This window comes from Cynocephalus volans, chromosome 4, assembly GCF_027409185.1.
Source record: "Cynocephalus volans isolate mCynVol1 chromosome 4, mCynVol1.pri, whole genome shotgun sequence".
In the NCBI taxonomy this organism is placed as follows: domain Eukaryota; kingdom Metazoa; phylum Chordata; class Mammalia; order Dermoptera; family Cynocephalidae; genus Cynocephalus; species Cynocephalus volans.
In genome coordinates this window covers 156,235,123-156,350,832 of record NC_084463.1, presented here as the reverse complement: position 1 = coordinate 156,350,832, position 115,710 = coordinate 156,235,123, and the positions used below count along the sequence as shown (strand labels likewise).

Sequence of the window (115,710 nt, the reverse complement as noted above, 5' to 3'; positions counted from 1 at the left end):
AAACTTTTTAAAAATGGAAAGCAAGACCTCTTTGATTCAAATGACATCATCTGGATGCCCCCACAATACTGATCTTACATGGAAAACTGGGCTGTCAAGTGAGAGCTACATTTCATGCCCAGTGTTTTGTCTTTGGGCCATCACGAGTGACTAATTATTAGGGAAGATAGCTGGTAGTACAGTTGGCCCAAGATTTTCTATGCTATTACCAATCTCAAAATATCCATTAAGACATGAAATACAGCAGCAGGCTACCAATTTATAGGTAGTTCACATTTATGTAAAACATGCAGAAAAATGAAGTTTGGAATTATGTTAGAACATAAAAGAGACAATTCAAAGGACTGAGAGCATTTTATTATAAGTTTAAAAAAATATATACAACTCTAACTAAAAAATAAATAAAAATAAAAATAAATAAAGGTAATTGTAGATATCCTTCTGTGGCGCTACAACAAAACTTGATGAGTGATAGTTTCTAAAGGTTAGTGGCAATATGAAATCTGAAATTGTATCAATGAGCTTTTATACACTAAGTTAAAAATCCACTGGTCTACCTCACACTTTGAATGGGTCTCTTACCTGTGCATGATTTTGTAACAACACGCATCAGTCATTTTGAAACATACCGGTTCATGGAGTTATACAGATCTTACAAATGTTGACATATTTCATCACAAAATATCAAGAAGTCGCATTTATTGATATCATCTCTGATCCCATCAGAAAACTTTAACTATTGGGAAAAAAATCAAGATCACGGTGGCAAATAGAACCTTCTAAAATTCGAATTTTCACTTAAAAACTCCACTTTCATTGCAACAAATAATGTCAGTTGTATTCCTTGAAGTGACAGGCTCATTTCATTCATTTTCAAAAAATTGTCTGCTAGAGTCAGAATAATCTGGCAGAAGAAGTCTGAATAATCATGGTTTCAAGTAAAAATGATATTTCATTAAAACAAACAAACAAATTAAAAAACTCCCCCCAAACCAAAAAAATCAGCTGGTTGAGCTGGCAAATGACAGAGTAGCCCAAGTGCTTTTCCCGGAGGTGACCATTGTCCTGCCGTACTCAGCTTATGCCTACTTCCCATTGTGTCACATAGAATATTAAAAAGATGTGTGCTCGGGGCCAGCCCGTGGCTCACTTGGGAGAGCGTGGTGCTGACAACACCAAGTCAAGGGTTAAGATCCCCTTACTGGTCATCTTTAAAAAAAAAAAAAAAACACGTGTGCTCAAGGATTGTGATTTAACAATATTAATCCTGTTAACTGTTTCATTGACGACATTTTAAAGTAAAACCAGCAATGGTTTTTTTTTCCTTCTCTTTCTACCGAGAGCTTGAAGAATCCAGTGGCCCTTGAGTCCAGTCTGGTGCCACTGCTTTGATTCACACGAAGGCACAGGCAGTTTTACCCATCACTGCTTTTGCACCAGGCAAATTATGTCAGTGAGAAAGGCAAATTGTTTCTTATCATTGCTATGAAAATAATTTTGACCTCATGTACTCCTGAAAGGGTCTCAGGGATCCTTAGCGGCCCATGAACCTCACTTGGAGAACTGCTGGTTCTGGGGGAAGAGCCATGGTGCTCAGAGCTGAAGCTCAGCATATTGAATATCCTAGTTCCTCTCCTAAGCATTGCCTGAGACGTGGAAGCTCTCTACAAGGGGCAGCCCAGTTGTCTCTTCTCTCCCGTGTGTAAGATCCCAAGGCTCTTCACTGTCCTGATCAGTCTCTATTGAACTTTTAAGTGTGGTACCCATGAACCCAACACTCCTTGTAGGAACTGATTAGCCTGGGGTTGAGCAGAGTGATGTCCCTGATATCAAAGTTGACCTTTGTGAAATTACCAAAGCCTCAGAACCACAATAGAGGAACTCTGAAGAATTATGAAAGGAAAAAAAAAAATCACCTGTAGTCACATCGCCTTGACAACCACTGCTATGCTGTGGCTCAGGGTGACCCCAGACAACGCTGGCTCATCCTGAATTTCCCTCTGATGAAGATCCCCAAGGCATTTTTTGTTCTGCTGCTGCTAGGCCACCTCATCCTGGCCCTTTCCAGTTGGGTCTCAGGGTCCCAAGAGGAAGATCAGGTATTTATGTCTGTCCACTTCATTCATACAGAGCTGCCCTATCAACAACTGGGGTCTGGAGTCCATTGGCCACAGTTCTTACCACCCCTTCCAGCTTCGTGTGATCTGCACATGGGGACCAAACGAGTCCCTTCAATAGGCTCTTTCACGAATTCCCCTATGAGAATGTGAGTTATATTCCCAAGCGCATCCGTATCAATGGGTTCTTTCATAAACTCCCCTATGGGAATTTGAATCCTGGATTACAATTTTCGATGGTAAAACCACATCCACTCATGGTGTATCCCTTCTGTACGAGCTTTCTAGGCTGCTGTAATAAATCACCACAAACTTGGTGGCTTAAAAAAACAGAAGTTTGTTTTCTCAGTTCTGGAGGCCTGAAGTCTGAAACCCAGATGTCAGCAGGGCTGCACTCCCTCCAGAGTCACTAGGGGAGAATCTCCCCTGTCTCTTCCACCTTCTGAGGGTGCTAGGAGCTCCTCGGCGTGCCTGGGCTTGTGGCCACGGTGTCTTCACGGCGCTTTGACTGTGTGGCTCTGTCTCATCTTCCTCTGTCTTTCTCTCTCTCTCTTTTTAAAAATTGAAACATTATGCATTTGCGGGGTACAGAGTTGACTATCCATATTTGTGTACAATACGTGATAAACAAATCAGGATAATCAGCATACTCGCCATTGCAAAACATAATCATTCTTTGTATCCATTAAACAATTTCTGCCTAAGCCCCTCCCTCTTCCCCTTCCCCACCTCTAGTTAACACAATTCTGCTTTCTCCTTCTGAAAGTTCAAAGTATTACTGTGATTGTTCTTTCCTTCTTTCCTTCCTTCCTTCCTTCCTTCCTTCGCTCCACTTATCAGTGAGGACATGCAGTATTTCTTTTTCTCTGCCTGGCTTATTTCACTTAACATAATTTTCTCCAAGCTCATTCATGTTGCTTGAATGGCAGAATTTAACTCTTTTTTATGGCTGAGTAGTATGCCATCGTGTATGTGTACCACATTTTCCTTATCCAGTCATCCGTCGATGGGCAATTAGGTTGGTTCCATATCGTGGCTATTGTAAATAGAGCTGCAACGAGCATGGGAGTGCAGGTGTCCCTTTGACAGGATGATTTCCATCCCTTTGGGTATATACCCAGCAGTGGGATTGCTGGATTGTATGGCAGTTCTACCTGTAGTTCTCTGAGAAATCTTCATACTGTTTTTCATCCTTTCTCTTATAAGCACACCTGTGATGTCAGTTAGGGCCCACCTGGATAATCCAGGATAAGCTCCCCCCTTCAGGATCCTTCATTTAATCAAATTTTTGCCATATAGGGTAATATTCACAGGTTCTAGGGATTAGGATATAGACATATATTTTGGGGGGGCCACCATTCAGCAGACATTTATTGATAGCAGCAATTCCCAGCAGGGATGATGTTGACCTGGGGGACATTTGGTAGTGCCTGCAGACATTTTTGGTAGTGCCTGGAAACATTTTTCATTGTCCTAACTGAGGAGGAAGGGCGCAGCTAGCATTTTGTGAAGAGAAGCCGAGGATACTGCTAAACACCCTATAATGCATACAAGAGCCCCCCACAGCAAAGAATTATCCAGTCCAAAGTGCCAATACTGTTGATGCCGAGAAAGTCTCATTTGTAAAATTATCATTATATTATCATTATACCCTATCTAAAAAGCACCCACTGTCATCCCCATCTCTTTATCTAACTTTATTTTTCACTCTAGCCTTTATCATATGTGACATTTATTCTATCCTATTCTATATTTATTTGCTTGTTGTCTGTCTCCCTCAGTCACTAGAATGTCAGCTCACTGAAGACAGATTTTTGTCTGTTTCGTTCACTGTTGTATCCTCAGCATCTTGAACAGCATTCAGCACATAGTAGGCAATCTCTAAATACTTATTTATTAGTTACTTAACATGCAGACATTCCTTTAGCCCTTACTATATGCCAGCCACAGTGCAAGGTTATCTCATTTTGATACCCACCAAAAGCCCTCTAAGGTCAGTATTATTATTCTCCATTTTTCAGATTAAAAAAAGAAGAGGTTAAGTAACTTGCTGGAGATCACACAGCTCTTAAGAGTGTTAAGACAGGGCCCTTTCTCGGGTGGGCTAACTTCAGAGTTTATTCTCTTGGAGAGGACTGTCTACTCTGTACCACATGCATGGTGTCAGGCACTGAAACACAGAGGAAGAAAACACAACCCCTATCCTCAAAAAGCCTCTAGTCCAGTGGAAGAAAAAGGCAAGTAGGCGGGCAGTTATGACATGAGTCACTGCAGGGGGTTGTGAGGGATAACCCAACCTTGGGAAATCAGGGAAGACTTCTTGAAAGAGGTGACATTTGGGTCAAGTCTCGCAGGACAAATATTACCGAGTCATGGAAAGTTCTAGGCTGGAAGAGCAGCATGTGCCAAGTTCCAGATGAGGTGGCTAAATGCTATCTGGGCCCAACCATATATGTTTGTGGGTGATGGCCTTGGCCCACAGTTCTGAGTCTCCTCAGAACGACAATTCAGCTCCCCAGCCCCTTACACTGGCAATCAGCATTGTAACTTGTGCCCTGGGTGACCATCATGTCTACCTTCAGACACTACCTCCTCTATGTGCAAAAGGAAAATCACCCCTACCTTCTCCCCAGCTAAGCGTGTCCCTGGGACCTTCCCTGGTAAATCCACCCCAGTCCCTGTCCCCCACCTACCTTAGGGATGGAGCATGGGCAGAAAAGGAGAAATGCACCTCTCTTGTCTTCCTTTGCTGCTTTCCTCTCCTCGTTCTCTGCAGGCCACAGTTTTTAGAAGCTTTTCCTTTCATCCACTACCCCTGAAGATCACTGATGGCAGGTCAGCCCTCTCCTTTATAAGACTCAGCTCTCTGGGATGGCATCGGTCATATCTGCCAGCCTAGTGACCTTACCAACAGAAGAAGGAGCTGGGTCTGACATGACCTGCCACTTCACAGCCACACCGTTGTGGCTGGTGATCTTGAGCTTCCACCAAGTAGAGGCGGAGGCAGCTCAAGCAAAGCATCTTCTCCAGTCTCTGCCTACCTCATCCACAGCACTTTGTCCCTGACTACAGTGACTGAAACAGGATCTGGGGTGGACAGCTCTGCTTTCTCCCCATCACCTTCCAGTCTTACACCTACCTCCACAGGCTTGTCCCACCCACTATAAAGTGTTAAAAAACCAATTTTTTGTGGTTTCTACAGCTTTTACAAGACTCAGTTTATCTTAGCTTTTAACTTTGCTGATGCTGTCCTTCCAAATATTGTCTTGGGACGTTCTTTCCATTCATTGACTCAACCAATACTTACCGAGCACCAACTGTTTGTCAAGCACTGAGCAGTCACTGGAAGTAGAACAGTAAAAAGTTAGAAAAGGTCCTTGACCTGATGATGGAAGGTCTCTTCTACTATGGGAGACAATAAACCAGTAATTGAATGAGAAGTATATGCTCTGAAGACAGTAAAACGGGACAAGGTGACAGAGAGGATGCTGAGAATCCAGTAGGCGACTGCTTAGATAGGATGATCAGAAAAGGTCCCTTTGAAGGGGAGACATTTCAGCTGAAACCTAAATAAAGAGAAAGCCATGCAAAGACCTGGAGGAAGAGCAGTTCTGGCAGCGGGGACAGTAAAGACAGAGGTAGGAAGGATCTCAGCGTGCGAGGAGAACAGAAAGGAGGTCATCTGGACCTGAGGGAACTCGGGGCTGAGATGAGGTGGGAAGAGGGCAGGAGCCAGGGGCTTGGAGATCAAGGTGAAGGCTGGCTCTTGTTTTTCAGTCTGCCAGGGGAGTGCTGAAGCCCGGCTGTGATTTACTCTGAGGTCATCTTCCCTCTCAGTCTCCCCTCACTTGTGGGTCCTCTGTGGCACTGTGGGCCTCTTGAAGGCACCCCGACTTCCTTCCCCACATAGCATTTGCACAATCTGAACTGCATTGTGAGTTTCCCCTGTCACTCAGTGGTTTACCCCTAGTTCAGCTACCCTGTGCCCAACACCCCCTACCTCCCTTCTCCCGGCCTCCCCCAGGTCTCAGTCTCCCCTCTGAGAAACGTGCGTGCATATGACCTTTCCAGTTCCATCCGTCTAGCCCTGGATTTTGACTGGAAGAGAACGCAGCAAAAGTTGGATCCTGGCAAGAAACGAAAGTGAAAGAAAATATTCCTGCAGGCTCCAGGGAGGCTGGAAGCGGTGCGGGTGGGGGTCATAGGCGGGGGAGGATGGGACGTTTTTAGAAAGCTGGGCGGACAGGGGCCCTGTGACCCAGGCTTTCACTTCTCCTAAGCACCCAGGCAGGACCATGTGACGCAGGCCAGCCACAGGGGCGGGTGAAAGGGGAAGGAGGGTGCCCAGAGTTTCTTAAGAAGCAGAGAGAGGGACAGAGGCTGAGCCCAAGGCAGAGCCAGAGGGGACTGGGAGGGGACGGAGGCAGGCGGGAGCAGGGAGGTGGTGGAGGAGACAGCAGGGACAGCAGGGCCGGTGGGGCTGAAGGAGTCCCCCAACCCAGTGTAGGCCAGGTGTCCTAAGGGGGGCGGACCACAGTTAAGAAAGGGCGACCAACCGGGGAGGCCAGCAGGAAAGAGGGGGGAGGGGCAGATAAGTGAGACAGCCGGGGGTGGGGGTGGGGGTGTGTGTGTGGGGGGGGCTCTGGGCGCAGAGAGGGGAGGGGAGGGGGAAACAGGGCGGGAAGGGTTAGGGGTGGGAGGAGGGGAGGCGGACGGTCGAGAATTAGGGAGAAAGTAGTAGAGTCCGGGTAGTGAGCAGAGGGTCCCGCGGGAGGCACAGGGGACAAGAGGTGATAAGGGGGAGAGGGGGAGCCGAGAGGGGGGAGAAAGGAAGGCGAACCGGTTTGGGGGAGGTGCGGGGGGGAGGAGAGCTGCGGGGGGCCGCGGCGGGAGGCCCGGGATGCCGGGGCCGGGCGCCCCGGGGGAGCCCGGCGTGCCGGGGGAGCTCCGGCCGCTGCTGGGGCGCGGCGCGCGGGCCCCTCGACGGTGGCGGCGGGCGGCGAGCGCCACGGTGCTGCTGGTGGAGATGCTGGAGCGCGCCGCCTTCTTCGGCGTGGCCGCCAACCTCGTGCTGTACCTCAACAGCTCCAACTTGGACTGGGCGGGCCAGCAGGCGTCGCGCGCCGCGCTCGTCTTCCTGGGCGCCTCGTACCTGCTGGCGCCCGTGGGCGGCTGGCTGGCCGACGTGTACCTGGGCCGCCACCTCGCCATCGCGCTCAGCCTGCTGCTCTACCTGGCCGCTTCCAGCCTGCTGCCCGCCACCGCCTTCCCCGACGGCCGCCGCTCCTTCTGCGGCGAGATGCCCGAGTCGTCGCTGGCACCCGCCTGCCCCGCGCCCGGCTGCCGGCGCGCCTCGCCCAGCCCCTACTGCGCGCCCACCCTCTACTGCGGGCTGCTGCTCCTCGCCCTGGCCGCCAGCTCAGTCAGGAGCAACCTCACCTCCTTCGGTGCCGACCAGGTGAGTGGCAGGAGGGCCCCCGCTCCAAAGGGAGGCCCAGGTGTGCGTGCGTGCGTGCGTGCGTGTGTGTGTGTGTGTGTGTGTGTGTCAGCAATGGATGTGGGCCCCAGGGAGGCCTGAGGGTGTGTGTGTGTGTGTGTGTGTCTGTGTGTGTGTCAGCAATGGACGTGGGCCCCAGGGAGGCCTGAGGGTGTGTGTGTGTGTGTGTGTGTGTGTGTGTGAGCAATGGATGTGGGCCCCAGGGAGGCCTGAGGGTGTGTGTGTGTGTCAGCAATGGACGTGGGCCCCAGGGAGGCCTGAGGGTGTGTGAGGCCTGAGGGGGTGTGTGTGTGTCAGCAATGGACGTGGGCCCCAGGGAGGCCTGAGGGTGTGTGAGGCCTGAGGGTGTGTGTGTGTGTGTGTGTGTGTGAGCAATGGACGTGGGCCCCAGGGAGGCCTGAGGGTGTGTGAGGCCTGAGGGTGTGTGTGTGTGTGTGTGTGTGTGTGTGTGTGTGTGTGTGTGTGAGCGAGCAATGGACGTGGGCCCCAGGGAGGCCTGAGGGTGTGTGAGGCCTGAGGGTGTGTGTGTGTGTGTGTGTGTGTGTGTGTGTGTGTGTGTGTGTGTGTGTGTGCGCGCGCGTGCAATGGACGTGGGCCCCAGGGAGGCCTGAGGGTGTGTGAGGCCTGAGGGTGTGTGTGTGTGTGTGTGTGTGTGTGTGTGTGTGTGTGCGCGCGTGCAATGGACGTGGGCCCCAGACCCGGAGTCAGGAGGCGCTGGCTCCCCAGCGTGACCTCGGACAAAGCACTTCCCATCTCTGCGCCCAGTTTCCTTATTTGAAAGATGAGGGGGTGCCAGCCCTAACAAAGCACAGGGTGACAACTGTAGGAACAGCCGTAGTTGGCCGCCTTTGAGTGAGGTGCTAGGCCCCATGCTAAGCACTTTTAGGGTTTTAACTCCTTTAATCCTAACTACCCGTTAGGTAGGTAGTCTTACTGTGCCCATTTTACAGATGAGGACACTGAGGTCTTGAGACATTAATCCATTTATCCTAATGCCATAGAGAGCCGGTCAAGGAGCCAGGTGAGGGCGGCTGGACTTCAGGCCTCACCAGGAGTCCCATCTCTCTGTGTTATTGGAATCCGGGGGATTAGGGGAAGGAGCCTGCCAGCCTCTTCTGACCAGTTGTGCCAGAGGTGGTTGGGCAGACTTGTTCAGATCCCAAGACTTGCTCTGCTCCTGGGGGATGGGAAGGGGAGTGTTTGGGGGGCACTTAGGCAAAAATCTCAACCTCTAAGCTTTTCTTGGTTCCACCTTGGATAGACCATAGCACGTAGGAGAAATTCAATAAATATTTGCTAAGTGAATGAGTAATGTCTAACCACATGGCTATATTTTGATAGCTTTACTCAGTGGGATATTAGGCAATAATTTAAACTAATATGCAATATCATTGAAACAACCACATACAGTGTTGACGAGCGCAAGCGGGATGCGGAACTGAGTGCACAATATGAGTACAGCCATGCGAAAAGACTGGGTGTCACGAAAGGGGGGACCACTGGGAAAAGATTGTAACTGAAGAATGATCAGGCCACTGGATTGATTGCACATTTTCCTGAATTGTCTCTGTTTTTCTAATGTTCTTTAATTATATATATTATACCTGCAGAGGGAACTTTTTTCAAAGAATCATTTCATCCAGCTGGCATCCACAATCCAGCTGCCAGCACAGTTTCCAGTGTCCTTGCCGAGGAGTCACTGGTCCAACCTGTTTAGATTCCTTTGGTGATGGGGACTCAGTGTCCCCAGGGCAGCCCTGGCCATTTCTCACTCACTGTTGAGCTTCCTTCAGATAAGGAGACCCCTAAAATTCACCAATAGGAATCTCCCATCTTCCCTTAATTCTACTCTTTCATTGACATCCCACCACCCCTCCCCCAGATGCCCTTAACCTGTGTCCTTGCCTCAGCCATCCAGCGGCCACTGTAGCAGGACTGATCTCCTGGAGGCAGAGCCTCCCATGGCATCAACAGTGACAGCCGCTTCCATGCGTCCTCCCGTTACCAAGCATGGACTTTGGGTGGAGCAAGGCCGGGCTGGAAGTCTGCCTCAACAAGTTGGGACCTGACCCTAGGACAGGGCAGAAACCCTGAAATGGTCTGTGGCAGCAACAGACATCAGATTTGAGTTCTTTAAAAGCAACTCTGGGGCCGAGCCCGTGGCGCACTTGGTAGAGTGCTGCGCTGGGAGCGCGGCGACGCTCCCGCCGCGGGTTCGGATCCTATATAGGACTGACCGGTGCACTCACTGGCTGAGTGCCGGTCACGAAAAACGACAAAAAAAAAAAAAAAAAAAAAAAAAAAAGCAACTCTGGCTGCAGTGCAGAGGGTGGGTGGGGCAACAGGAGTGGGTGCACCAGGGCAGTGAGGAGGCTGCTGCAGAATTTAGGGGGGCAGTGAGGTGGGGGATGTGGGGATGGGAGGGACTAGCACCATCTGGCAGACAGCTATACGCCCAGGAGCTGCATGTTCAACAACCTTGCTGATTTCAGAAAGGGCCATCCATCATTGTGGACAAAGTGTCTGCTCATTCTGGAAGAACTCATTGATATCCTGAGTGAGTTGCCTCGTCTTCTGCTCAGAGTTACAATTGTCGTATTCATTTACTTCCAATTAATAAATGAAAGTGGCTGCTCGTGATGGAACTTGTTCAGTTTCTGCTTGAACGTCTAGAGCAAGCCTTCTCAGTGAGTTGGGCATGCCCCTCCCTCCTCATAGCCAAGAGGACCCCTCAGAATCTCCAGGAGAATGCAGCTGTAAGCATATCCGTGTGGATTATAATTTTACATTTGGATAAGGAACAAAATACTTATCTTTTTCTCAATGCAACTGCAGAAAGAAAAACTTGACAAGACCTTGGCTAGTGGAAATATGTATTTCTGGGTGGAAGAAAGTAATGGATTCTGACATTTGGGGGTTATTGAAAAGGTGACTGGTTTAAAAATACAGAGTCATTTTTGTAGAGAAGTGACCCCCAGTCTTCATGGCTTTTTAGAAATGCAGATGCCCAGGCCCTGCCCCAGACCTGCTGAGTTAGAATCTGGGACCAGGCTCTGGTAGAGGAGGGGGCAGCCAGTGCTGCTGACCGGAGTCAGCAGACCAGAAGGGGGCCCGAGGCCTGACTGTTGCAGATCGATCCAAATCCTGGGTAAAGATATTTCAGACCATCTGCCCTTGCTGGGGGGCCTGAAAAAAATTTTTTTCACCAGGTCAGAACCCGCTCTTGGAGTGTCCAGGACCACCTCTGCTTTCCCTGATTATGCCAACCATGTTTGATCGGGCATGTATCAGAGGGAGGCAAGTCAGGGCAAGGGAGGAGCCACAGTACAATTCCCTGTTTGCATCTCTAAACTGGAGAGGAAATTCTCAATCAGACTTCTGTTCTTTCAGTAACACGCGTACATCATAGTTAATAGTGTGAAACAGGACTGAGATTTTTATTGACTTTTTTCCTGATCATAAAAGTAATGCATAGTGTAGGCTGCTCAGTCAAAGACAAAGGGATAAATCAACCAGAAATGAACAAAGTGGCATCAGAGACATCTGTTATGTGCACTACTTGGTGACAATAAAAAAAGCAATGTGTGTCATGGGCATGCAAAAACAGCTGTGCCAAAATGTCCTGATCATTAACAAGTGACTCCCAAGAGGAGGGTTTATTCATTCATCAACAAATATTTATTGAGTGCCCATTAGTGATCAGAGACTAGGAAAGTGCTAGAATGCTCATCCACTGAGGTGTAGGACCAGAGAGTGCCCCTGGACCTCCATGGCCCTTACTCTCACCCCTTCTTGGCTGGCAGGTGATGCATCTTGGTCGCAATGCCACCCGCCGCTTCTTCAACTGGTTTTATTGGAGCATCAACATGGGTGCTGTACTGTCGCTGCTGGTGGTGGCTTTTATCCAGCAGAACATCAGCTTCCTGCTGGGCTACAGCATCGTTGTGGGCTGTGTAGGCCTGGCATTCTTCATCTTCCTCTTTGCCACTCCCATCTTCATCACCAAGCCACCCACGGGCAGCCAAGTGTCCTCTATGCTTAAGCTTGCACTCCAAAACTGCTGCCCTTGGCTGTGGCAACGACATTCTGCCAGGTAAGGAGGGGCTCTAGGTGAAGGGGGCCACCCAACCTGGAGAAGCACCATATAGAAGTAGCCGGGGAGGTCTGGTCCAGATTGCAGACATTGTGGTTCACCTCTAGTGATAGCCCTTTATGATGATCTGATCTCCAGTGGGCAGCTAGAGTTGCCCACTGGGATTGAGGATGGCCGTGCAGGTCAAGGTGGTGGTAGTGGTTAGTGGTGACCCTCTAACAGTAGAAAGAATGAGGACAGTCATGGTCTTGGCCGTGATAATGGTGATAAAAATGGGGATGATGGTGTTAGTACCTACAGTGAAGATGAACAGAGGTAATGGGAAGACGGTGGCAACAGAGGTGGTGATCATGGAGATGACGGTACCAGTGAAGGTTGTCGGGATATAATATGAAATTCTACACTGCCCTGTTATTAAGTATAACAGAGTCTTAGGAAATCTGCTGAACTTGTTCCTTTCCCCATTGGCTGCCATGCAAGGGAGGAAGGTTCTGAATGGATTTGCACAAGCACAATAGCTTCCTTTTGCCTCTCTCCTTCCTAAATTAATTAACTACTTATGCTGAACAAATCCGTCTCCAGACCTTGGAGCCAGATAGAGCTCTTGTCAATAGGACCTAGGAAAAGATGAAGAACATGCTTCACCCATCTGGTATACTGATAGAAGGTTTGTGTGTAGAGCCGTCGGGTGCAACGAGTCTGGTTGTTTTAATTATCTATATCGCTGCCCAACAAACCACACTAGAACTTAGTGTTTTAAGCAATGGCCTTTTTATCCCCTTTCACAATTCTGTGGATGACTGGGCTTAGCAGGGCAGTTCTCTGCTCCTGGTGATGTCACTGGGGCTGCAGTCATTTGGGGGCTTGAAAGGTCTAGAACATCCCAGATAGCTTAGTTACATAGCTGGCAGTCAGTGTTGGCTGTAGGCTGAGAGCTCGGCTGGGACTGTCAACTAGAGCCCTTCTGTTCCCCTTCATGTGGCCTCGCCATGTGGCTTGAACTTCTCACAACATACTGTCTGGGTTGCAAAAGGAGAGAGCATTCCAAGAGTGAATGTTCCAGAAGGAGGGAAGCAGAAGCTATCGATCCTCTTAAGGTCCTTATGAGACACAGAAGTCCCAGAGATCACTACTTCCTTATTTTATTGGTCAAAGCAGTCTCAAGGCCAGCCTGGAATCAGTGGCAGGGGAAATGAACTCCACTGGCTAGTGTAGGAAAGGCATCACATACTGGGAGGGAGGAGCTGGTGGTGGCTGTCTTTGGAGATGACCACACTGGTATTGTCCCTTTTGAAATTTCAAAGAGGGCTGGCCAGTTAGCTCGGTTGTTAGAGCAGCACCCTGTAACACCAAGGTTAAGGGTTCAGATCCCCATGCTGACCAGCCAGCCACCAAAAAAAGAGAGAAGTTTCAAAGGATGATGCAAGGATCTTTGACAAGAAGGTATCAGAAACCTCTCAGGACAGAGGGCAAAGGGTAAAGGTTGCAGCAGTGGCTGATCATTCTTGTCTCCTAATGCTCCCTCCACGCATACCTCTCCACTCCTTACCTCCTTGGCATGTGGTGACAGGGTTAAAATGTCGAGAGAAGGATGGCCTTGGAGGCAGCAAGCAGGGAAATTTTGGTGTACCAAATCCACGACAGCCTCTCTGTCTGACTCAGGCTTGGACTGGAACTCCCCTGGTTCCCAGGGAAAATTGATGCTACAAGCCAAAAAATCTCTAAGACTCTGCTGACCTCAGTCTCTGGCCTTGCTTCCCTCAGGACCCAAAGGGACCACAGCTCTAGAGTAGAGTGGGCCCTGATCAGACACCAATCTTTTGCTACAAAAGAGCTAATAGTGATAATATCGACAACGGTGGTGATGGTGATAGTAATGAAAACTCCGTAAAGAGGAGGGTTCTGGTGATAGTGATCACCTTACGGAAGGTGCTGGCCTTGGTCATGGTGATGATGATGGCAAAGGACGTAACAGTGGAGTGGAGGAGATGGGGTGGTGATTTCAGGGGTGGTGGCTGTGATAAATGGTGATATTAAATTAGTGGATAGCAGCGGAGGTGAGAACAGTGGCCACAGTGGTGGGAATGATGATGGTTGCTGTTTTATCTGCTGCCCCTGTGGCCCCACAGAGACCCTCAAGGTGCCCACCTGCTGCCTGACCAGAGGTCTCCCCAGCCTTGTCCTTCCCACCAAGAGGACATTGCCAATTTCCAGGTGCTGGTGAAGATCTTGCCCGTCATGGTGACCCTGGTGCCCTACTGGATGGTGTACTTCCAGGTGAGCACCCCTGCACTTTGCCTGGGGGGCCTGGCTCCCCCAGTCCCCTCACTCCTCTCAGTTCTCATCATAGAAGCCCTGGGCATGTGGGAACAGGCAAAGGGAAGGTACAAGGTGAGCTGCTGCTACGTACCAGCTGGCGTGGGACCGGCAAGAAGCCATTCCAATAATTAACCTCCCTTGGGGGGTATAGCAGGAGAGACTCTAGAGATGGGCCTGAGGTCCAGCTCCTTGAGGAAGTCACCCCATCTCTCTGGTTCTTGGTTTCCTCATGTTTCCAACTGGTGGCTTAGATGAGAGGCTCTTCTGGCTCTGCCGCATTCAGATTCTCTGACTTGGTAGCTGAGGCCCAGAGAGGGTGTGTAGGTTGCCCAAGGACCCACAGCAGGTCAGGGGCAAGCTCTGTATGTTGAATACTTTGCAACAGTGGTTCCCCAACCTGGCTGTGCCTCAGAATCAACTTACCGAGATTTTTAAAAAGGGTTCCCATGTTCCATCCCAGACTACTGAATCAGAATTGCTGGGGGAAGTCTCTAGTTTAATAAACCTTGCAGATGATACTGATAACTCAGGTTTGAGAACTACTGCTATCATACCACTTTCCACAGGGAAGGTGGGTGTACGTGTGGATGTGTGTGTATGTGTGTGTGTGTGTGTTGGAAGAAGGTGGGCAGCTGCCTACCTCAGTGCCTAACCCCCAGGCCATAGGTCATTGCCTCCTGTGCCCCCTTTTTAGGAACATGGGTTGGAGCTGCCAGCCTGCTACTTTGGGGTGGCACAGAGTGTGTCCATGGTGAGACAGGGACATGAGGGGGTGTGTCTATGGCTGGTTCTCAGTCATACCAGTCAGAATCCTGACATCCTTCCATACTGGTTGGTAAATGGCTGCTGCCCTCCCCTGGCCCAGCCCTCCTGTGGGAGTCTCCTGGACCCCCCTCCACTGTACAACAACTAAAGGAGTAATGCAGGTAGGACAGGGGGCCCTGGGCCCTGCTCCTACGGCTGTGTCTGGAGCCACTCTGGTGCCAGTGCCTATGCAGTTCCTGTGTCAACCTATGGGACTCAGCTTGGCTTCAGTGTCGGATGAGAACTCCCCATGGGAACAGCTATATCGTTATCTTCCCTGTTTCAACAAACATTTATCCACGCTTACTCTGTGCTGGGGCCTGGAGACACAGATGTGAGTCAGACCAGCTGTGCTTGGGCTCTGGGATAAGGCCGCACACACTGCTCACAGCCTGGGAGGAGAGCGAAGGAAGCACCCAGCACGCCTGGCTTCTAAGGAGGAAGGAGGATGGGAGGGTCACTTTCCCTCTGAGGCTGGGAGAGGGTACAGCTGCCCAGCTGCCCTGAGCTACTGCTGAAGAATGTCCGCCTGGGAGCTGGGAGCCTCCTGGGGCTGGAGGGGAGGCGGCCAGCTCTGTTCTGGCCTCACCTCTGTCTGTCTTGGCAGATGCAGTCCACATATGTCCTGCAAGGTCTTCACCTCCAAATCCCGAACATTTTTCCGGACAATGCTGCCAACAACTCCATGGCTCTGGGAGCCCAGGGCAGCAGCTACAAGGTGAGAGACAGAGCACGTGTTCAGCACCCAGTTCAGGCCAGGCTGGGGCTTCCTCTGAGCAGAGGAGGAAATGAAGCTGCCTTCACACTCCTCTCCCCCAGTGCAGGGTGACCTCAGGACACAGGAAAAGCACTTGGAAGGGGGCCGGGCTGGGGGGTGGTGAACTTGTGCCACAGCCCAGGCATCCTGCCAGCTGTTCGCAAGAATTCATGCCAGCTTCATCCCCCTACACTGCTGCTCTGAACAAGCCTCACTACCTGATTTACACCAGTTTATACCCTCAGATCGAGCACACTCATGTGCCTATTCCACTCCACCTTGTTCCCTCTTTCTTTAGGACCCTTGGATACCTAGATCTCTGCTTTTTACCAGAATTTTACAAACCAGTTTTTGGCATTTCAGAGACTCATAAATCAAAGATCTTCAGAGCTGGCAGCTAAATGACATGTTTGGCATTACAGTCCCTTTCCTTGCCCATGGCAGACATTACTAATCAATCACAACATTTCCTCATGCTGAGCCCATGAATGTTCCAAGCATCCACTACCAGTTGATAGAAGTTAGATTACAAGAGGAATCTATTTGCCATCTGTGATTGAATCCTACCCCCTAGTTAACAGCTGAGGGGTGTGAGTTCCAGAGAGAGGAAGGGGCTGGCCCTGGGTCATTCAGGGACGGCGTGGAGTCCAGGTCTCCTGGCTCCAGCCAGAGCTCCTTCCACTCTGCTAGCCTGCCTTTCTTGGCCCGTCCTGCCCAGATCCCGGAAGCCTGGCTCCTCCTGGCCAACGTGGTGGTGGTGCTGATTCTGGTCCCTCTGAAGGACCACTTGATCGACCCTTTACTGCTGCGATGCAAGCTGCTTCCCTCGGCTCTGCAGAAGATGGCTCTGGGGATGTTCTTTGGTTTTACCTCCGTCATTGTGGCAGGTCTGTGGAGGCGTGTGGAGTAGGGGGCCGGCCTTTGTCTGTCTGGGGGAGGGGGAGGCTGGCTCCACTGTGGGCTGATGCTGAAGCCATGGCCAGGGCCAAGTACACCCTGTATTGTTGGGTGTCACCTTGATGCTTCCCAGAAGGTGTGAGCTAAAAGAGGTCCTCCTGATCGAATCCACCCTCCCTTCATTTTGACAGGTGAGGAAACTCAGAGAGAACAGATAGTTTCTCAGTGGGATGTAAGCCCCTTGAAGGCAGGGATTCTTTTCTTTTTATTAATTCTCTTCCTTCCTCCATGGCAAAAGGATTGGAGCCATTTGTTTAAAAAGCAGTGTGTGGGGTGGCGGGGGGAGGGGACAAAGGCAGGCTCAGCTAAAGAAGACTTTCTTGCTGTTGTGTAAACCTGAGCACTTTTCACTTAGTAACTTTATGATCCTGAAGTTACTTAGGGTCTCGGAGATGCACCTTTAAAAGGGGGTTAGTAATCATTCAGACCCTGAGCAGGGCTGGGCTCTGCCCTCATGGAACATAGTCTCATGGGGGGTGTTGTGAAGGTTAAAGGAGATGAAGCCTGTAAAGCACCTAGTAAAGGGCCTGGATCACAAGTAGGAGCTGGAGAAATTCAAGCTCAATAAACAGTATTGTGTTGAAAGTATAAAAACCAAACCAGATTCTTTTTCAGCTCTGCACTTTGATGCATTTTGCCCTATTTCATCCTGATGGTGATCCTGGGAATTTTATTCCTGCTTCTTGCATAACAGAACTGGGTTTCAGAGAGGTTAAATGATTTGTCCGATGTCACACAGCTAGCCAGTGGTAGGGCCAGGATTGGCACCCAAATCCATGACCAGTGTTCATTCCACTAGAGTACCACTCTCACCTAAGCAGCAAAGGAGAAGGAGACGGAAAAACTTGAAAACCAGGTTAGAAACACTCAGCAATTCTTGATGTTGAAGTAGAGAAATCATGATATCATGGGAAGTAGGCCAGCTTTGAAATCAAACATACTGGGGTTCAAATCTAGCCCTGACTACTTATTAGCTGTGTGGCTCTGGGCTGGTTGCTTAGCGTGAGTTTCACTTTCTGCGTTTGCAAGAATGCATACGTAGTGCCTAGCACACGACAAGCTCTCAGTTAATGAGAGCCGTTACTGAGTGCAAACCCTAGCTCTGAGTTTTCTAGACGGCAACGCAAATAGGAAGACATTGGAACTCAAATCTTGACTCCCTCCCCCCAGGCCTGTATTCTTGTCCTTACATGCTACCCAGTCAGTCATTGGCTACTTAATGAGTACCCACCACACACCAAGATCTGTTGTGGGCTAAGGTGCCTGAGGTAGGCCTGGCTGTAACCTCCCTCTGCTCTGCCACCAGGAGTCCTGGAGATGGAGCGCTTACGCTACGTCCATAACAAGACAATACCCCAGCAGATCGGGGAGGACAAGTACTATGCAGCCCCACTGTCCATCTGGTGGCAGATCCCTCAGTATCTGCTCATTGGGATCAGCGAGATTTTTGCCAGCATCCCAGGTACCTGGATCGCCTCCCCGGCTCTTGTGCCAGTGATGGGCTCTGCCTGGTGGTGCCTCCAAGTCAGGGGACCGGCCTCCAGGGTTCATATGGAGGAAGGCAGTGTTTTCTGAGTGGGGGTGCATTCTTCCAATCGAGATTTACTAGCACCTGGTTTGTGCTAGCCACTGCCATAGGCACTGGGGATTTGGAGGTGAATCAGGCACTTCCCACACCAACTTTCCACACATTCCCCCGGTGCCATGTTTCCATCCTCTGTGTCTTTGTGGTTGCTAGAGCTGTAAGGCTGGAGCAGGCTCTTCAATCAGCAAAGGAGTAGGATCTTAACTCAGCTGTGGGCCCAGGGCTCGGCTGGGGTGGGACATAAGATAAAAGTGACTCCACAAGCTCACTCAGTGGTGGGGGAGATAGCCCTGCCAACAGTAAACCCAGTGGAGTGCCGTGGAAGTGGCGATGGAGTGAGGTGGGGGCCCTTGGGCCAGGTGGGAAGGGGTCAGTGAGCTGCCTTCAGGGGAGGCAGAATTCACCAGGGGGGAGGACCTTACAGCATAAGCAGAGACCCAAGCCTTGTGGGGGTGGGGGGACGTGGGGGTTAGAGGGCTGGAAAGGCACAGTGGGGTGTGTGGAGGTCACACAGGGCCTTGTGGGCTGAGCCTGGATCTTGGGATTTCTCCTGAGGACAACGGCACCTCCCTCACCAAGGGGTTTGGCAGGGAAAGGACCCCATCAGAGGTGTTTTAGACACACCCATTGGCTGGGTGAGGAGGGTGGAGGCAGGGGAGTTGAGGAGGCATTTGTAGGGGTCGGGCAGGAAGTGACCAGGGTTTGGCTCAGGGCAGAGGGGACAGAAAGGAGGGCACACCTTTAGAAGAGATTTCGGAAGTTGGATCAAAATGACTTGGTGGTGATGTCGAAGGTGGGCAGAGAGGGTGGGGGAGAGAGAGGGTGAAGACTGTGAGGTGCTGTCACTGAAATGGGAAACCCAGCAGGAAGGGGAGGAGCGGAGACAGAGCTCTTGGGGCAAAGTATGGAGCGCCGGGTGGAGCTGTTCAGACTGGAGAGGATGCGCAGGGCAGAGGGGAAGGCGCTTTAGGTGCTGTCAGAGCCACTGAGTGGACAGTCACCCGGGGCAAGCCTGGACGGAGGCTTGGTGGGGCAGGGTGGGGGTCTGCGCCTGTCCTCTGCTCTTCCACCAGCCCCTGCGGTCCTCCCCTCTCCCTCTCCGCAGGCCTGGAGTTTGCCTACTCAGAGGCCCCGCGCTCCATGCAGGGCGCCATCATGGGCATCTTCTTCTGCTTGTCCGGGGTGGGCTCGCTGCTGGGGTCCAGCCTAGTGGCTCTGCTGTCCTTGCCTGGGGGCTGGCTGAACTGCCCTGAGGACTTCGGTGAGCGTGGGGGGCCTCCCCAGGAGTGGGACATGGGTGGAGGGAGGCTTGGAAAGGAGGTGGCAATGGCTAAGTGCTTTGACCCAAGGCAGAATGAAATAGTGGCTGGACGGGGGAGAAACAGGGTGCTAGCTCAAACTTGACCAGTCACCCACAGCGTGGCCTCCCCTCCATGGGCCTCAGTTTCTCCATTTTTCAAAAAGGAAGCAGTGAACTCAGTGGACCTCCTAGGCTCCGTCCTGCTTCTAGAACTCTGCCATTCTGGCTGAAGGGTCACCTTTCTTGTGGTATCTGTGTCTCAAGCCCCCGAATGACTATCTAGCTAAAGGGGAACTGTAGACACCCCCATCCCCCAGGAGACACTCGGGAGCCAGAGGCTAGAGTGATACCCACTCAGTGTCTTCAGCGCCCACCACTGCCCAAGTTGCCTCAGCTGCCAGTCCTATGGCTGGGGTGCAAGACAGGGGAGCCCTGCCCTGATCCAAACGCCACTCCTCCTTTCCCCAGGGAACATTAACAACTGCCGGATGGACCTGTACTTCTTCCTGCTGGCGGGCATTCAGGCCGTCACAGCCCTCCTGTTTATCTGGATTGCTGGCCGCTATGAGAGGGCAGCTCAGGGCCCAGCCTCCCAAAGCTGTTCCAGCAGGGATCGGGGCTGAACGCACCCCCACCCCCACGCTTCTCTTGGATGGACACGGACAGCAGCAGTCCCAGCTTTGGTTTCCTTCTCAGTTTATTCTGTACCCAACAAGAGAATGAAATGGTTCCCATAAATAAGGGGCATAAGCTGTTCCTCACGACCATGGTCCTAAGGGGCAGGGCAGAGGGGGCCTGGGTGGGAGTCCTTGTGGGGGACCAGGCAAGGGACTTGGAAACAAGCACCAGAGGAGGAGCAGGAGGGGCAGGCCAGAGGCTCGCTGGGACCTCCACCCCTGCTGCCCAGGCTGGTGGCCCACAATGCTGGGCCAGGCAGGCTGGGGAGGGGTCAGGAGCTGCCCCGGATCCTCTCCATGTAATTACGAAGCTCCTCGGGGTCCTTCAGCCCCATGTCCTCACACACCCAGCGGATGTCCTCCTCACCCGCCACCAGGATGGACTGCACAGCAGGGGCCCCCGCAGGCTCCTCAGGCAGCTGGGCTGGAGGGGCTGGTGCAAATGTCACAAACTCCACGCGCTTCCGCCGCCCCCCAGCTTCCTTTCGGGCCAAGGTGCTCGAGGAGCTGGTGGTGCCCCCAGGAGGGACAGGGACAAGGGTTGGGGCCTCCCCTCCTCCCCCACTCTCACAGGGGCAGCCTCCCTCCCCCTTGGGTGGGCCAGGGGGCCGCCGGTCCAGCTGGCGGCTCAGTTCCTCCTGGTCAGTGCCCAGCCAGACCCAGTTGTGGGGCTGGGGGGAGGCAGGGTTGGTGGCGCTGTCGGGAGGCTCTTTGCGCTGGTAGCGCAGCACGAAGATCACACCATTAACCAGGAAGATGAGGATGGCCAGACAGAAGATGCCCAGCAGGGCGTACATGCCCAGCTCTAGGTCGGTGACACGCTGAGGGGCGGGGACCATCTCCTCCTCTTCTTCCTCCTCCCCGGCTTCCGCCTCCTCCTTCCTGGCCTCCTCCTCTGCCCGCTCAAACTTGCCCCTCACACCCATGCCATCCCCCACACTGCCCACTGCTCGCCGTTCACCACCCATGCTGGCCTCTGTGGCTGGTGGGCTCTGGGCAGGGCTAGATGGGAGAGCAGGGGCAAGGGTGGGAGCAGGGGGCAGCCCAAGCCAGGCGGTGCCAGAGGCCAGGGGCACACGGTGGCGGCCCCGGCGGCAGGGCTCAGGCGGATGCAGAGCCACATGCAGGGGCAGCCCCTCGGCACCCACCCCACTCACCACCACCCTGAACTGGGCACCCTGCTCCTCAGCTGGCAGGACGGCACTGGGCTCCTCAGCTGAAATGGACAGTCCCAGGTCATGGTGGTCGTAGAGCTCGGCAGGGGCCAGGGTGTGGTCAGAAAAGGACAGCCATAGGGAGAGGGCCACCTCCTGTGGGGCACATGGACACAGGCAGAGACACGCGAGGGCACGCACGCATGCACACAGAGACCACTCCCACAGAGACAGGCCACACGGAGGAGAAACCAGAGAGAAAACAGAGACACAGGCAGATGGACACAACACAGGGAGAGAGGGGATGTGTGTCAATCACCTGTCTGCCACTCAGTCCCAGGGTCTGAGTCATTGGGAGGGTCCTCAGAGCCATCTAATCAACCTCCCACTGCTACGCTGCAGCCAGCCACTGCTTGATCACTTCCAGCCGCAGAGAGCTCACTACCTCTCAGGGAAGTCAGTCCTCATTCTGAAAACCCTAAGGGAAGGGGTCGAGGTGCCAGGGCCCCCTTTCTCCCATCCCCCACTGCCATCAGCCCCCATCTGGAGGTGTTGACCTCACCCCCCTGACCCTCAGCTGTCACCTGCTTTGGGGCAGGAGGGGCTGACTGTGCCCAGCATGTGGCTGTGACCTCCCCAGGGTGAGCAGTGCCCCGGCTCAGGGCCAGTGAGATGCCCATCACTGGCTGCACCTGCAGCTCCAGCACCGAGACCTTGTCGTCCGTCACAGCCAGCGCCTGCTCCCCCAGAATGGAGTCAGACAGCGGGGAGCGCACCTGAGGGCAGGAAGGAGCTGGAGGTGGGGGCCTCCAACAGACAGCCCCCACCTGAAGGAATCTGGCTTCTGCTCACAGCATCCTCACAAGCTGCTCTCCCTCTTGCCCTTTGCATCGCAGCTACATGCCCTGGACATACCTGGACCCCAATCCCACACCTAGAGGACAGTTCCCTCCTCCCTGCAGCCCTGGCCCCCACATACCCATACCCCAGTGCTTTATACACAGACGACTTCCCCGTGACACGGCCACCTCATTCTCACCCAACCCCCAGTCCCCACTGTGTTCATACCAAGACTGCACCCTACCCAGGTATACCCGGGGCCCTCCTAAACCCTTCCCGGGGGTTCTGCTCTCCAGTGTTCTGGCTGGCTCACCTCGATGGAGGTGACACCAGGCTCCCGGCCCACCAGGATGCGGCCGCCCTCCAGCGAGGCTACGCGGGGGTCCTGCACTCGGGCGTGCGGCGCCACGAGGTGGGACACGTCCAGCAGCCAGTCGGGGCCGAGCAGGTGGGTGAGGCGGCGGCCACCATCCAGCGGGTGGGCTGCAAAGGGGACGAGGAAGCGCACGGCGGCACGCTGGTACTGCAGGCGGCAGCCGCGGGTGCGCCGCTCGGCCTCTTCCACCACCGCCATCGCCTCCGGCTCCACCGCCCTGCAGGGAGGGGCAGCCAGGGACGGGCTTCAGCACGGGCCCTGCCCCTGGCCTGCTAAGGCCTACCCGCTGGAGACCCCTGGCCCCTAACGGGAGCATGCCCCTGCCCATCAAGAGGTTCCCAGCCCAGTTCTCGATTGCTGCGTGTGCCCTTCTACCTGCCTCTTATTCCCAAATGGAACACTGTGGACACCTTCTCCTATGAGGGAACCTAAAGGGCGCTCACTCTCTGGAGCCACGTCACACTTGGTCCCCCCTCAGAGTGCATTCCATATTTACTGAGCTCTGTGCCATCTTAGTCTTTGAGGATACAGCAGAGAACAGAATAGACAAAGCCCCTCCCTGCCTTCCAGGGGCTTGCATTCTCTGGGGAGGAGTGCAGAAGGGGTGGACAGACAGCAAGCAAAATTAATCAGTACATTACACAGAAGATTAGGAAGTGAGGGTACCAGAGAGCAGTGAGCAAGGAAGGAGCAGAGGGAGCGTGGAGGTTGGCAGTCTCAAGGCAGTCAGAGGTTGGGTGGGCAGGGATGGGGATGGGCATACGGAACTGCAGGCAACTGGCAGTTTTTCATTCCCCAGCTCGGGCCCATGGCTGTGTCCCCTGTGCTCTCTCAGTCTCAGGGTGATTTCACCAAGGCCTGCCAGCTTCCCCAGGCCTCCACTCACCCTTCAGCTGGGCCAGGGACCCTCCAGCCGCGGACCTGCTCAAGGGTGGTGTCGGTCAGCTCAATGCGTAGGGGCAGCATCGGGGCCCACACGGTCAGCTGCAGCGAGGCCCGCAGTCGGCGCCACCAGAAGTCCACCCGCACTCCCTGAGCACCCCGGCTCTCCTTGCCAGCCACGAACACAGCATCACAGGCCTCAGATACCTGTGGGAGGGCAGAATGCAGGGGGTGGGCTAAGCCAGGAGAGACCAATGTGGGCCAGAGAGGGCAGCCCTGACCCCAGGCCACAGGAGGACAACAGCTGAGATTTAGTTCTGTATTTCACTGTAATGCATGGTATGGTGGGCTTGTTGGTTAGGTCACCATCCTCAGATCAATAAGATTTCACCATGCATCCAAGATCCAGTCCGCTGGAGAAACTGGGCCACTCCTTGAGTTTACCTGGGATTCAGCTGGCGAAAGTGCCTATTCACATACGTTACAATCTTCCTCCTGGCAGAGCAGGGGTTTGAACCCACCACGTTGGTTCCTTATTAAAGCTGGCCTCTGACATTGGTGCTGGATCCACCTGGCAACCAGCTGCAGCTAGGCAGGGGACAAGGCAGAACTACCTGCCCAAGAGTGCTCAGGTTGGAACCACATACACATGGCCAAGGGCTGCCCCAAGTCAGGAAAGACGCCTTCTCCATGCAAGTGGCTGGATTTGTATAAATGTAGGCTCTGTGCTTCCCCTCTGAGAACTTCAAAATGGAGAGAACGCTGCTCTGCACCTCCCTGCTTCGTTTTTGTTTCCCTCACAGGTTATTACAAGGCTCCAATAATAATAATTACTACTTTTGTCATTATATTACTATTACAACAGCAGTAACTGCCATTGTTTCAGCTTCTGCTATCTGCCAGATACTGTCTTAGGTTCTTTTAATTCTTATAACAACTTAAAGATATATTCCCATTTTAAAGTTTAGGAAACTGAGGTTCAGAGAGGTTAAGAGACTTGCCCATGATCACACAGCTAGTTGATAACAAAGACGGTTTCAAACTAAAATCTTCTGATCCCAAAGTACATGCTCTTGGCTGTACCAGCTGAGCTCTTTGTCCACACAATAAGGATTGTGAAGGCACCTAAGATGGGGGCTGTTGGAATTACAAAGCTCCCACCTGACTCTGGAGAGAGGTGATTGGAACAAAAGAAGCTGAAGCTGTAGGTTCACCCCATGAGGTTTCTGGTCTCAAGAAGCTGTTCTCCAGGGGCCCAAATGGTGAGGGAGGAAACTGTGTGTGCACGACTGTGCACATGCAAATGATACTCACATGAGGTGGGCACCTGTCACTCACCTGCAGAATCTGTGTGTTGGCTGACTCACAGCCAATGTGCTCTGTCACCTCCACCAGTGCTCCCCCGCCATCCACAGTGACAAGGCGCACAGGCACACGCCGGGGCACTCCAGTCAGCGGTGCTGTGTTCACCAGCTCCTCAGCCTGGGGGTGCAGGAGAAGCTGAGCCCCAAGCCCCTCAGCTCACGGGGATCCTGGGACTTGGCCCGCAGCCTGGCCGGGCAAAGACGGAAGCCCCCTTACCTTGGCTAGTGGGACAAGGGCTCTTATGTCCTGCTCTGACACGAGGATTTCCCACACCATTTTGTCCTTCTCTGCTTCAGGGGCCTGGCCTGGGTACTCCAGCTGCCATGTGACAGGGCGAGTGACTGCCATGCTCCCACCAGTGCCATTCTCCACCACAAAGTCCACCCACAGGAATTCGGACAGTTCAAGGGGGCTGATGGTCAGAAGAAAGAGGAACTGAGTACTTGTGAGTGCCAGGCACTGTGCTAGGCACTTCCTGTACTTGTGATTATCCCCATTTACTCATGAAAAACTGAGGTTCAGAGGTTATGCAACTCATCTGAGATCACAAAGCAAAAAGTGGCAGGGCTGGGATCTAAACCCAAGCATCCTGTCTCCTGAGTCCAAACTCTTATCCAAGCTCTTGTCTCTTAACAAGACCCACACAGCCACTTAACTGCCTCCCTAAATGCTTGCTGGCTCCCTTGCCTTCCTGGGCCCCTCCACTTGGACCTCTGCTTTCCACAGCCATTGGGGTGGCATAAAGCACCTGATGTCAATTCCCACCAAGAAGGCAGATTCACTCCCAAGTTGCAGAGCCGGACACTTGACCCTCTGAATAACCCTCAGAGCTTCCTTTGATCAGGCACCTATGTGCCAGGAACTATTCTGGGTGCCTGATTTGCAAGATCTTATTTTATTTTCACAAACCCTAAAGGATGCATTACTATCCCTATTTTACAAGTAAGGAAACTGGGGCTGGGGTGGGGAGATGTTAACTGACTTGCCCAAGGGTATTCATCTAAAAAGTGTCAGACCCAGGATTCAAATAGGGGCTGCAAAGTCTGTGGCTGTGACTTAGGTGCACGGCATGAATAAGAAGACTTCATAAATGTTAGGAACTGCAACTGGGCTTTTGTTTTTGGAATATTAATACTCTAGAGAAAGGCCCATCCCCTTACCGGCCAGCCACACAAAAAAAGGGGGGGCCAATTTGATGGGGGCAGGAGGTGAGGGGCAGATAGTGGCTGTGATGGCTGGAACTGGGTGGTGAGGATAGGTTGGCATCACCTGGAGTAAGACTCACAGACAGTTGCTGTATCTGGCATGTGGCTGGGTCTGGATAAATAATGGCTGAATGAATGATATACCTGCTTTGCACTGCCTCCTTGAAAGAGTTTGTTCTTGTGCCTGCTCACATGGGGATATGGAGGCAGCATGGCAGCCCTCTTCCCTTGGGTCCCCAAATCCGCCCACTGGACTCTAGGACCAGCCCTCCTTCCTCTGCCTCCTTTACAGGAGGAAGGAGACCGCCCACCTGGAGTCTGGCCCTGTGGGCCCAACACGCTGGCAGGTGATGAGGGTGGTGTGGTGTTTGGAGCCCTTGAAGCGGTCCAGCTTGGCAGTCCAGAGGGTGGGCTGGGCTGGGCGGGCTGCTGTCACATGCAGCCCCTTCTTCACCTTGATCCTGGGGGAAAGGTTACATGTCCAGTTTATTAAGGTGGGTGCTGAACTGTGGACTGAATCCAAGGGGGAAGATAAGGGGCCAAAGACATCAGCCTCCTGCCTGGCCTCCTCAGTTCCAGTCTGAATCCCCTCCTGGCTATCCTCCAACCCAGAAGGACCCCACTTCAACAAAGGCATGCCATCCAGCTCTCCCCCACCCAAAGACCACTTATGATTCTCCACTGCTCAGAAGGTCAAGTCTGAGCCTAGCACTCAAGGTGCTCCAGGGTCTGGTCCAACCTACCTTGGGCTATGACATCTCTCCCTGTACTCTCTGCTTCTCCAGACCAAAACTTCTTCCTCACATAGACAATGCACATTCACGACACTAAGCCTTTGATCAGGCTCTGCTTTCCAACCTGCCTGCCCTTCCTTTCTTTATCTGCTGTTTTGTTAAGCCTCCAACAACTCAAATACCATTTCCTTTAGAAAGATCTTCCAGTGGCAGGATGAATTTCCCCTTACCCCACCCCCTGACCCAAGCCCTGGTGGCACTTCACACCCTCACCAGAGCACACCCACCCACCTGCCTTCTAATCCAGTTCATGCCCATCCAGCTACCTTTCCTAGCACCAAGGGCCCCTTTGTGCCAGATGGGGACTGGGCCTTGCTTTCCTTTGTATCTCTAGGGTGGAGACACAAGGCCTGGCATATTGTAAGTGTCCAGCAAAGATCTGTTTAGTTAGTATGTGAATGAGCACAGGAGGACATGAGACAGGGAGGCACACAGGGATGGGGCACACAAAAACCCACACATGGGAGAGGCCAGCCACACCCTGCAAATCCTTCGGTAGGATTGGGTGAGTGGGTGGGGCTGCTTTGGGGGAAGTTCCTGCAGAAAAGGACACAAAGAATGAGGGTGGGCTGGCAGGTTAGCTCAGTTAGTTAGAATGTGGTGTTATAACACCAGTCAAGGGTTCAGATCCCCATACTAGTCAGCGGCCTAAAAAAGAGACTTGCTGAGAGGGTAGCAGGCAGGGAGAACATGCAGATGAGTGTGACTGGGGTAAATATCCCTCTCTGGGGCATTAGAGCAATAGCCCACCGCTAGACACCACATTTTCCAGTTTCCAAGTCCTTTCCTGTTTCCCCTGCCTGGAGCCTTGCAGTTGCCCTGTAAAGTGGAAAATGTCACCCCACTGGACAAAGGAGTCTCAGTGATGTGCCAGGGAGAGGGGAGGCTTCCTACTTCTGACTCCAAATTCAGGGCTATGTCCATCGTAGAGTCCTACCAGGGCAATCACAGCTCTTTGCCTGGAGGGGGTTTGGTTGACCCATGTTTTGCAGAGGTCAAGGATTCCAGCAAGGATCCCAAGAGGAATAGGTACCTGCCTAATCTTCCTGCAGAGGTTCCCACCCCCCACCTATCCCCAGGGGCCCAAAACTCACCGCAGGGTCAGGAGATTGGCTGTGAAGTTGTGCCGAAGCAGAAGAGTGGCACTGAAGATCTGGCTGGGCCTCACTGGCACGTCAGGCACCCGCAGAGTCACCACCTCATCCAGAGGTACCTCCTGGTACTGTGGGGGGTCTGCTGGGCGCAGCTCCACACCACCAACTGGGAGGGCTTGTTCCCCAGGGCCTTCCTCCCCACTGGAGCCACAGCCCTCAGGACCCTCGGCTGAGGGCTCCAGTGTGTAGGCTAGCTCGGCCCGTGTGGTAGAGCCCTGGGAGAACCAGTGTAGGGGGAACTCCAGCTCCACCACACAGGCACCTAGGGGTGGCTGCGAAGACACAATGGCCATGGTTGGCACAGGTTGGGGGTGGGGGGTACTCCCAGCAACCATGGCAGGAAACCCAAAGATGGAGGGGTCCTTAAAAGGCAAGATCAGCGTGGGCCGGAGAGGCATGCATCTTAGGTGACACAGTGAACCAGCGACATGGCTGGGCTTGAAACCAGATTTGTCTCAGAACACATCTGCAGGACACTCCTTTGCCTTTGGGAATATTCCCATTACAAAGCGAGCCAATCCCAGTGCCTCACCCTAACAACATCCCAGGACTGCCTCGATTAGAACTCAGGCTTTTTCTCAGAACTCTAAAGCCTGGGAAATACCTCTCTCCAATGGATTCCTATATAGACTCCAAAATAGTGGAAAATTGCAATTACAAAAGTAACAGTGTTTTTACAATTACAGGAGTAACAATAATAAACACTTGCTGAGTGACTGCTATAAGTTATTCTTGTGTTCATCTCATTTATTCCTTACTCCAACTCCGTATGAGGAAGGAATTGTTATGAGCTCCTTTTACAGATGAGGAAACTGAGTCTCAGAGAGATTAAGTTACTGCCCAAAATTACACGCAACAGATTGAACTCCTTAAGGGGCCCTAAATAACCGTTTAACAGGACTGAAAGCTAGTGAAGCAGGAATGGGATCAGGTGGTTTGTGGCTCCCAAACTTCCCAGGAGGGGTGAGCCCTTTCCAGTCCACCCTGGGACTAGCCCCTGGCTGGCACAGCGGGACCAGCCCACTCACCTGGAAGCGGCAGGCTCGGTGAGCAGTGCCTGCAGGGTGTGTGGCATGCAGCCGGGCACAGGGCAGGCTGCCAGGCCCTGGAGGCCAATCCTGCCCTTTGAGGTGGAAAAGGACGCGGGCGTGGGGCTCCGCTGGAGTCACAGCTGCTTCCACTGAAACAGCCCGCACATCCCAGGGGACTGGCCGTTGGTGGGGCTCAGTGACCGGAGGAGGGACCACCTGCAGGGAGAATGAGGAGGCTCAACAAAGCATGAGCTGGTGGGGAAGCAAGATCTGGGAAGAGGAGATGCCAGGTTCCAGTCCCAGCCTAGCAGGACTGGGCTTCAGCTTCTTCCTGTGGAAAATGGGGAACACGGATGGGACTGGGGAAGGCCCTTGAGCCACACACAGCTGACCTCAGGCTCTGAGTCCTGTTAAGCCTGGGAGTCCCTGGTGTCCCCTCCTTACCTGCTGAGTGGCAAAAGGTGGGTAGGAGGCCCGGAGAAGTGGCTGGGCCCTGGGCCAGGGCTGCAGAAGCAAAAAAGTCTCAGATCGGGAGCCCAGAGAGGAGTTGGCAGGTGGGTAGCGGCCCACTTGCTGCACACGAAAGTGCTCAGGAGCATCCAGGAGCTCCAGGGCTGCCGGCAGGTAGACAGGGTCCAGGGAGTCCTGATCACAGCTCACTGAAGAGGAATAAGGGGTAGAGACGGTGACAGCTCCAGATCTGGCTGGCCCTGAACTGAGCTCCATCCTGGGGCCCAGTGGTGGTGCGGAGTGGAGGGAGAAAAGGGCTGTAAATGTCCCATCCCCCAGGATGTGGGGGGAATCTCCCTGTTTCACAGATGAGATAACTGAGGCTCAAAGAGCCTCACACAGGTAGCATGTAACACAGCCAGAATTCGAATCTGAGACCAGGACTGGATACCAGCCTCCGAGCCATGCCTTCTTCTGCCTTCCACAGACCTTGACCACCTTCTCTCCAGCACAGCCTTCTCAATATCTCCTTCTCCCCCATTCCTTCCCCCTCCCTACCTACCTGCCTCTGACACCAAGGCATTTCTGGGGTGTTACTCTCCCCAGACAGGGCCCATGTGGTAAAAGACGGTGATGAGGCGAGCTTTTAGAAGCAGAGACCTTTCTTTGCCCCTGGGTCCTTGGCCAGACTTGGCTGCGCATCCACCCTCCCACCCCCCATCATTGCCATGGCAACTCACACCATCTTTCCAAGCCTGCTCCCTTCTTCCCTGTCCAAGTTTGGTATTGGAGAGCAAAAGTGAGATTGGAGGGGGCTCCTGAAGGAGTCTTGGAAGGCAATGGTGTGTCCTAGGGGTGGGGTGGGAACCATGAGCCTGAGGAGATAGTCCAAATATCCAACCTCCAAAAGGACAGAAGACCACTAAGGCCATATGGATTTATACTATTAGCCCTAATAAAAATAATTAACATTTTTGAAAACTAACTATATGCAGGTACTGTCATAAACATCATACATGTATTAACTCTTTCAACTTTCGTAATAACTCTGTGGGTCAGGTACTATTACTATTAATCGCATTTTGTTGACGGAGAAAATGAGGCGGAGAGGTTAAGGTGGTCCCCCACCTGCAGAGTAGTAGAGCTGGGCGTCAAGCCCAGGTGTTAACCACTAGACTACCCTACCTCCCCATCCCCCACCTCTGTCTGCACCCTCCAGTGCCACAGTGTGCCCCTCAGGTGGTGCCTCTCTTTTCCTTCAGGGCCAAGAGTGAATGCTGCCTCCTTCTCCAGGAAGCCCTCCTTGGTTATTAGCCTCCCAGCAGTCTCCTCTGCCTTCTGCAACCGTGGCTGCCTCCTCTGAATTAGCTGTCTTCCTGTCTATCAACCAGAAGCCTTGTCTTACTCATCCTGGAATTCCCCCAAGCTGGGAAGCACTCCCTGGAGAGGGCTTGGTGGGAGCCCGGAGACCTGAATTTAAGTCCTAGCTCTGCCTCAATGACACTCGGGTCAGTCATAACATTTTGAGCCTCAGGAGCATTTAGTCACACTGTGGATAGGGGAGGGCTCTGTAAACTGTGGAGCACTGTCTGAAGGAGGGATTATCACTGCTGCATAATAGATGTGAAAAGGCTTTCCTTCTCTCTCTTTGTGAGGGGTTATTAGGGCTCTCACCAGGTCCCTTGGGGTGGGGGGCAGGTGGCTGAAAGCAGCTCCAGAGCCAGCTCCCACTCAGCCCCAGAGCTGGACTGGGGTGGAGGACTTGGTTTCAATATCCTCCCTGGCCGTCCCCACCAAGCCGCCTGTGTCTGAGACGATCCCCCAGCTAACAGGTGAGTGACTACCGCTCCCTTGTATCCTGGAGGTAGCCCCTGACCTCAATCCTCCTCCTTCTCCACTGCCTCCATAATTACGAGATGCTCTGTAGCCTGACTCCCACGGACTCCCATCACCCAGAGCACAGCCTTTGGGTGGGAGGAAGGAGGATGGAGAATGCTTCATTATCTCCCATGGCATCATTCACCTGCAGCCACAGCCCAGCTCCCCAATCCGACCCTCACTCTGAGGCACAGGAGAGTTGCTGCCCATTCCCCCAGTGATAAAACCCCCCACAAGGGCTCAGGGAGGCGAGGATGGGGCCATCCCTGGAGACTTCAAGATCAGAGAGCTCCTTGGGGCAAGGGGCTGCCTATCTCACAGGTCCCAGGCAAAGGGTCTGCTTTCCATCCCGTGGGGGGTGGAGGCTAGGAGCCAAGAGAGAGCAGCTCTGTACAGCGGTCGGGACGCTGGTGCGCCCGGGACAGGGGCAGCCGGGTTAGATGCCTCAACTGGAGGGGACGGTGCTCGGAGAAGGTGTGGGGACGGGGGGGTGGATGGCAGACAGGCTGGTCCCGGGTCAGGAAGGAGTTGCAGGCGTGCGCAGGGAGAAGCAAGCAACAGGGGCGAGCGGCTGGGGGCAGGTTCCCGGGGATAAGACCTCTCCAGCCCTCAGGGCGCGCGGCGGGGCGACCCCGCTCCGGGTTTAGCCGGAGAACCCGAAGGGTCCCAGCTCCCGGGCCTCGCTCGCGCCCGGCCTCGGCCCGGGCCCAGCCGCCCCTCCCCTCCCGCTGACCTCTCACGACGTCCAGGGCGAGGGCCACCAGGAGGCAGAGCCAGGCGCCGGGGGGCCCCCGGGGGGCCGCTGCCGCGCGCCCCGCCGTCCGGGCGTACATCCTTCCCAGGGAAGGCGGGGACTGAGCGGGCGGCTCAGGTGGCCGCGGCCCGGCCCGGCATCTCCCGCGCGGCTCCGCGCTGGCCCGATCCGGCCGGCAGGCTCCCCGCCGCCGCCCGCCGGTCCGCCAACCCCGCGGCTGCAGTTCCCAGACAATGGAGCGGGAGCGCGGGGGTGGGAGGGAGCGGAGCGGAGCGCGGCAGACGGGCTGCCCCCTGCGCCGCGCCGGGTCCTAGTGCCCCGCGGATGCCGAGACGCTGAGCGCCCCGTGCCTGAGGTCGGGAAGGCCACTTCTCAGGAGACTGAACGACAGGGGTCCGAGCCGCCTCTGCCAGGAGGTACGCATGTGTTCGTTCGCTCCCTCTTGGAGACTCCGCACCAAGGAGGAAAAAGCCACTTCTTCTGCCTCACCCCCGCCCCACAAGCAGCTCACCTGTAAAGGCATCTGACACCTGAATCAGAGCCAGAATTCAGACATATGGGAACTAAGCTGCGGGGACAGAAGGGGAAAGAGGGGGCCAAAGGGGACCACCTGACAACCACCTGGACCTGCCCTGACAGAGCCCTCGCCACCTGTGGAGGAAGGACTCCAGGTGCAGGCAGCTCCACTTTCATGCCCAGCCCCACCCTAGGGAGAGGCCCGTGGACCTAGGAAAGTTGACGCTGGCTCACACTCCTGAGGAAAGGCCTGCCTCAGGGGTCCTGGCCCAACCTTGCCTGCCAGGAAGCATTGGGAAAGGTCCAGAGCTGGGGATCTGGCTGCACATTAGCATCCCCCGGGGAACCTTAAAAAAAAACGAAAAGCCATGCCAGGGCCCTCCACAACACTACTGATCCAATCTACTGCCTGGCTCAGAACCTTGGTGCAGGAAACTCCTCAGCCTGGTGGAGGAGAAGGGAAGGGCAGGCAAGTCTTCAGGTTGCCCACAGCCTGAGACACCAGCACACTGGGGGAGGGGCTCCTCCCCCAGCCCAATACACATGCTATTCCACCAGTGCTGGCCAGTTCCAGGACACTCTGTACTGAGGGTATGCCTTCCTTATTCCTCACACTCCTGGAGTGAAGGGAACCTGGTACCAGCCTGCCTCTTCTGCTCCCTACCCTCTGCCAGCCTCACGCTGCTGCTGCAGGGAGAAGTGGAGGAGGCAGAGTGGCACCACAGAGACAGGTTTAGCAGTAGAGGGAGACATCAAAGCAGTCCAGCCCTTGAGTAAATACATTTTATTCAGAACAAGGTAATAAAATAGCGTGCGTTTTATTTAAAACCAACCAAGCACTGATAAAAATATATATCACTACAGCTGTGATTCCACATCATACCTTAACAAGTAAGAATTGGGCATTTATTCTTCACATCATGTGCCAGGCCTGGCAGAGAAGGACACCCACCTCCACCAGAGCCTCAAAGGAAGAAGTAACCCTTAACTGCCAAAAACAAATGCTCAGGTGGAGAGGGGTCAGCTGGCAGGTTCAGCCTGCTCCCCACAGAGCATGGGAAGGGAGAAGGGCTGCCCTGTGCTCCTCCCAGGCCGCTGGGGTGGGCACTAATCAGCATCTCCTCCTCGGTGGCAGGAAGTAGAGGGACAGGGCTAGAGAACAGCTTGCAACTGTGTAGACAAGGAAGTGGGTCCTCCTTGCAGGTTTCCACCGGGCATGTGATGGCCACTGCAGGGGCCTACTTACAGGCATAAGCTTACTTGCAGCAGCCATCTTTTGCTCTAGCTGAAGGGGAATCAAGATTCTGAGCCACTGCTCTCTTCTTGACACAAAGCAGCCACAGTGCACTTTCCAGCATACAATATGGCAGTGGGCAAGCAGGGGGCCCTGCTGGCTCGGATTAAGGCACTTTTAACAGACTCAAGGTACATCCTCTCCTCCAACCTCACAGGTCTAAGGGATCCCGTTTCCTTCCTCCCTTAGCCTCAGGTCCCATGTCCCCTGTCACTTCCGCACTGCTGGGCAATGAAAAGGACAGAGGCATGCTTTGATGGACTGTGGTTTGGTGGGAGTACAGGGCTGGAAAGAAGAAAAAAACCAGAAGGGAGCCGGAGACTCACCAAGGAGGAGCTACAGAAGGACAGGAGTGCAAGAGCATTAGGAAGAAGCCAAGGCAGCAGCAGAGGGGAGCAAGGTCAGCCACGGAGACCAATGGCAGTGAGGTTTGCTGAGAGAAGATGCAGAAGCCAGAGGGGAGGCCTCTCCAACCTGCCCTGGCTGTGACAGGCTGGTAGCAAAGAAAGGGTGATGAGAGCCAACCCCAGGGACAGAATCTCAGAGGACAGGACCCCTGAGGACCAGCAGAGGGAGGAGCTGGGGAGACTGGGGCAGAGATCCAGGTTCTGAAGGTTCAGATGGCAAGAGAAGGGCAAGGGGCTGGAAGGAGGGCTGTGCGATCCAGAAGCAGCTCAGCTCTTTGGTATGATGAAGGCGGTGTGGGGGGCATCCTTCTCACTCCTCCTCCATGCTCCGGGGCCCCTTGGCCGCCCGCCTCTGTCGCCAGCGCAGCTCCTCCACCTGGCGCTCCAGCCCTCGCACCTTGGCCTCCAGTTGGGCCCCCGAGGCCCGAGTGCCAGTGAGCCGGCTCAGCAAGGCATAGAGGGTCAGCAAGGCCAGGAGTAGCAAGGCCCGGGTGGAAGGGTCAGGCACCGACCTCACCAGGGCCACAAAGCCGGCCAAGAAGATGATAAGCTTCAGGCTCCACAGGATCCGTCCCAGCAAGGCCAAGACTAAGCCGAGGAGCAGGGACAGCAGCCAGTACATGACCAGGGCCCCTGCTCCCCACAGCAGGAAGGTCTGGACCTGGCCAGGGCTGAGCTTCAAGCCCTGGGTGAGGTGATCACCTAGAAGTGGGGAGAGTCACAGAGTCAGCCAACCTCGAGAAGGTGGTGAGGAGAAACGGGGACAAAAGCCAAAAAAGTGGGAGATGCTAACCCCCTTGCAAAGGCATAATCCAGCTTCATAGACCCAAAGAGACACAGATTTGAATCTCAGCTCTGTTGCTTGCTGGCTTTTGGACCTTGGGTTGAGCCTCAGTTTCATTTGTTAAATGGGAACAATTCTACCTATATCACTGGGCAGTGGTTAACAGTTAAATGAGATGTCACATCTTAGCACGATGCCTGGCATGAAGTAAACACCTGGTACGTGGGGGTGGTGGTGGTCATCAGCCTGCTCTTATGCCACACCTCCGGGGAAGCCTGGGAAGTGCTGAGCAGCTGGGGAACAGTCTAGACCCCGACAGAAACTCTCACATACAGGGAGGTACAGGCGAAGCTCCCATTAACTAACCAGTCCTAGTCACTCACCATCTAGCCCCAAGGCATTCAGCAGCTGAGCAGTGATCCCAGATAGAGCAAAGAAGGCCACAGAGATGGCTGACGAGATGGCCCACATCACCTGATATGAGGTCTGAGGAAAGAGCACAGGCTGAGATGAGTCCACAGTTAATGGAGATCTTTGGCTCCAAGCAGATCACTGCCCAGGCAAGGCCCACCAGAATGTCTCTGACCTGTCTCTCAGGCAGTATTGATGGGCCCAGGTCAGAAGTTTGGGGGCCCTGGGCCTGGCTGAGGGCACCCTTCCACATCTACCTTCCAGTGCACAGGTATGAACAATAGGCTATTTCTCCTTTGTAAACTGGAAACCAGGACATCTGGGACTGAACTCAACTGAATTGCTGGGGTACTCTGGAGGTGGTAGTAGATGTACTTGTGTGCAAATGGGGGGATCACCAAATCCCATCAGTAATCACCCTATAAAACTGGAGTCCTCCTAGCCTCCCAGGGAATCACAAAGGTACGTGAAAAAACATCTGTAAAGGGCTAAGACATTTCAATGAAAAAGGAGTCTATCAGATATACTATATTATGGATTTTATAAATGATCATCTCAGCCTTTCACTACGATCTGTCAAAAGTACATGACACCAGGCTTGAGATGCCATTAGGTATAAGAGATAACCTGTCTTAAGCCCCTAATCAGTCCCACGCCACCCTCTACAGGTGAAAGAATGGTTCAGGTCTTGATATTTTGCCAGTTCAAGATTCTATGTCAGATTTAGACCAAAGTCAGACTCTATAGTCACCCAGTAATATGGGTTTATAAAGATGACTCATATCTCAGCCTTTCTGGCAAAGAACGGGCAGGAGCCAGGGAAAGAGGGAGGTGGAGCTATAAAAGGCCCTGGGGTAGGAATGAAACAATGAGGAAGAAAAGGAAGGTACTGTCTGGCTTTGGGGGGAACTTGGGGCTCTCTGCACCAGGGATTATGCCACAGGGACGATGTGGAGCCAAGGTGGGGTGGCCATTAATGTCTCTTCTTTTATCTTTCCTGAATGTGCACAGCAGGGATTACCTTCCTTACCTCTGAAACCAGGCGTGTGGTCTCTGGCCCAAGCCAGTCATCCAGTGTCCCCCACACAGATCGACCTATCTGGGTCAAAAGATCAACTGAGGCCTCCCTCTTCTGCTGGCCTGGTGGTGCAAAGTCTCGATGGGGCTGGGATGATGCTGAGTGGAGTAGGACGAGGACCAGTAGGACCATCAGGAAGGCTTTGAACAGATGCTTGCTCCATGGTAGACTGCTGCCTGAGCCTGCCATGACTGGGAGAGAAGCACAGGGTGAGCTGAGGGCCAGAACTGGTAGACTCACCCACTCCTCTAGCTCTATTTGCCCCAACCTACTCCTCCACCCCTACCCCCCAGCAAGCACCCAAGCTAAAGCTAGAAAGAAAGAGCTGTTAGCTGAGAAAAGAAGAACTGGGACTTCCAACTTAAGCTGAGCACAACCATCTGACTCATGGGTTCCTCTTTCACATCTTTACCACTTGCATCTTTACCACCAGCAAGTATTATTCAGTGCCTATAGTGGCTGCTTACTGGAGTCACCTGGGGGCTTCACAGAGTACTGATGTCTGTGTCCCAAGCCCAGAGGTTCTGATGTCATTGTCTGGATGTGGCCTAGGCTTAGATCTGCAAAAGTTCCACAGGTGATTCCACTGTACAAAGTTGGGAACCACTGATGAATGGCAAACCTTGAGGAAAGATATTCTTATTAACAAAAATCAACATTTAGTTAGGTCTTGCATGTACCTCCTATCTCATTTAATCCTCAAGGCAGATATTGCTATTGTCCCCTACTTACTAATAAAGAAATTGAGGAAGGATAAGCAGTAAGTAGGGAAACTGGGATTCAAATCCAAGTACATCTGACATCGGACCCCTCACACACAACTACTCTGCTGTACTGTCTCCTACTTAAGTCTCAGAAGTCATTTTAGAAAGTCACACAACAGATTATTCATGAGCTAAAATAAACTTGGCATCTACCAATCATGTCAGTGAATTACTGGTAAATATTCACCTAGCCTCTTTGTGCTCTGATCTTGTATGTGACATGATGCCATAGACAATTTAAGACCCAGCAGGTATCGACTCATTGAAGCAGGTGAGGATCAGCCAAGAAAAGTGTTTGCAAGTCCACCTTCTTTTTGCCACCATGCTCGAGAAATGTCAAACAGCACCAGCAAATCCCCTGTTCTCCTCCAGGCTCAGAAATGAACCTGTAGCTCCAGGGAGGTTCAATGGATTCAGACCCAATGATCAAAGGCTAAGCCATGCTGCTGAGGTAGAAGCAGCCAGGTTTTGAAGTTTTTGCAGTTATCAAGGCACTTAGGGAGGTGGCCAGAAATCCGGAGCCATAGAGATGGAGAAGAGGGAAGAAAAGGATATTTCCATTCTTGTTTAGTGAGAAGGAAGTCCAAGAAAGGGTTCTATAGATACTACATTTTGGGTGCTTTCTGGCCCAGAAACAGCTACTCTAAGCCCCATCAAGGGTCAAGGCCTGTAGGGTCAAGCAGGGCTGCAAAGCATGCAATTCATGTGGAAGGATCTCAGGCTGAGAAAGCCTTCTACTCTTTTTGGCACAAATCCAGAACTAGATGGTTCCTGCCTGCCAGTGGTCAGAGTCGAGGAAAGCAAGGGTCAGTTCCTAAGCTACCTGGGTCATAATGCTGGGGACTGAATGAGCAGGGTTGCTATCTTGGGTTGGTTCCTACATCCAAGGACCTCTACCAGGAAGGATCAGATATCATCTCCTCCACCCTAGAAGGTCAAGGTGACGTGAGCTGCTCCTCTCAGGGCAGTCTGGTGCATTCTTTGCCAGACTCCACTTTCAAGTGGCCATTTGCCCCAGTTTAGGGGAGCTGGAGGACCTTGAAATAAACCCTCCACAGTGAGGCTGGAATCGCCCGGCAAGCTTATCTTCAGAAGTGCACCCGAAACCAAATTTAACAGGATTCTGGAGTATACCCTTAGGAAATAACAGGTGCAGATGACTGGCTGGTCTGTTTCTTCAAATTGTTTTCTTTAATAGGATCCCTTCTCATTTCTTCCAAGTTAATCCCAAACAGTACGAACCTGACTTACCGCCATTATACCTCCTTACTCACTTCGGCTTAATCAAATACTTTTAATAAAGAAAGAGGCCATGGTAATCAAGAGCCGAAGCAGTCTTGGCCTTTGAAAGGAGGAGGCATGTCTGAAACTTTTTCACCTCCTGCAATACCTAGCCTCAGACAAATAGTAGGCACTCAACAACAAAAACAAATAATAATTATTCTATATATGAAATTATAATAATTTCTGTGTGGTGCTTTATAATTTACGAAAGGCTTGTTACTTCAACATCTCATTTAACTCCTACAACAATCTTTTAAGGTATTACTACTCTCTCCATTTTACTCAGAAAAGTATGGCTTAGAGAGGAAGTGATTTATCCAAGATCACACAGCAGCACTGGGACTTGACTGTAAAACACAAGATCTCAGTCTTGCCCTTTTGCTCACTCCACATCCCTACACTACCTCAGTAAGACATGATCCTGCCAACAAGGAGCTTGAAGTTTTGCCAAATATCAACAAGCTCAAAGTGGGAGGACATCCAGACTCAAGACCTGCCACTTTCATTCTGGCAGCTGCAATATGGCTCAGGCAGGGCCAGGACCTGGTAGTGAGAAGTTTAGCTGTGGTTTATTATGGTAATGAGAAGTTTAGCTGTGGTTTCCTACAAAAGTGTAGGGTGGGGCAGTCCCCATATCCCCTGCCAAGGCCCCTTCCTCCTATCTTTCCTTTGGTTAGTTTCCTTTCATGCTCTATGAATCACTACGTGGCAGGAGGGACAGCTGGCTTAGTGCCCTCTGCCGGCCCTGATTGTCCTATCACAAAAGCTCACAGTTGCCCCTACGGAGCTGAGGTTCTCAACTCTGGCTGCCTATCAGAATTGCCTGGGCAGCCTGTTAAACAAGGATGTCTGCCCCACCCAGGGATACTCACTCATACTTTCCCAGAGAGGGGCTCAGCCTTTTGTTTTTAAAGCTCCACAGGGGATCTCTGATGCATAACCAGACACAACTGCCGCAAATGATCAGCAGCGCAAGGAAAGTCTATTCTAGGCAAAGCCTCAAAAGTGTAGCAGTGTACCAAGGACCCTAGACTTCCGTCCCAGGCTCAATTATACCGCAAACTAGAAGCCACTACCTTTAAGACTGTTATTTAACCCGAGTTTTAGTCTTCTCAAATATAAAAGGGAGTTGTTATGTTTATTAATTTTTTTTTTTTGAAAGATGACCGGTAGAGGGATCTTAACCCTTGACTTGGTGTTGTCAGCACCATGTTCTCCCAGGTGAGCTAACCGGCCATCCCTATATAGGGATCTGAACCCGTGGCCTTGGTGTTATCAGCACCACACTCTCCCAAGTGAGCCACAGGCCAACCCTAGTTGTTGCAAGTTTAGATGTTTCCTGTAAGTACTTCGTGAACTGTAAACACCTATAGAAATACTGCAGCACACAATTGCCAATATACCACTCACTACACTGTAGCATAGTTTAGCAGTTTATCCGCCTGCCTCCTGCATTAGACTGAGCACCTCCCGGTCAGATTTGACACCTAATTTCTTGGAATCCCCAGCGACAAGCACAGAATGATGATTAATCAATGCCTGTTAAATGAATATTAGAGGTCCACCCAAGAAGTCCTGAGGGTACAAATGTAGAGACATGGAGAGGTGGGGAGAGGGAAATTAATAAAATAGTTGATTCAAATATACAGCAGCCACCGGAGAAGCACAGCTGAGTCGAAAGGAAGATCCTAAACGGGGCGAAGCCGCCACTGAGGAGAATGAAGTCAGCGTCCTGGCAGGTCGGGGGCAGCCGCCGCTAAAGCCCTGACAGCTGCTCTCCAGCAACTGTTTGGGGGCAGGGCGACGGCAAAGGGGCAGCTTCCCAGCCGCATCGCGCCCTCCCCGGGGCCCAGCCTCCCGCAGGCAGGGTGTCGGTGGCATGTGCTATTTCGAACAGCGCGTCCCGTGCCAAGCGCTGCAGAGTGGCGTCGCCGGCAAGAGACGTGGCGCAGCCCATGAGTTCGAGGTACCCTGAGGGGCTCGAACTGAGACCGCGGGAGGTTGGGCGGTGAGGAGGGTGGCGGGGGCGACAGCTCAGCGCTGGCCTCGTCCCCCAGCCTGGCAGCCGCTCTGCCACCTCAAGACCTCGGAGCCGCGCTCGAACCCTCCTCTCCCCGGAAACGCACGCCTCCCGGGTTACCTAGTAACGACGCCCCCGGTTGCATAGCAACGAGGATCCAAGGTCTCCAGTTTGTTTCTCCCGCCACGCGACGACGGACCCGTCCCCACTCAGGCTCTCCAGGCCTTGCGTCTCCACACTGGACCCTCCTGCAGCAGCTGCCTCCTCCCTGTTCTACGTGCTGCCCCCCAGCCCCGGTCTAGGCCCGCACTCACCCGGCTCCGGCCACCGCTAACCTTCACGTGCTACTCCGCTGAACAGCGCACCAAACCCGCGCCTCAACTCCGGGGCGTTGGTTTATCGTCTGCGCGTGCGCAAGGCGGGATGCGCCCGGCCGGGCCTTTCTTCCCCACAGCCCGAGCCAGTCCGTGAGCGCATGCGCCCTATTCTTTCTATTACGTTCTGTTTGTTTTTTTCTCCCCCCCCCCCCCAAGCATTCCCACCGACGACAGAAGAATGGGGTCGGAAGTTCAAGCTGGGAACGGAAGTCTCTAGCGGAAAAGGGAAAGAAGTGACTAGAACTTTGAAATCAGGGTCTAAAATAATCCGCCTCTTCAACCGCTCGGCATTTTGGGCAATGTATTTCTTGAGCTACCAGTGCTCCTCTTGGGGCATTGTGGGAAATGTAGTTCTAGGGCAGGGCGCTCCCCAGTACCTGGGCTGGTGAGGAACTTTTCGCGCTAAGAAGGTGCAAAGGGAAAAGGTGTTAGAGGAGCAGTTAGAGGCACACGACGCTGGGAAAATGCATCCGCCTCCTCAGAAAACAAATGCACAAGTCGAACTGTGCAGATGGCCCCCAAGTGTTAGCTCAGAAGTTTAGAGAAGGGAACCAACCCACACGCCACATTTCTACCCCAAAGGTAGCACTGTGAAGGGGACCCACCAGGCATTCGGAGTGAGGTGATCCCTTGCCTGCTTTGTGATCCTGGGCAAGTCGCTCCATTTCCCTGGGCTTCAGTTGCGTGACTTGAAAGAAGGTACTAAAAATACCACTTCAGGGTAGGTGTGAAATTTCAGTGAACTAGAGTCAACATTAAAAAAAAAAAATCATGGGCCGAGCCCGTGGCGCACTCGGGAGAATGTGGCCGCTCCCGCCGCGGGTTCCGATCCTATATAGGAATGGACGGTGCACTGTGACCGGCTGAGCACCGGTCACGAAAAAGACAAAAAAAAAAAAAAAAAAAAAAAAAAATCATCAAAGTTGTCCAAATGTTTTTATCACCATCATTGACTGCTATAGGACTGATGTTGGAGGTAGGGTCCAGGGGTCCTGACGGTCGGCCTCAACGTGCTCAGTCCTATTACCAGGTCCTTTTTTTTGTTGTTGTTAATTAAAAGATGACTGGTAGGGCCAGCCCCGTGGCTCACTCGGGAGAGTGCGGCGCTGATAGCGCTGAGGCGGCGGGTTGGGATCCTATATAGGGATGGCTGGTGCACTCACTGGCTGAGCGTGGTGCAGACCACACCATGCCGAGGGTTGTGGTCCCCTTACTGGTCAACAAAAAAAAGAAAAAAAGAAAAAAAAAAAGAGATGACTGGTAAGGGGATCCTAACCCTTGACTTGGTGTTGTCAGCACCATTCTCACGCAGTGAGCTAACCGGCCATCCCTATATAGGGATCTGAACCCGTGGTCTTGGTGTTATCAGCACCGCACTCTACCAAGTGAGCCATGGGCCGTCCCTGCCTTACCAGGTTCTTGACTCTGCTGCAGGAAAGAATTCAAGGGCAGAGTCACAGTAAAAAGTGAGAACAAATTTAACGTAAGAAATACAGTTTCCACAGAGAGAGTGCAGCATAGCACTCTCACATAGAGACTGAGCAGGGCCCACACCAAATTTAACACAAAAGTAAGTTCAGTACATACATCAAGTCTAACACTAAAGCAAGAAAATCATACTTAAAGTTCAGTAGAAAGTGCAGGTTGGCTCAAGAGAGTGAGCAGCCGCCTGCTGAAAGTTAAGTTTGATACAACGTAAAGTGTACACACCTCAGCCTGCCAACGCACAGCCGCCTCCAAGAAAGTGAGCAATAACCCCACCTTCTCCTGGGATTTAGCTTTTATAGTTTCTCTATCTAATGAATATTCAGTTAAGGGGGTGGCTCCCAGTTATGTAACATTTAGTTTTGCACATGCTCAGTCAGTCCCTTCATGGAGCATGTTCATTGGTCTGGCTCTATCACATGAACAGGCATATTCAAGAATATTCTGTGCTCTCTACTGAGCATGCCCAGCCACTAGATTTGCATAAGCCAGCAGGTTGTGGTCTCATTTTCCCCTTGGTGCTGAAAATAGGTCTAACTGGAAACAGTTAATTTCTTCCAGGGGAGAACCCAGAGGAAGGGGTCTGAAACCTTGGGGAATGGCTTGTTAGCCAGAGCATGTCCTGAGACCCCAGCATAGGGAAACTGAGCACCTCCTATATCAGTACAGTTCACCTTTGATGTTAAAACCTGTTCCTTAAATTTAACTGTCTAAAACGTAACTCTTCCCCCTCCTCCCTGAATCAGCCTTCCAATTCTGTCTTCTTTCCAGACTACACGCTTGAGTGACTCCCAGTCTGTCACTTTACCCATTCTTTCCTTCGGATGTTTCTCAGACTCATCCATCTTCATCTGAGCCTTCACCACTTTATACTACTCAGTTAAGAGTCTTTCTTCCAGAACTGGCTCTGGGAGTATCCAGGACCTTGTCTTCCAGCCTTTCTAACAGTTGCAATTTTAACTTTGCTTATGAGATCATATCTGATTTGTAGGATTACCAATCTCAGGTCACAGACCTTCCTGTGCAAGAAATTTAACTTTTTTTTTTCTACAACAAGTTAATTTCTTTTCAACTCTCCTTTCCTTCTAGGTGGTAGAAACAATCTCAGACAGTTCAGGGTTCTTCTCACACTTGATTTTCAGGTTTTACACACCCTTTGGAAAATTAACATAGGGCCAAAGAGGAGGGAAAATTCATCAAATCCTCTGTGTCAGTTGTTTGAACTGGCAACACCTGAGATTCATTATCCTGCATAATCCTCTGTCCCCTGTCGTTTACACAGGTTGCCATTGAATCTACCTGAGGAATGGAACTGCTTCTGTGAGGAATGGAACTGCCTCTGCTTTTAGCTGGTGTGCCCCTGTGTTTCCTAAGCAGCAACAGCAGCATTGGTTGGGGGAGCAAGGCATAGAGTTTCTTTCTCAGGGACCCACCAACACTTATGCATGTATCCCTTTTATCCTAAGTTTGCTTGTTTATCTCCAAATCAATTGATCTGAATCCTTTCTATTCCCTGAGGGGCTGGGATTTTGATACTGAGAAGTCTTGAAGGGACTCCCCTTTTCCTGCATTCTGCTGTCACATCTATTAGCTCCCCAGTATAGGGGCACCTCTGGTTTTGCTCATTGTATCACCAGTGCCTAGTACAGTGCCTGCCTGTCATACCAAGGGTACTCAAGAAAGATTTGTCCAGTAATTAATTACTGGGTCTTCCTCTATTCCATTTAAATCCAACCCACCCAGTAAGTCTAACAGATGAAACTTCTGGAAGTGTGGTTATCAGTCTGCTATAGTTGCTACAGTTTGAACATTCCCTCTAAAACTCATGCTGAATCTTAATCCCTAAGGTGGCAGTGTTGAGAGGTGGGGCTTTTAGGAGGTTATTGGACTATGAGGGCTCTGCCCTTATAAATGGATTAATTATTCATGGATTAGTAGATTAAAGGGTTGATGGATCAATGAGTTATCCTGGGAGTGGATCTGGTGGCTTTATAAGAAGAGGAATAGAGACCTGAACTAGCTCGTGAGCATGCTCAGCCCTTTTGCCATGTCATGCTCTGTGCTGCCTCAGGACTTTGCATAGATTTCCCACCAGGACGAAGGCCCTCACCTTGGACTTCCCAGCCTCCAAAACTATAAGAAATAAATTGGTTCTTTATAAGTTACCCAATTTCAGGTATTCTGTTATAAGTGACAGAAAACAGACTAAGACACTCCATAGCTCAAATGCAATCAAATGCTGTTCTGTTGCCAGCCCAATCAAGTATAACTGGCTCCACCTAAACTAATCCATTTTATTTCCTATCACACATCCAAGGACTTGAGATTCCTGGCCTGTCAGGCAGCCTGTCATTCAACCAACAGTAGTTAGGAAGTTCCTGCTGTGTGCCAGGCAATGTGTGGCACTCTTAGACTCTGAGAGCAAGAGTAACCAGAACAACAGAGGTTCCTGCCATCATGGAGTTTACAGTCTAATGGAGAACCAGACATCAAACAGATACAAATAAATAATTAAATGATTATAGTTATTCAAAGTGGCTTGGAGGATAATTACAGGGTGCCATGGGGACTAAACCTCAGTGAGGGGTCAGGAAAAGGGCTCCAGAGGAAGTGACATTTAAAGGGAGACTGAAGTTTACATTGGAGGGCTTGGGAAGGGATGGGCAAAGCAGAGGGAGTTGAGGAAGGTGTTCTAGGCAAAAGTTGTGGAACCAGCCACAGTGGCTATGTTTGAGGAATTGAAAGGCCAGTGTGGCTGGAGAGAAGGTGAGGTGACACTGTGGAGGTCGGCATGGGCCAGGTGGTGCAGGGTTTGGGGGCAGATGTCCTCTGCCAGAAACCCTCATCCTCATTCATGGTCTCAGGACTGAGTCTTTTCCCTCATTCAAGTGTCAGCAAAGACGGTACCTTCTCAGAGATGCGCACCCTGAATACCCTGCCTAAAGTAGCTGTCCCTCCAATCTTCAGTACCCCCTAGCCACCTTACTCTGATCCATTTTATTCATAGCACGTACCACTTTCTGGAATTTTCTTCTTATGTGTTGATTGTATTGTGCTCCCCAACCTGTCCTCTGTTCCCGCCCCTGCTCCCCTGTTCAATAGAATATAAGCTCCAAGAGAGCAGGAACCTTGTCATTCTTGTTCACCTTTTGTATCTCCTGTGCCTGCCACACGGAATTACCCAATCAATGTTTGTTAGATGGATGTTTATTAGATGAATGAAATGCATGAATAGATTTTTTCTTGGAAGTAGATCATGGGCTGTTCCGTGGGAAGTAGGTTAAAAGGAGGCCAGGCTGGAAGCAGGGAGACCGATTAGGATGTTATTTTACTGGTGCAGAGGAGAGGTGCACTTTCTGTATATTTACTTTCCACAACAACTCTGAGTTAGTTCTACCCTTGTCATCACTCTGTCTATTTTACAAATGAGGAAACTAAGGCATAGAGAAGTTCGTACAGTGAACGACCTGGGTGGAGCTGGGATTTGAGCACAGTCTGATTTCAGAGTCCATACCCTTGGACACTATGCCATCCTGCCCTTTGTATCTGTCACTTTTATTCTTCTCTCTAAGCCTTTCCTTATGCTGTGCCTCCTCCTGGAATGCTCTTCATTCTCCTTCTTGTCTGAGAGTTGCCCACCTGTCAAAATTCAGCTCATTCATCTTCAGCAAAGAGAATGTCACTGACTGCACCTGTCCATCCTTCTGTGCTGTCTGGATACCTTATAGGCCACACCACATTTTCGCTACATGATTCCTGAGAGTATCTTACATAATAAATATCTACAGAGAATCATACACTGTCTGAGCTGGAAGGGGCCTAGAGAATGTTAAATAAAATTTATAGGAGGCCATTGGTTTGGACTGAGCTCCTGCAGTAGGCCCAACAGAACAAAACAAAATGGAGTTACTCATGGTGAAGTAACACCAAGCAGAAGCAATCAAGAAACAAACACAATATCCAGCAGAAACTGAGAGAGAGAGAGAGAGAGAGAGAGAGAGAGAGAGAGACACCTCAGCTTTAACCCTTATGTATAGCAGGTCATTCAGCTCTTGTCTTAGGATTGCCAAAATCTTGTTTGCCAAAACCCAACTCCAGCTGCCTCTCCCTAGACACAAAACCCTGGCATGGCTGAATGCCTCATTGTAACAGTTTTTGACAAGCCAGCCACGAGCTGAGTGCCCTGGGTGGGCTAGCATTGCCACTTCTGTGGAAGTGAGGTCCACCTGTAGGTGCCACCTGCCTGTGGTAGGTGGGCCTCATGGTTGGGAGAGGACTTCCCTGATTTTCCAGCAGCATCATTAGCCACCAAATTCCCCCGTTTTGGTTGGTGAAGGAAGGCAACATTAGTAAGGAGTTGATGAGCTCAGAGCTGGTAAGTCTCTCCAGGAGTCCTCTTTCTACACCGTTTGTTTGTTAAAGATGCCATTTGGGTGTGATAAGTGACTCAAGGACTAATCATTGGCTTTTTCCTCGAAGGAGTTATTTCTTTGTTTGGAAGAGCTGTCTGTTTGGGTTTGAGTAACTAAGTTGTGCCTTTGGTCATGAAAGACCTGATGACCAAAAAGAAAATGGTTTTTCCTGAGTTTCTTTTGGCAACCTTGAGAAACAAAGTATGATCCAGAAAATTATAACTGGCTAAGTTTCTGGACAAAATCTGACTATCTGTGTACACAGTCAGCCTGTTACTAGAAGAATCAAGGCCACTTAGAGATTTTGTTTTTCTTCTACATCTCAGCCAGTCCTAGCTAAAAGTAAATATTTGCGAAGTTAACACCAAACTCATTTGAAGCTGAAACCGAAGAGGAAAAAAAGGGTAACGAAGATTTTTTCCTTGAAAATCAGACTGCTATGAGAAATGTCTTCAGAATTATTTGCATATATTTTTGCCTGGGTTTACTGGTCACACAGGATTATATTTTTCTCTGCTAGAGGTTTTTAAAGTTAAAGTTATAAACCCATCTCAAAACATAATGATCTTTGATAATTCTCTTCTTAGATAAATGAGGCTAATTTAGTATTGTTGATAGAAAGGAACAAGTAAGTAGGAGAAGAGACGTGAAGAATGCTATGGATGTGAAGATGGAGTTGTGGTTAGGAAGGTTAAAAAGAAAAGAGGATAATTTTATGTGAGAAAGTATTTTGTGTAGTGAACGTCATCCTAAAGCAAAATGATGGTTATTTAGGAAAGAGGAAGTATAGAATAAAGCCAAAAGTCTATAGAATGTCATGGAAATGTTTGATTAAATCATAATAATGGTTTGCGAAGGGTGAATTTATGAAAGAATTTTGCGTGTGTGATTAAATTGGCTATAATTAAAAGGGAATTATTTCTAAGTCTTTCTAAAGATTGAACTTGGATATTAAGAAGACTCTGATACAGAACTAAATTTCTCCCATATAAGAACAAGTTTTTCTTGAAGTATTGATCTGCTCTTAGTAACACTGCAAAAAGTTTTGATTTTTCTCTAAAGGCATCTGCAATCAGATTCATGGAAAAGACTATAACAAGTACTCTTAAACACAGGTTTCAAATAACTTTAAAATCAATGGATAAAATAAAAAATTTTTAGAACGCTAAAAAGAAATCTGACGGGTTCATAAAACTACTAATCAAGATCGAGCAAAGCAAAAATTAATTACATAAGGTTAAATATCTGATTAAGATAATGCTTTTGGACTTTTACTTAAAACACTGTTGGCTCTTTACTTAAATGTTTTGTTTTCCAGATTTAAGGAAACTTTTCTCTTAAGCTATGTATAACTTACAGCAATTTGGTAAAATATACTTTTATGAACAAAGATGGAAACATTTGCTTTTTTTCCCGTTTGATTCCTCCAAAATTTGAAAATGAAAGAAAGTGAGCCAAGATGCTGGGTACCGTTCAAGCTTTACTAAAGGAAGAAAATCTGCCGGGCTGTGCTCAAAGTGGCAGGCAGCCCGGGGCTGCCTTGAATATGGTGAATAGCACCAGGTGTGGGGGTGGTAGAGCTTATGTAGTGCACCAAGGGCTGGCTGATACCATCAAGGAGGGTCATTATGCTAATGTGGATCAGGGTGGAGGACTGTGTCCTTGTGGAAGCAAAAGGGGTTTCTGTAAGATTTTGGCAAGCCTCTGGAGGAGCTGAGTGCCCCTCATATCAAAATAACTTGGAAGTGACTAATCCAGTTTTTGTTCTGTTTCTGCTCTCCTCAGCCCTTTTCTGTCCTCTGCTCAGCTCAGAACACTCACTCCTTTTTATGGAAGAGCACTTCATAAATTTCATGGAGGGCCGGCCGTGGCTCACTTGGGAGAGTGTGGTGCTGAGAACACCCAGGCCAAGGGTTCGGATCCCTACATAGGGATGGCTGGTTAGCTCAATTGGGAGAGGTGGTGCTGACAACACTAAGCCAAGGGTTAAGATCCCCTTATCGGTCATCTTTAAAAAAAAAAAAAAAATTTCATGGGAAGATTTGTATCTTTTAATTCTATTTTTCCAAGAATTTTTTGAAGTACCCTTGTAAAATAAGGTGTTGCCAGATTCTAGAATCGCAAATAAAAGCCAGTTAAGATCTTTAAAGTTGTTGTAGTTTTGACAAAGACAAAGAGGCAGTAAAGCCGATGACTTGCCCAAGATCACAGAGCAAATTGGTAGTAAAGGCAAGACCGCTACATTTTCTTGGCCAGTCTTAAATTATCTACTCACTTGCATCTGTGCTTTCTGCACCGGGCCACCCAGCAGTGTCTCTCCAAGGGTGGCCCGAGAAACACTTGTCTGAGAATCACGTAGGGCTCAGTGATTAGTTCACACTGTCTAAGGCAGACCCAAGGAATCTGCATTTTAACAAGCTCGTAAGAAAAGTTCGCACATGAAAGAGAAAGTTGGAAGACTAAAGTCCCAGGGTCCAGTGTAGCACCGCTCTCAAAAACAAGTGTTGCCTGATCGCTGTAGCTTTAAATTCCCACTGCATGATGGGAAATGTAGTTTCAGAACCCCTTCCTTCCCCAGGCCTTCCAAAAACCTTACGGAACAAGCCGAGTCCATCCGGAAATAGCCGAGTGTCCTGTGGCGGGCCCTTTCCTGCCCGGTTGCATTCTGGGAAAGGGCCGTTTCCGTTAGGTGCCGAAGGCTGAGGCGTGCCACCGGCCTCGTTCCCACGTGAAGCGCTGCGCTAGCATCGCTCGGCGGGCCGCTCCCCTCTCGCCGCGGAGCGTCCCGGAAGCAGCGGCAGACCGGAAGTGGCCTGCGGAGGTTCAGCCTCTAGTCCGGGAGCCCTGCGTAAGGCGCCTCGGAGAGCGGCGACTGCGCCATGTCCCTCATCTGCTCCAGTGAGTACTGGCTGCGGCCGGTCGCTGGTCGCAGGAGGCCGGAGAGTGGAGCGGGAGCGTGTGTCGGCAGCTGCGGCGCCGGGGTCGGGGCGGAGGCGGGAATGGGGCGCCCGGGAGGCAGAGTGGCGGCCTGTCAGCATGGGGGTCCTCTCCTCCTCAACGCGGGGTGCATTTGCGCAGTTTACACAGCGCCTCAGGTTGATTGGCGCAGGGATTACCGAGGCCAGCCACGTCGTTTTCCAGAGTGGAAATAGGCCTGGACAAGGGGGAGCAGGTGCCGGGGAAACAGCTCTGGTGCAGGAGTCAGGAAACCCCGGGGCTCGTCCAGGGTCCGCCTCTGACTGGCTTTGTGATGTGGCTCAAGGCTCTGGGCCTCAGTTTGCCCATCTGCAAAATTGAGAGCATGACACTGGATGTTGTTTGAGGTCTCGCTCGTGTACTCGGAGCTTCTGCAGTTTGCGAAGGTCACAGAAGGAGTTAGAGGCAGAGACAGGGCTGGAAGCCAGGTGTCTGGCTCCCCACCTTACACTGTATGACTAATAAAGACATCGCGCATTTATAAAGCCCGTATTGGTTTACAGCGCGCTTCCAAGGCTATGATCTCATCTCATCCTCCTCACAAGAATTCCCTAACGGAGAAATAAAGATCTCGGTTGTACAGATGAGGACGTGAGGCTCAGGAAGAGTGGGGCTTATCTAATGACGTATAGCTAGTAAGTGGCAGAGCTTGGTGACAGAGCTAGGTTCTTTGACCCTGAATCCCTGCTTTTTCCATGTCTTGTATTGCCTGTCTTTTTGGTATTTCGTTACGGCATGCGGGCGTTTTCCCTCGTCATTTCATCAGATTACTGGTTTCCCATTTCTTTCTCTGTTCGCTTCCTTCTCTTCTCAGAACCTCTCCGTTAATCAAAAAAGGTGTAGGAAGGAATGGAAATGATGAATAGAAAAAGAAATCCTTCACATTGAAGAAAATACAGTTTGCAAAGGATTTTCATATTCATTCTGCCCTTTCAGTCGTAAGGAAGCTCTTTTATATTCCCCAGCCCCATCCTTCCTCTCCTGCGCGCATTCACTCATTCGTTAGATGTTTACTGAGTGCCTGCTGGGCGTCTGCATTGTACTGGAAGTCAGAGACTAGCTGTAACCCCTATCCTCAAGGGGTTCTAGAGTGTAAATGATACGTCTGTTGGGGTTGTTGTGAGGATGAGTTAATCTATGTAAAGTGCTTAGAATCCTGAGTAAGCACCATTTAAATGTTTTTTATTATTGTAGTGCTTGTCACATTTTGCTCCTTGGAAACTTCAAAATGATGTCTTTTTGTACATTAATGAGTTGACTGGTGGCTGGGGACCCCTGTGTAGCTTCAGAATGGTGGTCTCTTCATCTGTATCCTTTGTAATATACTTTATAATAAATTGGTAAATGTAAGTGTTTTCCCGAGTTCTGCAAGCCACTCTAGCAAATTAATTGAACCCAATTTATACTTGGTCAGTCAGAAGCACAGGTAAAATAACCTGGAGCTTGAGATTAGCATCAGACATGGGCGGTAGTCTCGTTGGACTGAGCCCTCAACCTGTGGGATCTAACACTATCTCCAGGTAGATAGTGTCAGAATTGAACTGAATTAGAGGGCACCCAGGTCGTGTGGGCTGCTGAAGGACTACTTGCTTGGAGTGGAGATTTGGTGTGTGGAGAGAAAAACCCCACACATCTGAGGTAACAGAAGTATTTTATGTTGTTAGAGTATAGGAGAAACTGAGTTTGTTATTCCTGTATTCTTAGACTATAATTTCTTTGTCTAGTCCTTTAGACTGAGTTGATGGATGGCAGAGATTTGAGTGGCTTCATGTGTATCTCCATGTCGTGGGTGCCTAACCATCTTTGTTCAAAAATGAGATGGGCAGGGATTATTGACTGCTGCTCTCCAGGTGCCTGACACAAAGTGGTTGTGTAATAATTATTTGTTGACTGTCTGTCAGGAAACTAATGGAGAAGCTAGTAATATAGCTGGAAAGCATTCTGGGGCCAGTACAAAACTGGCTTGGTGTCATATATCTTGCTTCCCGTTAGTTGGGTGTGAACATGCGTGGTCTTGTTGGGGCTAACAGCAGGTTAGGGGGAGGCCCAACATTCCCTTTCACCCCAAGCTCACTGCCTTCCTTTTCTCTTCAGTCTCCAATGAAGTGCCAGAGCACCCATGCGTGTCCCCTGTCTCTAATCATGTCTATGAGCGGCGGCTCATTGAGAAATACATTGCAGAGAATGGAACAGACCCCATCAACAACCAGCCTCTCTCCGAGGAGCAGCTCATCGACATCAAAGGTGCCTTCTGGCCAGCCTTAGATTAGGGCCATCTTAGCTTAGAGCCTGAGAGGATAGGAGGTGGGGCCAGTGCATTGGAGGAGGAGATGGTGGTCTGTTAATGGTTAAAGGGAAAAGAGGTGGGGGAGGAGAAGAGTCCCTTGGGTTGTGGTTCTTTTTTTTTTTTAAAGATGACCGGTAAGGGGATCTTAACCCTTGACTTGGTGTTGTGAGCACTACGCTCACCCAGTGAGCTAATCGGCCATCCCTATATGGGATCTGAACCCGTGGCCTTGGTGTTATCAGCATCACACTCTCCCTAGCGAGCTATGGGCTGGCCCAGGTTGTGGTTCTTCATACCCTCTTTCCCTCTCTTGGTAGTTGCTCACCCAATCCGGCCCAAGCCTCCCTCAGCCACCAGCATCCCGGCCATTCTGAAAGCCTTGCAGGATGAGTGGGTGAGTTCCTGGAAGAGAATCAGTGTCTTTCCTACTTAAAGAGAATGCCTCACTGGACTAGGACTTGAGAGTGGGAAGGATGGAGCATTATTTTTTTTTTTGAGGGGCAGGGTGATATCACAGGAGGGGCCTGGCTGTTGAAGTCATACAGATCTGGGTTCCACTCTTAGCTCCATTGCTCACTAGCCATGTGACTTTAGGCATGTTGCTCTGTCTCTGAGTCCTGGTTTTCCTGACTATACAACATAGATTAATGCCTTTCTTAAGGTTTAGTGAGGAGTAGAATAAAATTAGAGTATAAATTTTGTGACACTGGGGACTTGTTTTATCTATCAGTATATCCCCAGCACTGAGAGCTGTGCCTGCTATGTAATAGGTGCTCTATAAATATGAATGAATGAATGAATGAATACATCTTGAGGGACTGTCTGGCACAGTGCCTGACACAACAAGGGTGATTAATAAATAGCAGCAGCAGCAGCAGCAGCAGCAGCAGTGTTATTCCCTTTTAGAGAGGTGATGGCATGACATCCATGATTTGCCGGTAAATTAGAGAAGATGCATGGGAAAGAGCTGGCTTCCACTCCTGTCACTGTGTCCAGTGTTTGCTGTGGGGTAGGAGCTCAGGAGTGTCTGCCAGCACGTTTAGGGTCATTTGGCTATTTGGGTCACTAACATTGGTCTAGGCTGTGGGATAGGAGGCAGTATCTTCTTCTCAAGGGCCGACTCTGGTGGGTGCTCCGTGCTACGCACCGACCCCCTCATAATGGTGTTTCTCTCTCCCAGGATGCAGTCATGCTGCACAGCTTCACCCTGCGCCAGCAGCTGCAGACAACCCGCCAAGAGCTGTCCCATGCTCTGTACCAGCACGATGCTGCCTGCCGTGTCATTGCCCGTCTTACCAAGGAAGTCACTGCTGCCCGAGAAGGTGCGGCCTCTCCCCCGCCATGCCCCGCTTTGGGCTGGTCTTGCTTTGTAATATTCCATTTCTAATATTATCTTCTCTCTCAGCTCTGGCTACCCTGAAACCGCAGGCTGGTCTCATCGTGCCCCAGGCTGTGCCAAGCTCACAGCCAAGTGTTGTGGTAAGTGTGCCCCCTCCCTTGCCAGCAGACCATTTGTGTGCAGTGGCCCATGGAACTCTCATTATGCAGATGTCTTGGGCATTCTGCGCCTCTCTCACCCTCACCTGTCTTCCCTTCAGGGTGCAGGCGAGCCAATGGATTTGGGCGAGCTGGTGGGAATGACCCCTGAGATTATCCAGAAGGTAAGTCTTGTTCTCATTTGGTGGGAATGCTGATGGGCCCTCATTTTTCAACATCTGCCTGAGGCCAGTGTGAATAAAAATCCTGTCCATTTGGGAGTAGAGTTGAATGGTGCAGAGTATGGACTCAGGGACGAGATTGCTTGGGTTTGTATTTTGATGCCACCCACTTACAAGCTTTATGATCTTGGCTTACTTAGCCAACCCTTCTGTGTCTCATTTCCCTTTTTCTAAACTGAGAATAATAGTACTACTTTATAGGCTTGTTGTGGGAATTTAAAAGATTTAAATACTGATAAGTGCAACTTTTAGCTTTTATTGTTATTGGGATTCTTTGCAGATATTAAACCACTTTGTTATATGTTTTCACGCTTTTTCCTACGAGAGAGACAGGACAGGAATTATCATCTTTATTTTGCAGATGGAGAATCTGAGACTCAGATTCAAAGACACAGTTCATAAGAGGCAGAGCTGGGCTCCTGATACCAAGTCTGGTGCTCTGTTGTATGCACAGAATCTTCATTTGTGGGGCTTGTAATTAGTGTCTTTCTGAATAGTTCCGATTGTCAACATGCTTCAGAGCTCTCATCTTAGTGGCATAGACCTGGTCTGGGATGGCACTGACCTGGTTCATATCCTTGCTGTGCCATTTGTCACCTCTGTGACCTTGGGCAAATGAAAAAAAGATACTGCATGCAAGGCTTTAGCAAAGATGTTGGCAGATAACAAGTTCTTGGTGATGCTTTTGAAAGCACAGATGTGGCCAGCATCCAGTGTGCCATTATTCTGGTATTATCCTTTGTCCCACATTGAACTGTTCCCCCTCTGTCTTCCCCAGCTTCAAGACAAGGCCACCGTGCTAACCACAGAGCGTAAGAAGGTGAGTCCTCTTCTAGAGCCAGGAGGAGAGTTGGCCCTGTGGGAGACGATTGACCCTGTAGGAGAAAGAGAGGTGGCTGAATCTTACACTCACTATTGCTTTTCTTGGGGGACCTTTTCATTTTCTCAGAGAGGGAAGACTGTGCCTGAGGAGTTGGTGAAGCCAGAAGAACTCAGCAAATACCGGCAGGTGGCATCCCATGTGGTGAGTGGCTGGGTCCCCACTAACTTGGAGACAGGCCCTCCCAAGCTGTTTCTGGGGTAGGGTTGGCCTGGCATGGAGAAAAGGGAGTGGAAAGCTGTCCAGGGCCTCTGGCCCTATTTCTTGCCTTGGCTGTTGGGTTGTCAGGGCTTCTCTTTTGCCCAGCTCTGGGTTCCCAGTAATGCAGTGAGGGAGTTACCTCATCCAAACAGAAAGCCTAATGCAGTGGATTTGGGATAGAAGTAGCTCTTGTTCCCTGGGCTGCAGGGGATGGGTGACTGGGGGTGGCAGTTGGAGTTGTGTGGCTTTGTAGCCTGCTGTGATTTGTCTGTGACTGGGTTTGGTGTGGCTCTGTCTACAAAGGGGTTGCACAGTGCCAGCATTCCTGGGATACTCGCGCTGGACCTCTGCCCCTCTGATACCAACAAGATCCTCACTGGTGAGAGTCTGGGCCTGTCCTAGCTGGCCAAAACAGAGAGGGATGGCAGGGGAAGGTGCATGTTCCTTGTCCTGTCCATGGGCCTGGGGACAAAAGTGTCATCTTCAGCAAAAGGACCTGGGTAGGCCTGACTCATTTTTTTGGTATCATTTGGGTCCTCTCCAGGTGGGGCAGATAAAAATGTTGTTGTCTTTGACAAGAGTTCTGAGCAGATCCTGGCCACCCTCAAAGGTCATACCAAGAAGGTCACCAGTGTGGTGTTTCACCCTTCCCAGGTAAGGAGTTTTCCTAGCCAGCTGCAGTTCCTCTTTCCTGAGCCCTGTGGTTTAGGGTTCCAAAACCAATCCCTCACCCTGCTTTTGTCTCCTTGGTGAAGGAGGACTGAGGAAGAGCTGTGACTTTCAAGAGTGGATATTTAGAGGGGCCTCTGTTTGGAGTCATGGGGATTTCCCTTTACTCTATGTACGGCCTCCTAAAGCAGTGGTTTTCAAACCAAGGGGAGAAAGGAAACGTATAGTTTGACAAAGCATATTCATTGAAATATTTTATATTAAGAAAAGAAAAAATGTACAGCATTAATGATATAAACTACAGAAAACAAACCTTAACACAATCTTGACTCACAGGAAATCTGAGGAAGACATGTAATCACGTTCTCATGAGCCTCTGGGGGGGAGAATAAAAACTTGATGTCAACTGTTGAAAGTGGTGTGGGTTAAAATAGAAAGAGAACCTCTAGTTTAGAAGGTAAAGGTAACTCTTTAGATTAGATTAATGATATTATGGGATTTGGGGTTTGTTTGTGTGGTTTTTTTTTTTGTTTGTTTTTCATATGGGGTTTGAGTTTTAAGCCTAGGACAGTTTGTTTTCGGACTGCAGGACAGTGGTTGGATCAGTGCTTCCCAGACAGTCAACTTTTCCCCTAGACCTTAGGGAAATGATAAGTATAGGAATAACATGGTGAATTTTTCATAAAACTAAACATTCAGATTGAAAGCACTGTCTTCCTGCTTACTTGGTGTTATAGTTTTGTCTCTTATGAAATTGTGTTGATAAAAGATGGCAGTTACTTTTACCTATGGCTTTTATTGTCCTAACAAACCAAAATAATTGGTTAGTGACATTATATAAGTTCTCCCTCTGCCCTAAGTCTTTTGGAAAATTCACTTCCCCCTGAAATCTGTAAGTGAGGGATGTACTGGCATGTGACGTTACAGTGCTTCCCAGACCCAGTACTGTTCAGACCTGTGCCATCCAGTATAGTAGCCATTAGTTATATGTGGCTATTTAGATTTAAATTAAAAATACAGTTCCTCAGTTGTACTAGCCACATTTCTCTTTTTGGTCCTGGAAACTGGGTGGGAAATTGCTCTCTGTTACAGTTATTTTTTTTACTGCTAGATGGTGAGGCCTCCTCCGCAAGCTCTGATGCTGTTTGATTTATCATTTTAATAGCATTTATGGCTGGCCCTCTTGGGCATCGTTGAGTGGATAGGTGGTTCCAGGCAGAGCAGGCAGGGCTGGATGGAGAGACAATTATTGGTAGTCATGGCCATCCCCAGTCCCTTTTGTGTAATTGTTGCGGTCCAGTTCTCTTCTCTGTCTCTCACATTCTGCCTCATTGCTTTCCTTTTAGGAGCTGGTATTTTCTGCCTCCCCAGATGCCACCATTAGGATTTGGTCGGTCCCGAATTCTTCTTGCGTACAGGTTGTTCGGGCCCATGAGAGTGCTGTGACAGGCCTCAGTCTCCACGCCACTGGTGACTATCTCCTGAGCTCTTCTGATGACCAGGTGCGGTCCCAGGCAGTGCCCTGAAGAGGCCTGCTGGTTCATGAGCTTGAACATCTTGGGAGGAGGGAACATCTTAACCAACCCCAGTTGGTTCCGCAGAACCCCAAGGGAGAATGGGAGGAGCTGGTTTGCCAAACCAGGGTCTCTCTGTCTTCCTGAACGGCCAACCAGAACCTGGGGACCCACTTTCTCACTGGCTATGTTGTCTCTTTTTTTTTCCCAGTACTGGGCCTTCTCTGACATCCAGACAGGGCGTGTACTCACCAAGGTGACAGATGAGACCTCTGGCTGCTGTAAGTTGCCTCAGAGGCGCTGGGCTCTTTTCTTTGTTGTTAATTATTTGTTTTTATGTTTTATTTAGTCATTTGCTTATTTGTTCTAAAGATACATTTTCCACCGGCACCTGCCTAGTGCCAGGCTTTGTACTGGGCATGGTGAGGAATGTGAAGAAGGAGCCCACCTTTGCTGCTCTTAGTCTCTCCCCAGTGGGCTCTGACCACAGGTCCATCTCCCATTCTCCACAGCTCTCACCTGTGCGCAATTCCACCCTGATGGACTCATCTTTGGAACAGGAACTATGGACTCTCAGATCAAGATCTGGGACTTGAAGGTAGGACATGGGTTGGAGGGCCCAGGGTTGGAGGAAGCTCTTGTGATGATGCAGTGCTGATTAGGTGCTTATGGCGCCTGGCCCTGGGGTTGTTCTGAGGGTGGAGAGATACTGGCTCTGCGTGTGTGGTGTGATGGATGTGGTCTGAGAGGCCCTGGGCCATTCACCCCTGCTGTTCCTGCTAGCTGTCTTTCCCTGAAGGACAGGCTAGAGCGTTTCAGAGGTAGGAGTTAGGTGAGCCCCATTTTCTTCCTCCTGTGACCAGTGGGTAACATATTTTACTACCTACTTCCCAACTGTAGGAACGCACCAATGTGGCCAACTTCCCTGGCCACTCAGGCCCCATCACCAGCATTGCCTTCTCTGAGAACGGCTACTACCTGGCTACAGCGGCTGATGACTCCTCTGTCAAGCTCTGGGATCTGCGCAAGCTTAAGAACTTTAAGACACTGCAGCTGGATAACAACTTTGAGGTGTGCCCCCCTCCTCACCAGCTCTCTTTGTTGCTTCTCTTCCTCATTTGTTGATTGTTTACTGAATGAATCTAAACTACTTCTGTTTATCCCCAGTCATGCCATAGTTTCTGTTCCACCTTCTTTCTCTCTGGTTCTGGCAGGTGAAATCACTGATTTTTGACCAGAGTGGTACCTACCTAGCCCTTGGGGGCACAGATGTCCAGATCTACATCTGCAAACAGTGGACTGAGATTCTTCATTTTACAGGTAGAGGCTGGCCCTGGGATTCAGAGGTCTCTGGGTGCCAAGCCCTGCAGAGAGGTGGAGAATCCACAGTGGATTAGGAATCTAGGGTTTGGCATGGATTTTTCTAGGCAGATTTAATCACTACCTCAGGCAGTAGAGCACTGTGGCTAAGGAAATGAACTAAAGAGTCAAATTGCTTGGCCATAAGTGCTAGTACTACCTCTACCATTTTCAAGCTGTATGACATTTGTCAAATTACTGTATGGTAGAGAAAAATTTCTCTCTACCTTCTGAAGTTTCAATAATTGAGTCTATAAAATAAATTGACAATGGACAGATTAACAGGAGGAAAAACATTTTATTTTATTTTATTTTATTTTATTTTTTAAAGATGACCGGTAAGGGGATCTTAACCCTTGACTTGGTGTTGTCAGCACCACGCTCTCCCAAGTGAACTCACCTGCCATCCCTATATAGGGATCTGAACCTGTGGCCTTGGTGTTATCAGCACCACACTCACCCAAATGAGCCACGGGCCGGCCCAGGAAAACCATTTTAATTACGTGCATAAGCATGGGAGTCCTAACCAAATAAGACATTCAAGAAAGGGTGAGATGATTGAAGCTTACATGGCATCCTGAGCCACAGAAAGGAATAGGGGGCCTGGGGCTTCTGGGGGTGGGGGGTGGCAACACAAGTTATGGGAGGGTGTGGGGAGGACATGCACAGCGAGCGAAGGTGATAGATAGTCTTTGACAAAGTCTGTCTTGGGTGGTGTCAGCCTCTAGTCTCCTCTCGTGATATGAGTTAATCTTCCCCTGTTGATGCGGTTCCCAGGGAGGGGATTCATGACATTTGTGTTCCTTTCAGAGGATCTGCCCTTAGTCAGGTAAGGGAAGTTCAGAGAAAGCTTCCATAGAGAAAGAGGGGTGAGGGACCTGAGGACAGAAGGTCACAGAGACCTTGGTGGTGTTCTTCAGATCAAACCACTCTGTGCCAGAGCGCCATACTTTGGGGTATCGTTTTGAGTCCCAACATTATGTAACCTCTGTGGAGCCTTTAATAAATGGGGATGATAATAGTATATACTCAGTGGGGTTGTTGTGAGGTTTAGATGAAAATATATATATATATATGTAGGTTAGAACTGCATCTGGCACATAGTAAGGCTTTGCTGTTGTTATTATTCAATATTGCTTCTCAGTCTGTTGTGTGATTAGAGCAGCGAATAAGACTCATTCTTGGCACTGATGGAATTTATAGTCAGATTAGGAAGGCGGATGTAGGATGATTTCACAAAAACTTATTTAATTGCAATCATAAGTGCTGGAGAAGAAAAGTATGAGATGCTGAGGCAGTGGATGACAGGGTTTCTAACCTCCTAGTAGTCGTGTGGCCCTGAGTATGTGACTTTCCCTTTCAGAGCTTTAGCGTCTTCATCTTTAAAATGGGAATATCAACGCTGCTTTGCATATTGTGCCAGCTAGTGATGTGGAAGTGGCATGCATGGTCACAGGGCTCCTATTACTCACTTAAGATGCTGAGTGAATGGTAGCTGCTGTTGTCTTTGTTGATGAAATTCTCATCCTCATTAGCAGTTGTAGTCAAGGTACAAGCTACTTCTGCCACACCCCATGTTTTCCTGAGCCCTGCTCAGTGTGTCTGTTACAAAGTTGTGCAGGCCTGACAGTATGGACTGGACTGGACCCTGCACATGGATCCAGTGTTTTGATATGGAGCTGAGTGGAATAGAGTGGCAGGCTGGAAGAATAGGCTGGACTTTTTAGTGGGGAGCTTCTTGACTCCATATGTGATCCTAAATCCAGAAGAGATTTGCCCTGGTGTTCATGAATTACCTGAGTCCCGTGAGGATTGTTGCTCAGACTCATGTCCCTGACCCAGCCCTGCCCTGTGTTAGGGGCCCAAGTGTCCTGGAGTTGGAACCCCATGAGTTAGATGCTTGTTCCAGTTACAAGCAAGGAGTTAGCACTAAACATACTGACAAGCTGAGCACTGAGGTTTTCACCAAACTGAATTGCAGTTGCCCAGAAAGCTCAGGTGAGAAGAGGGACTGATGTTCATTTGTTCATTCATCCCAACAATGAAAAATGGAGGGCCTGCTTTGTGCCAGGCACCAAGGGAGGCACTGGAAATAAATGACGAGCAGGTCAGAGTGGGGAAACAGACAGAGAAGCAGTAACATTCAGTGTGATGAATACTGACTGGAGGACTGGGTGTATTGGGAGATTGTTGTTAAGGGTCAGTGTTCAGACCTACAGGAGGATAAAGAAGGAAAAGCATCTCACAGTTGCCTCTTGTTTCTCTCCTCAGAACATAGTGGCCTGACCACAGGGGTGGCCTTTGGTCACCATGCCAAGTTCATCGCTTCAACAGGCATGGACAGGAGCCTCAAGTTCTACAGCCTGTAGGCCCTATCCCTTCCGTCAGAAGCTGGGCCTCATCTCAGTAGTGGGGTAGAGTTAGGGGTGGGGGGTGGTGGGGGTAAGACTACTGGGGGAGGGGGGCACCTTATGGGGCGGGACATTCCCATCATTTCACTCTGGTCTGGGTGGCGGCCTGAGAGCCATAGCAGCATGGACCACCCTCATTCATGCGACCTCCAGGCCCCACGGGAACGGACGTGGGAAGAAGTGCCACTGTCTAAAGGCTCAGGGTCGGAGCACAGGGTCTCTCCCTTTGGGTTGTTCATTGAGTCAGTGGTGGTGGCTGTTCCACATCCACTGTGTATCAGTTCCTGTGAGACGGGGAGAGGCTGAGCCAAGGGCACTGTGAAGGGGATGGCACGAGCACTCGTGCAGGGTTTTGTAAGCAGTGATCTAGTTTCATTAAAAAAAGAAAACAATAAACATAACCACCTCCCTGCGTCTGTCTGTACAGGAACACCTTGGCTGGGAAAGGCGAGGGGAGGGAGTGAGCACACAGTGGGACACCGGCTACCAGCAAGCCCATCATTCCTTTCCTTTCACAGCTCTCCCCCTCTCTCTTTAATTTCACAGCAGAAATAAAACAAAAACAAATCTACAAGCCATTTGTCAGAAGAAATCTTCCACGTCTCTGTAGACCTTGACTTTGTGTTCCTAGGGCCTCCAGTCACTTGTCCTGCCACTTGCCTTGTGGGTGTGGCTTCTCACAAGCCAGGGAAGATTAGACTTGTCTTTCCGATGAGAAACTGTGAGCTTATCATGAGGATTCTTTGGTTGTAGGTGATAGAACATTTGTCCCCAAATGTCTAAAATCAAAAAGGAGATTTTACTGGCAATTGAAAGGTTGAGGTGGAGCTGGTGAACAGTAAATAAAGAGATCAGATAATGTCAGATCGTGTGGCTGCTTTAGATTAGGAGGTTAGGAAAGGCCTCTGAGGTGATGATGATGAAGCCTGAATGACAAGGAGCTAAAAGGGAAGGAGGGTTGCAGGCAGAGGGAAGGTTCCAGGGCTGGAAGGAGGAGGTGTGTGGAGGAACAGGAAGGCCAGTGTGGCTCAAGTGCAGGTGTGGCCCAGGAAGATCATTAGGACCCTTGATGAGGGCCATCCCAGGGGAATGTTGGAGATGGAAGCCTGATTGGAATGGCTTGAGAGAATGAGGTGAGGAAGTGGGAGTGCTGGCACGGGGAGCTGAGAAGGGGTGTCACCTGGAGGGGGTGAGGGGGAAGAGCATAGTAGTCCGCACTGTCGATACAGCAGAAGAATCTTAAGACGTGTTTTGCTGGGTTTGTGTTCTGGTGTCAAGTAAGTTTGGGCATGCCGTATCTCCCTTGGAGGGCCAGGGTGCTTAGTAGCTAGAGAAAACTCTGAAAAAAGATCCTGCAGTAAAGAAGCCATTTAATTTTTTAACCCAGTTTCCTCATATAAATATTTGACCAGGTAAGCCTCTAGCTGTGTGTACCTATTAATAGTTCGTGGAACTCACCCTCTGTACATGCCAGAGTTCTAGCTGTTTGTAAATGGTGCTTCAGTGAACACCTTGGAGCATGTAGGCTCTTGTTTGGGTTAGTTCTTAGGGGTGACTGTCCCAAAGTAGATGATGAGGCAGTGTTCGGAACACTTAAGGTTTCCAACATTTGCCAGTCTGCTTTGTGCCAATTTGAAGGTGTGGCTTAATGTATGACTGTACTAGTGGAACATAACCAATTGTAGGTGCTTATTCTCATTTGATTTTTCAAAAGTATTATTTTTACGAAAAGACAAATCACACAGTTCACAGGCAGAAAAAGCTTAGAATGGAGTTAAGACAACTGCTGAGTAAAAGGTGAGCTGCTAACAGCTTTGGCTTGCAGGTGGCAGAGCTGCGCATTTGAGGTGGGCAGAGGGCTGAGGGCAAGGCATGTGGCGTCAGGGCTATGGTGGACCCCAAGGCTTGTACAGCACTAAAGCCATCTAATGGTTTCTGATGTTAGATACTATTGTGCATTCTTAAGCTCTGCTTTTGTTTCCAGGAAAACTAAAAAGGAGACACTGAAGGACAGAGGTTCTTGGAGGATCTGGGGGGGGGGGGGCAGTATGGTCATCCTGAAATTATGTGAACCATGTAGTGTGTCCATGCATGTGTGATTTTTCTAGAGAGGGAGTATCCTAGCATATATCTCAGAGGGACTATAATCCCATCCCCACCCCCAACCAGTCCTGAACCATTGACCTAGAAGAACTGAGGTGTGGTGCCGCTGACCTGGCCTTCTGTGTTTGTGTCCTAAGGCTCAGAAATGGATCACCTGTCCACTCACATCAGCAGAAGAGCTGCTGCCAGACACTACATAGGTTTTCTCATTTAATTCCTAAAACAGCCTTGCTCTTGGCTGTCCAGCAACTCCAAGCAGTTTCTTGTTCCCCGCAGACCACACAGGGCTTCGTGCCTCTCCCTTTGCAGTACGGGTGGAAGGAGACTCTGCAACCAGACTCTAGCTGTGAATCCTGGCTCTGGCACTTAGTAGCTGCGGAACCTTGGGCAGATTATTTAACTTCTCTCTCATTCATAAGATTGGAGATTGTACTTTTTAGGGCTACTGTAAGGATTAAGTGAATATGAAAAGTGCTTAGAACAGGGACTGTGGATAATAAATGCTACATATTTTTAAACGACTGCTGCTACTGCTACTACTACTACTACACTGTTTTCTCTCCCTGGAGACTTTTCTCCCCAAAGACAGGCTAAATCCTCCAGGAAGCCTTCTCTGGTGCCCATCCCTGCCCTGCCAGGTGAGTGACCTCACTCAAAGCCCATGGTTTATGCCTCCAGCATAGCTCTAACCATGTTACCTTGAATGTGTTTATACATTTTCTTTCTTAATGAGATTTTAATCTCCACAAGGGCAGACCCATTGCTGTCATTCCTCTTTTCATCTCATGTCACACTGCTGCTAGGTGGGAGATTGAGAGAGTCAACCCTGGGGCTCAGTCCAAGGCCCAGGCCATGTCTATTTCTTTCTTTGGTACATAAAAAGAAACAGCCATTCACCCCTGCCACATCTCTCCAGATTTTGGCTCCAGTGCCTTGTGGTAAACTTTTTGGAAGTAGGTCTCACTTGGGGGTTGGTGGATTCTAAAGGGCTCACCTTTTCTGGACCCACATCATCAGGATAACAAGTTTTGTATTTAGGGTCCAGGAGCAGTCAGTAGTCCTAGGTGTCCAAAGAGAAGTTGTTGGGTGGTATAATTAATGCTTATTGCATCCTACATGCACTTGAGCCCTTTGATGATCAAACCGCATGTCCCTTCACTGTTGAAGGTGAGGGGGGATCTACATTGTTGTGATTGACCTTGGAGCATTAACCAAGGAGGTCACGTGGGGGCAGTGTTGTCACACTAGTCTCCCCAGTAACACTGGCACCAGATGGAGGGAGCTCCTCTCAGTACCACAGCATGACCCTGCCAGACAGGTGGTGTTATCCCCATTCTACAGGTGAGAAAACAAGGTCAGAGAAGTGTGTGGGCTTAAGGCCACACAGTAAGTAATAGAACTGGCTTTTAAGCCACATGGCTTCTGAGACCAAGCTGATCACCCCATTGTCAACTAAGACAGGAGTGGGTAGCTGATGACCACTCTCCACAGCCTTCGAGGAGTGTAGTGTGGGTAAGTGTGGGCCCTGGAGTTAGAAGCCCAGGTTTGAATCCCAGCTCCGCATCTTTCTATGACGTGTGACTTTATGTCTCAGTTTCTGCATCTGAAAATGAGCTCATGATGCTTGCTTCACAGGCTTGTTAAGAATTCAGTGAACTAATGTGTGGTGAGCACGTGGAGGCACTCAGTAACTGTTGGCTACTGTTTTCCCTGTTTCTGGCTGCACTGCCACCAGAGATGCTGCTAGGGGTCATGGTGGCCCTTGATGCTTGGCACCTGTGGTATGCAGGTTTGGTCTGACTGTTGTTTCCCTTCATAAACCTGACATTAAGGCTCTGAGGACACAAAGTGGCTGGAGCGTAGTCCAGGCAGGGAGGCGGGACACTACAGGTGCACATAGCCATGACACTGGAGTACTGATAGAGGTGCCAACACAGATGATAGGGTGTGCACCTGTTTTGAAAGTCAGGTAAGTCTGAGGGGAGGCAACACAGCAGCATTTTGAAGTAGAAGTTCACTAGATGGACCTGGGGCAAAGGAACAGAGTCGGGTTGGGTAGGGTAAGCAGAGGCGCTGGCAGCCCCTTGCCTGAGGTGCATTCGGGAGGGATGAGAAGGGTTCAAGGGGAACCTAGGCAGTGTGGGCAGGAGGAGTAGCAAGGTGGCTGGAGAGAGGCCAGCAGATGCCGGAAGGCAGGTGAGGAGGTTGCCAGACTCAACCAGCAGCATGAAGTCTAAGATCTCACCTAAAGATTTTCAGAATGTGGAACAGATCTTTAACCAACACTTTAAAAGTTTTTTATCATGAGGGGCTGGCCAGTTAGCTCACTCGGGAGAGCATGGTGCTGGTAAAACTAGGGTCAAGGGTTCAGATCTCCTTACCAGCCAGCCACCAAAACAACAAAGTTTTTTTTTTTATTATGAAATATCAGCTCAAAGTGTCTGAAATATACCTGTACAGTTTAAAGAGTCATAAACATCCTTGTATCTACCAGCCAGCTGAAGGAAGAAAGCATTAAGGGCCCTCTGTGTGTTCTTCCATGAGTTCATCCCTGCTTCCCCACTGCCGAGGAAACCACTACCCTAAAATTGGTGTCCATCACTCCTTTGTTTTTCTACTGTATTTCGTGTTTTGTGTGTGTGTGTGCTGATTTTTGAACTTTACATAAATGAAGTCATTCAATCTACTTTTTTTCTTATTTGCCCAACGTTGTTCTTGAGATTTACCAGTATTGACACATGTGGCCCTAGTTTATTCATTATTGTGCAAACAAATACACTTGGCCAAACAGAACTCACACCAGGGTACTGGGACAGCATTCAGATAGGAGCAGTCACAGACGTGCAGGTCCTGCCTGGCCCTTTCTAGGCCAGTGCACTCTTGGAGATGGGTCTCGACCAGGGGGTTGTGCTGCTTTTAAACTGCATGATTAGGAAGCACAGCTCCTCCCTCTGGTATGATTAGGGATCTAGGGTCCAAGTTTTGCTGTTGTAGTTTATTGGATGTGGCCAGCCCGCAGCAGGGTTTACTGCATTGTGTTCATGGTTGGAGAAGCACCAGCCCTTCCTCTGACATAATGAAAAGGCTGGGGTCCAAGCCTTGTAATTAATCAGTGCCCTAGACACTTGGCAATGGTTGGATTCTACGGAGCCTTGTAAGGGGCCAACTCCTTTTCTGGGAGGCCAGCCTCAAAGGGATAAACCTTGGAGAGGTTAACCTTTACCTCTCATTAATTGTAGGAATATACAACATGCATTTATATATTCTATTGTTGATAATGGACATATGGGTTATTTCTAGTTTTGTCTTTTTTTTTTTTTTTGCTATTATAAACAATATTTCTGTGAACATTCTGGTGCAAGGGTTTTTCTAGTATATCAACGTAGGAGAGGACTTGTATAATGTTATTAGGTAATAACAAACTATTTTTCAACATGGGTATACTAGTTTACATTTCGATTGACAGTGGTAGAGTGCTCCTGTCCTGATACAACACATAGTATTTTCTGACTTTTTAGTTTTTGCCAGTCTGGTGGGTGTATAATAGTGTCTTGAAGTTTAAAATTTTCACACCTGTGATTGCTATTGAGGTTGAGCATCTTTTCAGCCACTTACAGACCATTTGAATTTATCTTTTGTGAAATGCCTGTTTGTACCCTTTGCCTATTTTTCTATGTGTTGTCTTATTGATTTGTAGCAGCTTTAGAAATATATATATATATAGGATAATAATCCTCTGTCAATAATGTGTTCTGACTATCTTCCCACTTTGTGCCTTGTCTTTTCATTCTTTATTGCATCTTGTGATTTCTGATTGTGAGGTGGTCATTTTTTGTTGCTTTGGGGTTTTTTTGGCAGCTGGCTGGTACAGGGCATCCGAACCCTTGATTCTGGGGTTGTCAACACCATGCTCTAACCATGTGAGCTAACCAGCCTGCCCTATGAGGTGCTCATTTTATTTGTAACATTATCGGTGAGAAATTTTTAAGACTTTGGCTGAAATTACATTCTTTCAGTCAGGATTTGCATTTGCTTCCTCCTGAAACTTAATTTACTTTGATTTGGGAAACTTAATTATCATTTGGGATAACCTTAAATTACCTTTAGCCTTTGAGGATATTTTTTTCAGTTTGAACTTTTGAGAGTTCTTCCTTCCTCCTCTCTCTCTCAATTTAAAGATTTGGACTTACACACCAGAGAAGAGGGAATTGTACTTTTAATTCTTATTTTCATCCATCCAGCACCAACATCAAGATAGGCAAGATTCCTTGCTGCCCCCTTCTGTGCAATGGGCTTACTTCTCCCTTCATTCTTGTGGTGAGGACTTAGCCCTCTGGAGTCCCAGCTTTCGTAGGAGGCCTGTATTGAGACTTCCCACCTTTTGCAGGCTCTAGACTTGAGCTGCAGTCCCCTGTACTTATCAAAACAGAATGTTAAAGTCTCCAGGATTCTGTAGAAATTCCCAGAATAGAAACTAGTTTTACTTCCCAGAGTTTTTGTTTTTACTTTATTTTTGGCCTATCTGCATGCCTGCTCTTTTCATGTTAGTTCAGCAGAGATTTATACACATTTTACGCTATTTATAATTTGTCATTTTAGTTGTTTACTTCAGAAGGTTGATCCGGGTAACTAGTCTTCCTACTGCTCGAACAGAAGTGACACTTTTAGTTTTTAGCAGCTAGCCAGTACAGGGATGGAACCCTGGACCTTGGTGTTCTCAGCACCATGCTTTAACCAACTGAGCTAACTTCCCAGCCCTGAAAGTGGCACTTTTACATGAAAGGCTCTTACAGAAATGTCTGGACATCCACGGAACCACACTTTAAGGAGTGAGATTTGATTAAAGCTGAAGTAACAGGCTGGGAAATATTCTCTCCCCTTTATTTAAGGCAAAGCACCATGACATTAATTTGATCTCAATGCGTACTGTAAGTGAATGGAGGGGGTGGGGGCAGGGACATGGAGAAGTGGGGGATTCGCTTGGGTCTTAGCTGTAGCCACAGCCCCTGCTGCCTCCCCAAAAGGGCAGGAAGAGACAAAAGTGAGCAGCTCTGCTTCCTGCCACAGGTCAGCAGAAGTGGTTTGTTATCATCCCCATCAGGTCTGACTCAACTCTTCAAGGCCCAACAGGTGCCTGCTCACACCAGGAGGTGTTAATAGGGGAGGGAAGAAGTTTTAAATTGGGCAAAATTCACATTAGATTTTGATATCCAGGAAAGTCAAAGCTTTGATTGCTTCCTTCTAAAGCATCGGGTACCTAGTTGTGTAGTGAACTTCATCGTTCATGTATTTTCTACATTTGTTTCTGTAAACAGACTCCTTTGACCTAGAAGTGTTGACAAAATCTATGTGCAATTTCAAAACTGACTGCAAAAATTAGTTCTCAAAAGTCTTGCACCTGTCTACACTTCAGAGAAACAACTGCATTGTCATGGAGTATCACAAAAGCAAATGGATACTTTTATGATTACATAGGGTAGGAAGAAGTTTGTGCCATATCCAAAGATAAAAATATGAGGAGAAAAGAACCTCATTTTTACGTATCTCTTAAACAGAAAGATGAAAGAACCCCTCAAAGAAAAGCTGATGGCCTATTCAATGGGAAATTTATAAGATGAAGATGTCGACCCTTTGATTTGTGAAAGCTCCTTACAGACAGGGAAAGAAAGAAATTCTGGAGAACAGATAAAAGACAAAGGGTAATTTATAAGATACAAGTGGCTATAAAGATGCTTGGCTGCTAGTCAAAGAAAGCCATTTTAAAACAGCAATGCTGTCTGCCCTATGCTGCTCAGATAGGCAAAGATTTAGGATGATATCGGTCTATGGTAGCAAGGCTGTGGGGGAACAGGTGCCCGTACATCCCAGCGCTGAACAGTCATAGGGATGGGGCTTTTGACCCAGCAGTTCTACCTAAGAATTTCATCTGCAAAAATAGTATACAGAGAATTACATGCTAATGTAATTGTATTCAACACTTGTTATCCTTAGCCACAGGCTTTGTTTCCATCAAAAGGAGATCAAATATGTCATAGTTCAACCACAATTTAGAGAATACATCTGTTAAAAATAAATGACACAAGATGTTTACCCTTGTATTAAAAAAAGAGAAAAGTTGGTTACACGATGTGATTCCAACTGGTGTCTATAGAATAATGCTCTATTTAAACAGCATCAATTCCACTCAGAGAACCACCCTCCCGTGCTGTTTGAAATCCTTGTTATGAGCTTTTATGATGAAGGGAGTGGTAAGAAGGAAGAGCTGATGCTGGATGGAGCTAGAACCCAGGCCCCCAAGAGCAAGTCAGCCTGGCTCCTCCAACCACCAAGCTAAGAATCCTTACTTCATGCTAGCCCAGCGGAATGTATCCTCGTACACAAGCCAGGAAGCTGGGCAGGGCAGGCCTGGCCATCACTAGCCACACATGGGAAGACGGATCCAGAGAAGGGAAGTTAGTTTAGTAACTTCCAGAGCAAGTGTCTAGGTCTTCCTGCCTCAGTGTTCTGTTCTACTACCTCTAGCTAGAAAAGCCAGAGCCTAGCAGTTTCCCCTACCCCACCTCATCTTGGCCTGTAAACTTGTCCTCACACAGGAAAAAAACAAAACAAAAACCCAAACAACAAAAACTAAGTAAGCATTAGGTTTGGGGCAGGAGGAAGAGAAAGTCTAGTTAGCAGTCAATAGCATTCAGTAAATGGTGGCTATGTACTACTTTAAGCACTCTTATCTATTAACTCATTTTATCCAACACCCTGTGGGGATATCTTTCCATGTGACAGATGAAAAAACTGAGGCCCAGAGAAGTTCAGTAACTCAATATTACACAGCAAGTTAAGAAGCAGAGGTTTTAACTCAAGCAAACTGGCTTTGGAGTTCAGAAAAAAAAAAATTGAGTAGGCCAAAGCCACGGGACTCCTTGTACGTATCGAGGCCACTGGCCTGGCTTGGGCATTTAGTTCCCTTTGTACCAGCTCTAAGCTCATGCCCAGCAAGATGTCTGAAGCTGAGTTCAGGCTTCCCTACCAGCTTCTTCTCCCTGTTCCCCTGAGGCTGAACCCTACACCCCTTCCCACCCTAGAAGATCTACAGGTCCGTCTGGAAAGGTCTTGGTTGCCAAGTCAGAAATGAAGGCCCATGTCATCTATGGGCACACAGCGCTGGCCCTGACCTGTCTGGTGGCCATGCCCACTGTGGCAGGCAGTGTCAGGGCTAGCAGGCTGCCATTCAACCTGTATGGACTAGTCCTGGAGGCCAAGGGAGCGGGAGGGAGGCTAGCAGTCAGAGATGCAGCCCAGCACCCTTCAGTGGGAGGCTGCGCAGCTCAGAGTAGAGGCTGGAGAGCTCCTTCAACTCAGGCTTAGTGCTTTCATCCTGGGAACTCCAGGTGCCCCTTATCCATGATGGCAGCCATGCAGGTGCTTTGTGGATGCCAGAACTACTGTGTCTATGGGAAGATGACAAACCTTCAGGAGCAACTCCTTCCTGCTAGGTTCCTGATTTCCAGCTATTGCTGTTCTTTGACTCTTTTTACCCTCCTATACCTTTTCTTGTGTGGTTCTTTCTGCCTGGAATGTCACCTTTCCTTGCTGAGAGGCAAAGTCTCCCACATTCAGCCTTGGGAGATGTTGGCCTCTACCAAGGTATGGCATATATTAAGTATTTGTGACAGAAGCCACAGTTCTGAAAGGACAGAGCTGACCCTAAGGAACAAGTTCTCAGACAAAAAATTCTAGTTGTCAACTTCTGCACACATGCTATGGATAGACTGTCCCCCCTAAATTCATTGAAGCTTAAATTGTGCCCCCAAAGTTCCAGGTATTGGAAACTTGGTCTCTACTGTGACAGTGTTGAGAGAGTGGGAAATCCTATTGTGATGGTTGAAAGATGAAGAGGCGATTAGTTGCAGGGCCATGCCATAGTGAATGGGTTAATAATGGTGGTTAGGAGTGTGGTTCTGAGGGCTTTAAAAGGAAAGCATGTGAGAGTTTCTCTCTGCTCCACCATTCTCACCATGTGAGACCCTGAGTCACCAAAGCCACTGAAGGAAGGCCTTACCATCGTGTTCCTAGCCTCTGAAACTAAGCAATAAATTTTAACAAATTACCCAGTTCCAGATATTTTGTTATAAGCAACAGAAATAAACGAATACACCTGCTTTCAGTGGATGTGAAATAATGGTTTATTGAGGCTGTTCACCGTTGCCTTCCCAGAGCTTCTGGACCCAGCCCTGGCTCAGGCCCATAGAGACACCAACTCCTAGGACCAGGACAACAGCCAGCAGCAAAAGGACCACCCAGAGGGGAAGTCTTGGGTTAGAGTTCCTGCTGGAGCCTGCTAGAGAGAAGGGATTTGAAGGATCACAAGGCTGGGAGAACCCCTCCACTCTCTTCCACATCAGACCTTTCTAATCATACTGTGCAGAGCAGAAGCTGCCTTTCTGCAGACAGGGTGGACTGTGTCTATCTTTGCCTAGTTCCCCACTGAAGTTACACCATCTCCTGCCTTCACTCTGGCTGCAGCTTCCCCATTTTGTCAACATTCTTGGGGGTGGAGGGGGTGGAGAGGGCAAGGCCTGAGGAGCCCACCTACAAGCCCTCATACCTGGGGAACCTGGCATGGGCTCTTGCTGATAAGAATCCTTAAAGCCCACTGGCCCTGGAGAGCTCACAATGTCCTGGTGCCTGACAGTGTCGTTGTGGTGACCTGAGGATCGTCGCCATCCTGCCCAGGGGAAGAGTGATATCTTGGGCTGGTCTCCAGCCCCTTGTGGTACAGAAGCCAGGCATAGGGCTGAGGATGTATGAAAGAACAAACATCACCCCTCACCCCAGACTCACTTGCAGTCCCAGAGCCACACGTTATGGAGCAAGTCTCCAGCCCTGAGGGGTGGCAGGCAGAGGCGCTGCAGAAGAAGTAAACCTGGCGAAGGAAGAACATCAAGGCATGGGCTGACTAGGTCCTACTGGGTGGCAGGCACTGAGGCAGGGATGTGGGCTCCAGGAGCAGGGTCAAGACCACGCTGCTGCCGGCCAGGTGGGCAGGGAGAGATGTGGGCATGTTGACCAAGTCTGCGACTGCTGCCCCACGCAGACAGGGTACAGAACTGTAAGTGTTGCTTCCCAGTTTGGAATCTGTGCCTTCCTCCCAAGGGTCAAAGCCTGCAGGCAGGAGCTGTGCACTTGGAAGAGCCCAGCCCGCAGCTTGCTCCCCCAGCTGCCTCTGGCTGCAGAGCTCCCTGGGAAGCCTCAATCCTCCGTTCCACTCACCCCGAGAGAGGGAATTCCCAGGAAGTGGGGTTTGATCAGGCAGCAGGAGGACACATTTGCTGCTTTTTTTTTTTGTCAAAGGTGAAGACAGACTTTTTTTTAGATTTGTTTTTGGAAAACACACACTGAGACTTCCAATCAAGATAGCAAAATAGACGGTCCCCAGCATCACCTTCTCCCACAATCAACCAATTTGCAACTACTAAAAGTAACAACTGCCAAGCTTGGGCCACTAGAGCTCAGGGGAAGAGGAGAAGAGACCTATGGAGTTCATGAAGGCAGGAGAAGCCACGACGAGAGAAAGAAAGGACCGTTCTGACAATTTCAAGCCCTAGCCACTTTGAGGCTGGCCCTGGTGAGCACACAGAGCAAGAACTGGCAAAAGCCACAGCTCTGCCCTTCCTATGAAGTTGCTTGGAGGTGAGAGGGGAGAAGAGAGCCTAGGTGGCTTCCACTAACAGGGTTCCTGTGGACCCACATAGGAGCAAGGGGCCACAGACAACAGAAAAAAGGAGCTACTCAGAGGCTGGTGAGTCATCGCATTGGACCAGCGCATGGCTCATCCCGTGGGAAGTGTTTGGATTGTGGGCAGTAGGGGAGACGGGCCCACTGGGGGAACGTTGGGGGACAGCTGATCTGCCCCCCATTCAGCACAGGACCACTCAGTGGAGACTGGTCAGGAATGCAGAACTGCAGGGGAGGAGTATGCTGAAAAGACTCAGGCCCAGAGTTTCCACACAACCCAGGTGCACCAGATCCCACAAGACTGGGAAGTGCTTACAAGGTCAATAATTAAAATCTGAGCTGCACAAAAAGCCTTTCCCAGAGAATCAGCAGCAAAGCAGTAATTTAGCTCAACCACAGGGCTCAAATGCTGCCATTTTAGAAGTAACCAAAGGACAAGTTACTTTCAGTGTAGATTTTAAGTGGTGAACAGTGAACAATCCAACACACAACTGAAAGAAAAAACAAAAAACCCACAGACCAGAGACAAAGTTCTGATATTAACCAGTAAAGGTCTAACACCAAAGAACAGCTATAAAATCTAGAAGGATTGGAAGCCCCCTGGGCTCCTAAGCTGGGGTAGGGGGAGGACCAAGGGCCTCAGCCCTGGCCCCCTGACACCTGCATCCAGCCCAGAGATGACCACCGAACCACCACCAGAAGCGCCCCAGGCTCCTGAGCTGGGCGGTGGGGGGAGGCCCCCCGAGGGCCTCAGTCACGTCCTCCCCAAACCGCATCCAGTCCAGCTATGCCTGAGGCGCCACTGGAAGCCCCCTGGGCTCCCCTGCTGGAATGAGGGGGGTGCGATGGGCCTCGACCTTCCTTCCTCCTGTCACCCTATCCACCTCCCTGCTGCCTTCTCCCTCCCCCCAACTGCTCCACATCTTAGAATGTAAAATTTTAAAATTTACTTTTTAATTGTGTATATTGGGATACAATGTGATATTTTTATCTGTGTATACATTTTAGAAAGCTAATTAACATATTCATATCATATTCATCACATCACCAACTTTTTTTGCAGTGAGAATGTTAAAAGTCTATTTTCTTAGCATTTTTAGTTATATGATACACCATTACTAACTGGTCACCATGCAGTGCAATAGATCACTAAAGCTTACTCTTCTAGTTGAACTGAAACTTTGTACTCTCTGATGAATATCTCCCCTGTCACCATCCCTCCCTCATACCAGCCTGGAAGCAATCTAAGTGTCTATCAGGATGAGTGGATAAGGAAAATGTGGCATGCACACACGGTTGAACACTATACAGCCTTAAAATGGAAGTTTATCATTTGGAACATGGATGGACCTGCAGGACATTATACTAAGTAAAATCTGCCACCGTCTTTCTTGACCCTCAGAGACCAGTGACTGGAGGCAGAAGGACAGTTTACCACTGTTTCTAGAAACACAAAGCCAGGGGCAACTCTCTAAAGGAGGAGAAGCAGGTGGAGCTGACCTGACCCTGCACCCAGTAGGCCCCACCAACGGGTGCCCCTCATCCAGCAGATCAGATCTCTTGGCTCAGGAAGCAGTGCGCAGCCAAGATGAGAATAAAGCCACCCTACTTGGTACTTACCAGTGAAGTCAGTCTATATCTGATGCGATGACAGGCAGCGATTTAAAAATACAGAGATCTGTGTATGAGATCTGTATCGTTCAATAGGACAAGAGTTTTATGCAACAGTGTCGCCGATGCTGCTATTTGTACATTATGTAGAAAACCTCAACATACCCTAAGTTTTTCCACTTTTACCTTCTGCAGGAGTGGCTAAGTTATAAAAAATGCAAAGCAGGGTCACGTTGAACACATTATCATTTCTGGAATCAGAAGCGAGGCTACCCTAGAACACCATGACCAGTCTTCACATTTAGGGTTGATCGCAGCCATGGTTGGCATTTTTCTTCCTTGAGTTGTTTAAGGGTCGCCTCTGGACCGACCTGAGCCAAGACCTTGCGCTCTCCAGGCAGTTGGTAAAAATCAAGCCCCATCCCGAGCCCTTTGTCTGCATTAACTCATGGGGTGCTGGAGGGATTTGGTGACTAGCTTATCCCCACTTAACAGGTGGGGCTGGGCATGAGGAACACAGGTGTTTCTTACCTGTCCCCTGAGGGCTTTCTGGGAGCCAGAGTCCAGGAGGGCGAAGGTAGCAACTGTGAAACGCTGGTGGTGAGATGGGAAGGTCAGCGCTGCCCTGTCCAAGGCTACCATTTGGGTTCTGTAGCTGTCGCCCTTGAAAGGACACCTGGGAAGGAGAGAAGTCAGGGAGGCCTCCAAGGGGAGGTGAGGCAGGTGGGGAGGCAGCCCTGGGGGCAGTGCAGTCACCACTCACCCATCTGACAGGATGGGCCACTGGGGATGCTGTAAGGGGTTGGCGCTGGGAGTGGCCCAGCACTGGTGCAGCACCAGGACCAGACTGGGGTCTGTCCTTTGCAGAATCCGAACCTCCACATGGACTGGTTCTCGGAGCAGCCTCATGATGGGATAGTCCCCCTCCCTGTAGTAGGAGCTGAAAGTCTTGTCTGTAGGGAGAGGTGCTCGTGAGCCTAGAGCAGGCTGTGCCTCAGGGAAATGGGAGCAGGAAGAGAAAGGAGGGGACACCGTACCCTTGGCGATCCGCAGCTCAAGCCGCAGGGGGCCAGTCTGGGTCACAGGAGCAGGTACTGGGGGTGGGAAGATGGACGCCTGGATGGGCAGGAAGTCACTGGCATTGAAGACACAGCGGACATGAAGCCTGAAGTCCAAGGGCAAGAGGGTAGGGGAGAAGATAGCGAATCAGGGCATCCTGTTTACTTAAATGTGGATGCATAAGGGGACCATGCAACAGGATGGATGTTACCCAAGCAGTCACCAGGTGACACACATCACTGCCAAGGGGGCTGAGGAGGCTCACCCCTGCCTGTCTCATCTTCCTGGGATAACTCAAGCCCAGGTCCTGCTCTAGATGTGGGGGTACGGCAGGATCGAGATGATGGGGCCCGTGGGGGGCTGCCACCTCATTGGCCCTGCCCTGTTCTGGCATTTGAAGCCCTCGGAGCCTGAGAGTCTAGCCTGATGGGCAGACCTGGGTTTGAATGTCCTTAGTGTTTATAGGCTCTAGGACCATGAGCAAGTCGTTTACCTAAGGCTTAGTTTCCTCATTTGTAAAATGGTGATGACCACCTCCCTCTGAGGGATCTTGCAAGGATTGAGGTCATGAGATAATGCACCTGTGTTTTCATTGTCCTTGCACACGTAGTTGGTCTGCTACTGTGTCTAGTGTCTCCCCTGCTAGCCTAGTGCCATGGTGGCCGCTCATGCATACTCGGCGTGGGCCCTGCCTGGCATGAACTAGGTGCTAAATGGCGTAAGTGATTCCACCCTGTCCTGAAGGCCTTTCTACCTTTACTGCCTTTCGTCTGAGAAGCCCTCCTGCTTAGTCCTGATAAACTACAGCTGTTTCCCCTTCTGTCCACCCCCTTTGGGAACCCCTTGCCACCCTGTGTCACTCACTCCCATAGTTCTTAAATCCAAGCGTCTAAAGCATGACATAGACTTGTCCCCCACCTCCCAACATACAGGTACTTAGTTTTTTAAAGCAAAAGACACCTGAACCCTGCTCTCCCAGCCCTCATGGTGGGTAGGATGGGGAGAAGGAGACACCTGGGCATCCACGTGGCACCAAGCACAGAACTTCTACAACCCCTAGTTTTGTATTAGCTCTATCCGACAGGGTCAACGGGTTGAGGTGAGACCTTGACCCTGGCCACACAGTAACAGTGGAGGCTCAAGCTAGGTATGACAAGGACGGATTCCCTGGAGTCCCCCCCACTGGCATCCTGGGCACCTGGATGGTTTTGTCACCCGAAGTCTGGGAGGCCCCTTTCAGTGAGGGGTTCCCTGAGGTGTCTTCTGCCTCAGTGGCTTCCTAATGTCCGAGGTCAGGAGGGACAGCAGCCTCAACCTCTTCCTACCTAGGGCTGGAAGGGGACACTTTCAGCTGCTCTGAGACGAGTTCTTGGAGAGAGAGGGGCAGGGCTCTGGAAGACTCCACTCTCAGGAACTGCTATTGACTCCTATCTGAGCCCCATGTGCCAGGCATGGACAGACCCCACTTAACACTCACATCAGTCCTGGCCTCCCAGGCGTCCCCACTGCCTGGTAGGGGAGGATGGGAAGAGGTAAGCAGCTCCTGTGCCTGGTAGTAGCACAGCCTGGACTTGAACCCAGACGGCTCCTGCTCTAAGCTCTCCTGTGCTCCCTCACACCCAAGCCCACAGCTCACCGGAAGGTGCTGTCCCGCGTGATGGAACCGCGTGGCCCCATTTGAACATCAACGTCAGACGTCAGCTGGTTCTCATATATGAGCTGGTTGCCAACTGCCTGTGGGAGGAGACAGCTGGGTGAGGCCCTCCGGGGGTGGTACTCAGCACCAGCCCATGGTCCCCACTCCCACCTGGACTGTGGTGCCACAGTGGGTGACAGGGAGGTAGAAGACCACGAAAGCATCTGTCTCCTGCATTGGGGAGCAGCTGGTGGGGGCGTAGGCCAGGTGGACATTGGCCAGAGTGATCTTGTGCGCCAAGGCTGTTTCTTGGGACACAACCAGGATGAAGTAGCCGTTTCTGAAGCACTGGACAGTAGCTGGGACAAATGAGGATCAAAGAGAAAGTTCAGGGCCTGGGGTTTAGTGTCCATCCGGCACAGAGACAAGGGGATAGGCTGGGTGACAATCTGTTTTCAGTATCAGCCAGGGAGACAGGAGACCTGGGCTCTCTCTTGCTTTCTGCTTAGGCCAGTGTTGGCTTGAGAAAACCCTTTACAAACTCAGGTTTTTTCTGTGGAACAAAAGGGTCAAACTATCTGCTAAAAATAGGGTCATCCAAACCAGGACGTTTTAGGTCTAAAGGTAAGGATATGCGGACAATTGTTATAAGGCAACTGGGACGTGGTCACCCCATGTAAAGTGTCTTCTGCAATCCATTCTGGGAGTCAGGCTCTCCTAGGAACAGGAGGTGAAGCAGAGTTTCAGCCAGATAGAGGCGGCAATTCTGCTGCTGCTTCAGGATCCAGGGAACCAGGACCAGGCTCAGTATGGGAGGTTGTACCTGTGTTGCCATAGTAACAGGGGACCTCTTTGGTGTCGTCATAGCAGCAGCCAGCCTGCTGACAGGCTTCCTTTGAACTTCTCACTCTGCAGGGGATATGCCCAGAGGCCACGTGGCACTGGTCCTGGGTCAGATGGGTCCCTAGGGCTGGTGACAGAGTGGTGAAGGAAATGGCTTCTTAGAGCCCAGTAAAGGGCTGTCAGGCCACCCTATGCTCTGCTCCAGAAGGCCCCAGACACAGAGAGAAGCCCTACATACCTATGTAGTCTGGCTTGTCCACTTCCAGGGGTTCCAAGGTGCCCCACTGGGGTTGAGCCAGGGTGGGAGGGGTAGGTCCAGGTCCGAGGGATGTTGACACAGGGGCTGGATGGCTGGAGCTGTGCTGTGGGGACAGGGGGCTGGGAAGGCCAGAGCCCGGGGAGGTGTGGCTAGAGGTGGGGTGGAAGGGCAGTGTGTGAGGACTGGGAAGTGAGGACGTGGTGAGAGGCGCCAGGTGAGAGTCCAGAGCCCAGGTGTGCTCAGGCTTGGGACAGATCAGAGCGGCCTCTTGCGCTACATCCACATGACCATCGGGCAGCACAGCTTCTATGGACACCCTCAGGTGGGAGCGCCCATCCTGCAGGTGAGAGAGAGGGCCATAGCAGCTAGGTGAGGCCACCCAGAGTCCCAGGCAGAAGAGGGTCTGCGAGAGCCGAGTGGGGTGTCAGGCAGGGAGCTGGATTTGCAGTGGGTCCCAGGAAATGCTCGTGCCTGGAACTCAGTCTCCCTCAGCCACCAGCCCACTGACTGATTTGGGGCTTTGATTCGTCCCTGGTCCATAGGGGCCTCTGTAGCCTGACACCATGTTAGGACAAGCTCACCCCTGGACCCAGAGCAGTAAGCGATCCTACCTTCTCCAGCACATGGCAGCCTTTGTAGTCAGCCGAGAAGACCACGGGCTCCTGGGGCTTGGAGGTGACCCAGTGATAGCAGATGGAGCAGTTGTTCACCTCAAACTGGTTCCCAAATTCATCTGGGGTCGGGGGAGGGGAGAGAGGGAGCAAGAAGAGGGGTCAGGGATGCTGAAGGGTGAAGTGGGAGGCAGCTGGGGACTGCTGAGAAGACTCCTCACCCAGACTCTGCACATGCCTGATGTGTGGTCTTGGGTAAGCCCCTTCCCCTCTTTGGTCTGTTTCCACATCTAGGGGATGGGTGTCTTAGGATCTTACTAGCTAGGGTTCTCTGTTGGTGGTACACAGCAGAGACAGGCATGAAGATGCGGGGGGAAAAGGATAAATAGGGTCTCAGGCTCTGGGCTGAGTATTTTACATCATTTCTTTTAAGCTGAGTTAGCCACACTCTGTGGACGAGGCAGCTGAGAGTCGGAGAATGAGTGAGGTTTCTCAGGTGCACACAACGAGTGCCCAGAGAAGGATCTGAACTCCAGGTTTTGTAGAAAGAACTGAGCCTCTTTGCCAGGTTAACTGGCTGTTGCAGTCACTTGCGGATGCCTGCTAAGTGTTCACCCACCTTGTTTACCCAGAACAGCCAGTGCACCCCCTGGATGTGGATGTAGGCACACCCCCTACACTCCTGTTCAGTGCCCATAGCAAGGTTGGGGTCATTTTTTTGCATCCGTAGGTGAGGAAAAAGAGGTTCAGAGATCAGGTCAGTTCCCCAAGATCGCACAACTTAGAAGCTGCTGATTCAAAGCCCAATTTCAAACCTACACCCTTTTCTCCACACCAGGCCACAGCCATTGGGCCCTGCCACTCAGAGAGTGCTTTGCGGACCAGCAGGCTCAGCATCACCTGGGTGTGGTTACAAATGCAGAGCCTGGGCCCTGCCCCAGCCCTACAGAATCAGAACCTACACCTCAACAAGATGGCCTGGTGGGTCCTGTGCACATTGACCGGGTGACGGGGAGACTGAGGTTGGCCACTCTTTTTCCTCCCCGTTTTGTGGCGAGGGGTGGGGGTGGCCACCCCCAGGCTGGAGGGAGGCCTCCACTCTTCTTGTTCCTGTTCCAGGTGAAGGGCCCCAGTCCCTCCTTGCTGCAGCCCGTGGCCTGGGGAGGTGGGGACTGGGCTTCTGCCGGCACTCACCCACCACCTTGAAGCGGATGGTCCGGCCCGGCCTGGGGGTCACCAGCAGCTGCATGCCTTCCATCCCACAGTCATAGCTGTGCTGGAGGCCTGGGCGGCCAGGCTCAGGGTGTGGCTGCTGACCCAGCCCCAGGCTGGCTACCAGCAGTAGCAGGGCCACACAGTGACCCCAGGCCATGACTGAGACTCCGGCCACCAGCTACAGCACAGATACCCACAGTAGCTCCTACTCCCTCGCCTCCAGGGCGGAGCCCAGGCCTTATATGGGAGAGGGGGGCAAGTGGGAGCCTCTAAGGGCAAAGGGGGCCCACCTGAGGGAGCACCCACCTGGCCACCAGGGGCTGTGGTGAAACTCTTGCCCCTAAGGTAGGGGAAGGCACCCTCCTACCCTGGGTCTCTGAAAGGCTTCTCAGAAAGCTGCCCTTGACCCCTCGCCCTGGCTTTCTGCCTCATGTGTGGGGGGTGATGCCTGCTCAGCAGAAGTGATTTTGACTGTGGAGGAGGGAAGGAGGGGAGGGGAGCAGGGAGGGGGCTGTCTAGGAAAGGTGAGGCTGCAGGTGGGCTGTGGGACGAGCTCCAGAGCTGGGAGGTGGCCTGCAGGTTGGCTCCCTTCCAAGCCTGTCCCTATCCCCTCCCTGCCCAGCCAGGCTCTATCTTGCTGCCTCAGAACCACTGGGAGCTGCAGGCCTGGTTAGTTTACTCTTCACTCCTCACTGGTGAGCAAGACCAGGAGACAGGGCCCCTGCCCTACCAGCCTGCAGCGGGACGGGGCCACAGGGGAGGAAACAGACTAGCTGCACCTCCCAGGCTTCTCCTGAGGATTAAGCCAGTTAATGAGATGATGGCTATTACTAACAAAAAGTAGGAGATCAGACAACTAAATGTAAAGTGGTGTCCTGGATGGGATTGTGGAACAGAAAGAGGACATGAGGTAAAAGCTAAGGAAATGGACTTTAGTTAATAATGTATCCACGTTGGTTCATGCATTGTCATAAATGTCATGTACTAATGTAAGATGATAATTATAGGGGTGTAGAGAGAGTGAAGGAAAATGGTCAGGACCCCTCGGATGTTCAGCATTTGATGTAAATATGCACGTGCGCCCAGGTGTTCCTTGGTATTGTCTAATGTAAATGCGCATGTGCACACAGGTGTCCTGGGTTATGGACTTGAGTATAAAGGATGAGCAGCTCTTATCCACAGGACCCCCCCACGTCTGGGATGCCCCCTAGGGGGGCCCACCGGGAGGCCACTACTATTACTGGAGGCTGTTGCTCCCAGGGCCCCCGGGTCTCTCTGGGAGGCCACCGCCACTGCTGTAGCTGCTGCTGAGGACTGAGCTCGTGTCATCTGCCAAAGGCTCCAGGGATTTTTCCCAACTACCTAGAGCGTTGACTTGGTATGTGAGGGGCCTGGTGACCCAGCCGGGTTTGGAGAGTATGTGGGCCCTCACCCCTAGCCTGGACAATACAAATGAAAAACTTAGTGTAACTAAAATAATGTAACATTTTGGCTTTAATTATGAATTGCCTCTCCATACAATTGGCGTAGCTATTGCTATAACCTGACAATTGGCTACATCGGCAGGATTCTGACAATGGCCCTAATCATACAAAGGGAAACTGGGTGTGGGGTATATGGGACCTTTCTGTACTATCGTCTCTGTTTTTCTGCAAATTTTGAACAGTTATAAGAAAGTTTATTAAAAAGAATGCCCCACAGTCAGCAGTGTCTACTACCTGCCAGGCAGTCCTAAGGCCTCGCTCGTGTTTGCTCCTTACAGCACCCGACTGTCCTCTGAGGGAGGTCCTGTCACCATCCCCATCACATGCGTGGCACTAATTCCTGCAAGTGATTAGCCCAGGGCCCTGAGCTCAGCAAATGTTGGGAATTGTGCGTTATTATTATACACAGCAGCTGGGACAGCATGTGGCTTGCTAAAGTTCTAGTGTTCCAGTGCAGAGGAGGGTGACTACAGTTAACAAGAAGATATTGTATATTCCAAAATAACAAGAAGAGAGGAATTTGAATATTCTCACCACAAAGAAATGATAAATGTCTGAGGTGATGGATATGCCAATTATCCTAATTTGATTATTACACATTGTGTACATTTATTGAAACATCGCACTGTACCCCATGAATATGTACAATTATTATGTGTCAATTAAAATAATTTTTTTAAAAAAGTCCGGTTCCAATCCAGCCCCTACTGCCTTCTGGTGGGAATGATAGTGCTCGTGGAGGAGGAGACTGAAGGAGACAGATAACGGGTGTGCCGAATTATTCGGGGTGATGACTGTGCCTAGAGCTCAGCTGGGGAAATCTTGGTGGGTCGCTCTGGTAGCAGAGTGGGGAGAGGCACCCAACCCAGTGGTGGGGATCTTGGAAGCGTTTCTGGAGGAAAGGGGTCCTGAGCGGAGGCGGAGGAGCCGGGGGGCCCAGGGGATGGTCTGGTGGGATACTGTATTGAGGCAGAGGGGATTTGGGGAAAGCAGAGGGGGAGGGGGCAGGGAGGAAGGTGCAGGTTCTGGAACTTCCAGCTGGCTGGAGTTGCTGGAGAAGGAAGAGCTGGGTGGAGAGGGCAGGAGATTGGGGGGCCGTGGGGGGTCAGGGAGGAGCAGCCAGTGAGGTGGACTATTCCTGAGGGATGACGTGGAGGTTTTAAGCTTTTTATTTGAAACAATTTCAGGCTTTCAGAGAACAATTTCCATACATCCTTCTCCCAGATTTCTTGGTTGTTAACTGTCTACATTTGCTCTAGCTCTTTCTATGTGCACGTGCGCACACACACGTGTCATTTTCTTCAGTACTTACATATCCATCTTTTTTAGTCTGTTTTTTGTTGCTGTAACAGAAATACCTGAGACTGGGTAATTTATAAAGAAGAGAGGTTTATTTGGCTTATGATTCTGGGACAGCTGCATCTGGCATGGGCCTCAGGCTGCTTCTACTCATGGCGGAAAGTGGCAGGCAGCTGGCAGGTACAAGCAGATCACACGACGAGAGGAAGCAAGAGAGAGAGAGAAGGTGCCAGGGTCTTTTTAAACAAGCAGCTCTCGTGGGAACTAATAGAGCAGAACTCACTCAGGACCCCCACCCCCAGGGAGAGCATTCATCCATTCATGAGGGATCCGCCCCCATGACTCAATCAGTTTCCAACACTGCCACATTGGAGGTCAAATTTCCACATGAGTTTTGGAGGGGACAACACATCCAAACTTTATCACCATCTGAGAGTTGGTTGAAGACACAACTGATTCTCCTTTACCCCTAATTACTTCAGTATTTCTTGGAAAACAAGTAACCACAGTAAAATGATCAAAATCAGGAAATCAACTTTGGTATAAACACAACTGTCTAAGATACAAACTTTATTCAACATTCACCGATTGTCCTAATAATGACTTTTATAGCAAAGGAGAAAAGTGTTTTCCTAGTCCGGGATCCAGGGCAGGATCAGGAGTATAAGTGGGTGTCTCTTCAGCCTCCTCCGATCTAGGACAGTCCCTCTGCTTTCCTTTGCCTTTCACAGTCATGACATTTTTGGGGAGCTCAGGCCAGTCACTTTTTAGAATGGCCTCAGTTTGAGTGTGTCTGGCGTCTCCTCCTGATCAGATTCTGGTTATACGTTTCTGGCAGTGTACGAGGGGTCTTCAGAATTTTCATGGAAAGATTTGAATTATTTTTTGGTTCTATTTTTCCATGAACATTTCTGTCTTTTTTTTGGTGGCTAGCTGGTCTGGGGATCTGAACCCCTGATCTTGGTGTTATAAGATTTTTCCAAGAACATTTTGAAATACCCTCAATTAGTTTGCTTGGGCTGCCATAACAAAATACCACTGACTGGGTGGCTTAAACAACAGAAATTTGTTTTCTCACAGTTCTGGAGGCTGGGAGTCCAAGATCAAGGTGCTGGCAGGTTTGGTTGCTTCGGGGGTGTCCCTCCCTGGCTTGCAGCTGGCTGCCCTCTTGCTGTGTCCTCTCATGGTCTTCCCTGTGTGCTCGCTCACCCCAGTGTCTCTTTGTGTGCCCATGTCTCCTTTTCTTATAAGGACACCAGTCAGATTGGATCAGGGCCCATCCTAATGGCCCCATTTTAACTTATGCTCCTCTTTAAAGGCCTTACCTCCAAATACAGTCACATTCTGAGGGACTGGGGATTAGGGCTTCAACATATGAATTTTGGAGGGACATGATTCAACCCATATCAGGCAGGAATACCCCAGAAGCGACATTGTGTCCTCAGTGCACTGTGTCAGGAGGTACACTGTGCTGGTTTGTTCTATTACTGTGGGTGGAACTTTGATCCCTTGGTTAACGTAGTGTCTGTCCACTTTCTCCACTTTGTGACATATGAGTATGTTATGGGGAGATGCTGTGAGACTATGTAACTGTCCCAGTCCTTGTCATTCACCCACTAGTGTGTGGCTGCCAAGTGGTGGATCTCTAACAGGAACTTGCTTTTTATTTTAAGAGAGAGCTTTCCTTGACAGGGTTTAGGTGGCAGAGACAGCAACAGCTGGAGGAGGTGACAGGGCTGGATTTCGTCTAGTGTTCACTACTCATGAGCAGAGGGACACTGGGAAGTCACTTACCTGCTTTTTTCCTGTATGTGGAACATAGGAATGAGAACGATTTTGGTGGGGACGGAATTAGATAACACACTGATTATGGACCCGTGGGGAGACCGTGTCTCCCAAAGCCCCGGAAATGGGCTGGGAAAGAGAAGGGGAGCGTCCTCGGCCAAGGGCAGAGGATGCCTCTGAGAAAATGGAGCCAACTGTCCTAGAGAGAGAGAGAATCTGGAGACCTCAGTTATGACTTTATACTCTTTTAAAATTTAATTTTACATTTTTTAGGGATTTTGTCCACTTTTTAACTGAAATATAATTATTGTACATATTGATGGGGTACATGTGATAATTTGATGCACATATACAATAAGTAATGATCAAATCAGGGTAATTAGGATATTTATCACCTCATACATTTGTCATTTCTTTGTGTCAGGAACATTCCAAATCTTCTCTTCTGGCTATTATTTATTTTTTTTAAAGATGACCGGTAAGGGGATCTTAACCCTTGACTTGGTGTTGTCAGCACCACGGTCTCCCAAGTGAGCGAACCGGCCGTCCCTATATGGGATCCGAACCCGTGGCCTTGGTGTTATCAGCACCACACTCTCCCGAGTGAGCCAAGGTCCAGCCCTTTTTCTGGCTATTTTGAAATACATAATAAATTGTTGTTACTATAGTCACTCTACTGTACTATCGAACACTAGAACTTATTCCTCCCATCTGACTGTATTTTCGTACTCATTAACCACCGTTTCTTCAGCACCACTCCCCGCTTCCCTTCCCAGCCTCTGGTGACCACTGCGCCTGGTTTATTTCATTTAACATAATGTCCTCGAGGCTCATCCATGTTGCTGCAAATGACAGGATTTCATTTTTTTGTGGCTGAGTAGTATTCCATTGTGTATATATACCACATTTTCTTTATCTTTTCATCCATTGATGGACATTTAGGTTGATCCCACATCTTGGCTATTGTGAATAGTGCTGCAATGAGCATGGGAGTGCGGGTATCTCTTCGATATGCTGATTTCCTTTCTTTTGAATATGCACACACCAGTGGGATCACATGGTAGTTCTATTTTTAGTTTTTGAGGAACCTCCGTACTGTTTTCCACAATAGCTGTACGAGTTTACACTCCCACCAACAGTGAGTAAGGGTTCTCCTTTCTCTGTATATTCACCAGCATGTTATTTTTTGTTTTTTTGATACTAGTCATGTTAACTGGGTTGAGGTAATATCTCATTGTGGTTTTGATTTGCATTTCCCTGGTGATTAGTGATGTTGAGCATTTTTTCATATACCTGTCATTCATTTGTGTGTCATCTTTTGAGAAATGTCTATTCAGACCATCTGTCCATTTTTAAATTAGATTGGTTTTTTTTTTTGGGTGTTTGAGTTTCTTGTGTATTCTGGGTATTTATCCCTTGTCAGATGGATAGTTGGCAAATATCTTCTCCCATTCTGTAGGTTGTCTCTTTACTGTTGATTGTTTCCTCTGCTGTGCAGAAGCTTTGTAGTTTGATATAATCCCATTTGCTTTTATTTACTTTCCTTGTCTGTGCATTTGAGGACCTAAATTCTTCACCCAGACCAATATCTTATAGAGTTTCCCCAGTGTTTTCTTCTAGTACTTTCATAGTTTCAGGTCTTATATTTAAGTCCTTAATCCATTTTGAGTTGATTTTGGTATATGGTGAGAGACAGGAGTCTAGTTTCATTCTTTTGCATATGGATACCCAGATTTTCCAGCACCATTTATTGCAGAGACTGTCCTTTCCCTAATGTATGTCTTTGGTGCCTTTGTATGACTCCATACTCTTGCAAAGACCCACAGTCACCAGAGCTCATCGACCTGGGAGGGATTCCAGCTTCTCTGCTCGGCCCCTACAGACTTTGGAAAAGTCACTTGCCTGCTCTGGGACTTGCTTTCCTCATCTGTAAAATGGAACTAATAACAGCACCTAACTTGTAGAGTTGCTCTGAGGGTTAGATGAGACCATCCATGTAAAGCGCAGAACAGGGTCTGCAGGTAGCAATCATCTGAGCACCACGGCCATGAAAACTGCACGGCTTTTACTGGTAGGGGGACAGGGTCAGATCATCGGGGTTTGGAGTCTCGGCTTTATTCATTTGACTTCTTTCTGAACCTCAGTTTGTTTATTTCTTTCCTTTTTTAACTTCATTCTTTTTATTTTTAAAAGTTGGATTTCAGTTTCTTAATCTGTAAATGGGACTAAGAATAAAACCAGCCTAACCGGGGTGCTGTGCGATTTAAGTGTCAGTACTGCCCTGACTCTTCTGCCAGTATAACCCAAGGACAGAGGGAGGGCGTCAGAGGAGGATGTGGCCTCTCAAGGCTGGAAAGACAAGGCCAGGGGGACCCAAGCATGCAGGGAAACCAGCAGGGAGCAGCTCACCTCACCCAGTCGCCTGCAGAGAGACCCAAGGGAAGCCCCAGCTGTGATCCCCATGGATTATGCCTGCTGTAGAGATGCTTCCAGAAGCTTGTGGGAGCAATTTTAACAGCAGAAACGTATCCCTGCTTCCCCTACAGGAACAAAGAACCTCAGACGATCCAGTCAGCTGGGAAGAGCTGGGCTCCAGTGCTGGACCACCTGGCTTTGAATTCTAGTTCCTCTGCTTCCTGGCCGAGCAGGCTTGGACCAGTCACTTAACCTCTCTGAGCCTCAGTTTCCTCCTCTGTGAGTGGAGATGATAATAGTACCTACCTCAGAGGGTGGTTGTGAGGACTGAATTAGCTAATCCATGTAAAGTGCCCACCCTGGTGCCGGCACACGGTAAGTTCCCCGTAAATGTTGCTATTACTATTTGTAGTGTGTTGGATAGAGGCCTCAAAAAGATATGTCCACATCCTAACCCCCAGAACCAGTGAACGTGACCTTATTTGGAAAAAAGGGCTTTGCAGGAGTAATTGAGTTAAGGTTCTCAAGAAGAGACCATCCTGGATTATCTGAGTGGACCCTAAATCCAGTGACAAGTGTCCCATGAGAGACACACAGGGAGGAGGAAAGGCCATGTGAAGAGGAGGCAGAGACTGGAGCTGTGCTGTCCAAGTCAAGGAATGCCTGAAGCCACCACACGCTGGGAGAGGCAAAGAAGGATCCTTTTCTAGAGCTTTTGGAAGGAGTGTGGTCCAGGTGACATCTGATTTCAGACTTCTGGCCTCCAGGCTGAGAGAATAAACATCTGTTGTTTAAAGCCACCAAGTTTGTGGTCATTTCTTACGACAGCTCTAGGACACTGACATAGTATTGTTTTTGTGAGGAGTCACTGGCGTGCGTGCGAGCCTGAGCCCGGTCCAGCCTGTCTCTGCCTGCTCTGCCTTCTTGTCTGCCTTCCCCCTGTAGTTATTTGTCCCCAGGCTGTACCCATCGCAGATAAAAATAGAGCCACAGGGAATTGCACCAGGCCACGGGTAACAATGGATCCAGAACAGGTCACTGTAAGACACTGGGGCCTTTGGGTTCTGTAAAATAGGAGGAGTCTCTGTCCTCAAGTTGCTCATCATCGGGGTAGGAAGCAGCTGTGTGAAAAGAGTTACCACAGAGGACAAAGGTGGCTGTAAAGTGAGGGACAGATGTTGGAGGGAGGAACGACAGGTGGGGTCTGTCTGAGAGGATCAGCAAAGGCTCCCTAGAGGAGGCAACTTCTGGCCAGGGTTTTGAAGGATGAATGAAGTTCACCAAGAGACCAGGGACGAACTGGTGTTCCAGAGCGGGGAGCCACAGCGTAGTCCAGGGCACAGAGACAGCCTGGTGTGGACAGGACGGGAGGAGACAGTGATAAATGCTGACTGATGATGGGATTCGACCAGGGAGTGGCAGAAATGAAGGTGGCAGCCTGGGTGGGGCCAGATCACTGAGGGCCTATAACTGAGAGAGGAGTCAGGCCTCCTCCTATGTGTGATGGTGGCATCGGGGAGCGCAACGGGGGCCTCCCACAAGACGCTGTGTGGGGTCCTGTCATGCTGTCACTCTGCTGGGTAAGGGGCTGGAGGATTCCAGGGCAGGCCTCAACCGCTTCCTGCTGGGTCTCACTTCCTGTTCAAATGACTTCTTCAAAGTGGCCAGAAAGGAACATGAAAAACCTGCTTCCAAAGGAAAGGCCAGAGGGAGAAAGCCCATCTGGGCTGGGCCCCATGCCTGGGGGATAAGTTGGCCTGAAATGCCATATGCACCCTCTCGGGGGCTCAGAGACACTGAGGGTCTCAGAAGTGGGACCTGCAAGATGAGTAAGGGAAGGGAAAAGTCATTCCAGGTGGCAGCAACAGCACATGCAAAGGCACAGAGGTGGGGCAGGGGCTGGGTAGCTGTGCACATGGGGAAGGGGGTGCAGGGACTGCTGGTTGGTGCGCTGGATAAGGAGAGGCCTCGAATGCTGAGAGTGGGAATCGGGACAGCTCCCGCAGGCAGCAGAGATGCGGTAGAGATCTGTGTGCTGGGAAGCGACAGGCTCAGATTTGTCTCCTCCATGGCAAGAGGTGGTGCTGATGCAGAGACGGACCTGACTTCCGCTCTTTCTCGTTCTGACATTAAGTTCAAAGTCACGGAAAAGGTTGTGCTTTAGGAACCAGGGCCTGCATCCTGTAGCAGGCTGCATCTTTTTCCTGGTCCAGGCAGACACAGGACATAGGACAGGGCAGAGCTCAGCCTGATGATCTGCCCCTCCCCACTCCCCCACCTGTTTGGAGAAGCCGGGCTGAAGTGGCTTTGTGGACAACCAGCCCTGCCTGCCCTCCAGGTCAGAAGGCCCGAGCCCTGGGCCACATCGTCTCTCGTTGATCTCTCACCCCTGCAGGCAGGTGCTGGCTGCAATTCTGCCTGGTAAGACACAGCCCCACAGCGGTGCTCCCACCAGCATCACTGCAGGCAACGAGGAGAAATAATGACAATAGCACCCGGCACTGTGTGCTCACTCTGTGCCAGGCCTGTGCTGAGTGCTTTGCTTAGCTTCTCCTTTAATCCTCACAGTGGAGATGAAACGGGTTCAGAGGGGAGAGGTGTATGTCCAGGCCCCTCAGCTGAAAGCCCCTGTTCGCTACCAGGACTGACGCTGCAGTTTCCTGCTGCGAGCACCCCAGACCCAGGGACCCCTGAGGCTTCCATTCCAGGGGTTCAGTTCTCAGAGTGGTCCCTGGACCAGCATAATCGGCTTCCTATGGAGAATTTGGTAGAAATGTAAATTCCCACGCTCTAGCCCAGACAGGCTGGATCTGACACTCTGGGCATGGGGCCCAGCAATCTGGGTTTTTACAAGCCTTCCAGGTGATTCTGATGCATGCTCAAGGTGAAAGTCGCTGGTCTATATCATTTTAAGCCCTTGCCAAAGGCTCCGGTCACCCTCTGGACTCTGAGCTCTGGGAGGGCCCATCTGACAGTCTTGGTGTCCTCCTGCCCCCAGCACAGCCTGGCACTTTGGAGGCCTCCGCAAAAGTTCTGATGGGCTTTTCTCCTTCTAGACTTAGGCTGAGCAGGTGTTTCCTGGTCCTCTGCACCCAGCCAGCAAGCCCCCACGCAGGGTCCCCAGTGTTTTTGACTACTCATGAGACTCTTCCTCTCCATGTGCCCACTGTTGGCTCTCGGTTCCTGAAACCCTGGCGGAGGAGGCAGAAGCCAGCATCCTGCCCACTGACTTCCCATCCCTGGTGTCCTCTGGTGTGGAGGCCGTGGGAGAGGTGGCTCTCAGAGTACGTGCAAGGAGGCCAGCTCCTGCTGTGGGAGTGCAGCCGAGGAGCTCCAGGAGACCAAATAGCACTGCTTCCTTCTTCAGAAAGTGCCTCAGGGATCTGCTCATCTGGAGTACTTGTGTTTGTTTTGGTAACTTTAGTAAAGCTTAGTAACTTTGTCCAGTAATAAGTCATCCTCACGAAGGGCTTGGGACATAAGCCACAACAGTGATTACAGAATTGGAAACAAGGGTTGAGAAGGGTCCGAGGAATAAGGATTTTAGCAGGAAAAGAAGAATCTTAGCAGGGCTGCTGTGAGAGGTTGGTGCAGGAAGTTCACTGCACAAGGGTACCCGGTGGAGGGGGCAAGGGAGGGCTTAGAGCTAGAGGGAGGGATGTGCCCTATCCTAAGCCTGATGCCCTAGTGCCATGATGTGTCTATAGAGGAAAAGAGGTGACTCTTTTTTTTTTTAGCCCAAAGAGCAGTCTGGGCACCAAACTCTGAACTTTTGGGTTGGAACTGGGCAGAGTACCTTTTAAAATTCATATTTTATTCCATGAAGTTATTTGCCCAAATCATCTGGCTAGATAGTGTGGCAGTGCTGGATCCAAACACTTGCAGTGTGGCCCCAGAGTTCCTGGGCTTAACCACTGCACTACACTGCCCACATGGTCTTGTCTGTGGGTCAGCAGGTTGGGTGTGGGGGATGGGTGGGAAGAGGATACTTTCCCCCAGGTGGGATCCACCTATTTTCTAAGGGAGGGCTGCAGGCATTTGTCTTGAGAAGTGCAAGCCCTCCCTGCCTTGGAAGAAAGGGGACATTTTCCTGTGGCTAATGATTTGGATAATCAAGGAAGACTCTTAATGGTCTTCCGTCTTGGGCTACGATTAGATATATTGTTCCCATCACATGGTCATAACATTTTATTCATTCTCCACTCATGAGAGTAGTCTCAGTAAGAGAGCATTAAGCGCCAGGCTCTGCATTAAGCTTCGGGTACCTCTGAAGAGCCGGAGGGGCAGGGGTTCATCTCTGAGAATTATGGTGTCAGGAGAGGGCAGCCCAGGGACAGTGGACAGATGGATAAGATATCCTCTTCCTTGTGCACTTCTACACACCGGTCACTCTCAGAAGCAAACCCCTGGGCACGCTTGGGCTCATGCTTTCTTGCACACTTCGATTTCCCCATGTGTATATGTACTATCCTCTGGGCTTCTGCAGAGTCTCTTTCATGAAGGGAGGCAGGGAGCAGGGGCTGCTAGCCTTGATGGAGACTGATGATATTTGAACATCGGTGTGACAACTCACTCTCTGGCTGTCCCCGCCTCCCCCCACCACACCCTTAAACACACAAGCACACGCTCCGAGGCTGCTGGCTATTTCCTCCCTCTGTCTCACTCCCCTGCCTCGCTGCCTGCCACCTCTAGTCTAGCCGTGCTGGGAGCTGACTGCCACAAGGGCTGGAATCCTGTCCCTCTGTGCCCAGGTAAGAAGGTGGTGGCCCAGGGACTGGGAAGCTTTCGTGCCCTCTCTGGGCCCGTGAGAGAAGGCACAGTTCTACCAGGAGAGAGGGCTGTTACCAGGTAGGATGGCAGAGGGTTGAGTTTGCCAAAGATTGGAGGGGACTTGATGCTAAGAGGAGGGAAGGACTAAATTTTCTTAGGCATCCACTAGATGTCAGGCACAGTGGTAAACCATTTCATGATCTCTTTCAATATCCACAAACGATCTGAGTAGGAAGATTCCACCAGCAGATTTAGGGTGACCAGCCCAAGTTCACCCAGTTAGGGAGCTGAGGAGCTGGGATGTGAGTCCAGGTCTCAGACTCCCAAAGCTTTCACTCTCTGCCCCCAGCCCCCTATCAAAGCAGGACCCTAGCCGCTGGGCTCCCTGAGAGTCCCAGGAGGTTGGGAGCTGTCTCTATGCAGCCAGGGGGACCAACCTAGATGGTTTCCAAAGGTGCAGCAGGACTGTGCTCTCTGAGCATCCCATGGGACTTGGGGACAAACAGCAGCTGGACTAAAGAGAATATTTCAGGGCAGAGAGGGGATGGCACTTGTCTGTCTGCTGGGAGTGGCACCCCAGTCCCACTACTGCAGCTGAGAAATGTTGTGTAAGTTGCTGTGCTTCTCTGAACCTCAGTTTCTTCTTCTGAAAAATGGGGTTTCATAGGGTTCCGTTGAGTGTAACTGCTCTGCAAACTCTAAAGCTTGGGAAGTATGACTGTTCTCAGGAGCACAGGCCGAGCTGCTCCCCTCCCACCTACCTGCAGATCCCCAACTCCAAAGGCTCATCTACCACAGAAATTCTAGTTTGATCTCTCAGGTCCCCACCCTACAAAGGACCGTGGTCCCAGGGAAGGAGTGGATTTTCTCATCCTGGCCAACAGTGTCTCCCCTAGAAAGACAAGTACTGAAGGCCACTGCCTCCCCTGCCCCCCTTTCTTCCCTTCTCCATCATCTCTTGCTTAGAGCAGGGGTAGAGGAAAGAGTGCAGGTTAAGTGCTAAACTGTTGCTCTTGTGTTGTTTGCGTAGCTCTGGGTGTTCTTTCAACACTTGAGTCTCAGCTTCCTCATCTGTAAAACGGGATGGAGAGAAATACTAACACAAACTCTCTTCCAGAGCCATGAGAAAAAGAGCTCCTGTGTAAAGGACTGACCACAGGACCTGTGTGTTGTGGGTGCCCAGGACAACCTGCATTCCCATCTCCTGCTATCTGTCCCCACCTCCTGCTGGGAGCCTCCCACCCCCATTTCCTCAGCCCTCACTGATCTCACCAGCTTCATCAGAGGGTCCCTCGGGTTTTCGATGAGGCTGTCAGCATGCACGTCCGGGGCATCTGTGTCTGTCAGGGCCTGGCTCTCCAATGCTCACCTGAGTAGGTTCTCAACAAGTAGCTGCCGGACGAGTGCATGAGTGAGCGAGCAATTGGGTGAACAGGGTGAGTGCCCTGGCCAGGCAGAGTTGGCTCTCTCCTGGGCAGGAAGGAGATCTTTTGGTCCCACTGGGTCCCCTCCAGAGGCCCCGTCTGGTAGTTCTTCCCACCCAGCTCTTGCCCTGCTCTTATCTTACTTCCTTTTCAACTATTAGAGGAGGGGCCACTGTTTTGGGTCAACATACCCAACCAGCCACCACTGTGGAGAGAAGGGCCACCTGGAGATCTGCAGAGAGGCAAGGTCTGGGGGTGCTATGTGTGGGAAGGGACGGGGCGTAGACTCCACTCATTCACACCCCCACCTCCCAGGTCAGCTGAACCCTCCGGTCCTATCTGTGGGGTCATGTTTAAGCCCCAGTGCTCTGGGGATTAGGAAAAGGAGTCCTGCATGGCCTGACCTTGTTCTTATTTCTCCACAGGATCTTAGATCATTTGCTTGATAATAATTACAATGACATTGACACAGTACTTGCTGTGTGACAGGCTCTGTTCTAAATGCTTTTTGCAAGAACCTTATGAGCTAGGTACTGTTAGGAATGACACCCATGTTACAGAGGAGGAAACAGGCTCAGGAAGGTTAAATGACGTACCCAATGTTGCATGTGAGCAGGCGGTGGAGCTGGGATGTTGTCCCCCCGCTTCACTCCTCTGCTCAACCTCACTGATCCCCAGCGGCCTCTGCTATCACATGGGTCGGTCACCTGCGCATCTCCCGGCGAGGTGCCCACTCCGGGCCTCTCTCGTGGTTCCCGGTCGCCTCTGCACTGCCAACCTCAGCGCCTCCTTTCCCCCACCCCAGAGCCCCACGATGCTGGCCAACGCCACGCTGAAGCCGCTCTGCCCCATCCTGGAGCAGATGAGTCGCCTCCAGAGCCACAGCAACTCCAGCATCCGCTACATGGACCACGTGTCGGTGCTGCTGCACGGGCTGGCCTCGCTGCTGGGCCTGGTGGAGAACGGAATCATCCTCTTCGTGGTGGGTTGCCGCATGCGCCAGACGGTGGTCACCACCTGGGTGCTGCACCTGGCGCTGTCCGACCTGCTGGCCACCGCCTCCCTGCCCTTCTTCACCTACTTCCTGGCTGTGGGCCACTCGTGGGAGCTGGGCACCACCTTCTGCAAGCTGCACTCGTCCGTCTTTTTCCTCAACATGTTCGCCAGCGGCTTCCTGCTCAGCGCCATCAGCCTGGACCGCTGCCTGCAGGTGCTGCGGCCGGTGTGGGCGCAGAATCACCGCACAGTGGCCGCGGCCCACAGAGTGTGCCTGCTGCTGTGGGCCCTGGCGGTGCTCAACACCGTGCCCTATTTCGTGTTCCGGGACACCATCCCGCGGCTGGACGGGCGCATCATGTGCTACTACAACGTGCTGCTCCTGAGCCCGGGGCCGGACCACGACGCCACGTGCCACTCGCGCCAGGCGGCCCTGGCCGTCAGCAAGTTCCTGCTGGCCTTCGCGGTGCCGCTGGCGATCATTGCCTCGAGCCACGCGGCCGTGAGCCTGCAGCTGCGCCACCGCGGCCGTCGGCGGCCCGGCCGCTTCGTGCGCCTGGTGGCGGCCGTCGTGGCGGCCTTCGCGCTCTGCTGGGGGCCCTACCACGTCTTCAGCCTGCTGGAGGCGCGCGCGCACGACGACGCGGCGCTGCGGCCGCTCGTGTGGCGCGGGCTGCCGTTCGTCAGCAGCCTGGCCTTCTTCAACAGCGTGGTCAACCCGCTGCTCTACGTGCTCACCTGCCCCGACGTGCTGCGCAAGCTGCGGCGCTCGCTGCGCACCGTGCTCGAGAGCGTGCTGCTGGACGACAGCGAGCTGGGGGGCCCGGGCGGCCGCCGCCGCCGCCGCGCCTCCTCCACGGCCACCGCCGCCTCCTCCTCCTCGCTCGCCGGTCGCCGCCCGCCCCCGCTCCGCCCCGCGCGCCTTCTCGGCTGGCTGCGGGGCGGCCGGGCGGTGTCCCCGCAGAGGGGCCGGGCCCGATCCCAGGACGAAAGGGGCCCGCTGAAGCCGGCGCTGAGCACCGCCTCGGATTAGACGGCGCGGGCCCGGGGGGCGGGGCAGAAACAAAGTGAATTAAAGCAGCGCTTCCCGGACTTTGATGTGCCTAGGGGTCTCGTTAGGGTGCAGTCTGATCCGGGGCGGGGTGGGGTGTGCGTGCCTGTGTGTGGATTCTGCATTTGCAGCAAGCTCTGGGGTTCGCAGACCACACTTGGGGGGAACACAGGGTTGCAATCAGACTAGACTTCTCAAATTAGGGAGTGGAGTCCCAAGGGCACACCGGGCCATCTCCGTGGAGCTCAATCTTACCAGATGATGGGGGGAGGGGGAGTTTTACATTAAACAATGATGTATTTTTGGAGAGGAAGTTAAGGGGCACTGTTCCAGGCTCACCTCTTCAGTTTAGCCAACGTTTATTGAGCCAGACGCTTTATTCCACAATCTTAAGGGGCAGCTTCTATTAGCCTGTCTTTACGGATGAGCAAACTCAGGCTCAGGGAGGTCAAGTACCTTGCCCAATGTGTCAGGGCTGGTGACCACAGGGTCTGATCTCTAACCTTAAGCGGCACACGCTCCACTGTCATCTGGGAAGTGAAGGAACATCCTCTGACCTACCCAAGGTACTTAGCACCTTGGTCTCGGAGCCCCCACCTCTATCCTTGGGACTCAGCATTGCCCAAAGTTTTTATAAGAAGGAAAAAGCAGGGGGTGCTGTGGTCAAGTGTTTGGGAAACCTGGGTTAATCCGTCTAATAGGCATCATTACTGAAGGTCTCAATCCGTAGTAAATTTGAATACTTGCAGCCCCTGAGACCACAGCACATGACACTTCCTACTTATTCCAAGCCCTGTGCAAGTCTGCTGTGTGGGATGCCCTCTGGAGCACAGGTAATCCCGAGATCTTTGCAGCACCTACCTCCCCACCACACCAGTGGGTACTGGGCAGCTATCACTTCCAATTTGTAGACAAGAAGGCTAACTTGTATCTCTGTCACTGCACTTCCATTGTACGAAGTCTATTTCCTCAACCCACCATGGACTTAGGGCAGAGACTGCTCTATTTTAAGCTCTGCATCCCAGAGATGGACAGAATTGGAGTCAGTAAACCTTTGTTTGGCAGATGAAACTCTGTGGAGATCTTGGTCCAGTGCTCCTTGTGCCACTGAAGGCTGGGCTGGCTAGCTCACTGTTCATTCCCAGTGCCAGGAGGGCCCAGCCCTCAGCAGGTGCTCAGTAAACTTGGCAGTGAGATGTGCAGCTGACTGAAGAGATCCCAGTCCCAACACATCGCCCCACACTCTCTCCCTTCCCTACTTTGCTTCATTCATAGCACACTTCCTCATCTGATATATGATGTAGTTTACTTGTTTATTGTTTTTTCCATCACAATGAAAGGTCCTTGAGGGCAGGGACTTTTGTCTGTTGTCTGTATTCCCTGGTGCCTAGAACTGTGCCTGTACACAATAGGCATTCAATAAATGTTTTTGCTATAGACTGGATGGGCGTGAGTTAGTCAGATCTCTGGGGCTTCTGCTGAGCCCAGTATGGGAAAGGGGGTGCTAGAGAGAAACCCTGCTCCCTGCAACTTCCCCATTTTAATCTTTCAGTGTTGAAAAGCAGGAAGGAGCCGGATTCAGTTTGCTGGGTGATGGGGTCAGCGGGGTGCGGAGGTACCCATGGCAGCCTTTGGGATTCCTGACTGCCAGCCTCCAGGCCTGGGTTGGACCCAGGACCCTGAGACAGGACACACACATTTGGGGAAGTCACCCTCCAGTTATCAGCTCACTGAGGAACCAGAGAACTTACTGTTCATGATCTGAAGGCACTTGGAGGAAGGGAAAGGAGAGAGGGAGAGCTGAATCTCCTCCCTCCCTGTGTCTGCCAGGTCCCAGCCCCCTAGGTGTTTGTCCCACAGAGATCTGTCTGAGAGCCTTCAAAGGCCCAGGGGCTACATCTGGGGTGGGGTCCCTGTTTTGGAGCCATAGAGTGGGAGTGCTGGCTCCAGCAGAGGCACCTGACTTGTGGCCGAGAAGTGCCGTGTTCTGAGATGGCTGTTGGCCATGGAAGGCCTCCAGGCTGTCCTGAGCTCAGATTTTAGCTGCTGGCCGCTGGGGTGGCTGCTTCTGCAGCAGTGCCAGGGTGTCCCGCTTCTCAATGGAGCGCAACTGCTTCTTCTTTGCCCGCTTGAGCTTGGCAGGGTTTCGGATCTGGGGGTTGTATGAGGGGAGTGCATTAGTGAGGCTGAAACCTGTCCCTCCCTGGGGAAAGGAAGGCCACCTGCAGGGGCCTGGGATCGCAGTGTGAGAATGGTGCATGAGGCAGGGGGGCCGAGGCATCTAGAATGCAATGTCCAGGCTGGCCTTGCTTTGCAACCCCTAAGTAGGGCAGGGGGAAGCTGAGACACTCACCACTTGGACAATCTCTGCCTTCCGCTCATTCTCCAAGCGGCGTTTGAGGTTCTCCGCCCGGCGCTGTTTCTTCTCCTGGGACACACAAGGGATGGGAATTTGAATCTGGGAGCTGAGGCATTCCTAGTCTCTCAGGCCCCAGAAGAGAGAGCTGGCAGAGGTCCCAGGAAGGAGGGAGCCCTCCTCTCTGGGCTCCAGGTCATTACTGATGGTGTGTGGGTTAAGGGCCTGGGAAGCTCTGGGGAGGGCCAGTGAGGAGCAATCCTTGAGTCCATGGGCCCAGTGCCAAGGCCCACTGTGGTGGGAAGTTTCTGACTCCACATTAGAAGGTAGGTACCTGGACAGGCAGCTGAGGACAGGGGCTTAGACAGGAGGGTGGGCACCTGGCGCTAGGACAGGTGTGGGGCTGGGAAGGGGCTGAGCTGCAAAGAAGAGGCTCTGAGGTATCTGGCCTGGGTTTCAATTTTGACTCTGCTACTTCCTAAACAGGCAACCTTGGCTTGTTCTCTGTGCCTCAACTTCCCCATCTTTAAAGTGAAGATGAGCAAGTGTTTTGAGAAATAAATGAGTGCATACACGTGCAGGGCTTGGAACTGTACCCAACTCACTGGGGACACTTAGAATCTAGATGGGGTCTGGCTTGGGAATGGGAAGCCTGATGCTTTCTGGCTATGCTGACAGGAATGTTGGCTTCACGGCTGCCACATGGTTGGGGCCTCGCTTGGCTCTGGCAACTCAAGGTAGCAGGGGTGGCCTGGGCCCTGAGGGGAAAGGAGAATGAGACTTGGGCTTCTGTGATCAGGGGAAGGTCTGGGCTGGGGGCTGGGCAGGAGCACATCTTCGGTGGACTGGGTTGCCCAAGAGGGAGCCAGGGCCACACAGGAAGTTAGGTAAGGGCTCAGCATACAGTGGCAGCCATGCTGTTCCTAGGGCTTCAGCCATAGGCTGAGCTGGGGTGGGTGACTCAAAGCAGGGGATGGATGACCATGTGACTGGCCCACCCCCGTTTCTCAGTGGCCAGTCTGGGACCGCAGGCCTTGGATGAGTCGTTTATCTCAGGTTCAGTCGCCACCCCTGGGGTCACCAGTTCGGTAACATTCCACTGATCAGTCTGATCCTGGGGGACAGAGTGATGGACTACAGCCACCACCTGGCTTTCTGCATGCTGCCTGCTGGCTCCCGCTTCCCTCCCGTTGAAGAGAGTCCCTAGATGATGTGGGTGAAGCTGTGACCCTTATAAGGGCTTCTTGGAGACTGAAGATGTTGGGTATGAACCTTTAGTGGGGCATTTCTGGCTCTGGGATGGGTGACAGGGGAAAGAAGTGGAGCATCCATGTTGCCGGTCAGTGGCAGAACTTCTTGGAAAATGACAGCAACAATACTGGGGTGAGCGCTTTTCAATCTGTAAGCCTTTCCCACCTGAGCAGGCCCCAGGGCAGGGACCCTGATCTCATCTCCTGGATGCTCCTACCACCAGAGAATACTTCTACCACCAGAGAGGGCTACCAGGGCTTCTTCCTGGGCCCCCTCCCCATCCTTGAGTCTCCTATAGCCAGGGCTAAAGTGGATGGTCCTGTGGGCTTCCCTACCCTGCAGTCCCAGATGGCACTTCTGCTGCTGGCCAGGCTGCCTTCCTCCCCGGGACCCTCTGGCTCAAAATCTCTCTTGATCAGGTCAGCCCCCCACCAGCTTAGCCCCCCTGAGCGCCAGCCTATGCCTGGCTGGCCCCTCACCTGCCGGCGCCTCTCCTTCTCCTCCTCCAGGTGCCGGGCAAAGTCCTTAGCCAGCTTTCTCTCCTGCCGTTCCTTCATTTTCCGCTGCCAGGATGTGCGCAGGGGCTTGTCCTGAACCATCTGAGAGAACCTGGACCGGGGAGAGCGGGCTCTGTGAGATGCTAGCCTTGCCCTTTCTCCTCTCAGCTCCAGGCCCTGGACCTTCTCTGGAACGCTGTCTGCCTGGCAGTCAGCCCTCCAGGTTTGCAGAAACTTGGGGCAGGACAGGACCCTGATTGTGCTGACTGCCGTTTCTCAAGCCCTGGTTATGCGCCTCTGAGGTGGGGACTCCTGTTTGCTCCATTTTTCAGAGGAGCAAACCAAGGCACAGAGAAGTTAAATAACTGCCCAAGGTCACCTTGTCCTTGAGCAGCAGTCAGGACTTGAACCCCTGTCTGTGACTGCAGAATCCAGGCCACACAGCCTCTGCTGTAAAGTTCTGCCGCTTCTGCCAAGCACAGTCAGCCTAGGTGTGAATGCCTTTGGAGATGGGGCGTTCACTCCCTATGGAGGTGGCCCGTTCCATTTCAGAACAGTGTGAATGGCTGGAGTGCTCTGTAATGGTTCAGAATCCCTCCCCATCAGCTGGGGAGATGTGAAGGTGGCATGGACATTAAGGGACATCTGAGAAGTCTGGATTAATTTAAAAGTGATAATGACTTTAGAGTCATAGGAGAAACAGGATGATCTCTGTAAGAACTCACACTGCAAGGATTTATGGGTGGGATCTACGATATGCTCTAAAACATTCCGGGGAAAAAAAAAAAAGAGAAAAAATGTCGAGGATCAAAGATGAAGCTAGACTAGTAAAATGCAGAGAACTGTCAAGGCTGGTGATGCGGACACGGGGATTCAGGACACCCTGGTCTCTCCTTTTTGGTATGCTTGAAAATTTCCATAATAAAAAGGAAAAACAAAATGAAAACAAGCATCCTGGTGGCCTCCACATACTGAACTTAGGTCTTTCGCCTTAACTATTCAAAGCCTAATTGGGTGTCCCACAGGCCTGCCCCTCAAGTCTCAGCAGATCCTCACAGTGACCTTTCTGCTCCCCCCACCAACTTCTTGACTTCTGAAGGTCAAGAAAGGTGGTAGGAGTCTGAAGACACAAAGAGCTACAGGACACGATGTTGCATCTTTCTAGAGCAGTGCTGTCAAACAAAACTTTCTGTAATGGTGGAAATGCTCTATAACGACCCTATAAGTGTCCAGTAAGGTAGCCACTAGTCACAGGTGGCTGCTGAGCATTTGAAATGTGGTTGGTGTTGATGGAGAAAATCAGTTTTAAATTTTACTTAATTTAAACTTAAATAGCCACATGTGGCTAAGGTACTGAAGCAGTGCAATTCCAGCCTCTCTAAGTCTCAGCACTCTCCCAGATGGAAATGAGAATCGTTTCCACCCCAAAGAGTGGTGGGAGGATTAATAGACACACACAAATAGGTTCTCAATAAATGTTACTCCTCAAAGAAGGGAGACAGAGCGCCCAAGAAGCACTGTGGAGAAGGTGGCACTTGGCATGAGCATGAAGTTAGCGCTGCAGCCAGGCCTTCCCTACCTCGAACACCTTTCCAGCCGTGGCTGCCTCCCTCTCTGCAGCAGGTGCTTTCTCCACCTGTCTCTGGGCTCTCCCCACCCACCGCAGCTGCTTCCTCAAAGATCCCAAACAGCAATTCACCTTTTTTTGGAGCGGTCCTTCCACACCCGTCCCGACTTGGGCCTCCCCTTCGGGATTACAGGAACCTCCTCTTCCTCCTCCTTCAACTTCTTGGACGCTGGGGCCTGGGCTGAAGAACCTTTACTCTTCTTTGTCCCAAGGCCGGCTGTCACCATCTCCCTGCCCCTAGGTGGCTTGCTCGGCTCCTGCTGTCCCCGGGGGGAGCCGGGTACATGGGGTGTCAGCTCCTGCAGTGGCCGCGAAGGCTCCGGACCCGGCGCTTGCTGACCGGGATAAGGCTCTGGTGATCCTGGACCCGGCTGCAGCTGATGTTGTGGGGACCCCGGTGTCAGCTCCTTACTCTGGGCCAACTCCGAGTCCAGTTCTCCCTGGCCCTGGGAGAACTGCGGTGGCTCCCCACCTGGCTCTGGCTGACGTCGGGGGGATTCAGGACTCGTCTCCGGCAGTTTTCGAGGCGACTCCAGGCTTGGATCTCGATGACGCTGGGGGGACCCTCGGTCCGGCTCTAGCTGCCTTCGAGGGGACCCCGAGCCTGCTTCCTGCCGCAGACTGGGTGACCCCGGGCTTGTCTCCGTTTGATGTCGGGGGGACCCCGGACCAGGTTGCCGCACATTCTGAAGAGACACCGGCTCCCTCGTTTCTTCTGGGTTCGACTCGAACTCCACAGGGGTCCGTCTCGCCCGCGAAACCGAGGTGGGGAGCTCGGGGGATTCAGGCTTTAGGCCTTCCAGCCGCCGGCTGCGCCTTAGCGGGGTATCCATTGCTCGGCCTGAAAGTTTTCAAGTCCGAGCCCACGTGCAGTCGCCACCTCTTGGACAACCGGCGCCTTCCTATGACGTCAGGAGCCGCCACGCCTGCGCCGGGCAGGAAGGGCTGTTGCCGGGGAGGCCATGTTGGTGAGGGGCAGAGAGGAGGGGGTTGTCGGTCCGGCGGGGGCTGGGCTGGTTAGGCGCATGCGTAGTGAGTGTCGGCGCTGTGATTTGTGATCAATGATCCAGTCCCTTTTCTGATTCGCGTTTGTCTTCCGTGCAAACAGTTTCCCGGGGGAAAAGAGAGCGTACAGGCAGAGAAGGGAAGGGGGTGGGGGAAAACTCATTTCTAGGAGAGAAGAGGATGGGAAAAGGTCCGGGGAGCCCCCAGCAAGGTTAGAGGGAAACTTTGGCGCTCAGTCAGTCCGTGTGACCGGACAGAGATCCTGCCCTCTTTGCACCTCGGTCTTTTCACTTGTGAAGTGGTGATTTTGCACCAGCTTAGTGCATGTAACATGACCCTGTCGCAGCGCTCCTAACTGCCCGAGTGAATGCTACCTGGGGAGTCCTGGAGCTGGGACATCTCTTAAGTCTGGCTGGAGTCCTGTGTGAAGTGTTCGCGCCCGTGTCTTCTCTTATCCCAAACTGTGCTGAGGCATACAACCTGTGGCTCTCCCTTTCCAACATTCTCAACATTAATGAGTGAAGTTGAGGTACCAGTACGAGACACCACCTTTGTGCTGAGGCATACCTGGGCCCTTGGCCACGCTGCATACCCTTCCATGTCCCCTTTCTCCTGTCCCAGTTCTAGAAACAGGTTGGATCGTGTCCTATCTTCCTTTCAGCCAAGACAGTGGTTTTTGCTCCTGAGCTTGAACCCGCCCACCTCCCTTCCCTTCCTATTCCCCACTAAATGTATTTGGTTCACTAAGCACTTTGGGGTCTCGCCAATGTGCTGGACCTCCCAGTACCCAGGAAAGACTTTTTCAGAGCCCGTTTGTGTGAGACCCTGGAGATGGGGTTTTGATTTACTCAATAGCATGCTTCTTTCTTAGGAAGAACATCTTGGAAGTGGTCCAACTACATCCCAGCCCTTCTCCAGCGTTATTCTTGGAACTGCCTGGGGATGGCCCTCAGGGATCTTAAGGTCCCTTGAATCCCAGTGAAAAAACCATTGCCCTCCCAGTGGCTTCTTTTAGAAACTGTTGTTTCTCTAGCTGGAGAGTTGTGAGAGGGCCTGGGAAGTTGTCCAAGGTTACTCATGGGTTAGGAAGGACAGGGCAGACAGCCAGGGAGTCTCAGCGCTGAGCACAGCCCCTACCTGCTGAGTCACTCTGCCGACACTGGAGCAGGAGTGTCAGGTGGGGGGCCAGGGTGTCTTGACCGTTGATCAAGGAGGAGGCAAGGAAGAAGACCACCCAGACAAAGGTTCCTAGAGGGTGGAAAAGTAGATTGAGAATTCTTTAACGACGCTTACCCCTCACCCAGTGCCACACAGCATTCAAAATACATCCTGATGAATTCTGCCTGAGTCCTCCCTCAGGGAAGGCGCTAGCACAGCTTATCCCTGTCCCTCCAGGTCATCAGAAACAGTTACATCCTTGTACTGTAACTGTACATCACTTCCTGCCTCTCTGGTCTCCATCAGAGGCTTCATCTTTGGGCTCAGTGCCCTCATGTTCCTGAGCCAAGGAGAGCCCTGCAGGGAGGCTTTGGCTGCCTCAGTGCCCCTTCCTTGCAGTGCTGCCTCCACTGCAGAAGCAGCCTGGACACCTCCTTGCTCAGCTCTTCCAGCCCGCAACTCTCAGAGGAGTGGGCTCCATTCAGTTCCTTAAATTCCCTGCCCCTGCCTGGAGACCTGAATGGTCCGACATGCAGAACCGCGCCTGGCGTGCATTACCAGGGTGACTGAAGATGTACGTGCCCCCCCCACCCGCTATCACTCTGCTCCAGGACCTCTCAGCTCACCCTGCTTCCTGAGATCTTGTCCCCAGCAGGAGGGATCATGCTCAAGTGCTGACTGAAACATATTCCAGCCCTGCTTAAAATACTTCAGAGGGTAATGTCCGGCCCCTGCCAGGGTGGTATGAGAGAGGGAGATGTGTTTTAGATGCGAGGCCTTTGAATGTCACTCAGATGTGTGGAGGAGCTTAATCAACCTCAGCATCAGATGAGCTCTGGCTCAGAACCCCCACTCCCACCTGAGCTCAGCTTGTCATTGTCATTATACACGGGGTGCAGGGGCCCAGGGAAGACTCCTGCAGTTTCCAGAGGAGCCTGGTGTGGCAGTCGCTTTTGGGTCTCTGTTCTCTTATACTCCTTTGCTTTCTACTGCAAACGTCCCAGCTTCCTTGCCTTCAGGTGGGAGGATGCGGAGGGGATTCTCTACATTGCCCCAGAGATCTCCAGCAGGACTGAGCCCTAGTTGCTCACAAAGGTCACCTGGTCATTCATGCACCCTCTTCTGGCTTCCTGTCCCTCTTTCCCATTCCCTTATCGGTGTTTGCTGGGGTCATTTTCTGAACAGACTATTTGCACTTAAACCCTTGTCTCGAAGTTGGCTTCTGGAGGAACTCAGCCTAAAACACTGGGACGAGCAATTATTGGTCCAGACTTCTTTCAGACAGTCTACATGTACGAGAACATTTATTCCTCACAACAACCCTATGAGGCAGGTTCTTACTCCCATTTTACAGATAAAGAAACTGAGGCACAGAGAGGCTGGGACACTTGTAAAGGTCACACAGCAAATAAGTGGTGCAGGTGGGATCCAGTCCTAGGCTGTCTGACTCCAGAGCCACAACTCTTAACAGTAAATCTCCCTGTTACCTCAGGGGAGGTGCCAAATGCCTTGTCTCACACAACATACAGAGTGCCGAATTGGCAATACCTGGCTTATTTATAAAACCCTGGATCTGCTGACTGAAGGAAACCAAACACCCACAGATGGACTGTAGATACAGATCAGGTGTTCTTTCCTGAGCTATTGATCCACCCAGCTAAGGGGTGTTGCAGTTGAGAAGGTTTTATTGTACACAGATATCAGGGGGCCTGCATCCCCCTGGTCCTTTGCTCAGCACCATGATCAGAGATGGGCAGGGGCCCCTGACAGTCACCAGCAGCACTAACTGAGCACTCACTGTGTGCCGGGCTTCTCCTTGGTGTTCATTTAATCCCCTGGAGCAGCAGTCCAGGAGGTGATTGTCGGCACCAGTGCAGTGCTGGATAAATGTTTGTTGAATGAGTGAGTGGATCCTCATTAGGACCCCATAGGGCAGGGGTGATTATCCCCATTTTACAGACCAGGAAATCCGAGTCTGGAGAGGTCGGGATTTGGTGCCAGGTCACGCCAAATCACAAAGAAGAGGGTACAGGTTCAGGCCTGGAACTTGGGGTTTCCTAATCTGAAACCCAAGCCCTTAACCTTCACATACACCAGGCCCAGGACTAGGAGATGGAACTGAGGATGGGTAAGGACTTCCTTAGTCTGGGGTATCTCTGGCAACTGGGACATTGCTGAGTGTGGCTGGAGTGAGGGCAGGACCCGTGTTTTGGTCCGTTTTGTGTTGCTATAACAGAACTACCTGAGACTGGGTAATTTATAAGGAAAAGAGGTTTATTTGGTTTATGATTCTGGGACAGCTGCATCTGGCACGGGCCTCAGGTTGCTTCTACTCCTGGTGGAAAAACAGCTGGCAGCCAGTGGGTACAGGCAGATCACATGGCGAGAGGAAGCAAGAGAGAGAGAGGAGGTGCCAGGGTCTTTTTAAGCAACAGGCTCTCTTGGGAACTAACAGAGCGAGAACTCACTCATTAATTCCCCCTCCCCCAGGGAGAGCATGAATCCATTCATGAGGGATCTGCCCCCATGACTCAATCAGTTTCCAACACTGCCATATTGGAGATCAAATTTCCACATGAGTTTTGGACGGGACAACACATCCAAACTTCATCAACCCATATGAGGCAGAGGCGTCACTGGGTCGTGGCTGCTCTTTGTCGGGCCACATGGATCCAGGCTGCTCTCTCTTCCACGCAGAGTGCTCTTAAGTAGCTGAAGATGGTTTTCCTGTAGTTTTCCCAGAGTCATCTCTTATCCAGGCTGAACATCTCCCATTCCTCCAGCTGCTCCTCCCATGATAGCACTATAAATCTTTGGGAAAGATACCAGTTCTCCACAACGCTTCCAGAATGTGGTGCCCAGAGCTCCTGCAGGCACCCAGGGTTGACTACCCCTAGATTGCCATGTGGATTTTTTACCTCCCTACTCCACGATTCATATCAGTGTGGCCAGGACCCTGTCCTTTTCCCTGCAATGAGCCACCCAGTGGGCATCTGACTGAAACCCTCAGTCTGGTTCCAGATGCTGCCAGGCTGTTCTGCCCAACCTTGGACACCAGTGGCTGGTGTTTCTGGATAGTGCAGGATTTTCGCCTGTCCCTGTTGCATTTTGCTTTGACCTCTCTGGCGGTGCAGTTCTACTCCTTCAACACTTGCTCCCCCTTCCTCTTTTGCATGCGTGAGCAGCTACTTCTGGGTACCTCGAATCAGGCCCTACTGAGAATGTGGAACAGGACAAGGGCAGTCGTGTCTGTTTTTATCATGAGTGCTTATCTTGGAGGCTCATCTTTGCTGTGTGTTCCCAAAAGCTCACTGTGAATTTCAGATCCTTGAGTGGAGGGGGAAGAGACCTCAGCAGAGGGGCCAGGGTGGGAAGGATGGGAGGGGTATTGGGGACCTGCGGGTGAGACCTCCTCACTGTCCCCACAGGGCATTTCCAGGGTGCACAGAAGCTGCCTGGACTTGGAAGGGCCCTCTTTGCAAAGCTGTCATGTATCTGCCACTGTTCAGGGTGGAGGAGAGCAAAGCTTATCTCCTGATCCTCTCACGGCATCTGCAGGTTTTGCTGAAACAGGAAGGGGTAGACCTGCTACCCCGGGACGTGTCAGGGAGACGAGAACTTTCCTCCCCCCTCAGGCCCTTGCGAGCCTCTGCATCGTGTTCTCCTGCCTCAAGCAGGCCAAAGAAGAGGTGGGGGTGGGTTGGGAAATGAATACCCATGCTAGGTGGGAGGTAGGTACCCCGGAAAGGGGGCGTGGCATCTGCTGTGGATTGATTTGTGTCCCCCAAAGTTCATATATTAGAAGCTTAGTTCACACTATGATAGTGTTGAGATGGTGGGAAGTCCTGTTATGGTAATTGAAAGGTGGGGCCTTGGAGAGGTGATTGGATTGTAGGACCGTGCGCTACTGAATGGATTAATGATGGTGGTCAGGGGCATGGTTCTGAGGCCTTTAAAAGAAGAGCACGTGAGAGTCTCTCTCTTCGCTCCATCATTTTCTGTTATGTGAGACCCCTGCATTGCTGTAAAGCCACCATCAAAGAAGACCCTCACCAGCTGTGTGTTCCCTGGACTTAGGACTTCCTAGCCTCTGAAACTATAAGGAATAAATTTTGTTTTCTTACGAACTATGCAGTTCTAGGTATTTTGTTATAAGCCACAGAAATGGACCAGCATAGCATCTCATGCCCCATCTTACCCTCACCCCAATGCAGCCAACAGCAATGCTTCTCAGACTTCATGAGCATCAGAATCATGTGGACAGTGTGTTAAAGCAGATTCCTGAACCCCAGCCATGAAGTCACGACTCAGTAGGTTTGGGGTGGTGCCGTGAATTTGCATTTCTAGCAAGGTCCCAGGTGATGCTGCTGCTGGCTGTGGACCACACTTTGAGGAGCAGTGTCCTGTAGGAAGGAATGAGGGATGCATGAAGAGCTTCTTTCTTTGCTTTCCATACAGGGCAGGGACCGAGTTCACCATCATCCTATCATTTATTTATTCACCAAGTACTTATTAAATGTTTACTGTATGTCAGGCACTAGAGGTACAGCAGGGAACAAGGCAGTTGTGGTCCCTGCCTTGATGGAACATATATCATCTTGGGGGCATGGATATTAAACACTTGAATCTGAAAACTATCTTTCAAGAAAGGCTGAGCAGGAATTATTTTCCCTATTTTACAGGTGAGGAAATAGTATCTCACAGAGGTTACATGACTTGCTGAAAGTTGCCCAAATAGTAAGTGGCAGGACTTGAACTCAGAACTTCTTAACTTGAAATCTGGCCCCCTTCCCTGGCAATGAGCCATCTCAACTTCATGGGATTTGGAAGGGAGAGCTACAGGCCCTGCGCATGTGCTGCCAGTGGGCGACAGCTGGGGGCTTCATCCTTGTGTATGGAAGGAGAGCTTGACAGGCAGATAGGCAGATAGACAGACACACATACCCACATGCCCACGCACATGGGCTTTCACTTCTCAAGACCCGGATAATTATGGAGTTTCGTTTTTTTTTCTTTTTTTTTTCTTTTTTTTAAAAGATGACCGGTAAGGGGATCTTAACCCTTGACTTGGTGTTGTCAGCACCACGCTCAGCCAGTGAGCGAACCGGCCATCCGTATATGGGATCCGAACCCGGGGCCTTGGTGTTATCAGCACCGCACTCTCCCGAGTGAGCCACGGGCCGGCCCTAATTATGGAGTTTCATAGTGAGTCACATCCCCTCCCTTCCTCTCTGTTTACCTGTCCCTATTCTCTGTTTTCCTCTAGCATGTGGCTTCTCTATAGCTCTGGCCCTTCCACAGTGAGATGTCTGCTTGTGCAGTGGTTGTCTCTCCTGATCAATATGGTGGCCTCAGCTCCATGGAGACCTCGCCTTGGTGATGAAGGACGAGCCTACCAAGAGCAAATTATGAGGCCCCTTCCTTGAAGCTCGAATCCACTTGTTCCCTGTTTTAATGGCGGGAATCTGGTGACCCTGTGGTGGGGGAAATCCCTGCTTTCTCCACCCACTCACACTCTATCGGGGGTTAAAACCAACCCCAAATCGAACTCAGCTGGCTCATACAGCACAAGGTTGGGGACATGAGCCTTCCCCTGAGTCAACAGTCTTGTCTCTGTTCTTTTCACGGAGCCTCTGTGAAGTGCCCCCCAGGTGCAGGATAGAGCTGCCCCTAGGAATCCACTGGATCAATTCGTTTGGATCTCAAATGCCGTGGCTACCTGTACCAAAGGACTGTTATAGAAACAAGCAGATCATTTCCCCGAAAAGGACCATTCACATGTTTGCAGATTGAAATGCATATCATTTCTGGTAAGTTTTAAGGACATAAAAATGGTAAACAATATTAAGGAGGATGTATTTTATTGTGTGGATTTAAAAAATCATAAAAATGCACTCATTTCATTGGTAGCTTAAATGATAGAGGTTTTGTACAGAGTAGCTACCAAATACAGAGGGCTTTTGCAAGTATTATCTCATTTAATTCTCACGGCCACCCCATGAGGAAGTTAGTCCTGCTGCCCTGTTTTCAGAGGTGGAGGAAATTGTCCAGGGCCAGGCAGCTGGTAAGTGGCACAATGAAGGTATGAATCCAGGACTCAGCTTCCAAAGCGCGTGCAGTTTCACTTCCACCTCTCTGCTTCTGTGTTTTAGGCACTGAATCTAAATCAAGAATATGTCTAATTGGCCTAATTTTTCTATTCTTTGCAATTAAGCCAGAAATTTCAGGTCTTTAAGAGTACCTTTCTTAGGGCAGGGCTTGATCGATCAAAGGGTTATTCAATTGCTTTTTTATTTTATGCTTGAAACAAAACATTACACAACACTCAGATAATATCACCTTCTGCTTGAGTGGTTTTAGTTATCTGCTTTCTAGATGACACTGGGTAGATCTAGATATCCCACTTTGTTGGAAATTAGACACAGGAGGTGGAGATTGCATTTTTTTTCTTTTTTTTTTTTCAGAGCTCACATGCAGTTTAATTGTGCAGAGGTTGGGGGGCGGGGGAGGTTGCATTTTCTAAAGTTGTTTTGATGGTATCTCTCACCCATGCTCTATCCTTCCCATGTGACCTGGATACCTCTTCCCTTGAGTAGTGGGGTCTATGTCCCCCCCACCTCTAACCTGGATGGATCTTTTTGATTGCCTCTGCCAAAAGAGCGTGGCAGAACTGTCGCTATGTGACTTCTGATGCTACATCATAAGAACGCTGTGTGCTTCTGCCTGGCTCTTGCAGGACGCTAGCTCTTAGAACTCAGGTGCCATGTTATGAGGCAGTCCAAATTCTCCCACGTGGGAGAGGACTGCAAGGGTGTTTCAGCTGAGGTCCAGGCTGACAACTTGCATCATCTGCCGCCAGGCATGAGTCAAGATGCTTCCAGATGATTCTAGCCCCCCCCCCGCCCCATCAGGTGACTCCCAACTTTGAGTATTCCCAGCAGGGGTTGCAGAAATAGTGGAGCCGAGATCATCTTTCCCTGCTAGAACCTGTCCGCGTTCTGTGCCACAAAGTACACGAGCATCATAACTTGGTTGTTTCACACTGCTAAGTTTTGGGTTGGCTTGTTACCCAGCAATAAATAGTAACCGGTATGGAAAGTATTTGCTAACAATCAGGTATCGATCTCAAGGGGAAAGTCTTGTGGCCTTTTTGCACCCTTTCCCAGGGCAAATACTCATATGATTGGCAGGGATAACACCCAGTCATATCTTCACTACTTAGCAGAGGCAGATTGGATGGACAAGCTCTTTCTGATTCTTTAGTCACAGTATGTTAATACATTTTACTTGCTGACTTGTTTATTTCCCATTTCCCATGACTAGACTGTCAGTGCCCTGTGGACAGGCTTCTTTCTGTGTTGTTTGTTGCTGTAATCACAAAACCCAAACTAGTACTTGGTACTTAGTAGTTGCTCAATAAATAATTGTCAAATGAATGAGTGGAGATGAAACACCAAGTGGGTGCAATTTTTCACAATGATTCCTCAAGAGAATTACTGTCAAAATAACGTGATGGGAATTTCCTTAGAATAAGTTAAAAGTTGAAATAGAGAAAAAAGAATCGTTCAATATATGATGAGTGTTAGAGAGATTTCAGGTGTATACTGAGGAGTTTGTTTATGGTGTTGGTTCCTGGACACTCTCTAAAAGGATGTAGCATTAGTTGGCAAGTAAGAATTGAATCAAGCAAACCTTCCCTTGCTGCCTGGCAGGTACTGGGTATCATGGGGACCACAAACAAGTGTAAGATGCAATGATGTCCTCAGCTATGTTGAATCCAGCTGGAGAGATAAGACTGACGTCTGGGAAGAATTGAATCAAGCAAACCTTCCTTTGCTGCCTGGCAGGTACTGGGTATCATGGGGACCACAAACAAGTGTAAGATGCAATGATGTCCTCAGCTATGTTGAATCCAGCTGGAGAGATAAGACTGACGTCTGGGATGCAGCCAGCCGAGTAAGGCAAGCTAGGCCCAGAGGCTAAACTGATGGTTTCACCAGCTGAGGATCCCAAAAATGAGAGTGTCAATGAGGACTTCCAAGAGGAGAAAGGTCAGTGGAGACTGAGAGACTGACCAGGTGGGCAGCTTCCTGAGACACTGATCAGAGGACAACTGAAATGCCACAGGGATTTGTCAGAAATCTGCTGCCTGTTAACTCAAGTTTCCATCTGCAGATTCTCACATAGCCGATGGAAAGGAAATTCGTGTCCCTTTTGCCAAAATAGATAATACTCTTAAGTAGAAAGAAAAACTCCTCGGCAGCACCTGCCCACCTCTGTGGGGTATTTTTGTCATGGTGCCTTGCATGCTGCTGCATCCACTGGCCTGCCTGCCCTGAGGCCAGCCAGCAGGCCGTCCCTGGAGTGAGCCTCGCTGGGCAGCCAGGTTCTGAAACCAAATAATGCATTGTGAAGGACTAACAAGAAGGTATCTACGAGCCCCTAAAATGCCCTTACCAGCCAGCTGCCCCTCACCACCCCCAAAAGTCTCCTAAAAAACTTTCTGGTACTACAGAGAGAATAACAACTACAGAAAAGTAAACTATAAACACGTGAAAACAGTGATAAATATATTTAGAATAAGCCTTGCTATTGCTCCCACAGTGAGTGATTTCTGCTGTTTGAGTGAGGGTGAGTGGGTGGGCAGTGCTCTCCAGTTATGAGTGGAGGAAGAGCCAGGGGAGGAAAGACAATTCCATCTTTCTCTAGGCCCACGCCCTTTCCTGACAGACCCAGCCCAGTGGCCTGAGGAGCAGTGGTGCCCTAGGTCCCCAGGAAGGAACACGGGAGGGTCAGATGCCACCCAAAGCTGACCAGGGCCCTAGAGACCAGCTGATTCCAGGCCCAGAGAGGGAGTGACCATGGAATCCTGGAGAGTGGGAGCAGAGGGTTTGAAAGCCCCCATTCTACAGAGGGGGAAGCTGAGGCTAGGATGAAATGAGCCACAGTATGCAGAAAGGGGGAGAGGCCAAGGGGGCAAGGGAGGTGGGGGCAGAAGAAAGGGAAAGGGTGGGGAAGGGGACAGAGGATGCAGAAGGAGGGAGGGGGAAGCAGAGAGAAACGAAAGAAGGGTGTGGAGGGGTGAGAGGGAGCCCGGAAGATCCCCCCCTACTAAGAACCATGACAATGTCTAAAATGTCACCATTAGAAATACATGACTAAAGGTCTGGGAGGCACAGAACGTTCAGGGAAGGGGGTGTTATCATCACTGCTAGTAAGACAGCAGCTCTGGGTGACATCACCAAAGGGTGACATCTCAAGGGGGTGGTTTAGTTCCTGCCTTGGTTCCCTTCTCTCCTTCCACAGGGGCAGGTGAGGGGCAGAGGGAGCTGCTGCTGAACTGAGCCTGGTCCCAGTGGCCATGGGGCCCACAAAAGCTAAGTTGGAAGGAACCTCGGGGGGCCTAGCCCTTGTTTTTTGGGGGGAGAAACTGAGGCCAAAAGTGAACTGAGAGGCCCTATGGTGCACAGCTGGTTCATGGCAAGATCAGATTCCATCTTGTGTCCATCTGGCAACAGCCCTGTGACATCCTCAGGCACAAGGCAGGCAGGGGGAGGGGGATGCAGAAATGGCTAGGACAAGAGTGGGAGGGAGCAGAGCTTTAAGTTTTTGTCATGGGAGGAAGACCCCACACGTTTGGGATAATGGGTGGGAGGGAAAAAAAAAGAAAAAAGAAAAAGGCAATCCCAAATAAACTGGAGTTCCACTGGTGCACGTGATACATCTCCACTTCGAACATAAAGAAAAAGGGTTACATGTTCTCCTAATGGGAAAATGGCTTCTTCCCATCTTCAGTTAACATGAGACATCTATTGGAAGATTATCAATTTGGAAGGGCGCCAAATTTTTAGTAGGCTCCTGATGCCCAAGTGTTTCTGATCTGCCCTCCAGGCAGGACTTGAGCCAGTCCACATGGTCCTATTGGTGAGATAAGAATTCATGTGGAATAATTTTAGTGTCCCAAATAATAATTCATGTGTCCCAAAGGCCACAACTAGTCTCTGGACTGAGGGTAGCTTAGGGTGACCACAACTGGTTGAGTGTCAGTGGAAGCCCAAGGAGGCACCAGCTCGGTGTCTCGGACCCATGACTTTCCTGGCTGTTCCCTCCTTGACCAATTCTGTTCCATTCTGCAAATAAATATCTTTCTGCGTGCAGCTTGAGTGAAGCTGACTGCGTTGGAACCAGCAGCCTCAGCAGGTTCATGTGAGTATCTTACACTGGTAGCTGCACGTTACCAGTGAATTCTGCCAGTCCAGGGCAGGTGCTCAAGTTCAGTGCCCCATGCCACACCACCACCTGGTGGCCTTTTGTCATAAGTCTCTGGGGCTGCCTGTCTGTAGAAAGTGACTTTCCCTGGGTCAGGGAAATTGATCAGGCAATTTATCGTACAAATGAGAGCTTCTGTCTAAATGAGATACCAGGACAACAGGTGCAAACCAGGTCTACGCCAGGGACATATGGTCACTCTATTTTGGCACCTCCAGCTACTGGAATGTGTATTCTGCAATCTACTGTCACGTGACAGCTGGGTACCAGGAAGCACCAGTCTCTGAACGTCCATGAGTGGATTAATAACTCTCTTTCTCCTCCAGGGTGAGGCATCTGATTCATGTCATTTCTTTCCTAATCAAGGATGTACTGTTCACCAATGTGAAGCTTTGGGCAAGGTACTTAATAAGGTAGCACTTTTAGAGTGCCTTCTAGAAGCAGTCACTACTCTAAGGCAGTGCTTTACATATATTAACTCATATAGACTTTAATGTTAACCCCATGAGGTAGGAATTATCATTAGCCCCACTTTACATATGAGAAAAGGGTGGTGCAGAGAGGTTAAGTCACTTGCCCAAGCTCACACAGCTTGGGAAGGAAAGAGCTGAGAGTCGAACCCAGACAGTCTGGCCCCCGAGTTCGTGCTCTTAGCCATCATGTACATTATCTTCTGGGCCTCAGTTTCCTCATCTGTGTGGTCAATGTAATAAAAAATGAACCTGTGGGGATACTGTAAGGATTAGAGGTCATATTCTTACCAGGTCTTCCAGGGTGTCTGGCACATGAGAAGGTCTAGTGAACAGTGGTTATTACCTTCACCATCATTGCTGCAACCCGTGAATGGGCAGCTGGATGTTCACACATATGAGAAGGTAGAAAGGCTGTAGGAAGGTTGAGGAAGGCTTTGACAGCCTTTAGGGCAGCCAGATGTGAATTCATATCTTGGTGTTTTACTCACTAATGGGGAGTCTCTGGGGAAATCACTTAACCTTAGTTTCTGCAAGTAAGAAATGAGAAAACTAATACTTACATCATAGGGTCGTTGTGGAGGTTAAATGACGAAATATACTTGGTATGTGCCAGGCAGACTAAATGCCCAGTGAGGTGGCACCTGCTCTTGTTATCATCATGATCCTTGCCAGGGAGACTCCAGTGGGAAAGAGGTGCACACCTGCCCCAGGGGCCTCTCAGGCCTCCGAGGTGACATGAGGAAGATGCCTTGAGGAATTGAGGCCTGATGCCTTTTGCGGCCCTGCTATCCCCTCCCTGTCACCAAAGCACTACCTCCACCTCCTTGCCGGGTTTTTTCCCTCCAACCCCAAGCCACACAGGTTTTCTGGGAAGTTTTCTGCAATAGTCATCAGTGGTTCACATTTGCTCATGGAGGCTCTCAAGGACAGGAGTGGGAGTGAAATGAGAGGGGCTCCCTGGTTCAACTCCAGGGGCACCATTCACATTTGTCTATAAACACGATGCTGCCTGGAGTTGTGCAGTGCACGACCTGTGGAGCCAAACGTGGCAACCCTTGTGGGGCAAGTAAGAGCTCTGACTTTTCCTTTTATTCAATAGGTAAGAGAATTCTTGCTTTCACCTACTTTATAATTTGGGTTTCTGAGTAACATTTCACTTTAACAAAGAGTTTCCCCATTTCAGACGAACTTTGCAAACCACTGGTGCTCAATACCAACTCTTTGAGGGCAGGGCTGGGGCGGAGCCCTGAATCCCTGCATCCTGTGTCTGGTGCCTAGGGCTGAGCACAGAGTGGGTGGGCTGATGAGTGGACAGAGGAACTAATGTCTCTCCCAGGCCATGATGCACCTTGGGCAGGACCCTTCAGGCCTAGGTGTGGGTGGGGTGGAGGTGGCCCTCGCTGGTGATGGGTGTGGGTGGGGGAGGAAGGAACAGCACTGCAGAAGATGGAGATGTTAAGCCTTCTCTTATTTTTCCTTCCCAGGACCCCTGCTGGCCACTCCCAAAAGGCAGCATCGTGGGCAGGCTTTTCCTGAGTAAAGACTCTGGTGTGTTTGCAGTGGTGGCAATGAAGGGGTGTTCTCTATGCTTCCTCTTGTGGATTTCATTCTGCAGGACCAAGTGCAAAGAGATACCAAATGTTCCTCTGGAGGCTTGTGTTCCAGGCCATTCTGGGAGCTGCAGGGAGGTCTGGTGCCAGTCTTCCCTCAGCTGGTTTGTGCAAACACCTATGTGCTTCAGACATGCCCACAGCCCTGCAAAGGGTGAGCCCCTGAGCTCACATTTACTGCCTTCCCCAGAGAAGTGGCAAGCTCCTTGGCTAAATCTCACCATCTGCCTGAGCCTCAGTTTGCTCCTGTGAAATGGGGATGGTATCATTACCACCCGTACAAGCTTGTAGTATCAAAAGAAATCACATATGTAAAGCCCAGTCCTCAGTACCCA

At 50.8% G+C, this 115,710-nt stretch overlaps 7 protein-coding genes across 11 annotated transcripts; 3 read left to right on the top strand and 4 right to left on the bottom strand.

Moving 5' to 3' along the window:
* The first annotated feature begins 7,017 nt into the window (after positions 1 to 7,017).
* Positions 7,018 to 20,132, top strand: SLC15A3 (solute carrier family 15 member 3). The gene is made up of 8 exons (XM_063093246.1): positions 7,018 to 7,575; positions 11,418 to 11,707; positions 13,837 to 13,984; positions 15,438 to 15,548; positions 16,306 to 16,474; positions 17,851 to 18,006; positions 19,235 to 19,390; positions 19,898 to 20,132. The coding sequence occupies exons 1-8, from the start codon at positions 7,018 to 7,020 to the stop codon at positions 20,050 to 20,052; spliced, it is 1,743 nt and encodes a 580-aa protein (XP_062949316.1). The 3' UTR covers positions 20,053 to 20,132.
* On the bottom strand, positions 20,124 to 32,170 carry TMEM132A (transmembrane protein 132A). Of its 2 annotated transcripts, none has more exons than XM_063093244.1 (11): positions 31,969 to 32,170; positions 29,352 to 29,566; positions 28,905 to 29,123; positions 27,817 to 28,148; positions 26,240 to 26,389; positions 24,940 to 25,135; positions 24,697 to 24,840; positions 23,363 to 23,565; positions 22,414 to 22,693; positions 21,845 to 22,036; positions 20,124 to 21,416 (listed from the first exon to the last, which is right to left on the bottom strand). In XM_063093244.1, the coding sequence occupies exons 1-11, from the start codon at positions 32,066 to 32,068 to the stop codon at positions 20,379 to 20,381; spliced, it is 3,069 nt and encodes a 1,022-aa protein (XP_062949314.1). In that variant the 5' UTR covers positions 32,069 to 32,170; the 3' UTR covers positions 20,124 to 20,378. The 2 variants fall into 2 exon arrangements, with proteins under 2 accessions (XP_062949314.1, XP_062949315.1); XM_063093245.1 differs by having other exon boundaries at positions 23,363 to 23,397.
* Positions 32,171 to 33,274: 1,104 nt separating this feature from the next.
* Positions 33,275 to 41,577, bottom strand: TMEM109 (transmembrane protein 109). Of its 4 annotated transcripts, none has more exons than XM_063093832.1 (4): positions 41,530 to 41,577; positions 36,432 to 36,670; positions 35,374 to 35,476; positions 33,275 to 34,908 (listed from the first exon to the last, which is right to left on the bottom strand). In XM_063093832.1, the coding sequence occupies exons 1-4, from the start codon at positions 41,534 to 41,536 to the stop codon at positions 34,517 to 34,519; spliced, it is 741 nt and encodes a 246-aa protein (XP_062949902.1). In that variant the 5' UTR covers positions 41,537 to 41,577; the 3' UTR covers positions 33,275 to 34,516. The 4 variants fall into 4 exon arrangements, with proteins under 4 accessions (XP_062949902.1, XP_062949904.1, XP_062949903.1 ...); XM_063093834.1 differs by lacking the exon at positions 41,530 to 41,577 and adding an exon at positions 40,883 to 41,030; XM_063093833.1 differs by lacking the exon at positions 41,530 to 41,577 and adding an exon at positions 40,862 to 41,028.
* Positions 41,578 to 49,484: 7,907 nt separating this feature from the next.
* Positions 49,485 to 60,852, top strand: PRPF19 (pre-mRNA processing factor 19). The gene is made up of 16 exons (XM_063093532.1): positions 49,485 to 49,719; positions 51,892 to 52,041; positions 52,402 to 52,478; positions 53,265 to 53,406; positions 53,490 to 53,563; positions 53,683 to 53,745; positions 54,581 to 54,622; positions 54,752 to 54,826; positions 55,187 to 55,262; positions 55,428 to 55,537; positions 56,899 to 57,054; positions 57,278 to 57,347; positions 57,579 to 57,664; positions 57,967 to 58,137; positions 58,281 to 58,386; positions 60,697 to 60,852. The coding sequence occupies exons 1-16, from the start codon at positions 49,701 to 49,703 to the stop codon at positions 60,792 to 60,794; spliced, it is 1,515 nt and encodes a 504-aa protein (XP_062949602.1). The 5' UTR covers positions 49,485 to 49,700; the 3' UTR covers positions 60,795 to 60,852.
* Positions 60,853 to 71,119: 10,267 nt separating this feature from the next.
* On the bottom strand, positions 71,120 to 83,921 carry ZP1 (zona pellucida glycoprotein 1). Its single transcript, XM_063095153.1, has 13 exons — positions 83,898 to 83,921; positions 79,885 to 80,083; positions 78,691 to 78,812; positions 78,059 to 78,416; positions 77,801 to 77,941; positions 77,149 to 77,336; positions 76,978 to 77,075; positions 75,320 to 75,447; positions 75,046 to 75,235; positions 74,814 to 74,958; positions 71,778 to 71,859; positions 71,542 to 71,661; positions 71,120 to 71,271 (listed from the first exon to the last, which is right to left on the bottom strand). Exons 1-13 carry the CDS (start codon positions 83,919 to 83,921, stop codon positions 71,120 to 71,122), a joined length of 1,947 nt encoding a protein of 648 aa, XP_062951223.1.
* A 9,862-nt stretch (positions 83,922 to 93,783) lies between these two features.
* On the top strand, positions 93,784 to 95,111 carry PTGDR2 (prostaglandin D2 receptor 2). Its single transcript, XM_063092400.1, has one exon. The coding sequence runs from the start codon at positions 93,897 to 93,899 to the stop codon at positions 95,109 to 95,111; it is 1,215 nt and encodes a 404-aa protein (XP_062948470.1). The 5' UTR covers positions 93,784 to 93,896.
* A 1,312-nt stretch (positions 95,112 to 96,423) lies between these two features.
* CCDC86 (coiled-coil domain containing 86) lies at positions 96,424 to 101,953 on the bottom strand. Its single transcript, XM_063093972.1, has 4 exons — positions 100,933 to 101,953; positions 99,216 to 99,345; positions 97,483 to 97,557; positions 96,424 to 97,281 (listed from the first exon to the last, which is right to left on the bottom strand). The coding sequence occupies exons 1-4, from the start codon at positions 101,691 to 101,693 to the stop codon at positions 97,162 to 97,164; spliced, it is 1,086 nt and encodes a 361-aa protein (XP_062950042.1). The 5' UTR covers positions 101,694 to 101,953; the 3' UTR covers positions 96,424 to 97,161.
* Positions 101,954 to 115,710: the final 13,757 nt, after the last annotated feature.

Excerpts from the sequence above, each read along its gene's own strand:
- SLC15A3 (XM_063093246.1), top strand. The coding sequence starts at position 7,018 with ATGCCGGGGCCGGGCGCCCCGGGGGAGCCCGGCGTGCCGGGGGAGCTC. Across the intron at positions 11,708-13,836 it reads TGGCAACGACATTCTGCCAG|AGACCCTCAAGGTGCCCACC; the intron begins GTAAGGAGGGGC and ends GTGGCCCCACAG. Across the intron at positions 16,475-17,850 it reads TACCTCCGTCATTGTGGCAG|GAGTCCTGGAGATGGAGCGC; the intron begins GTCTGTGGAGGC and ends CTCTGCCACCAG.
- TMEM132A (XM_063093244.1), bottom strand. The coding sequence starts at position 32,068 with ATGTACGCCCGGACGGCGGGGCGCGCGGCAGCGGCCCCCCGGGGGCCC. Across the intron at positions 26,390-27,816 it reads GCCAATCTCCTGACCCTGCG|GATCAAGGTGAAGAAGGGGC; the intron begins GTGAGTTTTGGG and ends CCTTTCCCCCAG. Across the intron at positions 21,417-21,844 it reads CCCCTCCTGCCCCAAAGCAG|GAGGTGGCCCTCTCCCTATG; the intron begins GTGACAGCTGAG and ends TGTGCCCCACAG.
- TMEM109 (XM_063093831.1), bottom strand. The coding sequence starts at position 40,692 with ATGCAACCGGGGGCGTCGTTACTAG. Across the intron at positions 35,477-36,431 it reads CCACACGCCTGGTTTCAGAG|ACCTCATATCAGGTGATGTG; the intron begins GTAAGGAAGGTA and ends CTCTTTCCTCAG. Across the intron at positions 34,909-35,373 it reads GAATGCCTTGGGGCTAGATG|GTGATCACCTCACCCAGGGC; the intron begins GTGAGTGACTAG and ends CCCCACTTCTAG.
- PRPF19 (XM_063093532.1), top strand. Across the intron at positions 53,407-53,489 it reads AGTCACTGCTGCCCGAGAAG|CTCTGGCTACCCTGAAACCG; the intron begins GTGCGGCCTCTC and ends CTTCTCTCTCAG. Across the intron at positions 53,564-53,682 it reads GCTCACAGCCAAGTGTTGTG|GGTGCAGGCGAGCCAATGGA; the intron begins GTAAGTGTGCCC and ends TCTTCCCTTCAG.
- ZP1 (XM_063095153.1), bottom strand. The coding sequence starts at position 83,921 with ATGGGCACACAAAGAGACACTGGG. Across the intron at positions 77,337-77,800 it reads CTGTTACTATGGCAACACAG|CTACTGTCCAGTGCTTCAGA; the intron begins GTACAACCTCCC and ends CATTTGTCCCAG. Across the intron at positions 71,860-74,813 it reads AGAAAGCCCTCAGGGGACAG|GTTTACTTCTTCTGCAGCGC; the intron begins GTAAGAAACACC and ends TTCCTTCGCCAG.
- PTGDR2 (XM_063092400.1), top strand. The coding sequence starts at position 93,897 with ATGCTGGCCAACGCCACGCTGAAGCCGCTCTGCCCCATCCTGGAGCAG.
- CCDC86 (XM_063093972.1), bottom strand. The coding sequence starts at position 101,693 with ATGGATACCCCGCTAAGGCGCAGCCGGCGGCTGGAAGGCCTAAAGCCT. Across the intron at positions 99,346-100,932 it reads AAGGACCGCTCCAAAAAAAG|GTTCTCTCAGATGGTTCAGG; the intron begins GTGAATTGCTGT and ends TCCCCGGTCCAG. Across the intron at positions 97,282-97,482 it reads AGGCAGAGATTGTCCAAGTG|ATCCGAAACCCTGCCAAGCT; the intron begins GTGAGTGTCTCA and ends TACAACCCCCAG.